The sequence below is a fragment of the Oryza glaberrima genome, chromosome 2 (genome assembly GCF_000147395.1).
Source record: "Oryza glaberrima chromosome 2, OglaRS2, whole genome shotgun sequence".
NCBI lineage: Eukaryota > Viridiplantae > Streptophyta > Magnoliopsida > Poales > Poaceae > Oryza > Oryza glaberrima.
In genome coordinates, this window is record NC_068327.1 from 27,056,497 (window position 1) to 27,177,146 (window position 120,650).

At 44.5% G+C, this 120,650-nt stretch overlaps 15 protein-coding genes and 1 long non-coding RNA gene across 24 annotated transcripts; 7 read left to right on the plus strand and 9 right to left on the minus strand.

The window, feature by feature from the left end:
• Nucleotides 1-6,711: 6,711 nt before the first annotated feature.
• On the plus strand, nt 6,712-9,008 carry LOC127763458 (heavy metal-associated isoprenylated plant protein 45-like). Of its 2 annotated transcripts, none has more exons than XM_052288162.1 (3): nt 6,712-6,803; nt 6,900-6,975; nt 7,055-9,008. In XM_052288162.1, the coding sequence occupies exons 1-3, from the start codon at nt 6,750-6,752 to the stop codon at nt 7,375-7,377; spliced, it is 453 nt and encodes a 150-aa protein (XP_052144122.1). In that variant the 5' UTR covers nt 6,712-6,749; the 3' UTR covers nt 7,378-9,008. The 2 variants fall into 2 exon arrangements, with proteins under 2 accessions (XP_052144122.1, XP_052144123.1); XM_052288163.1 differs by having other exon boundaries at nt 6,723-6,816.
• Nucleotides 9,009-9,109: 101 nt separating this feature from the next.
• On the plus strand, nt 9,110-12,125 carry LOC127763456 (tobamovirus multiplication protein 3-like). Its single transcript, XM_052288158.1, has 8 exons — nt 9,110-9,373; nt 10,073-10,163; nt 10,248-10,300; nt 10,390-10,554; nt 10,944-11,062; nt 11,280-11,397; nt 11,496-11,573; nt 11,726-12,125. The coding sequence occupies exons 1-8, from the start codon at nt 9,242-9,244 to the stop codon at nt 11,822-11,824; spliced, it is 855 nt and encodes a 284-aa protein (XP_052144118.1). The 5' UTR covers nt 9,110-9,241; the 3' UTR covers nt 11,825-12,125.
• A 63-nt stretch (nt 12,126-12,188) lies between these two features.
• LOC127763457 (uncharacterized) lies at nt 12,189-13,948 on the plus strand. Of its 2 annotated transcripts, none has more exons than XM_052288160.1 (2): nt 12,189-13,219; nt 13,409-13,948. In XM_052288160.1, exon 1 carries the CDS (start codon nt 12,486-12,488, stop codon nt 13,185-13,187), a length of 702 nt encoding a protein of 233 aa, XP_052144120.1. In that variant the 5' UTR covers nt 12,189-12,485; the 3' UTR covers nt 13,188-13,219; nt 13,409-13,948. The 2 variants fall into 2 exon arrangements, with proteins under 2 accessions (XP_052144120.1, XP_052144119.1); XM_052288159.1 differs by having other exon boundaries at nt 13,419-13,948.
• Nucleotides 13,949-14,106: 158 nt separating this feature from the next.
• LOC127763454 (cytosolic sulfotransferase 13-like) lies at nt 14,107-15,728 on the minus strand. Its single transcript, XM_052288157.1, is given in 2 exon segments — nt 14,107-14,867; nt 14,870-15,728. Coding segments are annotated over 2 exon segments (1,074 nt in total). The 3' UTR covers nt 14,107-14,652.
• A 1,569-nt stretch (nt 15,729-17,297) lies between these two features.
• Nucleotides 17,298-26,617, minus strand: LOC127762631 (helicase SEN1-like). The gene is given in 10 exon segments (XM_052287109.1): nt 17,298-17,313; nt 17,397-17,566; nt 17,568-17,613; nt 17,715-17,970; nt 18,023-18,350; nt 18,436-18,666; nt 18,758-18,958; nt 24,463-25,071; nt 25,150-25,680; nt 26,438-26,617. Coding segments are annotated over 10 exon segments (2,568 nt in total).
• Nucleotides 26,618-31,641: 5,024 nt separating this feature from the next.
• Nucleotides 31,642-36,210, plus strand: LOC127763269 (uncharacterized). Its single transcript, XM_052287917.1, has 4 exons — nt 31,642-32,211; nt 32,948-33,172; nt 33,316-33,669; nt 35,165-36,210. The coding sequence occupies exons 1-4, from the start codon at nt 31,753-31,755 to the stop codon at nt 35,636-35,638; spliced, it is 1,512 nt and encodes a 503-aa protein (XP_052143877.1). The 5' UTR covers nt 31,642-31,752; the 3' UTR covers nt 35,639-36,210.
• Nucleotides 36,211-36,218: 8 nt separating this feature from the next.
• On the minus strand, nt 36,219-37,569 carry LOC127763270 (protein OXIDATIVE STRESS 3-like). The gene is made up of 2 exons (XM_052287918.1): nt 36,927-37,569; nt 36,219-36,818 (listed from the first exon to the last, which is right to left on the minus strand). Exons 1-2 carry the CDS (start codon nt 37,133-37,135, stop codon nt 36,503-36,505), a joined length of 525 nt encoding a protein of 174 aa, XP_052143878.1. The 5' UTR covers nt 37,136-37,569; the 3' UTR covers nt 36,219-36,502.
• A 3,305-nt stretch (nt 37,570-40,874) lies between these two features.
• On the minus strand, nt 40,875-41,543 carry LOC127761386 (histone H4). The gene has a single exon (XM_052285673.1). The coding sequence runs from the start codon at nt 41,433-41,435 to the stop codon at nt 41,124-41,126; it is 312 nt and encodes a 103-aa protein (XP_052141633.1). The 5' UTR covers nt 41,436-41,543; the 3' UTR covers nt 40,875-41,123.
• A 358-nt stretch (nt 41,544-41,901) lies between these two features.
• LOC127761117 (uncharacterized) lies at nt 41,902-45,701 on the plus strand. The gene is made up of 7 exons (XM_052285342.1): nt 41,902-42,160; nt 42,710-42,808; nt 43,155-43,518; nt 43,838-43,972; nt 44,605-44,687; nt 44,787-44,892; nt 44,993-45,701. Exons 1-7 carry the CDS (start codon nt 42,006-42,008, stop codon nt 45,095-45,097), a joined length of 1,047 nt encoding a protein of 348 aa, XP_052141302.1. The 5' UTR covers nt 41,902-42,005; the 3' UTR covers nt 45,098-45,701.
• A 4,885-nt stretch (nt 45,702-50,586) lies between these two features.
• LOC127762439 (uncharacterized) lies at nt 50,587-59,413 on the minus strand. 5 transcript variants are annotated; one of them, XR_008015537.1, is made up of 7 exons: nt 58,888-59,413; nt 53,917-54,109; nt 53,474-53,562; nt 52,700-53,264; nt 51,953-52,154; nt 51,663-51,743; nt 50,587-51,535 (listed from the first exon to the last, which is right to left on the minus strand). It is a non-coding gene; the product is annotated as an uncharacterized LOC127762439 (long non-coding RNA). The 5 variants fall into 5 exon arrangements; XR_008015535.1 differs by lacking the exon at nt 58,888-59,413 and adding an exon at nt 58,357-58,500 and having other exon boundaries at nt 51,628-51,743; XR_008015536.1 differs by lacking the exon at nt 58,888-59,413 and adding an exon at nt 57,993-58,133 and having other exon boundaries at nt 50,588-51,535; nt 51,628-51,743.
• Nucleotides 52,955-58,671, plus strand: LOC127762438 (PH, RCC1 and FYVE domains-containing protein 1-like). Of its 2 annotated transcripts, XM_052286949.1 has the most exons (9): nt 52,955-53,097; nt 53,530-53,616; nt 54,473-54,562; nt 54,664-54,750; nt 54,846-55,040; nt 55,469-57,511; nt 57,649-57,795; nt 57,881-58,293; nt 58,389-58,671. In XM_052286949.1, exons 1-9 carry the CDS (start codon nt 53,047-53,049, stop codon nt 58,486-58,488), a joined length of 3,213 nt encoding a protein of 1,070 aa, XP_052142909.1. In that variant the 5' UTR covers nt 52,955-53,046; the 3' UTR covers nt 58,489-58,671. The 2 variants fall into 2 exon arrangements, with proteins under 2 accessions (XP_052142909.1, XP_052142910.1); XM_052286950.1 differs by lacking the exons at nt 52,955-53,097; nt 53,530-53,616 and having other exon boundaries at nt 54,495-54,562; nt 54,664-54,730.
• Nucleotides 59,414-75,991: 16,578 nt separating the features above from the next.
• On the minus strand, nt 75,992-79,284 carry LOC127761493 (protein REVEILLE 1-like). 2 transcript variants are annotated; one of them, XM_052285792.1, is made up of 6 exons: nt 78,791-79,279; nt 78,519-78,647; nt 78,271-78,382; nt 78,107-78,168; nt 77,434-77,877; nt 75,992-77,095 (listed from the first exon to the last, which is right to left on the minus strand). In XM_052285792.1, exons 1-6 carry the CDS (start codon nt 78,809-78,811, stop codon nt 76,388-76,390), a joined length of 1,476 nt encoding a protein of 491 aa, XP_052141752.1. In that variant the 5' UTR covers nt 78,812-79,279; the 3' UTR covers nt 75,992-76,387. The 2 variants fall into 2 exon arrangements, with proteins under 2 accessions (XP_052141752.1, XP_052141751.1); XM_052285791.1 differs by having other exon boundaries at nt 78,107-78,382; nt 78,791-79,284.
• An 11,175-nt stretch (nt 79,285-90,459) lies between these two features.
• On the minus strand, nt 90,460-92,259 carry LOC127764365 (serine/threonine-protein phosphatase 7 long form homolog). The gene is made up of 2 exons (XM_052289244.1): nt 90,895-92,259; nt 90,460-90,809 (listed from the first exon to the last, which is right to left on the minus strand). The coding sequence occupies exons 1-2, from the start codon at nt 92,161-92,163 to the stop codon at nt 90,465-90,467; spliced, it is 1,614 nt and encodes a 537-aa protein (XP_052145204.1). The 5' UTR covers nt 92,164-92,259; the 3' UTR covers nt 90,460-90,464.
• Nucleotides 92,260-93,435: 1,176 nt separating this feature from the next.
• Nucleotides 93,436-96,316, minus strand: LOC127761052 (probable protein phosphatase 2C 25). The gene is made up of 5 exons (XM_052285259.1): nt 96,057-96,316; nt 95,567-95,965; nt 94,583-94,947; nt 93,952-94,188; nt 93,436-93,827 (listed from the first exon to the last, which is right to left on the minus strand). Exons 2-5 carry the CDS (start codon nt 95,874-95,876, stop codon nt 93,576-93,578), a joined length of 1,164 nt encoding a protein of 387 aa, XP_052141219.1. The 5' UTR covers nt 95,877-95,965; nt 96,057-96,316; the 3' UTR covers nt 93,436-93,575.
• Nucleotides 96,317-100,760: 4,444 nt separating this feature from the next.
• LOC127761051 (calcium-dependent protein kinase 5) lies at nt 100,761-106,541 on the plus strand. Its single transcript, XM_052285258.1, has 7 exons — nt 100,761-101,856; nt 102,740-102,883; nt 102,979-103,131; nt 103,314-103,429; nt 103,715-103,882; nt 104,688-104,912; nt 106,094-106,541. The coding sequence occupies exons 1-7, from the start codon at nt 101,121-101,123 to the stop codon at nt 106,196-106,198; spliced, it is 1,647 nt and encodes a 548-aa protein (XP_052141218.1). The 5' UTR covers nt 100,761-101,120; the 3' UTR covers nt 106,199-106,541.
• A 4,448-nt stretch (nt 106,542-110,989) lies between these two features.
• LOC127761053 (RING-H2 finger protein ATL80-like) lies at nt 110,990-112,124 on the minus strand. The gene has a single exon (XM_052285260.1). The coding sequence runs from the start codon at nt 111,923-111,925 to the stop codon at nt 111,356-111,358; it is 570 nt and encodes a 189-aa protein (XP_052141220.1). The 5' UTR covers nt 111,926-112,124; the 3' UTR covers nt 110,990-111,355.
• Between the last annotated feature and the right edge of the window lie 8,526 nt (nt 112,125-120,650).

Genomic DNA, 120,650 nt, shown 5'->3' on the forward strand with positions numbered 1-120,650 from the left:
CATCCATAATGAAATAAAAAATCCTTTATCTACCGACTCGAATAGTGTAGCACCATTGCGTATAATATCATGCTTCCCGATGTCATAACATTATAAACTAATATTATGCTTCCTGATGTCATAACATTATAAACTGATAACAATCTGGCAGGCCCAATAATTTAAGGTTGCCTGGACCCCAACAGTTTTTATGCACACCCACCCGGGGAAGGGCTCAATCTCCCTAAAAGACTAGTCCAATAGGGGAAGGGTGGCTCTCTCTTTTAAGGTAGTTTCCTCCTCCCAAGCTAAGCAAGGTGGGATTATTCAGAGGCTCACACGGTCGCCGCCCGACTTTTGCGTCTTTGCCAATGGGTAATAGTGTAGGACTTATCATTCCCACCCCCTTAACAAGGGCCCAGCTCTGATACCAAATGATAAACAATCCGGCCCAGGTGGGGTTGGCCGAGGTCCAACAAATTAAGGTTGCCCGGACTCCAACAGTTCTTAGGCCCACCCACTCGGGGAAAGGCCCAATCTCCCTAAAATACAAGTCCAATAGGGGAAGAGTGGCTCTCCCTTTTAAGGTGGCTTCCTCCTCCCAAGCTAAGCAAGGTGGGATTATTCTGAGGCTCACACGGTCGCTGCTCGACTTTTGCGTTTTTGCCAGCGGGTAATAGTGGAGGATGTCCTCATCATAAACCAATATTGAGATAACTTATATAGGATTAGACAACTATATATAGCTATAGTTCTATCAAAACTAGTTGGCCGAATGGATTTCCCTGTCAAATTAAATGGTGTAAAACTAATAAGTCCATTGGAAGTAAAATTGTAATTGTAACAGGGTAGCTCATGAACTTGCTCAATTTGCTAAATGGACATCTCATTGCGCGGTTTGGCATGATCATGCTCCGCCTTATGTTAAGCAAGTGTTAGAGCATACAAGATTGTAATATTATTACATAACCAGTAATTAGCTCTCATTTCCCTCAAAACAATTATTGTTTATCTCTATATAGAAATACACCTACATTTATATGCATATACAAAGGTGGTATCACTTAAAGAATATCATCCTATAATAATTGAGACAACAAGACCTCTTAATCATTAATGTAAAAAACATTTTTTATTAGCTTTGTTTTTTTATCCCATGCAACAAAAATTCTTTTAATAAATGCTAGGAGTAAGAGTTAACTTTGAGCCGTTGTCAATGATATTTCTCTTATCTCCGTTCTCTATTTCTCACGTCACTCGATTTACTTGCATGGCAACGTGTACATGTTCATAATAACGATCGATCAATCTGCGACCATACCAATTCATCGTGATTTAATTAATGGCTTTAATCTATCATATTCTTTTATTGGTAGAAATTTCCAGACCATCACAGAACAAAAGTAGTGGAGGCATGCACCTATCCTTTTTTAAATAAGACAAATAGATTGATTGATAGACTACATATCATTTGCTTTATCTATCTGTTCTCTTTCATTCTCAAGTAAAGGAGTTATGACGGTGCACCAGCACGCCTTGCCGACACACACAAACTGACGTAGAGAAGCATGAAGTGGAATAATGTAGGCGGTGTTGCAAGGGCCCAGGGTTCACCTGGCATATACCAATTGCCATTTGTGAGTAATAGTGTGGTGACGATATTACAATGATAAGAACAATGCATGCATATTCCTTGGGGAGGGGATCGTCAATTCGGTGAATTCTTATGGGCTATGGCCCTGATGGGAGACTCCACAGATAAACAAACACTCTTACAAATATTGAATTTTACGTGTAAATCCTTTAAATTAAATAAACACAAACGACCCCACTAAAATATAAAGTAACAATAATCGATCCCATAGTATATAAATTTTTGCTTTGCTACTATTTCAGAATACGACAACGTCAAGGAGTGCAAGGGTGAATTCATCTTATTGTGAACATGATCCGTCAGAATTCATCATAGTGATCGAGATGCAAATAGCTAGTGTATAGGTAAGGAGTGTGTGTGGTTTCAACCCAAGATTCTATGTTTACTTTTTTAACACACATATTATTTCTTCTACTTATTTAATAATCAAGTGAGAAGGTAGTCCTCCTTGATCTCTCTCTCTCTCTCTTTTACAGAATTCATGGAAAGGGTCGTATATTTTTTCGCGCTTTTTCGTTGCTTGACCAGCGATGAAAAGTTGCTACGTGGAGCCGTGACCAACCGTGAGTTCTTTCTTACCCTTTCAGAACACCTCTCCGTTCACAAATTTATGTATTTATAGACTGTAAAGATTAAGAATGAAGGGGAAATGAACGGAAAGAGTACTACTACTTAAATTGGGAGTGCCTTAGGTTGCATTCATCAAATTAATTATTAACTAGTAATAGGAATATATTATATTCATTTGGGGGGTGCATTTGGTTTAGAAGAAGTTGCAGTCTGCAGATTGGGTGTAGACATCAGCATAGACCTTGCTACAGTGTGTTTCAGAGTTTCAGTTTGCTACTCTACCTGAGCTGTCGAACAGGGTTTCTGACGTTCATGTGGAGTATGGTTATGATTCGCAATATAATGTGCTACAGCATTACAGCAATACGGCATGCATGCCTTAAAAAAAGTATAGTACTACGGCATCATGCATTAGACAAAGACAAGACCTCGTGTTTGAGTGATTCATATCGATTGGATGGTTCAAAAATCTACTACGAAATGGATATAAAATTCTTACACCTATTGGTTGTGGCCAGTCCAGCGTGGAGGCTCCCTGCGCATATGCATGCATGCTAGTAAAATTTGTCTATTGATTGATCTGGACGTTACAGTAATTTTATCCACAGTTTGAACCTTACACAGCTTATTTATTCTTTATATATTCCGATGGAACGAGCTCAAATGAACTAGTACTTTTCTTGTTCAACAGAGAGAGATCGAAAGAGAGAAACTAGGATGAACCAGGCTGAAAAAAAAAAACCTAATCCGCACTTCTTTATTTTGGGACTAATGGACCTTACGTCATCGTGCGATGCCAGATGAAAGAGAGAAAGTCAATCTTTAGTCCCTCGACTATCACTCGAATCTAATCCGCATACCTTAATTAACGGTAAAACTGGGTGCATACCTTAATTAACGGTAAAACTGGGTGTATCGTCCCCTTCAACTATCAAAACTGGCTTATTTTACCTTTCCGAGTGATTTTTAAGGTGGTTTTGTCCGGTGTGACGGTTACATGGCATTAGGTCAGTGTTTTTATCTGATGATTTTGATCCACCTGCGCTAGCACACGGTGCTTATGCTGCATAAAAAATAAAATCACTACTGCCACCTTATCCCTCCCTCTCCTCATCTCTCTCTCTCTCCCGCTGTCACATTGGGAACAGTGTGGCCCAACGCGCGACGCGACAGACAATAGCACAACGGCAGTGGCAAGGCCGAGCAAATCCAAGTGATTACGAAAGTGCTTAGGGAAACAACAGTGGAGAGGTGGTAGGAAGAATGACATGGGATGGGAAGAAGCCAAGGTCAGAGGCGAACCTAGCCTTTTTGTTGTGAGAAGCCCGGTAGCAGTGAGAGTATGAAACTCGGAGGCCGCGATGATGACAAGGGCCTCGGAGAGCTATGATTGGATGAGGGACGATGCGGTAAGGAGGAGCTATACGTAGTCAAAGGGTGGGAACTGGGAAGTGGTGGTTAGCGTCGTCACTGTAGAGGGGGGGCTTGGGCCAATGACGCCGAAGGAAATTCTTAATATGGACAAGTTGTGGCATGAGGAGGGGCAATGGCGAGCAGTGCTAGCAAGAAGCCTTAGAAGCACACGGTGAATACTAGGCTCTGATCAGTGGCGAGATGTACGGTGGCGTGGGGGGAGAGCTACTTAGCGAACCATTCCACCAAAGTATCGAGCATCTTTAGCACCACCTCCATTCCTACCACCAAGGTTGATAGAAGACAACTGCATTTTGATTGAACCAAGGAGATGGGGAGAGGAGTTAGAGTGCCATTAAGAGAGAGAGAGGAATGGTGAAGAGGATGAGAGGTAGTCACTTACATGTGGCCCCCATATCAACCTTTTCATTTCTTGAAGAGAGAATAGCTAGTGTTTCGCTAGATCTGGCAGACCGGCTGCCGGCAGGCGTTGCTTCACATTTGTGGTTAGTGTAACTCACGGACACACGAGAACGAATAGTTTGTCACTTGCAAAAGAAATAACTCAAGCCTATTAGGTTTTTCTTCTAATCTTCTTTTGACTAGTATAAAAAAGGGATGGGAAAACAACACGGCACGGTTGTAATTAACAAAAGGTCATACAGTACCATACAGGCAGCTGCTGCTCCGTAACCGGTTGCCCCTGGGGCCTGGCACATGAGTACTTCCGTAGTTCTGTTCGCTGATGCCGGCCGGGCGGCTGCTGCTGTAGTGCGCTGTGCTCGACCGCATCCGCGCATGTCCGTCGACCGTCGTTCGCCTTCTTCGCAATGCACACAGAATTAACCAAGCAAAATTCCTCCCCCGCAATACCGAACCCGCGAGCCAGCTGGCTGCCGAACCGACCGTCTCTTGCGCCGGTGAAATCCTATCCCAAGTCCCACACGCTGACATGCGCGCCTCATCAGCGAGATGGTTCGGTCTCGTTGGTTCGGGAGATGCAACAGTTGGCAGACGAGGAATTCGGGACGTTGGGCTTAAGGCTACAATGGGCAACAAAAATTAGGAATAAGTTCACTGGAGGTCCCTCAACTTAACAATGAGATTTTTTTAAGATCCCTTAACCATAAAAGCAGAAATGTCTACCCCTAAATTCACTTAAACCGTTCAAAGAAGGTCCCATGATAACACATATGGGTGGTTTCGCTGACGTGGCATCCTAGTCAGCAAAAAAATAAAATAAATATGTGGGGCCCACATGTAAGTGAGAAAAAAATGTGGGGTTATCAATCCTAATCAGCAATCTCCTACTATTTTCCTTTTTCTTGCAAGCAGAGACGCGGAGGGGGGGGGGGGGGGGGGGGGGGAGGCAGCGGTGCACGGCCCGAGGCAGGCGGAGTGGCCGTGTCGGCGGGCGAGCGAGGCTGCAAAGTGTCGGCGGCGGCAGGCGGCGGCCGAGCGGCGCCTCCGGGCTCAAGAGGTGCAGAAGGGCTTGGGACACGGGGTCGCAGGGGGGCGAGCGGCGGCTCCAGGCTCGGGAGGAGCATCGTCGGCGGCAAGCGGCGGGCAAGCAGCGGCTCTGGGCGCGGGAGGAGCAGAGGGGCGGGAAACACGGCGGGCAGGCGGTGGCTACGGGCGCGGGAGGAGCAATGGGGCGGGGGACGAGGCGGGCGAGCGACAGGGGACGGAGCGGAGCAGCGGCGGTGACAAGGGGTGTGTGGGGTGGTTTTTTTTGGCGTCATCGGCGCAGCAGAGCACCCGCGCCTCCGCCGCATCGGCCGTCGGCCGCCACGCGCTCGCCCGCCTGCTCCAGCCGCTCTCCGCTGCCGCCACCCCGCTCCACTCCGCCTCCGTCGCCGCTCTGCTCCGCTCCGCCAGATGCGTTCCGCTTTGCCGGCCGCGCGCTCACCGCCTCGCTGCTTCGGACGCGCGCTTGCCCGACGCCGTTGCCACCCGCTCCACTCCGGCGGTCGCCGCGCGCTCGCCCACCTGCTCCGGCCGCTCTCGGTTTCCGCTACCCGCTCCACACTGCCGCCGCTGTCGCCGCTCCGCCAACCGCGCTCGCTCGCCGCTGCCGTTCCACTTTGCCGGCCATGATTTCGCCGCCGCGCTGCTCCGGACGCACACTCCCCCGCCATCGCCGCCACCCGGCTCCATTCTAGCGGTCGCCGCGCGCTCGCCCGCCTGTTCCGGCCGCTCATGGCCGCCCGCTGTCGCTCCCCCTCTATGGCAAAGATAAGAACGAAAAGAAGAGAGAGGAAAGAAAAGAGAAAAGAGAAGATTTAGAAAAAGAAGATACGCTGGTCCTACATTTTTTTTCCTTCTCACTTACATGTGGGCCCTATAACTTTTTTATTTTTTATTTTGTTGGCTAGGATGCCACGTCAGCAAAACCAACCATATATAATGCCATGGGACAAACTTTGAATGGTTTAAGTAAGTTTAGGGTATACATTTCTGGTTTCGTAGTTAAGGGACTAAAAAAGTCTCGTGGTTAAGTTGGGGGACCTCCGGTGAACTTATTCCCAAAAATTAAGCCCAGTCAATAGTCCAAATTTCCAGTCAGTTAGGTTGGGCCGTCTGCGCAATTGCTAGCAGAAACTGAGTAAACTGGGCCGTGTAATCTGTATGTCCATTCAAAATCAGGCCCACTATATGTTCTATACCGCAGCAAGACAATGGTAAGCGAGTAGCGACAGGAAACGACCACTCACGAACCAAAATCTCCTCCACTACTGGACATTATCCAGCCGAACATTATCCCTGGCTACTGGCTAGATTCTTCATTCTTGATTTGTGAATAACACATCATCATCCTGAACCTGCAGCATCCGTGTCTCGGTGATAGAATGGCTGCCTGGATGGATGGTTAGCTCTTCCCCCAACATGTCACACAGCCGATCAGTTCCTGCATCGATCCCGAATATGATGCCAAAAGCAAAAACCGTCCTTCAGCATTAGCATCCCCCTGCAACATGCTCGTGAGCACGGCATGTGTTTTGATGTCAACTTACCACGGCATCCGTCCGCTAGCGCTAGTATTTATACGCCTAGTTAGTCTCCGCGATCTTCTCCGATATATCGTGCACATCCATATCCACGCGCACACGCAGCCGGCTGGAAGGAAGAAAAAATGCTGCGGTTCTGGAGGACGCAGAGGAGCGTCACGTCGTCAGACGCCTTGTCTGTGAGTAAAACATGTAAATGCACCGTCAGAAGGAGATGGAGTACTATACATTTTCCATATGCATTTCTGAGTGCTGTTTGTGTATGTGTGCCTAAGATCGTGGAGATGAACGTCCACATGGACTGCGAGGGCTGCGAGAAGCGCGTGAGGAAGGCCATGTCCCGGCTCGAAGGTGCCAGTACTGTTTCGTGTGTGTAAAGTATACTCCAGTACGTGTGTGTTTCGTGTGTAAAATGCGTGCGTGCGTGCAGGCGTGAGCACGGTGGAGATCGACATGGACACGCAGAAGGTGACGGTGACGGGGTACGTGGACCGGCGGGAGGTGCTCCGGGCGGCGCGGCGGACGGGGAGGGCGGCGGAGTTCTGGCCGTGGCCGTACGACGGCGAGTACTACCCGTTCGCGATCCAGTACCTGGAGGACGACACCTACATGGCGACGCACAAGTACTACGTCCACGGCTACAACGCCCCGGTGATCGGCTCCTACCCCAACCACGCCTTCACCCACATCGTCGACGACCACGCCCTCGCCTTCTTCCACGACGACAACGTCCACGCCTGCTCCATCATGTGACCTAAAATATAATCTTATTTAAAATCCTACATGCCAGCGACAGATACATATCTGACCAAATCGAACAAGCTAAGTGACCTAATTAGTGGTGCAAAATAAGAGATGAAAAACCAAATCTAACTTCGTCGATCATCTAGTAATGGTCAAGTATTTTCTCAGCAATCCAACGTGCAAAGAGTGTGGTGATATGATAGACAAATTAACGAATAGGAATTAAGGTCGAACTAAGCTTATCAATCGACAAGTTGTTCTTAATTAATTGCACTATGCGACCCTTTTTCTTATGAACATGAATTAAAAGGAAGGGAGCAGTAGAACTGGATTGCTAATTAACCCGCTATCCTTTTGAATTGACTATTCGACGGGCATCTGCATGGTATCGATGCTTGCTGTTGACAGCACAAGGGGAAGAAAAGGGTGGCCCTGAAAATTTTCAACTGTTGATGCTAGCTAGCGGCTGATCTCGCTGAGGTATCTGTGCCAGTAATTTTTGTCTGCGGATAGGACAACATGGAGAGGATGACTAGGAAAAGGAGCACTGTTCAAACTATCCAAATGTCTCCAGCCAAAAGTGATGACCCATCCTTGCATATGTGCGCATCAGTGCATATGTTCTTATGCTGGTGTGGGGTGAAGATTCTGGTGTGAGGGGCAAACGGTGACAACGGAAAAGAAGGTTCGAATATACCCTGTTCCCTGATTACAAATACAGTTATGAGTTCTGACCATTGGATTGTATACATATGACAAAAAGAGAGTAAACTTCAGTTCACACATCAGACCAAATTGAGTACAGGTGCTACCAGTATTTGGCTTTCGAAGATATTTTACATTGGGACAGCGAGAGGAGTAAGTTCAGTTCACACATCAGACCAAGTTTGATGCAGCTGCTCAATGCTCTGTTTGTTCGTTTTGTCAGGGAATATGGGCTAACAGTGACCCAATCTGGATTGGATTCCTATCAATAAATAAACAAATAAATCTGGATTGGATTGTGGAAATGATAAGAACACGCGTGCAATTTGATCCACTTTTTATGCGATCAATTTGGGAGGAAATGCTCTTCGTTTCGCTCTCACAAACCTGTGAACAATTTCCACCCTCTGAACTTTCAGCATTGTTCTTGTATTCCCCACTTCCTGAAGTTCTTAATTCTGTCACCAACGACTTGGCATGCAGAACAATTCAGTCCCTCACGAGATACAGAACAAGAAGATATATTATCTTACACCCCATGGGCCAGGTAGGTACACCAGCAACAATGCAAATGCCGTCGCATCGCATCTCAGATACTTATGCCCACTAAGCTTGACCATTATGTTAACTTGGATTAGGGGTAGGCTAGAGATTGATTGGGGCTTATATGATAACACTACATATACACATAAACCACAAAATCAAGCTATCAACATTCCTCATCTCGTTGATGCCGACTTATATCTGCCCTGATAGCGCCTAATTAACCCGTGAACAACGTGTCTTTTCATCGTCCAAGTGCCCAACCAACACATGACAAAAGCAAAACGAGTAAATAAATTTATTTAGCTGCCAATAAACAAAGGAAACTGGACCTGCCCGTGTCGAATCAAATACTAATAACTCGAATCTGGAACAAAATTAACGCCGAAAACAACACAAAAAACGACTCTTTTTTCTCCAAACTCGACTCGGCTTTGAGAGTTCTAATCTTAGCCAGGCTCCACCCCAACCTGTGCTGCCCTGTTCGAGCGAAGAACGAAAGCGACACGAGCCGTCCATATAAATCCACGCCGTCGCCGCCGAATCTCGCGAAAAAGCTCGCAAATTTCTACTCGGGGAAGAAGAAGAGCCCTCTCCAAAGGATCTCCTCGCCCGGCCGGCGGCGATGGCGGCCGCGGCGCCGATGCCGGTTGCCGGAGCGGGGTGGTGGGATCTCGTGAACGGCTCGACGGCGTGGCAGGACGGGATCTTCCTCTCCCTCGCCGCTCTCTACGGCCTCGTCGCCGCATCCTCCTTCGTAAGCATCTCGCCGCAGTGCTCATCTCCTCCTCCTCCTCCTCCTGAGTCCTCCTGACTGATACTATACTCTAGTTATGCTTATGCGAAAGCACTGGGGGAAAGATTCTTTCAGAATTTTGTGTCAAGATGGATTAAGGGGTAAAAGGAATAACAATACACGTACTCCAACTGGGTTGGTGACTTGAGTTCATGGCAGGAGAATAAAGACTTGATTTTTGGTGCTTGTTTGATGGGAATACCGCAGATTTGCGATATCACCATCAGCGAGTTTAATTGGGAATAAAGACGGTTTTGTATTAGCTTTGTGCTTTGAGCATACCAGTGTTTTGCATCTGAACCTTGTAAAAGCTGATATGAGGACGAATATTTTACAGAACTTTAGATCAATCAATATGAAAAACCTGCGATTTGAAATAGAGATAGCTGGACAAGGACTTGTGATTATCTGCGATGCTTATCTTTCTGATATCCGGAAATCCTGCTGGATGCCTGGATAGACAGTACAAAGGACAATAATGTGTATTTATGCCTTGGTATCTGAATAATGAGTAGTTACTACATTAGTGTGGGAAGTATGAACTGCAGATCCAGTTCCTATGCTTACAGATATGGTGCACATGTGAATGCTCGCTGTTAAATGATTAAATTTACTTGAGGAAGACAAGGCATACTTAATTACTTATCATGTGATATGCAGATCCAAGTTGTTAGGATACAGTACAGAGTTCCTGAATATGGATGGACAACACAAAAGGTCTTTCAATTACTTAATTTCATTGTGAATGGAGGTATTTGTTCAATTTCACTTGTAGTACAAGTTACATGCTCAACTCCCTTTGTGCTTTTGAGTTTAATGTGATTTCAATCTGCAGCGAGGTGTTCTATCTTTGCAGTCCGCCGCCAAGTCCAACAAGTGAACCCTGAGGTCTGGACATCTTTGCTATTTTCTGTCTTGTAATTGTTATGTTTCACCCAATTGGCCAGAGTTATATTCTTCATTCATTTTTATTCCAGATCTTTCAGCATGTTATTCTTGATCTTCCGGGGCTTGCATTCTTCACAACGTATGCAATGTTGGCACTTTTCTGGGCTGAGATATCTTATCAAGCACGTGGTCTAGAGACTGAAGGGCTTAGATCAGGTTTCTACACTATTAATGGTGTAATATATGTGATACAGGTAAAGCAAGTTATCTCTAAAAGTCTGTATTGATTAGTGATTGCTATTTATCAGATTTTGTATAATTCCGTTAGCATTGCAATAATCAATAGTACACCCTATTGCACAAGTTGCGGTGATCAGATATTTTCTTTGGAACTGTGAATTTCAAGAAATTTGTTATAGACCATGAAAAGCTGTGATGCGCTTATCCATTTTTCCCTGAAAAGAAAAGATATACTGTTGCTAGTATGCACTGATGTGAAACAATGAGATACTGGATGAAAGTAGAAGGGAATAACTTTAGCTGTTATTGTGCCACTTATCTTGTGATGGTTCAGTGCTTGCTTAGTATAAAACTTCCGCTAGGCTGCGTATCTCAAAATACTCACTCAAGTTTATTTCTTCAGGTTCTGCTGTGGGCGTTGTTGTGGCACAATCCAAACCCATATATGATAGTCCTTTCGAAGTTGTTCATTGCAGGCCTATCCTTTTCTGCAGCCTTGGGTTTTCTGCTATATGGAGGGAGGTAGGACTAAGAGTATTACTGAATGACTCTTAACCAAGTTTCATCAATCATAGACAGCCAAATTGGCTGGCTAGACTAGCTGCAAACTATGTAACCTTGAACCATTTAGTCTACTAATAACTTATACGTAGAACAGTATTTCAAGAAAATGTCCACTTATTCAGTGCTTCATCTAGCATTTGACATTAACATTCATTTGCCCTGTTTTGATTGGCAGGCTTTTCTTCATGCTGAAGCGTTTTCCTATTGAGTCAAAAGGGAGGCAGAAAAAACTGAGGGAAGTTGGGAGAGTTGCCACTATATGCTTCCTTTGTTTCTTGGCACGATGCATTATGGTAAGGTTTTCAGTTCTCTGATCCTTGGATGAGTTTTTGAGTTTCAGTGTTCCATTTCTTACTTGAGCGGTTTTGACACTGCCCAATTTGTTTTGCAGATGTGCTTTGATGCATTTGACAAAAAAGCTGACCTTGATGTGCTTGACCATCCAATTCTTAATTTCATCTATTACCTGGTACGCATGAATCCTGCGACCATATTGTTTACCTCAGTGAAATCAACTTTTTTTCCCCGTTATCAGTTCTAGCTAGAAATTGATTTCCATTATCAATACCAGCTAAATATATTCTGTACTTGTTCTTATCCCCTGTTTGGCTGTACTTGCAGATCGTTGAAATTCTTCCTTCATCTCTTGTCCTGTTTATTCTGAGGAGAATCCCTTCGAAGCTACGGCTCGCCCAGTATCATCCCCTCAACAGTGGCTAGGGGATGAAAACGGATGAAAACATGAAAGCTAAAAATATGGAGAGGCCTGCAAAGTGACACGGCTGCAAGCCCAGGACATGAAAAAAAAGGATGACCCATGGTCTAAAATCTCTAACCCTTGTTCAAAATGTGTATAGATAGGGATCTGAAATCTGAAGTTTTCCCACAACCTTCACCTCCTGTAGCTAACCTTGGTGGTTCAAGGTGCTGATGATTTCGTGTAACCAATTGTTCCTTTGTAACAATGGAAGCAAGTGTCCTCGCTCTTTTGAGCGAGCAAGCCAATGTTTGTCTTGAAAAATTCTTGGGTAATCCATTGGTAATTGCTTACTACTGATAATATCCGCTTTGCTAATTGCTAGCACAACTCGAATGTGCTGGATCAAATGGTAATCCAGACATCCAGTATCAACGAAAATTTTGAAGTTTTGCAGAGTAGCAGCGTGATGCAGAGGTTTCTACCAACTCCGCTTCGTCAGAAGCGAACGCCGCCACCTACCAAACGCATGAATCATACGAAATTTCAAAATTGAAGTCTTGACCCTACCAAACTCCGCCATTCTTCTGTTCTGGTCTGCAAATATTTTTTTCTCTTTTTTTTTTTCGATAACTACTCGAGGCTTGGAAATCTCCGAGCCGCGAGCAAACCCTAGCCGCCGCCATGGCCTTCCTCGCCGCTGCCTCGACCCGCGCGCCGTTCGCCGTCGCGGCGTCCTCCTCCCGGCGCCGCACCGTCCTCGCCGCGGCCGTCAAGGCCACCGGCGGCTCCAACCCGGCCGCCCCGCACCCCGTCCTCTCCTCCCTCCGCCTCGCCGCCTCCGCCGCCGTCATCCTCGCCGCCACCTCCCCGGTGGCCATCGCGTGCACCCCGGCACCGCCCCCTCCTCCCTCGGAGGTAACCGTCGCGGCCTCGCCCGACGATCCCGTCACCGACGACCCCCACCCCTTCGAGAAGCTAATCGTCGAGACCGCCGCGCTCGCCAGCTTCGGCGGCGCGGAGGCCGCGCGGGCCCGCCTCTCCGCCGCCGCCGCCGCCGGAGTCGTCGGCGGCCGCGAGCAATACGCCCGCCTCCTCGCCGCGCAGGAGCTCTTCGTGGACGGCAAGGTGGACGACGCGATCGCCGCCTTCGAGGAGCTCGCCCGGGAGGACCCCGGCGACTACCGCCCCGTGTTCTGCCAATGCGTGCTCTACTCCGTTCTGGGCAGGGCCGCCGAGTCGGAATCGATGCTCCGGCGCTGCCGCGAGCTCGCCGGCGAAGAATCCGTCGCCGATTTCGTAATGCCGGTCTCGCCGTTGCCGGTCGATTCGTCGGAGGCGGAAGCGGAGCCGGATTCGCCGGAGGCAGAGACGGAGAAGCTGTGACCGGAATGGCCGGTGTCACGGTCGGAATAAAGGTATTCACTTGACTCGCGATACAAATGTAGGGAGATATTAAATGGCGATGATTTGATAATTTTTCATGCAATTTTAGATTTCAAATACTACATGATTTTACATGTCCTCCAAATAAAATGAAGCGATCATGAGAATTTGATCGTATTGATAAAACAGTTTCCACGATGATCACATTGCTTAGAATTGAGTCATTTGCAGGAATATCTTATTTATTCCTCAATCCTGATGGTGGATAATCCACCGTCGCAGTGAAATTTGTTGGAATCGACCGATCAACTAAGCTCATCTTCACTCTTTGCTCGTCTCTGGACTCTGGTAGCTGATCTAAGAACGTATACAATCAACATGTATCGCAGCGACAAATGATCATCGTTTCAGCACTAGCAGGTTAGGCAGAGCAGCCACAAATTTCAAGACAACGTTGTTTTACGCTGTAGGACTCCATGCTAATGCCAGTGCTCAATGCTGATACCCGGTCACATTATTTGTCCCCATTCTGAGCGAACACGGTGAAATCATGTATTGCTGCTGTCTGTGTTGATGTTGAGGGAAGTTATCTGTGGATCACGAAATGCAGCTGCTAGTAACAGAAATATCTCCTAGATAGCATTGTTGGCCTGCTGGGGTAATGACTTCCAACTGATGAATGTACAAATGGCATGTAAAATGACGGCAAACTAGCCCTCGTGCTCTCTACCAGGAAAAGAGAGTTGTCTCTTCCTACTTCCCATGGGATTGTCTTGTGCTGCATAGCTATCCAGGCGGTCTCAACTCTTCTGCTTGCTATAGGACCAGATGAGTTCTTTCTTTTTGCCAACCAAATTCAGGACGAGTTGGGCTGTTGGAGTTTGGCCGGAGCAAAGCACGTTACGAGATTGTTGCCATGAGGTGCAAGGTGGTCTAACGTGCAAGCATGTTTGCAATCAGCAACGTACAATTTTTCATTTTTTTTTCTTCAGCTTTTGATGTGTGCTTAATCTCCTTCTATTAATATAATGCCAAGCAACCTGTTTGGCCCTTGAAAAAAAAAAACACACTGACGAGACCACGACTCAATAACCATCCCTGGTAGTTAGAAACTCGACTTGCTTTGCTGGTAAAAGGAGCATTCAACATAAAAAAGACAACCATTTATTATTGCCATTCAAATACTTCTTATCTTGATTTTGAAACATCAGTTGCATCACCAAACATAAATAAAAACACAATATTTGGTTTTCCCGGGCTTCACCGTGGTGAAAGAAATAACTTGGCCCATGTTAGCAATCCCGAGCAACGTTTTGGCCGATCGAGCAAGTTGCCATGGCAACGAAGCCATGCATGCAACACAAGATGCAGAGAAAGAAAACCAGACGAAAATAAAGTTGCTAATGCATCTGCATAAGCATGACACACTTGAGGACTTGAACAATTGACCCACGACCTCGATCAATCAATACTGGCGGTGGCGGATCAGCGACATCCCGGAGCCTCGCAGCTTCTCCTCCACGACGTCGTCGAGCCTCCGCGCCATCTCCGGCGACATGTGCTCCTTCCAGTCTCCGACCTCACCCTTCCTGAAGAAGGCCGAGTTCTTGAACGACGACCAGGTAGCCCCGTGCTCGCCGTCTCGATTTGCCTCCACGTTTCTCATCCTTTCCATGCTGACAGCTCCACGATAGTTTCGGGGACGCCACCGGCAAGCTCCTCGCCGGTGAACGGGCAGCCGAGGAAGCCGGCGAGCCGCCTCACGCTCCCCACGCCGTCCTCCTTGAGGCTCTCGTACCGGAGGAACACGACCTCCTCCGGCCGCGCCAGGCTCTCCTTCCAGTACTCGGCGGCGTGGTCCCACATAGGCCCGTACGGCGAGACGCCGTCGCAGAGCAGCTCGAAGGCCTCGTCGAACGGCGTCATGGTGGATCCCTCTGGTTTGATCTCGTCGAGGTAATGCCGGAGCGAGACGAACGCGTCCTTGGGGTCGCGGCACAGGTAGACGACGCGGCACCCGGACGCCTTGACCGACGCGGGCAGGCTCGAGAGCGGCTCGTGCACTGCCAGGATGCGCGGCGACGGCATGGCATCGAGGCGATGGCCTGGCGCGACGCGGCAGCTGCGGCTGATCTCGTAGATGGAGTGCAGGAATGGCACGAGGTCGTGCGGGCTGGAGTGGAGGAGCGGGTGCTGCCCGGCGGCCGGCGCGTGGCGGCCGCGGTGCACGACGCAGAAGGCGAGCGCCTTGAGCCACGTCGAGCCGGACTTGGGCATGGTGGCGAGGATGACGTCGCTGGGGCGGGCCACGAACGTGTCCCGCGCGGCCAGCGTCGCCGGCATCAGGTGCGCCGGGTACCAGAATCCGCCGTACCTGCGGTACGGGGCGCTCCCGAGACCATGGCAAGACGGTAGGGAGGACGCGAGCGCCTCGTACTTGGCGAGGGCGTTGCACCAGCCTTCCCCGTCGCCGGCGCCCATGTCGTCGCCTGCGCCTGCGCGCGGCGAGAGCAGGTGCTCGGTCACTCCGGCGGTGGCCATGGCATTCCTGGGTCTTGGAGGACCAACGCCTCTATCTATAGATGGCCATGCATGCTAATCTGTCTTTACTACTCCCTCCATCCTAAAATATTTGACGCCGTTGATTTTAAAAATATTTAACCGTTCGTCTTATTAAAAAAATTTAAGTAATTATTAATTCTTTTCCTATCATTTGATTTATTGTTAAATATACTTTTATGTATACATATAATTTTACACATTTCACAAAAGTTTTTGAATAAGACGAACGGTCAAACATGTTTAAAAAAGTCAACGGTGTCAAACATTTAGGGAAGTAGGAAGTACAAAATAGTACTCCCTCCATTCCAAATTGATATACATATTTCATAGGTACATCAAAACTAAGAAAAACTAATAACTCTCTCATATTATATTTACTCTAGCAACAAACTTAATACATGCATCATCCCCCACAATTTTCTAGCCAATAGCAAATCAATATATTGCATGTGGGTTATAAATACATGTGTGCATGGATGCATGTACAAATGTCTATTTACTCCAATGCACAAATAACGAATAGTCCTAATAAATGAACACAAATATGTAGATCAGTTTGGAACAGATGGAGTAATTAACTGGGGTGCAGAACTTGTGCGTTTTAAAAAATTATTGCAAGATACACATCAAAAGGTACGATTATCAATCTTTTTGCACTAATGCGCCATCGCCTATTTGACTCTTCCAGTCTACCGAAACTTGTTAATAACTAGTGCCAAATCTCTACTTGCCTCTCCAAATCTGCATACAAAATAAAACAAGTGCCAAGCCTAATATACTACTCTTTGTACGACTGATTGAATCATTTCCAATGCCACGGCCACGCCAGCATGAGTTTTTTTTTTTTTAGCCATAGTGTAGTATTTTACTAGACTAGAACCAATCTGATGAGGGTACAAGATGTTTGCTGATCGACTTGCACAAAAGTTGGTGCCTCTTGTCCGCCTAAACCAAGTTGCAAATTCTGACCATACTTTTCAAATTATTTCTATCCAGCTAGCAGAGTTTCTACTTCGAAATTCTAACGCATGGAGAGAGTAAGATACTTCGCAAATCATGGATAGAATCATAGAGAGCCATGCCTTTCATCATATCAATATCTCATCAGAACTTCAGTACATATGGTTGAGAACTATATTGGATACATGCATATAGCTACTAGTATATATATGCTTTAGTTGAAAGATTCCACATCCGGGAGCAGTTTGATGACACACCGGCGAGACCACTTCAGTAGAGGATGGATTCTAATCTCTCGGGTGGACGTCCACTCGTTTCTTGCATGTCACCTAAATGATTATAAAAAAATCAAAAAAATTTACAAGGTAGGTTAATATATAATATATCACTTTACAAATATGCAAGTTCAAATTTGACTTTTACAAGTCTATTTCGCCTTCAGTAGTCTATTTCGCCTTGGATTTCTGGAAAGAGTAACGGCGGTTAGTTACTGTAAGGAACGGTTACTGCTCAAGCCTCAAGGCCTTAGCCAAACACAGAATTCAGAAAGGCGTTAAGCTAGCTTTCTTTCGCATTAACTAATTAATTTCACTGCCCAAATATGCTGCATGATATGAAAGAGCACGGAAGAGGACACGATCAAATGGTAAAGAAAATAAATGTTTAAAATGTCAGGTTTAAACGTACCCCAAATCGCGAGCGCTAATACGCAGGGAGTCCATCTCGAGCAGGTCGTCGACTTCGTCCAGCTCGATGACGGCCCTAATTATCGCATTGTTGAGTTCTTTATCCTCGCTCGCGTTAAAGAGGCAGCCTCTGTTCTTTGCATCAGCCACTATCTCACGCCAAATGGTCTTTGCTACTCGCTAGAGTATTTGCATTGCCAAGAATCCAAAGACAGTGCCTGCAAAAACAAAAACAACAATGGATCAAACAACAAAATCGGAGTGAAATCAACTCTCTGTGCGACTGACGTAATTGGCCGGGAGGATCGAGGCAACCTACTTGGCCCGGGTCAGCGCGACGTTGGTGCGGTTGACGTTGGAGAGGAACCCGTCCGATCCGGTGGTGTTGCTGCGCACGGCGGAGAAGATGATGATGTCCTCCTCGGCGCCCTGGAACCCGTCCACGGATCGCACCTTCACGGTGAAGCCCCCGTGCGTCTCGTACGCCTTCCCGAGCCTCTCCTGGATGGCGCGGACCTGCCCCTTGTACGGCGACACCACGCCCACGCACAGCTTCCTCCCGGTGTCAACCGACTCTGCACAAACCAAGCTATCTGAGCTCAGCGATGCCATGCCAGATCCGGGTACCTTTGAACAATCTCTGAACGATCCGGGTCACGGCGGCGACCTCGATGGGGTTCATGAGGCTCTTGTCGTGCTTGCCCTTGCTCTCCTTGCCGGCATCGACGTTGATGAAGGAGTAGGAGCCGTACATTGGCCCGGCAAGGGGCTTCCTCTCGTAGTCCCTGTGTAATACGTTCTCGCCGTCAGATATCTTGTTCTCATAGAAGCTTGAGACCGGGAACTTGCTGATCCCTGGGTGCATCCTGTACTGCACATCCAGGAGGTGCTTCGGGTGTCCCAGCGAACTCAGCCTCTCAAACAGGCTCCTTCCAAACTCAGCATCTTCACAAACCTGTGAAGAAACAAACAGACAATTGTTACATAGCATAGTAATAGAGATTGTGAATGTTCTACTAATAGAGATGGTGAGAGCTTACCCTGCTTTTGACAAGTGCCGGCAGCTGAAATTCATCGCCGATGAGAACGGCGTGACGAACGCCAGGGAGCTGGAGAGGTATCAGTGACTCGCACTCCTTCAGCTGTGCTGCCTCGTCGACGACAAGGAGATCAAACGGGCTTGCTTCTGGCAGGTAGTGCAGACGGGATGAGCTAGAAGCTGTGCAGAGTATGCTTTTGGCGTTCCGGACTAGGAAATCTTCTATCGAACGCTTGTCGAACGTTCGGAAGTTCAAAGTGATCAGATAGGTGTTTTAGCTTCAGAAGACACTGAGCTCTAGCATCCTTCAGCTCTGTACTCACACTATCTTGCACATATGTCACGAAGTTCTGAAACAGTGAGCTGATGCTGCCATCGGGGCTGAGTTTGAACAGGGTTTTCAGGCTCTGTTCTGATTTGGGCTCCACAAGTTTACCAAAAAATTTTAGCATGTGCAGGGCCTGGGTCATGTAACTGAAATTCTCTGCAGTTGTAGCTGACCTGGGGAGATCATCACAGAAAGTCTTGACACAAACATTAAGATCATTCTCAAGCCGTTTGTAATTACTTATGAAGTATTCCTAGAACTAGGAAGATAGCCCGCGCATTCGCGCGGGATGTATTGTGGGCTGCATGTTTCAAAAACTTATAAGAACATAATATTAACCGAATAGCACTGTCACACTTCGAAGTATGTTTTCTCCACAAATATTATTCGTTGGTATTTGTTATTTTCCACAAACGTGTTATCTAACAACTTAAAAGTGCTTCACATTGTTGTAATGTAAGCAATATGTTGTTAATCATATGGTTTAAAAATCTTTGTGGCTTTTCCTAAATATTTATGGCTGACCAATAGCTAGTCTCCAAAATATGGTCTAAAGTAATTTATTTCTTTTACTTGTTAAATATAGTTAATTTGGATTTCGACTCATGAAAGTTTACTGCAAATAATCTAATGAGGTGCACTAATAAAAAAATAGTTTAGATGGTATAGTTGTTTAAAAATTGCTATCACAAAATATGTTTTCTATCTAACTAATAAGCATGAAAATAGGGCAATGGGAGAGAAGGAAAAGAGGAGGCGAGGTTGTGCTCGTGCATGAGGGGGGAGGGCGCAGACATGCACACGTACGGACATAACATAATAGGACAGCTGGACAGGAGGGATGGGATTGGGCCTTTTCTCTTTTTGTCTATCTATTAAGATAAATCTAATGGTAAAAAAATAATGAGACCATGGTAAAAGGCATATTTCATATAAATTATGAGTATATGTGATTTTTTTAATTATTTCATATTTTATTATGTCAATTTAGATGACATGTAAAAAAAAAGTAGGGATGTTGTCTCTTGACAAAACACTATTTAATAGTCGAGTTTCTAATTTTTGTTTGACATTGTAGTTTTAATTTACATATGAATGTTTCTAGAATAATGTAGATGAGAGGAATGGGGAGGAAGGGGAAAAGATGTTTTTTATTTAAAAGTTTAATAGAGATAGATTTAATGTTAAAAATAATAGGTTTATCGATTTAAATAGAAATCATTGATTAAATGTTTCTTCCGCAGTATTTGTAGTACTTTTTATAATTTATTAGATGTGCCATGTGATGAGCTAGAAACACTATAAAGGATGTATAATGGACCATTATTATATAATGGATAGATCTGTATGATATTTTATGGGGATCTGCTTAATGAATCTTTATAATATAATAAGCATTATATAGTAATTATTTATATACTAAGCTGCTAGCTAGAAAATATGGATAATAAAGTGAGTAAGGAGAGAGGGTAGATCATTTACAATGGCATGATATGTATTAGTATTTAGTTATCATATAAAGGATATGAGTTTATATCCAAATGGTCTATTTCTTATATGTATATACACACCAACACATGGCATAATTGAAATCAAATATATTATAAGAAATTATAATTATTTAATATTAATATTTTAATATAAAAAATTTGCTACCTATAAATAAATGGAAAAAAAAGAGAGAAGGTGGGGGACGTACGTACGTGGTTTTTTTTTTACAAGCGTACGTACATAGTTTGGTGTATGTACGTGATGGAGGGGATACGAATGGGTTTTGAGATTTTTTTTCCTTGATATAAGATAGATCTAATGGTGTGATACGATGGGTCCACCATGTTAAGTTGTAGCGCCCGATCTGTCATGGCGCCTAGTGGAAAAACTATCTCTTAAAAATCCTAAATGCAAAATTTTCTCCTTGTTTGTTGTCCAGTGTCCGTGCCATTCCAGATCTCAATTCCCCAATCCATCGTCGAAATCCAAACCCTAATCTCAAATCCGTCCCAAATCAAATCCTCTCGAAAAGTCTATTTTGCGTCCCTCGAGTTCGTGGGCCGATCTCTTCTCCCCGGCCCATTTCCTCCTCAGCCCAACTCTCCTCTCCCCTCCATCCTTGCCCGCACGTGTGAGGCACGTGCGCCGCTCAGGCGCTGAGCGAGAGAGCTCTCTCTTTCACTTCTCCCTCCCTCTCTGCTCTTGTTGCCACTTCCTGCCGATGCCGCTCAAATCGCCGCGCCACCCGTTGCTTCCCGCGCACGCGCGCCGAGGTGGCCGACCGGCAAGTCGCCGCCGCCGTCAGCGCCTGCTGCGCCTGAGCCCGCGTCTGCCGCCCTGTAGCCGCGCCCTTCCAAACCGCCCCGCCGTCATCGCCGTCGTCATCGACCCGGCCCCGCTACTCCGTGCGCTAGCTTCCAAGGGATGGAGGTAGAGCTCCTCCTCCTCCTGCCTCGTCGCCCTCTCTCCCTCCTTTTCCCAAAGAAGCAAGGGGCAAGCCCCCTTTCTTCCTTCCTTTTTTCCTTTTCTCTTCCACCGCCGGCGTCATCCTCCCTGTCGCCGTTTTGGCCGCTAGCCGGGGCGCCAGCTCGCTGGCTTGACCGCCCAAGGTCGGTTTCCGAACCGACATAACCGCCCTATAAACCCGAGCCCCTCCCCCAAACCCATCTCCCTCGCTTTCGCCTTCCGCCATTGTCGCCTCGCCCCGTGCCCTGTTCACCGTCGCCCTTCGCCGTCGCGTGCGCCGGAGGAGCCGGTGCGCGCTAGGATCGGAAGGGGACTCCGGGCGCTCGTCTTCTTCCTCTTCCCCGGCCCGAGGCCGGAGAGATCACTCCCGTGCCGTCGGCCTCTCGTCACAGCACCCCGTCTCGTCTCGGTAGAACACCTCCCCGTTCTCCCTCCTCGCTCTTCCTCCTCCCCTTAGACTCGAGCAGTAGCTTGTGTAGCCTCCCCGTAGCTAGCCTGCGTCGCCCCGACCGCTGCCGCCACTCGCAGTAGGCTCGCCGCCGTCACCGCCGTGCTCGGTAGTAGCCGCTCGTTGCCGGCCTTCCTCGGCGATGTTCCGTCCAATCCGACGCTAGAAATGGATTCCCGGAGTTGCGTAGATGCTCTAGCTCGCCCGAATCGATCTCCCGTCACCCGAATCGATCTCCCGTCACGCCGTCACCGATTTTCCCCTTTCTCGCCGCCGGTTGCTGCCGCCACAATCCGCCGCCGTCGAGCCCCCTCCGGCGAATCCGAGCCGTTGGCTCGCTCCCTCTCTTTTCCCCTTGTCATTCCAGTGTACACCCCGTCGCCCTCGTCGTCGCACGGCGTCCCGGAGAAACCGCCGCCTCCCGCCGTCCATTCACGGCCGGCGCCTTCATCTTCCTCCCGCCGGCCCGCGTGGCAGCCACGAAGGCGCCACATCGGCGCTAGCTCGGCCGGAACGAGTCAAGCCGACCCCGGTCAGCCGCTCCCTCCGTCCCCGCTCGCGTGCGCGCGGCTCACGGAGAGCCGAGAGGCTGCGCGTGGGCCACTTGCGCGCTGCGTCCACCGCAAGCCACACCCGTGCACCGCACCCACCCCAACCCTAGCGCCGCGCCGCATGCACCTCACTCACGGTGAGCCGAGCCGCCGACAAGCGGGTCCCACTCGGGACCACGCGAGGTGGACCTGGCCCACCGGTTCCCCTCCCTCTCTCCCCGCGCGCGCCTTTGGGCCGCCTTCTCGGGCCGGCTGGCCCATTAGCTCGGCCGAGCTGCGCCCCTTCTCTCGGGCCGCACCCTAGCCGCCCGAGGGAAGTCTGTTCCTCCTCCCTCTTTCTTTTCTTTTTCAAAGGGTTTAATTAAATTCGTTTCCTTTAGACCAAAAATCCAATAATCTTAGAAATTCAATATCTTCTCAACCGTACATCCGTTTGACTCCGCTCAACTTCCAAAAATCCTCAAATCTCGAGATCTACCCAATGGCACGCTTAGAGGTCAATAATAGGGCTTTAATTTCGCTGTTTGTTGAGTCGTCTCGTTCGCGTGTAGCTTCCGAGCCCGAAGACCCGGAGTGCGTGGATTTCGAGGATCAAGCTCAAGATCTTGAGCAAGGCAAGTCACCTTTGATCATCTTGCACCTATAATTTAAATCTAAGTATTTCTTTTCCGCAAATAATACATGGATAGGATTAACACAAGAAATTTGGCCGCGGCTTGCGAGATAGCCTACCGGCCCCAATCCTAATTGCTGCAATTACCCTCCTTGAATTATTGAACACTTAAACCTCCTTTGTCGACTGTTGTACTTCGATGTACGGGCCTTCGGGCACGCACGTCGGAGTCCTCCCCTCAAATTTAAAATATCCAACAATGGGTAAAACTTGGGTTTTACAAAAGACTTGGTAAAACCCGACGCCTGGGTTGGTGCTTGCGAACTAAATGAATTTCCAAAAATCGCAGACCGGGGGACGTGCCGGGAGCATGGTTTCCTGCTCTTGCACTTAAGGACCGATTCCTTTGGAATTTCATCCGAACATATAACAAGTACGACCACATGGGTGGAATGGGACACCCCTGGCTGAGTAATTAGCTAATCAGGGGAGCCTTGATGCCGGGAGACAAGTGGATTCGCTAGGGTGGTGTCGGGGAGGACCCCTGGGCTTCCTGGCATAGTATGGTCTAGGACCTAACCTGTTGTTAGTCTGGGACCCCTTTCGTCGGCATATGGTAAACCTGTGTCGGCTCTCGAAATGCCTTGTCATGAAAGCCTTAAGGTCACCAGACGTGGCTGTTCTCCACGGGCTGGGTGATCCGGGTTAGTAATGTCGTGTGGGTAAAGTGTCCCCCCTCTGCAGAGGTTATTAAACTGTTCGAACGCCGTGCCACGGTCATGGGCGGATGTAAGGTGATTCCTTAGCGTAGTTTTGTTCGACTACTGCTTGGTGAAATTGCTGTTGGGAATTTGGGTTCGATGTTTGGAACATTTGTAGCTGACGGGATCAGCTAGGCCCAGGTGGCCGTTTGAAAGTTGTGGCCAGGTGCCAATCTTGAATCAATCAAAGACTGATACATTGCACATACTCTGACCGGACGAGATGCACTATCTCATCCGTGTCGTTTGAGAAGCACTCACTTAGTTGTTTTAAAAAGGAGTTTAACTAAAAATTAATTGTAAAAACAACAGCCTTTCCTTTGAAGCCTTCATTAAACACATAATTCCCATGACTTGGTGAGTACTCCTGTACTCACCCTTGCTCTATATAAATAATCCCCCCAGTGGCTGAAGAAGATGAGATGGACCCCGCTGACGAGGAGTTCTTCAAGGAGCAAGTCGGCTATGATGAGTTTTAGGGTTTCGATCTGGTTCCCAAGTCGCGCCTGTGATGTTAGGTCCAAGTCTTGGCTTCCGCTTTCCTATTTTATAATGCAGTTGTGAGCTCGGGGTTCCTGTGATACCAGCTCTATTTCCTGGGACTGGTATCGGTTAACAGGTTAATTTGGAGCGTCACGGGCTGGTTCCGTTCGGGGCTAGTTCGGGGCGTGACATAAGTGAAAACTGATGGTTGGATTTTTATTTTTTCCTCATAATTTCTATAATTTGTTAGAGTGCCACATGGCGATATAGGAGTGTTTGTAGGAGCCACATGGCGGTTTAGGAGCGTTTGTAGGAAGTTTAATGGACTTTTAGTATATAATAGATAGATGGCATTATTGGTATGACCTTAGGAACATCCTCCTTTACCTGCTTTTTATCATTGTCCTTGTTCTTGTTTTTGTTCCTTTTCTTCTCAGCAAGATCCTCTTCTATCTCCCTTTCAATTTGCTCCACATATGAATCATACTGAACCAGAGGTTGCTCAAGAATCCGTATCATGGAGCTCAGACTGTGCACCCACCCTGAACCTGGACTCAGGCACTTCTGCAGTCGGCGAGCGCGCTTCTCCAAGAAGATCTTTGTCAGGTTTCCGTCCACGTTCATCCGATCCTCATTTCCGAACAGCACAACATCACTCAAAAAACAGGCTTTTCCACTGCCAGCAGAAGGATCCTCGAGGAGATTGAGGACCCGAGATGCGACCTCGACGACGGCGGTGTTCGTCGGAGCGCAGGTCAGTGTCCTGTGGTTCTTGACCAGCATTGCCCACAGGAGCGTGCTGATGGTCTTCGTCTTCCCTGTCCCGGGAGGACCCCAGATCAGGCGCACGGAAGAGCTCCGCTGCTGCATCGCTGACACACAGTCGAGTACTGCCACCTTTTGCGACTTGTTGAGCTTGAAATCTTCAAGGCCACCAAGTGCTCTGTCCGGTAGATGTAAAGGCAGTTCTGAAGAATATGAACATTCTTGGCCGACCTGCCGTAAGAAAAAAACAACATGCATAAGCACCAAATTGCATGCAATGGAGCAGATATATTACATGGTAATGCATACCTTTGGATTGCAATTTACTATCATCCGAATGATGTCAGTGTTCCTGACACTAGCAACCACCGCATCCAGTTCACTCCATATGCGATTGTACGTCGTCATGTTGATCAGGAACACCGCGAAGAGAGACGATTCCAATCCAAACTGCTGCTCAACATGCTTACTTGACAGCCTGACGACGGTGTTGCCTTCAGCATCCTCGGCTTTGAGCACCGAGGCAATCACCAAGGGCTTCTCACCGCGTCCCAGGTCAGAGATGTGCCTCGGTTTCCGATCCGTCAGCAACAGTGTATCCGCCTCCTTTGGGGCGTAAACTTCCTGAAAAATGTCCTTGGGATCAGCTTTCTTGGCGAAAAAACTGTATATGAGCTGCTCGTCTGAGCAAAGCTTAATCCTGGTCACTTCAGCTGCTGGCGCATGCTTGATGCCTTCCAGTGCAGAGCAGAGATCAGCACGAGTCTCTTCGATCAGCGGCACGGTGAATGATCCCATGTACTCTTTCAGCGAGGAGAAAATTGTGGGTATTTTCTTAACCTGCATCAAGGCAAGATCATCCGCGAGATAATACTCAGATTACAGCGAGAGAACAAGCTGGATAATGCGATGTACGCTACCATTACAGTGGAAGAGATTGTGTGCAAACTGCAGTTCATGGGATAAATAGTTATTCCCTCCATTTCATATTACAGGTCATGCAATCTTTTTAAGTTGAGTAAATTTTACAAAACTACACGTTTTGTAGTCCAAGTTGCAGAAAACCACAAACATTTTGACACATGGCACTTAAGTACATATATTTTGGTAGTGTTGTTTCACAAAACCACACTATCAATGAATAGATTCACCCGTGAGATGACGTGACTGTTTCATCTAGGATGAGGACATGTCATCCTATTAATAGCCATCGCACGAAATTAATAGGATGCCACGTCTTCATCCTAAATGGAACGACCATTTCATCTCACGGGTGAATCCATTCATCAATAGTGTGGTTTTGTGAAACTAAACTACCAAAATATATGTACTTAAATGCCAAGTGTCAAAATATTTGTGGTTTTCTGCAACTTGAACCATAAAACATGTAGTTTTGTGAAATTTACTCTTTTAAGTTTGATCAAACTTATACTACCTCCAACACAAAACATATATACTAATAAAATATATTTAATGTTGTATTTAATGAAACTAATTTGATGTAAAAGATGTTAAATTTTTATATAAATTTGATCAAACCTAAAAAGGTTTACTTATAATAAGAAACGGAGGAAGTAACAATCTACTGCTTGGTTACCTTTTTCTTGAGTAAGTCTTTGTTGAGCACATCTTTGAGGGACCAAGAGAACATCTGCTTCTCCAACTCGCTCTGCGACCACGAACTGTACCTGCCATCTTTTGCCCTTGCGGATCTCGTCCCCGCCCCCTGCTGCACCAGCACGACGTCGTCGTCGTCGCTGTCGTAGTAGTAGCTCATCGCTACCAGCACGACGTCGTCGTCCGTCCGGCGAGCGAAAACGTTTCTGGCTCCGGTTGGAAGCTTTGCAAGTGTAGGTGATGATCTGATTCTACTTTCTAGGCTGCAGCAATGCGTCGAGGATTTGTAGAGGCACAAGACCGGTGGGATTCCGTCTGCGAATTAATGTTTGAGTTGGGGTGTGTAGGGTCGATCCACCCTTCCGTCTCTCAGTGTGAGTGTGTGACCCATCGTTATGAGAAGAGAAGCGCATGCGGTTGCATTCGCTAGTGAAAAGGTGAGAGGGTGTTTGGTTTACTAGGAGCCCAAGTGAAATGCAATTTACTGATTGTTCAACTGATCGTCTGAGGGTTGTTTTTCTTTACCTATTATAAAAGTTTAAGGTGTTTTTGCCAGAATTTTGGTACGTCATTTGTGTTTGAAACGGTTTTAGTTTTATGTTTCGGTTTAATCTATATCTCTACAACAAGAAATTTCCGACTTCTGTAAAATAGAAAGAAAAAGAAGTCCGGCTCAAAAAAAAGGTAAATAAAGAAAGAAAAGAAAGTCCGACTTAACGACCGATTTTAAAAAGAAGCTTCCATCGTCACTTAACTAGCGATTAAAAAAAAAAAGCTTCCGTCGTCGTCAGTAAAAAAAAAACATCTCTTGACTCTGTAGAAAAAGGAAAAAAAATCTCCCAGTAAAAAACAAAAAAGTTCGTTTGGTTTTTTTGGCACCGATATTTTTTTCCCTTTTTTCTTTGCACGCAAAAGAGTTTTTTATATGCACACATTAAGGTTTTTGTTTTTTTCCTTTTTTTAATCCGATCTATTCACCGCACGCCTCTCGGGTACTTTTAGTTTTTTTCATCAATCTTTTTTATCGCCGGTTTTTTTCTCCCATGCGCTAGCTTTTTGTTTTTCTCATCCAGTTTTATAATCCCATCTGTTCACCGCACGTCTTCCGAGGTGAACCCTAGCGCTACGCCACCGCCATATCGATTGTATGTTTTCTCCTCCAATTTGATTGAAAAATCGATTCCCCACTCCTCTCATCATTTTCTCCATGATTTTCCCTTCGATTCGGCTTTAATTGCCGGATTTAATCATTGTTCTACAGGTGCCGATGATGACGGCGATCTTCCTTGGTCATTTTTATCCGAGTTTTACGCTCTGATTTTGGGTAAAAAGAGTAGATCGAGTGGATTAAAACCCTCGACCAATTTTGGTTTACCAAGAAAGATTCGGCCGGATTTGATTGGGAGATTTGCTCTAGCAAACGTGTGTGCACAGGATTATCTTCGAGAGGTTGAAGATGGTAATCACATTTGGAAGTTGAAGATGGTAGGGTCAGAAACCGGTAGCAAATACAGAAACATTAAATTATAAAAACATATATTTAACTTTACATAAGTATGTTATATGTATACATAAATTCAAACTTATACTATATAAATTATAAATTAACTCCATTTTAGTCATGCACAAAAGTTAGAGATTTGATTGAAGAGTCAATCAATATGTAAGCTATGGGTCAAGTAGAGACATGCCATATAAATATCGACATATTTAGAATACGGTAATTATCATATTACAAGAAACGGTAATTTCCACAAGAATACAGTAAATACGAAAATGATCGGTATAACAGCAAAACCATTTCCATTTTCATTTCCATATTTTTTACCATTTCCATTTTTGTTTCGGTCAATTACCATTTCCATATGGCTCGGCCGGTAGAAAGTCGAAAACGAACGCCGGTCGGCCGGGAATTACCGTTACCGTTTTCACCCCTAATGTAAGGTCATGTTAAGGCTGTGTTCGATTGTGGGGTTCCCAACCCCTCTCCCGCAGCACACCAAACGAAGCGGCAGTTTAGCGTATAATTAATTAAATATTAACTAATGATCCATAAAATAAATTAATATTTCTATAGAATATTTTGTAAACAAGTACATCGTGTAGCAGTTTAAAAAATGTACGCGTGAAAAACAAGTAACTAAAGTTGGAATTCACCAAAGAACACAGAGCTAGAGACTAACCAAGCACTATCATATTCCCAAATTTTAATAGCATAGTAGGTGGATCTAGGAAGGATAAATTTGTCTTTTCCTAACTCAGAGCTTCAGATCTATTTTTGAATTTGGAACTCTACGATACAGGCCCTAATTCACTCATATGTCTTGCACTTCACATTGACTTTTTCACAAAGAGTTAGGACCTCATCTTTTCACTTATGCTTATACTTATGAGCCAAAACTTGAATTTTCCAACTTTAAAATTGAAGCTGATTTAAGGTTTTTCCATCGAAGTTTATTTTTCAGCTTTTACTTTAGATCACTAAGAACACGTATATAAAAATTTTATTCACAAACTACTTTTCATTTGCAAATATGCCGTTTCTCTTAAAATCTACGAATAAGCGAAATGATGGGACCGTTAATTTTCTCGTTCTGTGTGTGTTCGGTGTCCTCAATGTCAGCCTCTCACCTTTACTATTCTCTTCGTTTCAGGTTATAAGACGTTTTGACTTTAATCAAAGTCAAACTGCTTTAAGTTTGACCAAGTTTGTAGAAAAAAGTAGTAACATTTTCAACCCAAGATAAATTTATTATGAAAATATATTCAATTATTGATTTGATGAAACTAATTTAGTGTTATATATTACTATATTTATCTATAAACTTGGTTTAACTTGAAATTGACTTTAACTAAATTCAAAACGTCTTATAATGGGGTATATTATATGGCAATGCTATAGGGTGGCTAAAAGTTAAAAGTTTCAAATTTTATTTTTCTACATACATGGCTTATGATAAATTAATGGGTGTTGTTTAAACTTAATTGCTCATTTGGAACGTAGGATTTGAAAATTGTAGCAATAAGAAAATTATAGGATTAGAATACCACGTATGGACAAATCCTGCAGGAATTGAAAATATAGGAATCTAGCACATATCACGTTTGGACGGTTCACAAGAATATAACGGTAGGTATCTAATGGAATTAAGAGAGAAAAATAGATAAAGAGAGAAGAACAAGCATTGGATTTCTTAAAGGAAAAAAAAGGTTTGAGCTCTTGGTAAAATTTCCTATAGAATTAGTGCATAGGATGGTAATCCATATGAAACTGATATACTAAAAAATTCTGTTTCAAACAAAACATATAGAAAAAAGTTCCTAAGATTTAAAATCATTTGAATTTCCTTCAATCCAAAGTTGACTAAAAACTTTAAAGACCAAAGTATGTCTTAAAAAATATCAATTGCGGATGTCAGTGTAGGATCTGCCATGGAGATCGTAAGGTTCCAAGCTCTAGTACCGATATTGCAACCATATGAGCAATCATTGAGTCTCCATTAATTTTTTCTGTCATATACTATCTCTATTATAAAATGTAGCAACCTCTAAAAATACGAATCTGGACATGAAGATTCATAGCCTAGGATAGGTCTTATCCCATCGTTTAAGTTGCTACATTTTAGAACGAAGGGAATATCTATTAGAAGGGGGCTATAGTTTTGTATAGTTTGTCGGTCCGTCTTATCCTATATACCTATACAAGTCATCCCCACTAAGTGCAATTAAAACTAATTTTTTGTTCTGAGAGTAAGCCACATCACCTTGATTCATTCCAGCCATCGGATTGCACATAAATGTTTGGATAGCAATCAATCAATCAACTGGGGATAGCAATCAAAATAAACATTTGCAACAACTAATTAAAGAGGCCCACCTAGCCATCTCTTAATTTCGAAACATACAGTTGGAATACCAACAGCAACACATGTAGTAGCCCAGCAGTTATAAGCTCTTTAATCTTCCATTGAAGTTATTTTATCTCCTGTAACCGGTGAATCAGATGAACAGTCGGTCTTCATGCCTTTATATACTCTCTATAATTCACTGGGACTTTGTTCTCGATTGATCATCTGCGCTTGGCAGTCTTTCCATGCATCTAGTTGATTTATTTGCCCACTCCTCTGCTCATGCTGATGCTTCAACAGATCAACATGCACAATCCGCTTTGGTCATCTCTCTCTTGCTTGCTTGCTTGCTCATGGATTTAATTTTCTTTTTCTTACTAATATCATTTGTTATTTAGTTGTAGAATCTGAAGAGAAGAAAAGAAGTAGTAGTTTCAAATATTTCTTAACTTTCTGTTCTTTGTGAAGGTTGCAGATCTTATAGAGAGAATTGAAGGGTTGGTGCATTACTATATTCACATACCGGTTGAAATAATAAGAACATTTTTTTTCAGTTGGTTAAAATAAATAAGAATACTTTTTTGTTTCAGTAGGTTATTGACATCTTCGACTGAACTTTTAAAAGTTTCTACTTCATTAGTTTGGAATAAGCAATTACATAGCATCTTTGTGTAATCACGATGACGTATATTGTCTACCATTTTTCTTTCTTGCTAAATAGCATAGAACAATCTATGTTAGTTTTTTTTTAATAATAGAACAATCTATGTTAATACCATTCAATTTATTGCATCTGTGTTCGATTGGCCTTAGTTCTAGTAAAAGAAATTGGCCTTTCACTAAACTATCAGTGTATTCTGTTATGATTCAAATTTCAGTTGCTTATTATTATAACATTGGTGAAGTGTTTAGTGTATAACAATACGATCATTCATACCTAATTTTTCATCTTTACATTACTCTTATATTTCCGCAGCAACGCGCGGGGTGTCATCTAGTTAGATATTCTTAGATCTGCTCATAACTGCGTTTGTATTGATGATGGAAGTTTTAAAGTACTAGTGTTATGGATCAGATCATTAACATGTATTAACCCATATTGGTACACTCGTGCACACACGATGGGCCCTGTCTTAAACTATGCGACCAGGATGTATCAAGACAAGCAGTTAGCTTAACCACTAAGCTTAGCTTTGAACTCATCGATGGCGATGAGAACTTCAAGTCTTCGGTCGTCAAGTCACACTCAAGAGTCTCACGTTATACGACAGAAAACACGCTTTCAAACATGGAAAACCTCCATCTCCCCTCGGGCACTCGAAACACACCAACAACTCCCAAATTCCCCCTACTTCAAACTCGTCGATACCCAAAGAGAGAAAAATAAAGAGGGGAAATTCAAAACCTCCCCCAAAACCCTCGCCCCACCGCCGCCGCCCCCGCCGCCATGGACAGGGCACCGCCGCGCGGCGCCCCGCGCGACGCCGTCGGCCAGCGGTGGCTCGCCGTCTTCGTCTTCCAGGCCGCGCTCTCGGCCGCGGCCTCCGCGCTCTACCTCGCCGCGTCCCCGCGCCGCCGCCACGCCCGCCTCGGCGTGCCCCGGGGCCTCCTCCTCGCGCTCCACCCGTTCCTCTCCCTGGCCGCCACGGGGCTCCTCGCGCTCGCCTTCCTCGTCTCCGCGTCGCCCCACCCGCGCGCTCCCCCCGTGCCGCGCCGCGCCCTCGCGGCGTCCCTCCTCGCCGCCGCCGGGGCGCTCTGCGTGGGCGCCGCCGCGTCGCTGGTACCCGAGGACTCCGGGTGGGCGGCTGTTGCTGGGATGGAGTTCCGCGGCGCTGTGTTGGGAGCCGTGTTCGCCGCGCACTATTTCGGGCGTCGGAGGTGGTTGCTCCAGTTCCCCGTTGTGCAGGTCAGTGAAGTGGGGAAAAGTAGGGTTCTCATCTAGAATGGCGTTCCGAATCTTATCAAATTGCCAAATGGCTGTAGCTCCTAATAGAGGTATTGCGACTATAGAGATCGGAATTTTAGGTTTAAAGTTAGCTTGTTACGATTTTAGATTACCTACTTAGGTATGATTGATGGTGCTGGTGATTTTTTGTTATTGAATCTAAGCATGGATGTTTTTGATAACTGTGGCTTGTATTATTGGTATGTTGGGTCTAAGATTCTTTGTGATTTGTTCTGAGTTTAACTGGTTCCCACTTCCCACTAGAGAGCTTCATGAATTGATGAAATGATTAGGGAATAGCTGCTAGCACCTCTGTAATATTCAGGTTGATATACATTGGACATACATGTGCTATTCTCAGATGAGAAATCTGATTATCATGTTTGATAAGACACTATAGCGCTGTTTTATAATTCTCCAGAATATATGATATTCAGAATCCACATGCATGAGCTGTAGTTTGCTTTGATAGTTATTGATAGAGAAGTTTTTATCCATCTAGATCTTTTTTGGGGAGACATGGTTTATATTGATCTAAATTATATGTGCAAGCTTCTGATATCTATAGCTCTGTTTGGTTAATTTTTTTGCCCTTGCGATTTTTTAGGCTTGCATGTTGTTTACTTGCAATCCTTCAGCACTTCCCACCAATTTTGCCAATTGTCTTACTTGCTTTCTTAATTTGTTTTTTGTCCAGCGACCTCCGTTCTATGGTTTGAAAATGGGGCTTCTGCCATCTGGAAAAAGGGCTCTGAAGGTGTCACTTCAGGCCTTCTTCCTTTCCTTTATCTTGATTTTCGTTCTTCCTCAGCAATTCAGAATCAGAGGATCCATTGGAAGCCAAATTATCGCCCAAATCGGTATTTTTATAATGAGCACTGCCGTTGCCTTCTGTTGGGAAATAAGTCATCATTTTGTCCAGGTTTGTTCTTCACAATCCAACTTCAAAGGAAAAAAGATGTTATATGATGTACTTGTTGTATTGCCTGGAATGTGGAGATTGACGTCATTTCCTGAAACTTTATAGTTCATAACCATAATTCAACTGCTTTCAACAAATTTCAGGTTGTGCATACAAGAAGGTGCAGTTTCGCTCCACCACAGAGCACTGCTGCTGCAGAGACTAATCCTACTGAGTATATCCTAGAAACATTGGAACTGAGTGATCCAAGATCATTAATGCAGTATCTTGCATACCAAGATTTGTGTGCTGTATCTGAATGTAACTTGGAACCATGGCGTCGAGCGGCCTTCTTTGAGGAATCTGGTGAGACTTACAAAAGAATTGTGACAGCTTGTTTGAAGCCGCTTGAGGAGTTCACGTCAAAAATTGCTGAAGCTCTTGAAGGGTTTTCTAGTGAGAAACCAGAATTGTTGTCACAACAGTTCAAACTTGCTGCTGCATTTAATGATTCACAGGTAAGTTACTCATCAGTTTCTTCTATCTGTTTTACCTCTTATGTTGTGTTCGGCTGTTTTCCTGTTTTTTTTTCCAAATTGTTAATCATGTTTGCATTTGTGTTGATATAGAACATGAAATGGTTCCTTTGTTTAGGAGTTAAGACCAAAAACAGTTGGATCTTACTGTAGAATCAGTTCGGTGTTTACTGTTTGTTTTTTGCTTTGTCACTCATGACAGATTATCTAGAGTTGAATTAAATGTACGTACTATAATCTTAACTGCACCACATTGGTTAGTGATACACATACATAATGACTAGATCTGCATCCAGGAAGATCTGCTTGTAAAGGTTAGTATCATAGTTTGAAGTGTTCAGACTTCAGACATCTTAGGAGTTCATTTTGAGATTGATAGCTTGTGAGTGCTGATGCCTACTTTATTTATAACCAGTCTAATTTGTGGCAACCACATTTAGTTCTAGTGGATGATAATTGGATATTTAGTCAGTGTTAACTATCATCATGTGAGATTGTGGTCTCTAAAAAAAATTGCCCAGCACTGCAACAGACAATAGCATATGCACTCTCCTGCAGCAATTTTGGACATTTGGGCGTGTGGTCTTGGTATTACTGTCATACATTGGTCTCACGTGGATGTCCTGTATTCTATTTCATTGGTATAGTGGAAGTGAATAATCCATTTATGCTTCTTATTTTAGCTTTACAATTGAGCAAGTTTAAGTTTGGTGGTTTTGGTCTTTAGCAGGTGACCATTAACTTAGGAAGCATGTTTTGCTTCAGAAAACAGGCTAGTAATTGTGGTAGGAAGACATTGTTTTATTTGACAAAATCATAACAGTACCTTTGCAACTACTTCTGTAGTTGGAATATTTTTTGGTATTTACAACATAATTGAACATTTTGTCTGTTATGGCTAGAACACGTAGCACCCTGACTATGGCTGAAATGGAGGCTGCCAGCAGGTATGTTGGGTTGCTATCTGGAACCATGCAAAATAGCATTCCATTTGTTAGCTGGTCCAGCTTTTTCTGTATGTTGGGTCAATTAGGTCATGCTTTACCCATATTTTTAGTTTAGCATCAGATGGCCGTTCATACAGATTATAAACTCCCTCCTGTCAAGAAACTAGACCGTTTGGAGATTATCGTTTTGTTCACAAAAGCAAGACATCTGGAAAGATTTGGGGTCATTTGGCCACCTATGCCCCTTATTAAATGACTTTATGCATGCTAAGTTGAAATTTCTAGAGGAAGTTAATTGCGACAGTATTATGACAAGTCACTGATTAATCATTCCTTGGTAGATGCAAACAAGCCCCAAACATTTTCCTTTGCTGACTGAAGGGAGTATTGTTTCCACAAATTTGTGATTTTGGTAGCATTCCGAATGGTTGAATTGTCAACAGTGTTGACCACGTCCAGACTAGTTCCTCAAATGTTTCTATGTTTGATAATTCCTGATGAAAAGTTAATGTGTGGCTTGTTACATGTAGATATGCACATGGTGCGCTCGGACATTGTCATCTTTAACTGCACGGTCACGCCAAGAAGATCGGTATGGAGTTGCTCAACTCACAGGCTGCAATGCTGCTGTGATGTCTACTTTGCTGTCTGCGCTAGTTGCCGTTGAGGCCTGTTTGGGGAAGAAAACTAACCCACAACCTGCGCACTCACTGGGTCCAGCAAGCATTAAGTGGGCTAACTTTTCCACCGGGAGAAAAGGCAATGTAACTGCCATTGCAAGCACGCAAAGAGGTGGTCTTCACACTAAAGCTTTTTCCATGGCCGATGTTCTTCGAACTTCGATCTATCAGATGGTTTCAGCCTTTGAGCATGACATGCGGGCAAATGCTAAAGCATCAAGTTTGGAGAAGAACTGGATCAGTGAAGGAAGAAAACCTGTATTTGGTTCACAGGCTGTGTTGGTTCAGAAGTTGAGCCTGTTTATTGAGTACCGTGCTGTCTGAACTTGGCATCCTGTCCCAAATCTTACCGGCCATTTAAATTATTCTTGGATGAAGGTTCTTTCGTTTTGGATTTGGATGGGAGAGTTTGTTTGACTATGAATCTTTCGAACAGATTATGACTCTCATTCAGGTTCAGGGGGCCAATATTTTATATCAAGAACGACTTGGATAGTGGCATTTTCTGCTCATAATCGTCAGGATGTAAGAAAGACATGAACTGTTATACCTATGGAGAGCTTTTCAAAAGATAATTACATTTCTCCACTGGGAAAAAGCCACGGTGGTTTTGAAAAACTATGCCGGTGAACCTGCTGTATACTACTTTTCATTTTCTCACCCTGGAGTTGTAATCTGTATGTTGTCATGGGAGAAGGAAACCAGAGCTGTGCTGAACTCAATAGGCTTATTGGAATTTTCGTTCTCACAATGTAACTTGTTTGTTAGTCTTACCCACTTAACAGCTTCACCTGAAGTTCTAGTCAAATTCTAATGCTTTCATTGATTTACGTGATGTTGTCGCCTAATCTTACATTTTCATTTTGGGTTACTTGTTACAGCTTTGAGCCGTTTGAAATTTGAGTTGGCAAAACTCCCCTTGTGCTTTTTCTATGACAGTTTCATGATTTCATCTTGGATCAAAACTCAGAAGGCACATCCTGGAAGAGGCGTACTTTCTAATTGAGCATTCTAACTATCCACCTCATCAATCGTGGATTTATGTTACAACAAGCTCACCCAACAAATTACCACGGACAGTGGAAATGGACCACCAAACACAACGAAAATGCCGGTCATTCAGAGTACTTATGTACAGACGGGTAAACACGTTGCTTCGACTGCAACTATCACCAAACTTTCTACTACCTAGTTAACGACGAGAAACTTAGCTGCCACCCCCTCCGGCCTCGCCGGCGCGGCCAGCGGCGGCCGCCTCGGCGAGGCGGCGAGCATCGAGAGGGCGGCCCTCGCGGTCGCCTTCTTGGCGCCGGCGACGACGGCCTTGGGGCAATGCCGGCGCGGCGACAGGACGCGCCCGCGGTGCGCGTCCAGGCCTCCCCCGCAGCTCTGCGACGGCTTGAGGCGCTTCCTCGGCGGCTTCGCCAGGTCCTCCAGCGAGGCGACCGCCGCCAGCGACGCGAACGACTGCGACTTTCCGTCGAAGAACCTCGACAACCCCCTCCTGCAAACGAAAAAAATGAAAAAAAAAACACTCCGGTGTCAGCTCAGCTAGCTCAAGGATCATCAAAGATCAAGAAGAACGCGACCAGCTAGAGCAAACGGCACGCACTTGAACGGGAGCTGCGTCATGAGGTCGGACATCTCGAAGCGGCGCTCCGCCGAGCTGGAGGAGGAGGAGCTCGCGTCGTCGGCGAGCTCCGAGGACGACCCCGACGACCGCGCCGAGCTCCCCGCCGACGTGGACGGCGACCCGATATCCTCCTCCTGCTCCTTGCAATCCGCCGCGCCGCCGCGCCGGCACCACGCGTACACGTCCATGTATATATCCCCAACTCTTGACTCTCCCCGACCAACGCTGATCTCAGATCAAGGCAAGCGAACGCAGCTCAGATCGATCAAAGCAACAACCGAGCCGTGTCGTCGTCGACTGGTGGAAAGAAGGCAGCTGGTACAAATTATAAAGGTGTGGAGGAGGAGGAGGAGACCGTGGCCGTGGTGGTGAGGTGAGTCACTGCTGGCAGAGGAGGATAAGAACGAGCGAGAACTGAAGTAGTAGCGGAGAGCGTACGCGAGGCGAGCGGATGAGATAAAAGAAGAAAAAAAAACACCGGTCGTTTATTTGTTTATCGCGTGTGCGGCGCGGTAGGGAAGGGAAGGAGTAAAAACTAAAAAATAGATTGGGCGTTATCGCTTTTCTTTTGGGTTTTTTATCCGCTGGGTTTGGCGTTCGAATTCTTGCTCTCTGTTTTTTTTTTCTTTTTCCGGAGAGCGGGGGGAGGGGGAGAGAGTGGATAAGTCCTCCACATGCGTATACGTGTGTTCCCGCGCGCGCGGGCGCATCGGAGGCCACACGCGACGCGATGCTGCTGCGTGCGGCTGAGGCTATAGGCTAGCGGAGTGGAGTAGTAGTAGCGAGTGGGCGTTGCTTGTGATTGGGGGAAACGGAGGAGGGCCACACGCTTTACAGCCACATCTTTTTAACCTATGCTAATGCTTAGTACTCCTATCAGTTAAAATTTATTTTTTTAACCAATTTAAGGTTATTTTATCGAAATTTACTTTCTAAATTTTTGCTTTTAGATTGTTAAGAAAAATATGTAAATGTTTATTCATAAATTATTTTTAATTTTCTTTTGTAAATACTACCTCCGTCCCAAAATAAGTGCAGTCGTGGATATCCGTGTCTAACGTTTGACCGTTCGTCTTATTTGAAAAATTTATGAAAAATTTAAAAATATTTAGTCAGACATAAAGTACTATTCATATTTTATTATCTAATAGCAATAAAAATACTAATCATAAAAAAAATTTAAATAAGACAAACGGTAAACGTGAATAGTGTAAAACTATACTTATTTTGGAACGGAGGGAGTATGTTATTTTGTTTATTCATGTATAAACCAAACAATGGTGCCATTAATTCCCGCCTGCGCCACGCGGGTTTGTGTAGTCCACCTGCTACGGATTTTACTTGGATAGTGCGGGCTGTGCGGCTACTACTACAAATGTGTGTTTCGATTTACCTTGCGCGCGTGGCGTTCCCATCTTGTTCTTCCGCTGTTGCTCGTATAGTGGAGTGGACTGCTCGTACTTGTGGAGTACTGCTCTCTTATATTTAAAGGATGTATCTTAAAATGTGTATGAGCTTTGCCCTAAAGCCCATTACAAAAATTTGATTATCAAACAAACTAAACGCACAACGAGCAACGGCATGTGTTCATTAATCATTATGTTAGTACTTTTAGCTAGAAGCCTAGAACCGCATCAAAGTGGCAAGATGGCTTTAGCCTTTAGTTGTCCAACAGCAGTAGTATCGATGGTACGTAAGCTTAATAGGACAAAGACAGACCATATGTGGCATCCATTTCCTTTTGTCTAAAATATGTCCCCTTTTGCTAAAGAACAAATGTACATTTGCAACCTTTCTCAAAACATAATTAAAAAAATGCATGCTATTTGTCATTGTATGATGGAATATGCCAGATCCGGTAATCTGCGACTATTATAAGTGTGGAACAAACAACTTGCTACTCCTTTGCACCACTGTTACCCTCCTGACAGTGAAAGAAACACAAAGAAAGCTGCAGCTAGCTGAGATGAGACTGTCTCTAATTTAAGAAGAGATTATTGACATAGTCTCCAAAAAAAAAAAGTTAAATGAGGATGATTCTCTGTGTACTTATCGCGCTTCCTTACGAGATGCCGATTGTGCAAAGCTGACTCAGCTGACCTGGTAATGCCCCCCCTGACCACTAACTCGTGGTCCAATCTTCACTTTTGGTCTTCGTTGTATATCCTTTCAACAATATGGGGTACTTATCCTTTCCTACGACTTGAATTTATAAGCTATATGGTGATGGTTACATTAGGTATGAAATGGATATGATAATGAAAGTGGGCTCTATAATGAGTCCTTGGTTTTGTTTGGAGGTGAGGTGTGAATACACTAAGTTTTTTACTTCCTCCGCTTTATATTATAAGACTTTATAACATTACCCACATTCATATATATATTAATGAATCTAGATATATATGTGTGCCTAGATTTATTAACATCTATATGAAGGTGGACAATGCTAGAAAGTCTTATAAACTAAAACGGAGGTAGTAGCTTCTAACTTCTAATTCATTTTCTTAATTTTATAATTACATATTTACTCCTTTAAATGTTTCTTATGGTTGTGCTGGTGAGTCTGCCTCACCACCACCACCCAATATTTGGCCCCATATAAATAGTATTCTTAAAATCTTGAGGATTTATATTAGGAGTCGGAAATTCTAAAACAAGTAGAGCCGCTATGGCAAGGGGGAAAAGTGTACTACTGGTAGAGTCTACTTGTGATTAATTAAAGTAGGAAAGCAGGATTAGTGCGCTAATCGATTAAGTCTTATCCGCCGCTAAGTCAACAGAGTACTACACTACTAATGAACTTGCCTGTGATAACAAAGGTACGAATCCATTCGTTCGTTCTCCTAGTCACACACAAGAGGTAGTATAAGAAAGGCGAAAGCAAGTCCTTTTTTAGCGACAGGGTTGTAATCTTCGGGCCCAAACCCGGGAATGCCATCATTCTGATTTCTGGGGGGCAACATTGACGACACCATGACGGGTTAATTAGGTAATAAAATAAAATCGAGGAGTTCGCAAGCGAAAGCATCGATCAGAAGACGATGACAATTTATTTACCCTTTGCCTGACGGTAATCAACGCCGATCAACTGTAGTATACTGAAAAAAATAGAGAGAACATTTTGACACCCAACGCGCGGGAACAAATCGAAATGAAGTAGTATGAAACTGTGCAGCACTCACGGACCAATCACCAATTTGAGTCTCCGCGAGAAACAAACAATCACCAATTTGAAGATTTGTGTATTTTGGATGGATTTCGGGCATGGTGCAGCGAGCCAAGCTGTTTTTAGGGTGGGCGCTTGGGCCGTACTGCACATTTCATACATACGGGCCAGGCTGAAAAGGCAAGCCTAGTTCTGGGCTGAAACAAGCCCACCATTGCTTGCAACAAATTCAGCTCAACATCTCAGAACAAAGAACGTTCATATTTCAAAATCCGAATCACTCTAGCAACGAAATGAGAAATACAGGAGACAAATTTAATTTTCGCAAGGATTAGAATCACATCATTTCATCTACGGAAATGAGCAAGACTGACAAGTGAGTGAGTGACAACATGGAGTAATAAACCGAGTTTCTAAGCATCAAACTGAAGATTGTGTGGATTGTGGCAATTTATTTGCCTTCAGCTAACAGTAGCAACACCAACCAAGCATGGTAAATACGTACGTTTTGACTGCCATTTCCCACAAACAAATCAGCACGAAATCACATTAGCATTCAAGAACCAATCGCCAATTCGAAACTTTGTTGTGTTTTTTTTCTGCAGCATAGTTCGAACTTCGTATACAGAGACACTACCACTATTCTGTTGCTTTTAGATGATTCTCTCAACTACTGTACGTGCTTCAACAACAGCTTACCCCTTGTTGCAAATTAAGATCAGCATTCACATCTCAAATCACAGCAGCAACGGGATCAGAAATGCAGGAAACAAATAATTTTGCTACGATTGAAATCGTAATGTCATTACATCTATGGAAATGAGCAAATCACAACCAGGAGTTGGGATACTACTAATCCTACTACTAAAAACCCACCCGTGGCACATCCGGGTTTCTCTACACCAGCAAAGCAAAAGGACACAACAAGAGCTAAAACACCAGCAACAGCCAGTCCAGGAGGCGGCGGCGGCAGAGGCGGCCAGCGCGAGGGCGAGGGAGGACCGGAGGGCTCAGCCGCCGAAGCCGTAGAGGGTGCGGCCCTGGCGCTTGAGCGCGTAGACGACGTCCATGGCGGTGACGGTCTTGCGGCGGGCGTGCTCCGTGTAGGTGACGGCGTCGCGGATGACGTTCTCGAGGAAGATCTTGAGCACGCCGCGGGTCTCCTCGTATATGAGCCCGGAGATGCGCTTCACGCCCCCCCTCCTCGCCAGCCTCCGGATCGCCGGCTTGGTGATCCCCTGGATGTTGTCGCGGAGCACCTTGCGGTGGCGCTTCGCCCCGCCCTTGCCCAGCCCTTTGCCTCCCTTGCCGCGCCCAGACATCGCCGGAGACCGAGACGAGACCGAGACGAATCCGAGATGGAAGAAGAGAGAAGTCTACTACTTGGGGAGATCTGAAATCGCTGTGGCTATTGGTGAGATGGATTTGGATTTGGGGGTGGCTTTATAGAATTTTGGGGGGATTTTGAGTTTGTGTTTGGGCGGGAGAATTTTTGGGGATAGATTTGCGCTTTTGGTGGGTGGGTTTGGGACGTTGGATTGGTGGTGGACGGGCGCGATGGGTTGGGGTGTGTTTCCGTGGATTGATGACGTGGTGGGAGGCGCGGGGATGGATCCGTGGGTGGGGGGAGGATTGCCGTTGGATTGAATCGGATGGTGGGGAAGCTCGTCGTTGCGAGTGGAGCGGATCGGTGACGTGGCAATGGTTCTGTGGCCAGGCGAGGAACGTGGGCTGGGCCGGGCCGCCGGTTTTAGCTCGGTCTCCTGATCAGTCACGAGGCCCGTAGCGTCAAGTCACCGGCCCACCACCACCGTCCGGCGAATAAACCCGCCGCCGCCGCCGTCGTCGCCGTCGCCGTCGCCATCTCCAGGTGGGTGCTATAGCGATAGGCTATGGCTTTCGCGCCGTCCGCGCGGAGGGTCTCGGCCGTGCTGTACCACTACCCGTGCCCGGACGGCGCGTTCGCGGCGCTCGCCGCGCACCTCTACTTCTCCGCCGCCGCGCTCCCCGTCTGCTTCTTCCCCAACACCGTCTACGACCCCATCAGGTAAATCTTCTGTAACTTAAGAGATCGACCTTTGTGCCTTCGAACTACTAGTTTCTGCTTCCAATGTTCTTCTCCTCCATAGGTTCGTTTGAAGAGATGTGAAATCGGCAGGAAGCTGCAAGCGAGTACAACTCTTCCTTTACAATGTCTAACTGTAGTTTCAGTTCGTTTAGACCGACCAACATCTGTGGAGCTGCTCAATGTTCACTTTGGCATTGCTTTGCGCTTATTAAGCTTTCCCTTTGTATTTTAGTGGGAGAAAATTGCATCTAGTTGGCATTCTGACAAGTCCCTTTTTGGAGGGGAAAGATTATGCTTTGGGGTTTCTAGTCTGTAGTGACGTTTGGTATAGTCAGGCCTAGGTGAAATATACATTTTTTTCCCGGATTTCAATATTTCATGAATCATGAAAATGATGAATGGGAGGTCAAAATTGAACAAAGCTGTTTGATGATTTTGTCATGATATGAGCCTCTGCACAGCAGATACAGTGATGCTCAAGTGTTTCTCTTTACTATAGCATTATTCTTACTGTTACCCTCTCTGTAGGAGTGATGCTCTTCCATTTGATGAAATCAAAGATGTTTATCTCCTAGACTTTGTCGGGCCTCCTGGTTTTGTCACTGATATTGCCCCAAAAGTCGAGAGGTTTGTAAGCATTTATCTACTGCTATTTGCTTTAAGTTTTGTTCTGTGTGTGTTAGTTTCATGTGCATTATGCTGTTAATCTTGGATTCTTAGAAATAAGATTCAGCCCATGTTCATTCTGTCATTCATTTAATATACAGATTCGATTTCCGTACACTTCATGAGTAGATTCAGTATATTCTGTAAAATATTTTGGGGAAACACATTGTGGCCATCAACTGTTCTGAATATTGCTGAACTGTAGATTGTAGAAGTTATGCATCAATATTTCTATACATTCTGAATTGTTTTATAGAATATTCTATCCCTAATGCTAGGACAATTCTAATGTTTTTATCTTGTTCAGTGTCACAATCTTGGATCATCATAAAACTGCCTTTGAAAGTTTATGCGGGAACCCCACACTCGGAGAAAATGTCAATAAGGTGATTGACATGCAACGCAGTGGAGCAACAATCGCATTTGATTTCTTTAGCAACAAACTCTTGACAATAGGTAGTAGTTTATGGAATCATAGAAGTGGCAATTCTTTTAATGGGGTGAAATATCTACCTGATAACAAGCTTGAAACCGTACACAAGCTTTTCAAGTTTATAGAGGATGGGGATCTGTGGAGATGGACCATTCCGAATAGCAAGGCCTTCAGCAGTGGCCTGAAAGATTTGGACATTGAGTTTGATGTTAATATCAACAGAAAGTTGTTTGATCAGGCAAGTAACTTGGTACTAGTGTTCTGCTACAGTAGCATATCCTCATTAAAAATTCATGGTACAAATCAAGCACCACCACTTTTGCATCACTAAACCTATATATTGCTAGCCTAATTGTTGGTTAAAAACAAAGTCTAGATCTTAAAATACATTAGTGCCTTCTATACTTGGACAGAGTGATTATTGATGTTGTCCTACTATACGAGAGCTGTTACAAAACATTGAAATCACCGAGCTAGCCATCATACCAAAATTCTTTTCCATCCAAAGCTTGTATTGTGTTGGTCCAATAACTTCCTGTGAAGTGGTATTGTTGCAGTTACTGGAACTGGATCCTGAGGAAGTCATTTCTCGTGGACAAGCAACATTGTCACACAAGCAAAAATTAATTGATGAATGTCTGGAGAAATCCTATGAAATTGCATTAGGATGTGGCAGGTTCGGTAATTGTCTGGTAAATACCTGCAGGTTTTCCTTTTCTCTTGATTATTTTGTATGTTCATTAATATTCTATTCATATTTTGTCAACATTCTATTATGTGAAGGTGAATCGTCCCTACATTCGTCTATAAATTCTGTTATACTACTTGTTTGATGGGGCTGTTGTTGCAATTTATGATGGTCCATGAGCTATATGTTTGATCCAAATTAGCACATTTCCAGTAAACTGGATCAGTAGCTATATTTCGTGACCAGGGATTAAAATTTGACATATTACAAGAAAAAATCCTGTGGTCTTTTTTGGTACACGTAGCTTTCCAGTTCCAGGTTCTGGAACCATCTGGTGTGCAACTCCACTATCCTTACATAACCAGGACGTATCTTTTTTCCATTAGTTCTGCATGTTTTTTTTATTTGTGCAATCATTCCCACCTGAATTTCGAGATAGCTTACTTATGGTAGCTTTATGGTTCGCCGCCATCGAATTTGAGGTTCTCTTATTATAGCTTAATACTTTACTGATGCAGAGGCATGCAACCATTCCTACAGCCTAATGTCTCAGTATCCGTAATACTTTTTACTCTCTTTGTTTGCATTTTACCAACATTACAGGCTCTGCTGAATTATATTTTTATTGACCCTTAGGCTGTCAACGCTGATGCAATTTCAAATTTGAGAAGCGAACTTGGAAATCAGCTAGCTGACAAGAGTCGTAATTTAAATCTGAGGCAAGTTTTCTGTTCAACCTCTCCATGTTGATGAACAATCCATATTGTTTCTTCAAAGCGCTATGTTGTTCTAACACGAACCAATGGTACCTTCTCCAGAAGTATTGGCGCTGTAGTGTACAAAGTACCTGAGTTGAATAATGACAATATGCTGAAAATAAGTCTTAGAAGTTTGAACGAGGAAGACACTACTTCTATCTCTAAGGTACTTCATCCTCCGATCAAATCTATAAGGCTGTACAGTAGCATCTGAAAATGATCTATTTTAAGGCTGTTGATTTGTTGGCGTTTGACTCTTTTTGTAGGAATACGGTGGTGGGGGGCATCGGAATGCAAGCTCATTTTTGTTGAGCGTTACTGAGTTCGACAGGTGGAAGGTTGGAGCTGAACCTTGCAACACTAAAATGTAAGAACTTCATCAACAAATTGAATGGTTCATAAAGAAGGAAATGCAGGATGTTACACAAAAGCACAAAATGGAAAAAACATCAAGTCCTAGGCCCTGTTCTTTTGTTTTCTTAGCTAGGACCAGCCGTGTCTAGCTATCTAGGCACATGCACATCCGGTCAGTGGCGTGCCTGTGGTTCATGAACATGAGCCCCCAGTATCATTGTAAGAAAAAAAAAAACTGTCAGGGTCGTTTTGAACATTTTTGTTGGAGAAGCCAATTGTTAGGGACTGACTAGGCGTTGATCGGCTGATCCCTATTAAAGGTGTTTTGAACGATTAGTTATCACTAGCAAGTACTCCCTCTATCAAAAAAAAAAATTAAGCTAGGAGATCCTAGTAGAACGAATTTGTATTAGGAGAAGTCTCCTAGGTTGAGTTTTTTTTAAGACGGAGGGAGTAGACCGGATGCGACGGTATGATTCATGGCATGAACTGAGCATGAAGGGAACAGGCTTGGGGCATGATCGGATGGCTCTTAGAGCGTTCAAAGTGCAAGGACGTGGCCTTCAGCCCCATAGAAAAAAACGAATATTCTGCGCCACATCAGCAGTACGCGGAGCCAAACGAGGTTCTCGTAGCTAAACATGGACGCTCGTTCTTCGTTCGTCGAACGACTTGCGGAAGGCGAAGAAAGGGTGAACTGCCGCGTTGTGGAGGGCGGAGCCTCGCGGGCGTGGCTTCGCATCAGCGAGGGAAATAACCCCCCTTTCTCGCGCTCACCTCACCAGAGAGAGGAGCGGCGCTGCCAACGGGGAGAGAGGAGAGCGTCGCGGGGCTCATCGCGGCCCCCGCCTTTGCGACGGCCTCCGCTGGCTACCCCTCGATCTGCGCCCACCGGAGTTTGTCGGCCTCGTTGCCCCGATCCGCGACAACCTGCGCTTGCTGTCGGCCGCACCGCCCCTCAATCTGCACCCGCCGGAGCTCGCCGGCCACGCCGCCCCCTGATCCGCGACGACCTCCGCTTGCTGTCGGTCGCGCCGCCCCTCGATCTGCACCCGTCGCAGCTCATCGGCCACACCGCCCCTCAATCCGCGACGACCTCCGCTCACTGCTGGCCGCGCTGCCCCTCGATCCGCGGTGGTCGAAAGAAGAGGGAAGGTGCTCGAGCCACCCCGCTGCCCAGACGCCGTCGAGCTCCCGTCGTCCTTTGCTATCGCGCCGCCGAGCTCCCGCAGTCCCCCACTATTGCGCCGCCGACCTTGCCGTTGTTGCACCGGCAAGCGCCAAGCCCCGCCGCTCCTCTGCCTGGTGATGTCGCCGCTTGGGCCGCTCGGGCCGTCGCCATCTCCGCCCGGCATGCTCTCTGCTGTGGGGAAAGGAGAAGAGGAGAGAGAGGGGGAGAGGAAAAGGTGGTAAAGTGATAAAGTTAGTACTAGTAGGACCCACTATAGACAACTTGCACTGTGAAAACAAGTAGCTAATATTATTCTCAGTCTAGGTGACACGTGAGGCTCACCAAAATTTGGTGTTGCACTGTAAACGCCTCTACAGTACTTGCCTGACGTGTTGTTCTGAACTTCAACTATATGATCCATGCATAACAGTTGTACAGTATGGCACAGTGCCACAGTGAACCTGGAGTCCTCTATGCTCTGCTTCTGCCTTCCCTTTCCTCTTCGTTTTATCATCTACTACCTGTCAAAAAAAAAAAAATCAAACCCTAGGTTTGACTATGTCGAGATATGAGTACAGATTACCCCCTCCGTCAAAAAAAATAAATCAAACCGATTTTTTTTAGATGGAGGGGTAATCTGTAATCATACCTAATTTAGAGTTTGATTTATTTTTTTTAGACGGAGGGGGTAATCTGTACTCATACTCAACATAGTCAAACTATTGATTTTTATTTGGCAAGTTTATTATATATGTTTTAGAAAGAGCTAATGTCCGGTATGTATGTTGTCTTTTTCGTGCTTGAGTTTCTGGATGAATAATTCTGAGTGGAGTATTATCAGAAAAAACTAATTTGTTTATATTCATAGCAGGGTAAATTTTTTAATATAAGAAGAAACGATGGAGTATGTGCAAGTGATACACCCTGATGGTTCAAAAAAAAAAAAAAACACCCTGATCGATTCCCTCTGCTTCGAGCTAGTGGTGACTTTTTCGAAACAGGTTGGCGCGCCGCCCACGGTTGCACCGACCCCCGGCAGCCCGTACGTAGCACAGGCAGTGTAGGCACGTACCACTGTACCAGTGTGTACAACTATATAAAGAGGATGCGACGCTTGCCGGTCCCATGGCTTTAGTGAGAACGTGCACAGGCAGGCAGGCAGGCAGGATGCACGGGTTGGGGGCTAATGCACGAATGTTCGCGTGTCCGGGCCACACGCACAAATGCGTCTAAAACAGCCCACGTTCGTCCGGCCTACTGTGAGGTGTCTGACTCGGACTTCACTCGGACCTGTGCACTTCTCTCTTTTTTTTTTTTTTCAATCAAAATTCCTCTTGGACCTTCGGATGCCAACCACAGCCTCCCTCTGACGAGCTTTGTTTGGGCAACCAGATTTTCCCCCGCACCACAGCTGATATAGCGAATGACGACTAACCTTGTCAATCGCTTTAGTCATTGATCACTCAAGACGCGTCAGATGAGGTGATACATGAACACACAATATTTGTTAATGAATTAGTCTTCCTACGTTACACTATATTGTAGTCGCCATCTGACATATATTGGATGATTAATGACCGAAGTGATTAAGAAGGTTAATTGTCGCTCCGAGCCTCCAGCAACGAGCGTTGCCATCATCTACCACGTCCAGCCCTAACTGGTTGGCGCCCTTTTCTCCTGCCACCAAACTCATCCCCTGCCCTCTCCCAATCTACAAAGTTGTCACTGGCCTCACCATCACCACCGCCGGTCGCCACTACTTCGGTTATCCCTCTAAGCCTCGGGAACACCCCCACAAGCAACCAAAATTTGTTTGTGTGGAGACTCTCTACCTAGCTATCCATCCCATATCTACTAATTGTGTTGCTATAAGCTAGGATTAGAGATGATAAAGGTGTTAGCCTATAGGAAATGCAAAAGTACGAGATCCCATCCTTGTATCTGCCACTACTAGGAAAACTATTTTTTCCAGCGGACGAAAACGGTTTTCCTAAGCGGACCGGCCGTCCGGTCCACCTGTAAGCAAAAGCCTGCGAAGATGCATTTTCGTCTGTCTACCAAAATGCATCTTCACAGGCGGACGAGCATCCCATCCCCCGTTGCCGTTTTCACAGGAGGACATTTAGTTCCGAAAATGATACCCGCCTAGAAAAATGGAAGGGTCTCATTTTGCGAAAATGGTTTTCCTAGTAGTGTGCTTCTCGCATGAGGTGCGCACCGCCGTCGCTTCTCCTCGATAACGAGCCGAGGAATAGCACAAGCGATGGTGGTGTAGGTGACCAAGGGCCATAAGGAGGTCTTCTTGCGCCATGGGGATGGAGCAGCAAGTTGATGCAAGACCCAGCGGTGGGACAATGAAGACGACTGACGGCAGGAGCTCTGTGCAAAGGGAGCCGCGGAGATTGACGTCAGGGTCTATTGGGTGGGACGACAGTTGGATGTGCACACAGCCTGTGTGCCACACTGGTCGTGCACCACCTTTCCACGGGTCGAGGATTAGAGGATATGCATGCCAGTGCCATGAACAGTGATAGGCGACAGCTTGTTCAAGATCAGGTGTCGCAGTCTTCCTCTCCCGATACCACCGCCGCCCACTACCCACATGCACCATCACCAGCGCGTGCCAAAACATACATAGAGAAGGTCAATTGAGAAGGCGAAGCATCAGGAAGAAGACAACAGCGGATTCCCTAACTCGTACCAGGCATCCATTTCTGCTAGGTGGATGAAGGTGGCTGGTATCCTGGTGATCTAAATGAGAAATGCCCAGGGGTTTTCCGGCTAGCTTCACAAGGTGGTGGGCTATACGATCTAAGTTTAAAGCCTCACTCCTTCTAATTATTTGATATTAAGTCATTCCCTAATACGTATGTCTTTTTTTTCACGGCGATCAGAACTCCGCCTCCTTCTCATGCACCCGATGCCTTTTCTCCTCTCCTCCTAACCCAGGTCTAAAACATGATAAATATCAATCAAGAATTAAGAAATCGGATGGAGTAGTTATATACAAATCAATCCGTAAAGTGAGAATTATCGCGTGATCCAATTAAAGCTTTCACCGAGCAACCAGGGTGCTCGGCATGTACACGCACGAACCATACAAGCAAGTACAGAGACCACACAAACAAACTCCATTTTCTTCACCACATGCACATACGAGGGTCCAGCCGCCGGTGACCCACCCAAGTACCCAAACTCTCCATTTACGGGCGACGCCGGGCCAGGCTGTTGCTGTTCCTTCCCGGCACCACGGGCGCGGCTTCTGTTCACGCCCCGTCCGGCACGCGTGGCCGTGCCCGTGCCCGGGAGACCGCGGCCATCATCCGTGTCCCTCCTTTTCCACCTCATTGTTTGCCTCCTTTCCCATGCATGCTGCTGCTCAAACTACTAGTACTCTGCATGCAACCAAGGTTTCCCTTATTGTTATTGGCACGGTTATCACACCCCAATGGTAAGGTGGTTACGTACCGTGGTAACTGCATGGTTACTGTGAAAACCGTGTGGTAACCGCGAGACATATCATGGTTTCAAAAATTGAAAAGGTTACCGTGCATAGTAACCGCATGATAATCGTGCGGTTTTGTAAACCCAGCATGCAACCCATCTGAACTTGTAGGCCTTAATAACTCGAATGCCATTCGTTAAAATGTGGATTCTATGTAAAGAATCAAAGATGATGCTAGGCACAGATCGAGATTATGGTTATATGAATTACAAAGATGTATCCTAGTAGCTTGTTATCTAATAAAAGACCATCAAGATTATGCTGGTGCGAGTTAGTACTAGGCTTTGCCGGTAGACCATGGATCACTACTCATTAGAAGGGACCCAACACGAACGCATACGCATCACGCATGCAGTGCTTCAAAGAGCGAGAGCGTGCAGTTCTCTGATCACTCCAGCGGTGCTTCTTTTGACATAGAATTATTACCGCTAGGACACACTCCAAGCAAGGACGCATGTCATGAGCTGGGAGAGGTCCCTACTCCTTACTCCTACATGGCTAACAGATCAATATTGTGAACCTAAGATGGTAGGACATGGACAGCCGCGTAGGCCATCGTATGTATTTATGCGTGGACACAGCTAGTAAGTGTATCTGTGTATAATCCAAGGACAGCTTTGAGGCGCATTTTGACAACTCCGTACAAAGATCACGGATCAGCCCCTGCATTGCATGCTGTTCTTCACTTTCATCTGCTCAAAATTTCAAAAAAAAAAAAGTTTCACCTGCGCGTGTATGCATCCAATGGATACAAACGTACAATTGCAATATAATCCTTCTAAGAGCGAGAGAGTTGAGGAGACTAGCAACTCATCGCATGCACGAAAAGCCAATTTGATACATGGAGCGGTGGAGCCATCAGCCATGGATGAGGCATGTGTCCGAGCTACATGGACTAACTAAATTAACCAATGTTGGCATTATTGTCCACTAATTCACTCTTGCATGTTCCAAAGAGAGAACCTCTCATAAAGGTTCCGCCGAGGTGCATGCACTTACAGAAAGTAAATGGTGCAATGCACGTAGGCATTACGTCCAAAATTCTCCATCTAATGGCATCACAACAACACCGAGTTGCACAGAACCCTGTCACATGACAGGAACTCAGCAAGACGTACTCCTAGTACGTGCCATTGTGCCAATCACCAGCGACCGATTTGACGCAATTATTCGGGACCGTGCCCGATGTATGTAGTACGTGCCTACGAGTAGCGCAACCACCGGCCTCAATTTAGGCCAAATCAAACTTTATACCCAGTGAGGGGATGTGTATGTTTTTCACCTACTTCGTACTGTATGGCTTCACAAGTTTCACATGCCATGCCTTCCAGTCACTCCACATGCCAGCAGACAGCTAGCTCCTACATTTTGTCTCATCCACAGTAATAAAAGGGTTAATTTGGACTTACTGGTACTATTTGCTGCACCTGTTTTTACCCGTGTAGGAGGCATACAAATATGCCTTTTTTGAGACCGTAGGTGCAGAACAAGTGCAAATAGCTGCAGAACAAGAGTAGGGCTGTGTATAAGATTATGGTGCCATTTTGAGCATGGACAGCGGGTAACAATCGCTAGAGAAATCGTCCACGAGTTACTGCCAATGCCATGACGCTACACGGGAAATGCAAGAGGAACAGATCAACACATTTACTGCTGTTGAGGAGGCAGGACAAGTTTTATCTTTTCCCTTGGCCCGTCATGCTTGTCTCGTTGGTGCTTTCACATGCCTACTTGCCTTCTCTACCTTTTCTTCCCCACCATCCATCTTTTCACTTCCAGCTGTAACAACATCGTCACCTTAAGCATCTCCATGGCTCCATGACCACTGGTGTTAATAAGCAATCTACCCTTGCAAAAACACTAACACTAACCTTTGCGAGAACAAGGTGACGAATTCAACTCCTACCTGATCAGTGGCCACCGCAGAAAATCCTTGGGGATGCACACGACCAAAGCAGCACCAGCAGTACAACTGATCACAGTACGACTGCAATAGGATAAATGCGCAATGAATAGACATGTCGTGAGCAAAGGTGAGCGCATAAATGCACGTAGCACCGGTAGACATAGTACATTTGTAGGCAGTGATACTGATACATACAGTACTGGGGAGACGTAAGGTAGAATACGAAATTATGAGCTACGAAGACGTCGCGATCGCTGCTCGTTGGAGAAAAAGGGAGAGAAAAAACGTACCCCAGCAAGATCAAGTCAGCAAAAGCGACCGAGACGGCATCATTTGCAGACAGGAGTGACCAAACAGTTGTGCAGGCCAGAACGGGGGCAGCGCCTGCCTACGCTGCACACGTGCTGCATCACTTCTCCCCTCCCTCGTCTCTTCTTTCGGACCATCATATGCTGTCCCAAAATCCTAACAGCAGTGCGTGGATGCTTGCCTCTGCAAATCCAATCTCATTACTATCTAAAACGTCCAAACTCATGATCACGATACTAGTACCACGTTTCTGGACCACAGCTGGGCAAGGAGCCAAGGATGGTTAACTGGCCACCCTAGACAGATCGGATGCCCGTGAATTTTAAACAATGTAAGGTTGTTACGGTAGTGGAGTAATTCTGTTATTCGATGCATTCTTTGAGAAATGCTGATCATGGTAATCAGAGATCGGATGATCCAATTATGCAAGATTTTCAGCAAAACTGAGGTAGTTTAATGTACCGACTGATGAAGAGATGCTAGGGAAAAGGAAGGCAGTGACCAGGTTTTCCGGGGCTTGTGGCATGCAGTTGTGGCAAATCCTGAGATTTGACATGAAATCCAAGATTTCTGAAGCGCCTACTCACGCTAACAGAGGAAAGCTAAATGCCACTGCTGTTCGGTACACTCGAAGTCACAAACTACAGAGAGATGCCGCACTAGCACTACCCAAGAGAAAATATACGGAAAGCGAGGGGCGCAGAATCAAAAGAGAGAACAGGATTTACCTCTGCAGGTTGTGTCGAACGAAGACTGACAGCCTGCCTCTCTCATCTTTAAACCCAGCAGTTAATAAAATTGCCACCGTTTCCTTTTCCGGGGCCCCTGAATTGCGCAGGTCGCCTTCAGTGACGGTGCTGCTTCTTCTCCCTCCTCCGTCCGTCCTCAAGCTCTGCCCCCGTCCGTCCGTCCTCTCTCTTGCTTTGCTTCTTTCCTTGCGTGGTTCTTTCTTTCTGTCACTTTGCTGCCATCTTTTGCTTTCTCCCACTGTTGATCAAAGGAGGTTTGAACTTGAGCTCAGCTCAGGGGCAAGGCATCGCTCTCCGTTTCTTTTGCTGCGTCTTTCCTGGCTGCAATGGCTGGGAGCTTTGAGGGGAGGAGCCCTGCAGCTAGAGGAGTCGAGCAGGTATGCAACATGAAGCGTTTTTCTTTTGCATCTTCTTTTAAAGCATTGTGGTATATTCATGCTTATGCCAATGATTCTTCTTTTGCTCTCCTACAATTCCAACAATGCATCTTTGCTAAGTTGGATGGATTTGCTCTTCTTGTTTGTCTTCAAGGAGCCAATAAACACTGCATTCTTATTGAGAAAGTATTAGACACCATTATTTCATTTTCAGGATATAGTAAGCTATATGCACGTCATTTTTTTTCCAAGATGTTGAGTGAGCATGACATTTGCTTCTGTGGCCGCCCAAAGTCCCAAATGCGCTTAATATAATGTCATTTCATTTTCTTGTCTGTATCCTTTTGGGGTTCACTTATAACAGAAGACATCAAACCTGAAAAGGACATCTTCCTCCATTACGCGATTTAATTTTCTGGTTCTTTCCTTCAGGCGCTTGTTGCTCTGAAGAAGGGTGCACATCTCCTGAAATGTGGGAAGAGAGGGAAGCCCAAGTTATGCCCATTCAGGCTATCTTCAGTGAGTAGCTTCGTTACTGTAATTATGCTTAGCAGCATGCTAAAGATCGATTTTATTCATTAACTTTCATGGATTACGCATGCAACCTAGTGACGACTAGAGACATGTAGCAAAACATATGTTCAGTGCCTATGAGATATTTATTTAGTTGTGTTAATCTGAATGTTCTGAACATTTAACATGAATGACTCCATTACAGGCTTATTTACTTAATGCACGGAACTTTGATGGAAGAAGTATAATAACTATTCAGCCACCTGAATTAAACAAATAAAAATTAAGTCCGCATGAAGCTCATACCAAGTAAATTAACTGATGCTACGTAGTTTGTTTTGGCTTCCAAGTTCTTCACCATGTTCCGTTGAGCAGAGCCATGACCAGAACTCTTAGATGAATTCCACCCAGTTATCCACTTCTCCTTCATCTATCTGCATATCAAGATCTCACGATGTTCCTCCACAACCTTTCACAGATGTTCCTTGTTTTCCCACCGCTGATAAACAGATGACATGTCACAATGAGATTAACATTTATGGCCATACATACAGCTACGTCAGTAGATTACTCCAAATCTAGCTCTCTGCACTCCCACCATCCATCCTTTATTCTGAAATTAGCAATTCAATTTCCGTAATGTAGAGAAGATTGTAACACTATGAACACAACAAGGTATGATGTTTGAATATTAAATATTCTAAAATTAGGTCTGCAATATCTACTTCTTCCCAGTTCCCATGGAACGTATCCAGTTCAGATAAGTAGATTGAGTAAACTGCACATTAACGTCTTATCTTTTTAAAACATTAGAATTCAAGATGCTGTGCCTCTAAATAACATTAACATGCTTCTTTTGCAGGATGAGAAAATGCTCATGTGGTATTCCAAAGACAGGGAAAAGCGTTTGAACTTGAGCTCTGTCTCAAGTGTAGTTCTTGGACATAAGACAGTATGTGGTTTTCATTTCTCAAGCACATTGCTATTCTTTGTCCATAGTACATCATTAAGGATAGAACACGTTCATTTTCTGAGGATTCTAGTATTTTACAGACAAAACTTTTACGTCTGCATTGGCCAGAAAAGGAATCCCACTCATTGTCAGTCTTCTACAAGAATGGTGAATGTTCACTTGACTTGGTATTTTTACTCACTAGGCCTGTTGTTTAGACTTTGTAAATTTTATCCTTCACATTATTACCTTCCGTAACATTTTTCTAAATCACATTTCGCAGATTTGCAAAGATAGGGATCAAGCTGAATGTTGGTATATAGGCCTAACAACCTTACTATCAGTTCCATGCAGTCCAGTACTTTTGATTGACTCAACAAGTAGCCGTCGGATAAACAGCTGTACAAATAGCCCTCCTAGCTATATTCAGCAAAGGAGTAGGCTATTTGCTGTGCATGACACAAGAAAGTTTAAACAGGTTCATTCTATAACTTATGCATGCTGTGATTTCTATGTGATAATTTTGCAACTTACCACAACTACAAGTGTGTTTTGATTTTTCCTAAGTTATGCTAAGTAACACGATTTGATCCATAGGCTCAGGAAATTGTAAATATGTAATATTTCAAATGATGGTCATGCTAGTTGTGTTGAAATATTATTCATTTCAACTAATTAGTTCTTATCCAAATATAACAATAATGATACAGCTAAATGACAACCACATTGACAGACTTTTGCATAAATGATAAGCGACACCTCTTTTTTTTTTCTTGCAAATCATGAAACTAAGTAGAGCGATACGACCTACGATTGGTCATAAGTTGCCCTATGTTCTCAGTTACAAAGTGTGTTTCACCTTTTTAGTTGAAATGACATGTTTTTCTACATGATTTCTCCATCAAGGTACACTCAATATATGGCAGTCCTAGGCTGATGCAGAAAAATGTTTTGCAAAGCAATCTGGATTTCTCAGAACCGTTCTTCTCTCCAAGGCAGAGGACATGGTCAGACCTAGACTACTACATGGAAAAGGTCACTCCCGATGTGGTTAATAGGGTAAAACACAGTTGCAGGGATATAAAAGTTGCTGACAAACTTAACGAGCAAATAATTACCCAACTGCCTAAACAAAAATCATCTGAGGGGTTACATGTTGCATATGGAGCAACTTCTCTGAAGGACATCTTTGTCTGGGGAGACGTTCCTGGCAATGTTTTAGATCATGGAGATGTATCAAAAGCCAATGTTTCACTTCCAAGGTTATTAAACACGACACATATTATTGATGTGCAGAGCGTTGCTTGTGGAGAGAAACACGCAGCGATAGTTACTAAGCAGGGAGAGGTCTTCTCCTGGGGTGTGGATAATGGTGGGAGATTGGGGCACAAAGTGAGTGTCAGTGTATCAGATCCTAAAATTATCGAGTCACTTGCCTCTACACGAGTGAAGGCTATTGCATTTGGAGCTAAGCACACCTGTGCAGTTTCAATTTCAGGAGAACTTTATGAATGGGGTGAAGGGACTCACTGCTTGGGTTTGTGGGGTGATCAGTATCAAAGAAGCCAATGGTTCCCACATAAATTGTTTGGTCCTTTGGATGGCATCTCAATCTTGAAGATTGCATGTGGTCATTGGCACACGGCTATCATATCCTCTGCTGGCCAGCTCTTCACATATGGAGATGGAACCTTTGGTGTTCTTGGACATGGTGACACGCTGACCGTTGCTCGGCCCAAACAAGTGGAGTCCCTGAAAGGGGTACGAGCCAAGGCCATTGCGTGTGGACCATGGCACACAGCTGCTATTGTAGAAAGAATGGGCACTGTCAAGAGCAATGCTCCTAGTGGGAAGCTGTTCACATGGGGTGATGCGGATAGAGGGAAGCTGGGTCATGCTGACAAAAAGATGAAACTTGTACCAACTTGTGTTGAGCCACTCAATGATTTTGATTTTGCTCAGGTATCCTGTGCAAAAGCACAAACCATTGTGCTTACAATAACCGGTGTTGTTTTTACCATTGGAAGCAAGGAACACGGACGATTAGGGAACCCTCTGTCTGAGGACACATCTATTTGTTTAATTGAGGGGCCACTTAAGACAGAGTTTGTCAGAGAGATATCATCAGGCTCTTCACATATAGCAGTTTTGACAATGAATGGAAAGGTGTTTACATGGGGCAAAGGCACAGAAGGGCAACTTGGTTTAGGTGACTATGTTGACAGGAGCTACCCGACTCTGGTCGAGGCCTTGGAAGACAAGCAGGTGCATAGTATAGCTTGTGGTTTCAACTTCACTATGGCAATTTGTTTACATAGGCCACTCTCAAGCAAGGACCAATCTGTGTGCAGCAACTGCCAGCTAACATTTGGCTTTACGAGGAAGAAGCACAACTGTTACAACTGTGGTTCCATGTTCTGCAATTCCTGCAGCAATAACAAGGTTTCCAGAGCAGCTCTTGCACCAGATAGGAGCAAAAGGTACCGTGTTTGTGATGCATGTTTCAGTCAAATGCAGAAAGTTGAGGAGCATAGCAAATTAGATCCACAACAGAAGATCCAAAAGGATGAGGTATGTCCAATAGAAATAAGATCATATACGCCAAAATTGGCGCGCATATTCAAGGAAGCAAATGCAATTATGGAGAAAATGGCATCAGCACAAAGCCCCCATCAGAGAAGTCAGAATTTGGCTGTGCCAGATCATGTGAGGACATTAAGATGGGGCCTAGTAGAGTGCCCCAGTCAATTCAGATGTGTGAGAGAGAGCATTCCTTATTGTTCAACATTGAATAAACAGACAGTCTCTGGTTCTATTGTACGGGTAATGAATGAGACAATGGCACCTAAACCTGCGAACTCTTTGCTCAAATCTGCTAATGATTCAAAAGCGGAATTAGACTTGATGGAAAATATATTATTGGAAGAAGTGAAACAGCTTCAAGAGCAGGTAACTGACATACCATATTCTCTGTAATAAACATGTTTCGTGGATCTGTTTAAATTATTTGTTTTCACTGAATGTTTGTTCTGGTATGCAACGTATAATTTAGTGATAAAGATGGAAATTATGTTTTATATAAGCAGGTAACTACTCTTGCAAAACAGTGCCGCCAAAGGAGCCTGAAAGTTCAGCTGTACAAACGAAAAGTCGAGGAGACTTGGTTAATTGCCAAGGATGAGGCTGCGAAGTGCAAAGCTGCTAAAGACATAATTAAGGTTTTGATCGATCAGGTATAAAACCGATGACCTATCTCCATTTGACAGATTTACCGGCTTTTTTTTCTAAATAAGTTGTGTGGGGTGCCCAATTGTGCAGCATGATTTTTTATCAAAGAACCTTTTGGCTGGTGAGAAATTAGACAACTCCAGAATCATGCCTAGCCACATCGCCAGTGCAAAATCACTAAAAGCAGAATTACCAGACCCACCTGACAAAAATGTATTCACCAGCGAATTTCAACAGTCGAAGAGCAACAGAGATCACCACAACAGCAGGCAGGTGGATAGGGAATGCACACAACCTTCAATTGCTTCCATGGTGGATTACTCGGTTACGCATCAGAATTGCAGAAGAACTTCCAACGGCAGCACCGGATGCACCGAGGGAACAGATGCCACCACTGCTCCTACCGATTCCAACGGTGTGATCGAGCAGATCGAGCGCGGGGTTTACGCGACAGTGGTTACATCCCCCGGTGGGAAGAAGTGCATCAAGCGCATCCGGTTCAGGTGAGATCCCCCAAGAACCTAGATTATAATCAATCAGTTGTCAACGATGGCATCATGTCTTACCTTTGCAATAACTAACTCTTTCAATCTCGCAGTCGGAAGCACTTTGGAGAGGATCAGGCGCAGAAATGGTGGGAAGCCAATGAGAGCATGATTTTTGGAAAATACAGCAGCATGGAACAAACGGTGGGGTAATCTCTTCTCCAACTCCAAGCAACCCAAATGAAGAACATAAAGGAATAGTCAGCTCTGCCGCCAAATTGTTAATAGGACACAGTAGAAGTAGATAGAAATATGCTACTGCTCGATGAACTGGCGTGGATAGGATGGGGATCATGGAGAAAAATCAGAAAAAGGGGTTGAGACTTTGAGAGACCAGCTCTGAACAGTAAACTGCATCTGGATTGTGCGGCTGTGGCTTGCGGAATTTGGAGTAGGATCTAGGTTTAACCTCTCCACCCGTTTGAATTGGATTAGGAATTGACGCCTCTTTGGACTGATTTCGATTACGCGAGGGTTAGTATGTAGCGTGGACGCGTTGGCCTTCCCTGATCGGAGAGATTAAAAGCAAAGGACAGAGGAGACGAGACGTACCGGAGGGTCCGGAGCGGCGCCGTGACCTGATCGGCGCAGACGCCTGCGCGCCTCCCTCCGCCTCCGTTTCCTCCTCCTCCTCCCCGTTTCGGCTACTCGCCTCGTCGTTGCCGACGGTGGCGTGCCCACACCACCTCACCGCCGCCGCGCTTCGCAAAGGCGGATTCAGAAATCATGTTGCGGATTTTGGTCGATCCGGTGTTGCGGCCTGCACGTATCATAAAGCGCTATTAGAATAAATAAATCCTAGCCTTTTGCTTTTCTGTTTGGAACCATATTTTCGTCCTCCTAACTTCCATTTTGCGCTTGCCACTAGCTCATCATTATCTGAGTTGTTATCTTTAGAGCAAGTATAGCAGGAACTACCTCTAAATCATCTATAATCAATTTAATATGTAATACATATATAATTACTACATCTGTCCCAAAATATAAATATTTTTAGCTATAAATCTAGATAAACAGTTGTCCAGATTCACAGCCAAAAATCTATCTATCTATTATATTATTAAAACAGCTTTGAAAGGAGTCACCACATTCGCTGTGGGGCTAGAAATTCCCACATTAATCGGAGAAAAAGAAAAAAAAGAAAAGAAGAGTCCAAGTAGAAGTACATTCTAAAAATAGCTGAAATTCAGAATTAAAAATAAGCAATATTGAAAGAAGTTTCCATCTAAGAACCCAATACAAGATTAATCAAAATTCGAAATAAAAATAAAATAAAATCCAAAATTAGAAAAGGAAAGGAGAGTCCAAGTAGAAATATAATTTAAAAATAGCTGAAATTCGGAATTAAAAATAAGCAATATTGGAAGAAGTTTCCATATAAGAACCCAATACGATATTAATTAAAATTTGAAATAAAAATAAAATAAATCCAAAATTAGAAAAGGAAAAGAGAGTCCAATTAGGAATACAATTTAAAAATAGCTGAAGTTCAGAATTAAAAATTAAAAGAAGAGTCCATATAAGAACCCAATACGAGATTAATTAAAATTCAGAATAAAAACAAAAATAAATCTGAAATTAGCAAAAGAAAATAAAGAAGAGTTCAAGTAGGATTACAATTTAAAATTAGCTGAAATTCGGAATTAAAAAGAAGCAATATTTAAAGAAAAACCATATAAGAACCCAACACGAGATTAATTCAAATTTCAAATAAAATTATAATAATATCAAAAAATAGAAAAATTAAAATAGAGTTCAAGTAGGAATACAACTTTGAAACAACTAAAATTCAAAATAAAAAATAAAAACATTAAAAGAACACAATACGTTATTAACTAATTTTTTTAGAAAAAAATAAATTCTGAAATTAGAAAAAAAAGATTTTAATTAGGAATAAAATTTATAAACAACTAAAATTTGTGATAAAAATAAAGACTATTGAAAGAAAAGACCATCTAAAACACATGACGAGATAAATTAAGTAACATGCCTGTAAAGTAGTAGAGTTGGTGGCGGTTAATACTGTCGACGGGTGATACCCGTAGACCGGATATAGAGGGTATTGAGGCATGTTGGTACAAGGAGATCTACGTAGTACGACATCAAGCAAACAAAAGACAAGAATTATACTGGTTCAGGCCCCTTGACAGGTAATAGCCCTAATCCAGTTGATGTGGGATTATATGGTAAAAAACATAGGTTACAAAGAGAACAAGGGAACTTGTCGGATCTGGCGAGATTGTAGTCGAGTTGATTCGACTAGCTCTTGATGACTTGGCTCCTCGCAAGCTTCGGCTTCGTAGGCTGTGGAGGTTGTGTTGGGTCTGAGATTCGATCCTAAACCCTCCCCAGGGGCCCCTTTTACATCGCAGATGTGGAGGTCTCCTCATAGAACTCGGAGGTATCAGACCCTATACGATACGCCAACGACCCAGTTCTACCCGAGTAGGATTCTTCCCATCTGTAGATTCCGTGAAAAGTTTCCTTAGGATATACAGGAAATATCCGCATGCGCGTGGGTATGCCATATCGATATGTAACGTATATCGAAGGGTAAAGGGTATGCCTAACCCGTAACCCTGACAGTAGCCCTCGACTTCTGCTTAAAATGAACTCGTGCAACCATTTGCGACTTCGGGTGTCGAGACTGTTGTCATTCCCGGTGCGAGGACCGCGGAGATAGACCGTAGTCGAGCACGCCATTTGAACCCCAACGGTCACGAGCGAATTTTAAACTAAAGTCCAAAAAACCGCCGCGCGTTACGGGACCAGAAATTTCCGGTGGGCATCTCTCTCTGTTCCCTGGAATTCGCACCGTTGGTAGTGCGCCTATTTAAAGGAATTTTGGGAGTCCATTTTGAAGTCCGCCAAACCTGTTAAACACACACCACCTCCAAGCACTCTTTGCCTTCTCTGCCGCCGCAAGAAACCCTAGTTCGTCAACCTAGGCTCGTTTTCCGGCGACCTTCGACCAGCAATGGACCTCGGCAAATCGGCTTCCACCAGTGCAACGTTGAAGAAACTCCAGGAGGATGGCACTCTTCCTGGCCATGGAACCATGGAGAGGGAAGCAGGAGGTACTAATCCTCAGCCCATCTTGGGTCGCATGGTTGCTATCGAAGATTATGTTCTCTGCGGTTTTCTCCCTCCACCTTCCGAATTTCTTCTCCTGGTTTTGAATTTCTATGGTCTTTCTCATCTCCATTTTAACCCCAATTCCATCGCCTTCCTCAGCAACTTTGTGCATCTTTGCGAGGCCTACATCGGGGTAGAGCCTTTCCTTGATCTTTTTCGCTTTTACTACGAACTGCGTTGGATGGAATCCAACAGGGTATCTGGTTGCGTCGGGTTCCGATTTCGGGATGGCCTGAAGTCGCGTTACATTCCCTTCCAGTGCCCTTCTTCTCGCAGCAAGTGGGGGAATAGGTGGTTTTATCTTGAGATCAAGAACTCGAACCCTGTCTTCGTGGTTCCCGAAGATCAACCGGACAAGATTCCGTCTTGGACCGCAAAGCCCCCCTTGACCCCCTCTCTTCAGTCGTTTATCGACATCATCGACGATCTCCGAGTACGGGGTTTGTCGGGATATGAAGTCGTTGCAGACTTCGTTGGTAGGCGGATCCAGCCGCTTCAGGCTCGGGCCCATCCAGCTTATAACTATTCCGGGTCAGAGGACGCGACCCGAGTTTCTCCTCGGGGTATCTTTCTCGCATTTATCTTGACATACTTGTGTTCGCATTCCTCTTGACTTATCGAAGGTTGGTTCTCGATTAACAGGTCTGAGCGGCGAAACTGTGGAGCGCTGCGTCGGCCAAGTGATGATCAGTGGCCTGACCACGGCGAGTGACATCCCTGTGCCCCTTTGTGAAAAGGGGGCGGCGGAACGTGATAAAGCCATCAACGTAAGTATATTCGATAAACATCCCGCATTCTCCTTTCGAAATCACTTTATGACTTGATTGAGCGTAGGCCCTTCCTTTGACTTATCATCGGACCGCTCGCAGACCATCAGGTGGCGTCATCTCTAAAAGTGAAGGTCGTCAAGGAGGTGTCTGATGCTGCCACCACTAGCGGTGGCAATGTTCCGACAAAGCCGAGGAAATTCTCGTCTGTAAGCGGACATCGTCGCAAGGCGTCGACCCCCTCGGTAATTTATTTTGTCGTTAAATCATGCAGCAAGAAAGATTTTTCCTTACTTTGCGTTGATTGTCTTTCAGGCCTCAGACGCGTCTCCCCCACCTCCACGACGACAACGCATTGTGATGATCGGCGAGAAGTAAGTAGATGAATTCTTGAATCCCCGCACTTCTTATTCGATTATTGTCTGACTCATGGTCGTCCTGTAGGGAGGCGCGGACAAAGGCTGCGCGAGCCAAGTCTAGAGGAGCTTCCAGTGCGTCGCCCGTCGTGGCCTCGACGGATGTCGTGCCCGCAGCCGGGAGCCGGGAGGCGACGCCTAGTGGCCCAGTCAGTGACCCCGCAGCAGGTCGTGATCTGCCAGCTGTAGTCCTCACCTGGGAGGAGCTCCAAGTCGAGATGGGGCGCCTCCTCGAAGCCGGTGCTCGCGGCATCGGCCGCGAGATTGCGGAGGCGAGGTCGGAAGCGGCGACGGCGAACGCGCGTGCTGACAGACTGGTGCGCGAGTTGGCTGAAGCCCGTGAAGACCTCACGAAGATGAGGGAGTTGGCAGCCGGCAACGAGCGATAACGGAAGGGGCTCGAGGACCGAATGTCGGAACTCGGGAACAACCTATCTGAGATCCGGGGCTCGTTGAGGGTCACCTACACTGGCCTTCACCAGCTCGCCGGGGAATGCGGCGTCACGTCCACGATCCCGGTGAATCCCGATGAGTTTTCACTGACATCCTCTCTCGCGGAACTGGCGACAGCGATGGGGGAAATCCCCTCCAAGCATGCGGCCAGGATTGCGGAGGAGACGTCAAACGGAATCTACACCGGGGCGTGTCATGTCCTCGCGTGTGTAAGGCTGTCGCGTCCTGAACTCGATCGGCGCGAGATCTTGGACCAGGGGGCGGCCAGCGACACTCGTAAGGAGGTGATGGAAGAAGTCGGTGATCTGGGGGAGTCTGTTCTCCCCCTTTTTGAAGAGTAGGACTTCTTGTATTTCCTAGATAATGTGTAAAACTCGAACTCTGACCGCCTTCGTGCGTGAGATTACTATCCCGGCTTACTTTGGTATGCTGACCTCAGGAACTTTTGTCCTCTGTAGAGATACTGATGACGAGGATGTCCAGCAGCGCGGGCAGCCCAAGTCACTGGCAGTAATTCCGGTACTCGAGTTTGAACCACACGTCTCGCCTGACCATGTGGATCAACCCCTTGATATAGAGGGAAGGATGGCGACAACTTCCTCAGGTTAGTAGTCCCTTCACCTCTTAATGCCCACCTGACTAGGTCAGCCATGTTCCCGAAAGAGATGTATAGCTTGACTTAGTGGTTATCACCTTTAGCAGATCTCGAGGGTGTCCTTGCTAGCCAAGATCGTCGTATCCAATACTGGAAGACGAAGTTTAAAGTGGCAGAGCTCGAGAGAACCATGCTGGCCGTGAAGAAAGAGCAGACTGTGGAAACGCTCCGAGGTCGTGAGGTGTGGTTTAACTCGTACTTGAAGAGTTGCTGCACATCCATGGCCAGAGTATGCAGGGAGCTTCGAGTAGTCCGCGGAGATCCCGAGGAGTCGGCGGCCGGGTACATCTCGTGGCTTAATGGGGCCTGTGCCCAACTCGATGGAATCGGAAAGCGTATCGACGAGGCCTTGAAGCAGGAGTGTCGTCGATCGAGCCGATATGCCGGGGGGCACGTGTTGGCTTGCCTACGAGATCATCGCCCGCGCCTAGACCTCGAATATCTTCGTGAGGGTTTTGCTCGTTCTCGCAGGACTCCGGCGGAGATAGACCATCTGGCAAGGTCAATGTCGTCATTGGCCGAGAAGATCTTCCAGTCTATGGACTGGCGTTGGCCTTCTTGGTAGTACTCGTACCCTGTGACAAATATCTTAGGAAAAGATGTAATGTAGCGAAAGATTTGTGAAAAAACTGTAAGGAGTATTTTGTGAATAAAGAAATCTATCTTTGACAAATGTCTCCTACTCTGGATGTCATGTGTAAGAGTGCGTTCTCAGTTAACGACTTTAGTCAGCCGTTTGAGTCGTACACTCTCCCTAGCCCCCAGCCTTGTCGTCGGAGGAATTTTCTCGGAGGATAAGGCTCTTGGACCTTTGACCTGCCTTGGTTGAATAAGCTCTGATCCTAGCCCCCAGCCGTGAAGTTGGAAAGTTAATTTCCGATTTCACGGCTTGGTTAATACGCACGGCGAGAACTCTTACATGACCAGATCTTACATGGTCTTTTGTCTCTACAGGATCTGACAAGGCCTTATCGGCTCTGGGCGTCCCCAGCCGAAGATCCCTTAGGTTCCTTGGACGCCTTGTCGAGACGGCGTAAAGGGACATAAGGACAGGCTTCAACGCTAGGTGTCATCAGAGTGAGGGATCATCGGGCGAAACACGTTGATTGTGATATGGGCCTAGAAATAGCCTTTATTGATACTGTAAGGGTGCTTACATTTATGGATGTTATTGGCTCGTACATAGAATTTACATAGTTGGTCAATGTTCCAAGAATTTGCTAATTCGCGACCGTCGCCGTCTGCGATTTTGAATGCGCCTGGCTGCAAGACATGTGTGATCGTGTAAGGTCCTTCCCATTTAGGTGAGAGTTTGTTTCGCCCTGCTTGGCTTTGAACTCGTCGGAGGACATAGTCGCCGATCGAAAGTATGTGTGCACGGATGCGCTTCTCGTGATAACGGCGGAGAGTCTGTTGATAGCTGGCTGCTCGGACGGCAACTCGTTCCCGATGCTCCTCGAGAAGATTTACATCGATATCTCGCTGCTCCTCCTGGTTCTCGTCGGAGTACTTCTGTACTCGTGTACTCTGATGTTGTAGCTCGCCTGGGAGCATGGTCTCAGAGCCGTACACGAGGAAGAAGGGTGTTTCCTTATTAGACGTTGTCGGTGTGGTGAGTACGGCCCATAGTACTGATGGGAGTTCTTCAACCCACTTTTTGTTGTGTGACATGAGCCTGTCGTAGACGCGGGTTTTCATTCCTTGTAATACTATGCCGTTTGCCCTCTCGACTTATCCATTGCTTTGAGGGTGAGAGACCGAGGCGAAGCATATTTTGACCCCCAGCCCGATGCAGTAGTCCTGGAAATCGGTGCTGATGAACTGGGAGCCGTTGTCAGTTATGATGCGGTGTGGTAGTCCGTATCTGCAAAATATCCCTTTGATGAATTTGATGGCGTTGTCGGCCTTGATTTCTCCCGTGGGTACTGCTTCGATCCATTTGGTGAATTTGTCGATCGCCACGAATAGGAATCTGTAACCACCCTGTCCTCGTGGGAATGGCCCAAGTATATCTAGCCCCCAGTACGAGAATGACCAAGTCAGAGGGATAGTCTGGAGCGCTTGCGCGGGTAGCTTTGTGTGTTTATTGTGGAATTGACAGGCTTCACATCGCTGGACCATGTCGCATGCATCTTTAAGGGCGGTTGGCCAGAAAAAGCCTTGTCAAAAAGCTTTGCCGACCAATGTCCGACCAGCGGCGTGTGACCCACATATGCCTTCATGTATGTCGAGGAGGAGGTGTCTGCCGTCGTCGGTCGAGACGCATTTGAGAAGTACCCCGTTTGGCGCTTTCTTATATAGATCGTTGCCAACCATACAGTAGATCTTTGCTTTACGGGTTATTTTCTCGGCCTCTGTATCGTCCTCGGGCAACTCCTCGCTGCTGATGAATTTGATTAGTGGGATGCGCCAGTCGTCTGTGGTTTCGATGTCGGCAATGGCGCGTTCTGCCTCGGTGACCTCCGAGCTAATGTCGGGGGTGTTCGGGCTGACTTCGCCGCTAACCTCTTTCACCGATAGCTTCGTCAGGATGTCGAGAAAAGTGCCGGGCTCGAGCGATTCTCATCTGGATGCACGTCATGCTAGGTCATCTGGCTCGACGTTGTCCTTGTGGTAGACGTGTTGGACCTCGATCACATCGAACTTTTTCTCTAGCTTCCTGACTTCTGCGAGATACTTGGATAACTCGGAGTTAGAGTATTTATAATCTTTGCGTACCTGGTTCGCGACTAGTTCTGAGTCCCCTTTGACGATTAGTCGCTTGGCCCCAAGTGTAACTGCAGCTCGTATCCCGGCGAGTAGTCCTTCGTATTCTGCAGTGTTATTAGTCGCCCTGAAGTTGAGGTGGATTGCGTGCTTGAATTGATCTCCGGAGGGAGACGTCAAGATAAATTATGCCCCTGCTCCTTGGCTGTTGAGTGCGCCATCGAACGCCATTGTCCATGTTTCATTGTCGTCTTGGTTGTCTGATTTGTTATCTGGCATAGTCCAATCGGCAACGAAGTCGGCGAGTACCTGGGACTTGATGGCTGTTCGTGGCACAAAGTAGACATCAAACTGGCTCAGCTCGACTACCCATTTCGCAATGCGGCCGACAACGTCTTTGTTTCTCACAACTTCACCAAGAGGGAAAGAGGAGACAACTGTGACTCTGTGGGCTTGAAAATAGTGGCGTAGCTTCCTTGATGTCATGATGACTGCGTAAAGCAACTTTTGCATCTGTGGGTATCTTGTCTTTGCGTCGTGGAGAGCTTCGCTGACGTAATAAACTGGTCGCTGTACTTTCTCTCTCTCGACAACAATGACAGTGCTAACGGAGTGTGGCGTGGCGACAATATGGAGGAATAATTCTTCATTAGGTTGGGGAGCAACAAGTACAGGGGGGTTTGATAGGTAGCGCTTGAGTGCAATGAATGCCTCTTCGGCTTCCTGTGTCCATACAAATTTGTCTTGTTTCTTCAACAGAGCGAAGAAAGGTTGTCCTCGTTCTCCCATCCTAGCGACGAATCTACTTAGTGCTACCATGCATCGGTTAGCTTTTGTACCTCCTTGAGTCTTGTAGGCGACTTCATGTTCTCGATTGCCTTGATCTTCTCAGGGTTTGCTTCTATTCCTCTGCCAGAGACAAGGAATCCGAGCAGCTTGCCCGACGGTACTCCGAACGTGCACTTCTCAGGATTGAGCATGAGGCGATATCGTCGGAGGTTGTCGAACGTTTCCCGCAGATCGTCAATCAATGAGTGGCCTGTCTTGGTTTTGACAACGATGTCGTCGACGTAAGCCTCGATATTGTTGCCAAGCTGGTTGCTAAGTGCGCCCTGGACCGTGCACTGGAAAGTATTCCCAGCTGTTATCAGTCCGAACGGCATCTTAACATTGCAAAATACCCCGAACGGCGTGATGAATGCTGTCTTCTCTTCGTCCTCTTTTGCCATGCTGATTTGGTGGTAGCCAGAGTAAGCGTCGAGGAAGCTCAATAACTCGCAACCGGCTGTTGAATCCACCAGTTGGTCTATTCGAGGAAGTGGAAAGTGATCCTTGGGGCATGCCTTGTTGAGGTCGGTGAAATCGATACACATCCTCCATTTTCCGTTGGCCTTCCGCACCATGACTGGATTGGCTAGCCACTCTGGATGAAGTACTTCTCTGATGAAGCCAGCTTTGAGAAGTTTGTCGAGCTCTTCTCGTATGGCTTGTTTTCGGTCTGGTGCAAATCTCCGCAGTCTTTGCTTTACTGGCTTGGCATCGGGTCGCACCATGAGTTTGTGCTCAATCACCTCCCTGGGGACCCCCGGCATGTCGGACGGCTGCCAAGCGAACACGTCAGCATTGTCGCGGAGGAAGGTGATGAGCGCGAGTTCCTATTTCTCGTTTAGTGTCGCCCCGATCTTGACGGTCTTGTCGGGGTTGGCACTGGAGAGTGGAACAATCTTGATGGCGCCGTCTGGTTTCGGCGTCTTATTTGTCTTGGTCACTTTCTTGGGTGGCTCAGTCGTGGCGGGTGGGCTGGGCGTTTGCTCGACCATGTCGAGGCTCCGCTTGTCGTATTGCACCGTCAGCTTTGCGTTTCCCTGAATAGTGATTGTTCCCTTCGGTCCCGGCATCTTAAGCACTTGATATGCGTAGTGAGATGCGGCCATGAACTTCGCAAGTGCAGTTCTCCCGATGATGGTGTTGTAAGCTGTATCGAATTCAGCAACATCAAAGGTGATCTGTTCTGTTCGGAAGTTGTTGGCTTGGCCGAAAGTCACGGGAAACGTAATCTTGCCCAAAGGTCTGGACGATGATTGGGGAGTAATTCCATGGAAGGGTTGATCAGTTGGTGTCAACTCGTTTTGCAGAATTCCCATCGTGTCCAAAGTGCTGGCAAAAAGAAGATTGATTGAGCTGCCACCGTCAATGAGAACTTGCGCTACCTTGATGTTCCGAATAGTGGGTTCGACCACGATCGGATATCGTCCTGGGATAACGGCGGTCTTGGGGTGGTCTTCTTCCGAGAACTCTATCTTCTGCTCAGACCACTTCATCTTGGGTGCAGCCCCCTGCCATGTCGAGCAGACTTCACGTTCCACTTTCTTGTATTCTCGCTTGGAGGAATACGTTGTGGAACCGCCGAAGATGTGTGAGACGTGGAGGTCGGAGTCTGGATACGCTGAGTCCGGTTCGTGAGGAGCCATCTCTTCGTTCGTCTCGACAACGCGTACTCGCTTGCCTTTTTCAAATGCCATGTGCTTCTCGAGCGACTTTTTGAAAACAAGGCAATCTTCCAGAGAATGTCTGTCCGTCTTGTGTATGGGGCACCATGATTTCTTTGTGTCGCTGCTTTGTGGGTCTGGGCGTTTGGAAGGGTTCGCGTATTCTGCTGCGAGGACTTCCGCTTGAGCTTTCATTTTCCCGTTTTTGTGATTTTTCTTCTTGCTTGACTCAGATGTGTCCGTGGCTGGTTTCTTCTCTCCCCGGGTCTTCGGCCTATCGTTCTTGCGTCTTAGCGCATCATCAGCGTGGGCGCACCGCTCAACGATCTCGAATAATCTCCGAGTGGTTGTGATGCGTCTTGTCGCCAACTCCTGGGTAGTGTAGCGATCTCTGACACCGGATTTGAAGGCGCGAATTACAGAAGCGTCGGTGATTTCAGGAATTGTGTTTCTGCACTCATTGAAACGTCGAACATATTCCCTCAATGATTCACCCGAGTTCTGTGTCAACGCGTGTAGGTCGTCTTCGATCGCGTGGCGCTTGTATGTTCCTTGGAAATTGGCGATGAATTGTTGCCACAAGTCTGCCCACAAAGAGATTGAGTAGGGAGGAAGATGCATCAGCCATGAACGTGCAGAACCCTTCAACGCGGTTGGTAAATAGTTCGCTAACGCGTTGTCGTCTGCTCCGGCAGCATAGAGTACTGTGGAGTAGACTTGAAGGAACTCCTCTGAGTCGGTGCTCCCATCATACTTTTCTATTGCTCCGGGTCGGAATCTCTCAGGCCATCGGACATCACGTAGGGAACGACCGAAAGCCCTACACCCAGCGTTTGGGGCGGTGGGTTGCTGGCGGTCGTGTGTCCTTCGTGGATGTCTGTCTGACGATGAGGAGGACGCGGATGATGACGATGACAATGGGTCGCTTGGTTTCGGCGTACGATTACGAGGATGACGGCCTGGATCCCGGGAATCCTGTCGTCATCTTCCGCTGTTGTCTTGGCGCCGATCTCTATCGTCGTCGTCGATACGGTGGCGGCCATGACCAGTATTGTCTGGCACCCGTGGTTCGCGATCGTTGTGATCGTGGTGGTTGTCGTGGTCCCGGTCCTCGTTTGAGCGGTCTCCTCGATTTCCGTTATCATGACGCCGAGAGCGATTCACGTTGTCTCGTGTGCGTCGTGCTTCCCGGCGGCCGTTGATTTGATCTCGAAGATCGCCAGTGCCGCGAGGTGGAGGGGTAGCTCGTTGAGGTGATTCCCTCCGTTCCGGATCTTCACCGTTGGCCTCGCCAGTTGGTGGCTGCTCCTGGTGTGCTGCGGTAGCGGCTTCTTCAAACGCGTTGCTGAGGTTAGTCACCGATTCCCGTAGTCGTTCTGTCCAACGCTCGAGGTCAATGTTCAGAACGGGATCGTAAGGAGTTTCCCTCAGTATCGCTTGAACGGCCCTGATGTGCTGGGCTGGAGTAGTCGATTGATTCCCTGCTTCTGCGTTGGCGTGCGCTGACGTGCCAACGTCATCGATAGCCAATACCTCCCGCGGCGCGCTCGTTGTCGATGACCCATAGTCCTTGAGGAGATGTAAGACCGATGGTTCGTGAGGATCGATATCGATTACCCCAACGAATCGATTTGAAGTTGGAGTTGCTCCTTGTTCCTTGCCGTTATCCCTGATGGGGACATATGACTTAGGAGACTGAGCTTTCATGGCGCCGAGAAAGACTTTGCAGCTCGAGAGGTCGTGATTCTTTGTCTTGTGAATAGGACAATAGACATCCCGAGTTGGATAAGTACGCTGAATTCCATGTTCTTTGCAGGCGCGAATTTCAGTACGGACGTTGAGGAAAACCCAGCAATCTTGCAGGGTGTGTTTCTTGGTTTTGTGAATAGGACACCAAGACCTTGTGGCTTCGGAAGTCATCTTTGTCGGCTCGTGGTTCATGTCAGAAGGACAAGGTTTGGCCGTATCAGAATCCTTCTTGAGCTTGGATGTCATCGATATTCCGTTCTCCGTCTCGACGGGAGGATTTTTCGACATGGAATCGCCTTGGTTCGTAGCCACTGCGTTCTCGTCTCCGGTCATTGGAGGACCGGTTGAGATCGGCGTCGTGGTGTAAACCGGAAAGACGATTTCGTCGACTTGAGTCCATACCAGCATTGTTGAAGCAGGGAGTACTTGACTGAGGCTAGTGCTGACGTTGTTGTCGACGAAGCTGGATGACATAGTAGTAGAACCTTGAGTACCAAGGCCCCCTACCTGGCGTGCCACTGTCGACGGGTGATACCCGTAAACCGGATATAGAGGGTATTGGGGTACGTTGGTACAAGGATCTACGTAGTACGACATCAAGCAAACAAAAGACAAGAATTATACTGGTTCAGGCCCCTTGACAGGTAATAGCCCTAATCCAGTTGATGTGGGATTATATGGTAAAAAACACAGGTTACAAAGAGAACAAGGGAACTTGTCGATCCGGCGAGATTGTAGTCGAGTTGATTCGACTAGCTCTCGATGACTTGGCTCCTCGCAAGCTCCAGCTTCGTAGGCTGTGGAGGTTGTGTTGGGTCTGAGATTCGATCCTAAACCCTCCCCGGGGGGGCCCTTTTATATCGCAGATGTGGAGGTCTCCTCATAGAACTCGGAGGTATCAGACCCTATACGATACGCCAACGACCCAGTTCTGCCCGAGTAGGATTCTTCCCATCTATAGATTCCGTGAAAAGTTTCCTGAGGATATACAGGAAATATCCGCATGCGCGTGGGTATGCCATATCGATATGTAACGTATATCGAAGGGTAAAGGGTATGCCTAACTCGTAACCCTAACAAATATGGCATATAAAAATTGTTAATAAAACACCAAATAGAATTCTAATGACGATTAAAAGGAGGGACGTCAGGCAGGCCGTAAAGCAAACAAGTAAAGCGGTTGCCGGGACTTCTAGAAAGTATAAAGAAAAAGTCTACATTGATAATCATTTTCGATTTTTAAAATCTCAATGACAATAAAAAGGAGAAGCAGTGAGCGGGGTGTATAAGAGTATAGTTGCAGAGCCTCCGACGGTTGACGGTACTTCTAGAAAATAAAAAATGAATTGCAACGATAGTTATGTTCGATTTTTAGAATCACAATGGCAATAAAGAGTAGGCGGCGGACGGGCTGCAGAGGGGCATAGTGGCATCGTTTGATGAGACTTTTAAAAATTATAAAAAATGAAACTACAAGTCCAATTTTTAAAGGTTCGGAACTTCTAAAAAGTAAAAAATACCAATGATAATCATGTTCGATTTTGAAATCTCAATGACAATAAAGAAGGGAGGCATCGGGCGAGCCGTAGAGGAGTACAATGGCAAAACCGCTGATGGTTTGGCGGGACTTCTGGAAAGTAAAAATGAACCCAAACTATAATTATGTTCGATTTTTAAAATCTCAATGACAATAAAAAGAAGAGATAGTGGACGGGCTGTATAGGAGTATAATGACAACGTTTGACGGGACATCTAGTAATTATAAAAACGAAACCCAACGTGACAATAAACTCTAAAAACTATAAAATCCAATTTTTAAAGGTTCCAAGAATGAATAGAAAAAGTGATAGATCGAGTAAGCAAATAAAGAATGAGATGACATAAGGGGTAGCAACTGGTGTGATTTTTAAAACTATATAATTAGAAACATAAGAATGATAAGGTTTGGTCTTTCAAAGTGTTAACAATGAGATAGCTATTCAATAAATTTTAAGGAAATCATACTTAAAAAAATATATGATTTTTTTTGCTAGCCGCGCAATTGCGCGGGCCACCCAACTATTTATATTATTAAAACAGCTTTGAAAGGAGCCACCACGTTCGCTCTGGGGCTAGAAATTTCCACATTAATCGGAGGAAAAAAAGAAAATGAGAGTCCAAGTAGAAGTACAATCTAAAAATAGTTGAAATTCGGAATTAAAAATAAGCAATATTGAAAATAGTTTCTATATAAGAACCCAATACGAGATTAATCAAAATTCGAAATAAAAATAAAACAAAATCCAAAATTAGAATAGGAAAGGAGAGTCCAAGTAGAAATACAATTTAAAAATAGCTGAAATTTGGAATTAAAAATAAGCAATATTGAAAGAAGTTTCCATATAAGAACCCAATACGAGGGATTAATCAAAATTCGAAATAAAAATAAAATAAAATCCAAAATTAGAAAAGAAAAGGATAGTCCAAGTAGGAATACAATTTTAAAATAGCTGAAATTCGGAATTAAAAATAGGGAATATTAAAAGAAGAGTCCATATAAGAACACAATACGACATTAATTAAAATTGGGAGTAAAAATAAAAATAAAATCCGAAATTAGCAAAAAAAAGAATAGTTCAAATAGGAGTACAATTCAAAATTAGCTAAAATTCAGAATTAAAAAAAAGCAATATTGAGAGAAGACTCCATATAAGAACCCAATACGTGATTAATTAAAATTCAGAATAAAAAAATAATATCCAAAATTAGAAAAATTAAAAGAAATTCCCACATTAATCGGAGAAAAAGAAAAGGAGAGTCTAAGTAGAAGTACAATTCAAAAATAGCTGAAATTCGGAATTAAAAATAAGTAATATTGAAAGAGGTTTCCATATAAGAACCCAATACGAGATTAATCAAAATTCAAAATAAAAATAAAAGAAAAAAAAAGAATAAAAGAAAAAAAAAGAAGAGTCCAAGTAGAAGTACAATTTAAAAATAGCTAAAATTCGGAATTAAAAATAAGCAATATTGAATAATTTTCCATATAAGAACCCAATACGAGATTAATCAAAATTTGAAATAAAAATAAAATAAAATCTAAAATTAGAAAAGGAAAGGAGAGTCCAAGTAGAAATACAATTTAAAAATAGCTAAAATTCGGAATTAAAAATAAGGAATATTGAAATAAGTTTCCATATAAGAACCTAATAAGGAATTAATCAAAATTCAAAACAAAAATAAAATAAAATCCAAAATTAAAAAAGAAAATGAGAGTCCAAGTAGAAATACAATTTAAAAATAGTTGAAATTCGGAATTAAAAATAAGGAATAATAAAAGAAGAGTCCATATAAGAATCCAATACGAGATAAACTAAAATTTGAAATAAAAATAAATAAATCCGAAATTAGCAAAAGAAAATAAAAGAAGAGTTCATGTAGGAATACAATTTAAAATTTGCTGAAATTCGAAATTAAAAATATGCAATATTGAAAGAAGAATCCATATAAGAACCTAATACGATATTAATTAAAATTGAGAATAAAAATAAAATAATACCTAAAATTAGAAAAAATAAAAGAAAGTTCATATAGGAATACAATTTTAAAACAACTGAAATTGAAAATAAAAAATAAAAACATTCAAAGAATACAATATGATATTAACTAATTTTTTAAAAAAAAATTCTGAAATTTAAAAAAGAAAAATAAGATATCAATTAGGAATACAATTTATAAATAACTAAAATTTGTGATAAAATAAAGATATTGAAAGAAAAGACCATCTAAAACACATGACGAGATAAATTAAGTAACATGCCTATAAAGGAGTAGAGTGGTGGCGGTTGATACGAGATATAAAAATTGTTAATAAAACACCAAATATAATCCTAATGACAATTAAAAGGAGGGACGTCAGGCAGGCCGTGAAGCAAATTAGTAATGCGGTTGCCGGGACTTCTAGAAAGTAAAAAAAAACCCATTGATAATCATATTCAATTTTTAAAATCTCAATGACAATAAAAAGGAGAAGCAGCGGGGGTGTATAAGAGTATAGTTGCAGAGCCGCCGAAGGTTGACGGGACTTGTAGAAAATAAAAAATGAATTCCAACAATAGTTATGTTCGATTTTTAGAATCATAATAACAATAAAGAGTTGGCGGCGGACGGGCTATAGAGGGGCATAGTAGCATCGTTTGATGGGACTTCTAAAAGTTATAAAAAATAAAACTACAAGTCCATTTTTAAAGGTTTGGAACTTCGAAAAAAATAAAAAATACAATGATAATCATGTTTGATTTTAAAATCTCAATGACAATAAAGAAGGGAGGCAGCGGGCGAGCCGTAGAGGAGTACAATGGCAAAGCTGCTGACGGTTTGGCTGGACTTCTAGAAAGTAAAAAATGAACCCAAACGATAATTATGTTCGATTTTTAAAATCTCAATGACAATAAAGAGAAGAGACAGTAGACGAGCCGTAGAGGAGTATAATGGCAACGTTTGACAGGACATTTAGAAATTATAAAAATGAAACCCAACGTGACAATAAACTCTAAAAACTATAAAATCCAATTTTTAAAGGTTCCAAAAAGAATGAATAGAAATAATGGTAGATCGAGCAAGCAAATAAAGAAGAAGATGACACAAGGGGTAGCAACTGGTGTGACTTTTAAAAACTATATAATTAGAAACACGATGATGATAAGGTTTAGTCTTTCAAAGTCTTAAGACAATGATATAGCTATTTAATAAATTTTAAGTAAAATCATACTAAGAAAATATATAATTTTGTTTGGGTGCTAGCCGCGCAATTGCGCGGGCCACCCAACTAGTTGCTTATATTTTAGGACGGAGGTAGTACCCTATAAACATATACTTCATTCGTCCCATAATATAAGAGATTTTGGGTGGATGTGAAGCATCGTAGTACAATGAATCTGGACAATTGTCCAGATTCATTGTACTATATTTGTCACATCCACCACCTGATTCCACCGGTCATACATACACTGTGTCTTATAGTCTACGCTGCAGCTGGCTATAAATCTGTAACTCGCTACTCTTATCTCTTCTCATTTATATTATCGATATGTGTTTATTATATTATCGATACGCTACTCTTATCTCTTCTCATTTATATTATCGATATGTGTTTATTATATTATCGATACGTGTTTATACTTGGTTTATAATCTAGAATTGTACTTGCTCTAACATGGTCCAGAATGGTACTATGGTAACAAACCATGAAACCAAGTCCAGATATCTATGCTGATTCGATGCACACAAGTACAGACTACATTGCATCCAACATTTCCTCGTCTTGCCATTGCATTTTGTGGAGAGATACAAGCCTAGATTACATGTAGTTAGCCTATGGCAACCCCTGTCCGAGATTCAGGTTGATAAAAGGCAACATTGACAGCCACTCAACTCTGAACGTATTCGAGTTGGGGATAAAATTACAGGCAAAGTAAAAAAAAAAAGTACAAAAGTTGTTATCTTACAGATTATACAATACTATATCGACGAGTAAAAACTAGAATTGCTCTTCCATTTTCTGGAAAACTAAAGTGGTCTCGAGCAACATCCTAACAGCAGGACATGCCTCTTCTTCCCGCCTTAATCTCATGTCAGATTTGTCATTTGTCACCTACGAATAGTAGTACTGTGGCGTGACGTGTCCGTGCGACGAGTCAGTTGTCACAAGCACAGCCTTGTCAGCTCACCGTCGGCGACGGCCTCCTCTCCTCCGGCGGCCTCCGATCGCAGCAGCTCGCTCTCCGCCGCGCACCTCTTGTACGGCATGAAGCCCCTCTGCAGCAGGGTGACGGACGCCGAGCTCTCGCACTTGATCAGCCGTGGCGAGGCCGCCGCCTCCCTGCTGTTCCCTTGGCCACGGGACTCCGCGACGTCCGAATTCTGAGCCGCCGCCGCCGCCGGCGGTACCGCCGCCGACGATCCAAGCACGACGCTGGAGGCCGTGTTCGAGCCCGTCAGCGATCCTTCCCTCTGCGAGACTCTGAACTCTACGCCCTCTGAATCACGGTGGCACTGCTGGTTCGCAGCCGCCGCCGCCGCCGGGTAGAACAGCGCGCATGGAAGGCTCCCGTTGTAGCTGAACCATGGCATGACAGGTTGCGCGGCGAAACCATCCGATCGAGGAAGGAAGTAGAGAAACTGTTGCATGCTGCTCGGCCATGGATTCGACGAGCTCCCTTCTGGGGCAGCAGCAAAAGAAGGTACTAGTATGTTTCTGGTTGCTCTCTCAACTGAACCACTTGTTACAATGTTACTGCCATTAAGCAGGTGCAGCTGCTCTGAATCCTTAACCACTACGCTCTTTCCGAATAGCCTGAAGACTGATGCTTCTGAGGATGCTTCTTTGGCATCCGTGGTTGCAATTGACATCTGAAATTCACATTCGAAAAACAAAAACAGAATTTATTAAGGGTGCCAACAACACTAAAAGGGTATGGTTATTTTTCCATTGGCGACAATAGATCAAATTAATACCATGTAAAACTGCAGATGATCAGATTGCATATCACAATTTGATTCAGAGATACTCCTACCTAAAAGGCTAAAAAAACCAGTGTTTCTCTGAAAGTGATGTCAGAAATTCTCGACTGAAATTATTGGTCCTAAATATTGCTTTTCTGATGGGGAATATCTTGTATTCTTGCAAAATTGGAAGAACTAATGCCTTACAAAGTTGTCCAACATGTGCTGCCCACGAAAGAATATACCTTAGTATTTGGCGCCTGCATAGCCAACTCAGCAGTCGGGATGCTCGGTGAGAGGCACCCGTCCTCTCTGTCCACCGACGACGCCGGCGAGCCGCCACCGTCGACATGCTCATCCGTACCGGCGGCTGACGGAGCCAGCGACCCGCTGCCGCTCGAGTTATTCGAGAACCCACCGCCCAGGGCCTCGGTGCCTATCTGCGCCGCCGTCAGCACCGACGTCGGCGAGCCCTCCTCCTGCTCGGACAGGGACTGCATCCACAACGGCGGCTTCTCCAGCTGCCTGAGCGCCGGGACGTGCTTCTTGGCCGCGCCGTCCACCTTGCGCGGGTACGGGTGCGCCGGCTTCCTCTTCGGCCGCGGCGGAGGGATCTGGATGGCCGCCGCCGCAGCCGCGGCGGACGCGCCGCCCGAGCCGGTGTTACTCCCCGAAGATTCTCTGACGACCTGCAGAGCACCGCGCAATCACAGCGTCAGGAAACTCTGTGAAACAACCCGCAGTAAAAACATGACATCATCTGTTCTTCTCTCCCATGAAAAAAAATTGAAAAATTGGCGACTTACTTTGGGCAATCAAGTAACACAACCAATGGTTTTTTTTTGTTTGTTTGTTTTTTCATGGCAGAGATCAGAGATTTTTTGTTGTTGTTTACATGAGAACGAAAGGCTGTACGACCTTAGAGAAGAACTTCTGCGCGTGGCTACGGATTTGCACGGCAGTCTTGGTACCTATGTGCTCTGCATCCACACACAGACGAACACAAACGTTACGGCACACAGGCGAATACGGACAATTGCGATCGATCGCCATGAAAATTCGATCTGTTCGATGAGACATACCTTGTATACGGCGCCATGCGCGGCCGTGCAGCTGCAGGGCTTCCAAGAACAGCCTGTGCTCCTCGTCCGTCCACTTCTCGCGCTGCTTCGTGATCGTGTACGGCTTTCGCGCCTGGTCGGGGGCAAGCGTGCAAGGAAGGAACACAATCTTTTAAGAGGGAATCGAGCAGCCAACGAACTCAAGCACACAAGAACCGCACGGGATTTTGCAGCGGAGAAGCCGCGATTCGGGGGGAGGAGTAATTTACCTTTGGCACGTGCTCTTCCCCTGACAAATCCATGTCGCCGTAGTTCATATGGCTCCTGAGATGATCCACGGTGCTCTCGCCGCCGGCGCGATCGTCGGCACCGTTTTCGTCGGTTGCCATGGCGTTTCCCTGAATAGCACAAAACGGCCACAAAAAGAGGGGAAAAAACAGCACACGGTCAGTTCCCAGTAACATCATTTAATCCGAAAAACAAAGTTCATTCAAAAACGATCTCGCCAAGAAAAGAAACGGAAAGATCAAACTCAATTTACCTGCAAACAGGCCATCTCCATTCTGAAAAAACCGAACTCCTCCCAAACCAAACCACACTCCACAGGATCGCCACACCAAAGCCGAAAAATCAGCGCCTCCCAAACCCCGCAATCTTTGCGAGTTTTCTCCTCGATGTTGTTGATGAGGACGACGAGATGGGGGGAGATGAGGAGGAGAAGGGAACGAGGAGGCAAAGAAGCGAACGTTACGTAGGCCCCGTCGCACTAGGAGGAGGGAGGAGGGGACGGGAGAAAAAGAGCATGGCGAGACGCGCCACGTAGGACTCGATTTTTTCCGCCAAACTTTTTCCCTCGTTTTTTTTCCCTCTTCTCTTTTCTTTTGGCTGCGTTTTTTCCCCGTCTCTTTTTCTCCTTTTTCTTTATTTTTTTCCCCCTATACCTTCCTGGCGCGAAAAGAAAAATAAATAATCCGGTGGGGGAATTCGGGAAGCCGCTCGTTCTTGTGGCTGGGGATGCTCCTCCGGCAACCTCGCTGTCATGTGTTGCTAATGCGCCATTAGTAATTGCCCCCGCTCACTAAACTTGACACGCGAAGATAACTTGCAGAGTAGAGTAGTAGTAGCGACGAAAAAGAGTATTCGTTTTCGATGACGAGCATCATGTGAACATTCCTAAATCACCAAGGGCTAAATCTTATCTCCCCAAGATTAAAAAGGGCCACCTTATCGTGATGCCACGTCAACATGTATGGCAACACAAGCAGGAGCAGCAGTACTCTCTTTTATCGAGCCTCACAGAATACAGGATTGCTAGCTAGCTACTCCTACCTTATCCTGCACGGAGTACAGATACAGATCATCGAGGAATTGGAGTATTTTCCTAGTAAAAATCCTTTTGAAAATCCGAGGAAATATCTCAGCCTCTAGATTTGGAGCGGCATGCGGCCGCAACGACCGACCGCGCTCGTGTGGACGGGTCCGGTCGCAAAGATCGCCGGGTGGGGGCGAGGACTTTGGGACTTTCGCTGCGCTTTTTTGACACGTCAGGCCACGCCGCTGCTAGCGACCCACCCGAGAGGGGAGCCGCAATCCACCACCGAACTGGTGGTGTCCGGGGCCGACGCGCGTCGCGCCTCCGGAAGCCGCGCGAGCGGGGAGCGGATAGAACGATAGTAAAAACCAAGGCCGCCTTTCCCGGGTTGCTACAAATGGGCGCCTCCTGGCCACAAAGGTGTGGGGCGCGCGCCAGAAAATTCACGAAAAATCGCTGGCCATGTGTTTTTGTTGCTTTCTTTTCTCCCGGTGGATGACGCGTGGGGCCATGGCGGGACTCGTCCGAGGAGCAACATGTGGCAGTGGTTGTCTTGGTACAGGGGGCACAGGGGTGGGCCGTGGGGTGGGGGAGGGGGATGACGTGGCGGGGAGTAAAGAATAGCGTCGTGCACTCGGTGCTTCGTGGGCTCTCAGTCCTCAGACGGGGACATAATTCGGTCCACGTCATCAGATTTGTTGGGATGCAGTTAATCTGGATGCACTTTTGCTGTAGTCCTACTCCCTCCATTCCAAAATGGAATAAGTTCACTTCATGACCCTCAAAAAAGACCCAAAACCACCCTCCAAAACCACCAAGGGAGTCAAATTGCACCGGTTTCAATAGTTTGGGGGTGAAGATATCCGGTTTTACGGTTTAGGGTCATGGATTAGATTCGGGTCACTTTTGAGGGTCATGAAGTGAACTTATTCCTTCCAAAATAAGTGTAGTTTTGTATAGTTCATGTTCAACGTTTAACCGTTCGTCTTATTTGATTTTTTTATGATTAGTATTATTATTATTAGATGATAAAACATGAATAGTAATTTATGTCTGACCTTTTTTAAAAAAAATCATAAATTTATCAAATAAGATGGACGGTAAAACGTTGGACACAGATATCCACGGCTGTAATTATTTTGGGACGGAGTTAGTACTAGATTAACTTATTTAAAACAGAGAAAGTACTCTCTAGTATCATAGTACTACATCTATCTCAAAATGTAAGCATTTTTTTTTTTTGTTGTTGACATAGGCATTAAAAATGTTACTCCCTCCGTCCTAAAATGTAACAACTTTTGGCTATTAATCTGGACAATATAGTTTGAATTAGAGGATGGTTGTAATTGGTTGAGAATAGAAAATACTACCTCCGTCCCAAAATATAACAATTTTTGGCTATGAATGTGGGCACACAGTTATCTAGATTCATAACTAAAAATACTTATGTTTTGGGACGGAGGGAATAGTGAAGGAAAATGGTTGTGAATAGTAGAAGGGAGGATATAGGTATTAAACAGATAACTTTATTTTGTAATAAGGTACTGTGTTAAAAATAAACTATATTTTAGAACGAAGATAGTAGTACTTTAAGCTTCTTTTGGACAGAATAAAATGGAAGGAAACATTGTATGGCTAAATGGTCAAATGATTAAAAGCATATTTCAAGCCCTATCAATTGGTTTAATAAGCTAAAGCAAAAGCTAAAATTTAAGTTGATTTTAAGATATTTTCAATGTATTTTTTTATGTTGGCTTTTAAGTCGCAAAGCATATATACAATTTTTTACTAATAAATTAATTTTTATTTCTTAATAAAGTTGTTTTAACTTATATGGCCAACCGATGATTCTTTTCATCCACCCTACAAACGAGCCGTTCTACCAATAAAAAAAGTCGTTGGAGTAGTAAATTTGATCGGAGAAGTGAGACCATTTATCTATTCTATTCCGTCAAGTTATTTGGCAATGTGTTTTAGAAAGAATTTATTAATTAATTGCATGCAATGATTCTGTATAACCTGATGAGTGCGTGTAGACTTGATAAAATGGCAACTGAATCGAATTGACGGGAGCAATTTAATCATTTTGGCATGAAGATAATTTTGCTGAGGAATCTAAAAACATCAAGATTTTTGGGATAGAGGAAGTAAACGAACAAAATAGAATTAAAATAGCACCTTAAAGATTCATATGCAGAACGTTTTCTTTTAACTTTCGCAGCATTAAATTAAAGCTAGAGCGCGTATTCCTATTATCTTCCGTTTTCAGTGGAAAAGAACACATCCGGGATGCAGGTGCATGACAGGTGACAGCCGAAGAGCAACGCACAAGGGAAAGCTACGAAATGGTGATCTCCCATCAAACATGGGCCGTAACCCGTCACCCGTGTATCTTCCATCTGCGAGTTTGCATCGCTCTGAAAAGCAAGACGTGCCTAGGCAGTCATGCCGAATACGCAGTGATCAAAACATGACAAGAGAAATCAGAAATATCCCACTCACCGGAAGGAGGCGGCTCAATGAATGCGTCGAGAATATCTCACCCATTTGCGCCTGCACGTCTGAAGAAGAAACAAAAGCAGCTCGTGATGCTGCCTGGAGTACATATAAACGGCACTTCTCCAAGATATCGAATGGTACAGTCAGATATCTTCTAGTATCTGCACCCGTTGCTTTTATCACAACAGCACATGCATGCACATAAAAAAAAACGGGTAGTTAAGCACGTACTACTTGCGTGTCCCGCGGTTTGGGCTGTTGGCAATTGCCATGTGCTTCCTCAGTTCCACGATATAGCAATATCGAATAGAACGTATCCTAATACTATTAATACTATGAATCTGGATATACTCCCTCTAAATTTATATGATTAGAATAAGTCTCATCTGATTTTAAATTGCTATATTCTAAAACAGAGGAAATTATGAATACTAGCCTACCAAATACAAGGAATACCAGTAGTAACTCAATAGTATTTTCTCTGTCCTAAAATATAAGTATTTTTAGCACAGTGATAAGTTAAATATTTTTAACTTTGACTATTAATAGCAAAAAAAAAGAGTAAAGAACATCAATCATATAAAATTGATGTTACTAGATTTATCAATAAACAAACTATCATAATATGCAACTATTTTTATTTAAAACATCTTACTTTTATAAATATTGTTGGTCAATGTAGCATCTCGAAGACCGTGCCATGATCTAATACTTATATTTTAGGATAGATGGAGTAAGATTGTTGGAGTACTAGGCTAGAGTGGTACGAACAAGTTGCCGGCCCTTTTCTGTTGCTGTGGCCTAACAAACATTCAAACACCAACCGTGAGTCGATAGTGACAAATTTGGCATATGAAAGCTCAAAACCACGTTCTCCTTTCCTTCATGGATTATACCAAACGTACGGCGTCTTAGTTTCGCATATATAGTGTGTGTTTAGTTCACACGAAAATTAAAAGTTTGATTGAAATTTAAACGATGTGACGGAAAAGTTGAAAGTTTGTGTGTGTAGAAAATTAGTTTTAATGTGATAGAAAAGTTAAAAGTTTAAAGAAAAAGTTAGGAATTAAACCAGGCTATAACTGCATAGAAGCTTCAAAAGTGCTCATATATTTGAGATTTTTGTTCTGCCTAAGTTGTTAGAACTGATATTTGACTTAAACAAATTAACAACAATGTCTCAAGTGGCCTTGTTCACTTGAAACAAGATCCATAAATACCAGCAAACATAACTCAACTAGTTAGATTTCTTGTATCTATTCCAATTTAAATTCCAAATTTAATATGGGTGATCATTTTTCTGAGTAATTATATTTTTGTGATAGATGATGTCCCCGTCAACAGCAAGACACTTATTATAACTTTGTCAATCTCAATATATATCGGTCCAGTCTCTCGGAGATATAGGATGTGCACAACGTGTACATGTGTATGTGAGCACATGCATTTGTACTTATCTTTTTTTAAAAGAAAATTATCTATAGACATGTAAATTAACGTGTTAAGTGAGTGAACTGTGATCTTTTAAATAAAGGGATTTAATTCGGCCCTCCCTTTAGACAGTGAGAATTATGTCGCAATAATATTTAAGATTGGAAGGAGAGTGCTTTTCAGATACAATATGGTAGTAATAACTTTAGAATAACTAGTTGATTTGCCCGTGTGTTGCCATGGAATATTAAAAAATATATTTTGATTCATTTTAAAGCCTAAAAATGTCCACCTATAAGCCATTTTTTCCATCAATTTTTGGATGCTTACTGAGTTAGGCTGAGCTAAAGGTACACATTTATGTTGCTTCGGGATGAAACACTAACACTGCCAGCATTGTGGGCCCACATGTAAGTGAAAGGGGTGATGGCGACATATTCACTACTATATCCAAGGTTGTTAGTATCCCGATCCGTATCGTAATTACCAAGTCGAAACAATATAGTATCCTAATTTTCATAGTATCTCGATTCTACTATTCATTACGACACAATATTACGAAATTATAGATAGTATCCCGATTCTACGATTCTTACGATTCTACAAAATATTATTTAAAATAAGATGGTTTGAAAAATAACGTAAATATATATGCTTAAGTTTATATAAAAATCAGTTAAATATATCAAAACTAATGTGATTTCTCTTGATAAAGTCTCTATTTGCATGATATATATTATTACTATGTATTTTTTATTGAATGGCTATTTGTAATTAATACAAATCTTAATTAAACTTTTTTAAAAAATAAAATCTCATAGTATCTTACTCCGATACGATGCTATTTCATACTAGCAGTACTGTATCAGTATCAAGCTGTGCATGCGTCGTTTTCCTCCTGACCAATCACATCCACCACGGATATCAGGATATGAGTATATGACATGAAGACGATCCACGCTTGCAGCGCCACGTACTGGCGTGCTGCTTTCAGTCCGCTCTAAACGGATCAGACATTTTGCACCCTTCTCTTGCTGATCAGCCATGGGATCGCGAAGGTGAAGCAGCGTGGCAGAGTGCCTCTTCCCGAACGCAAGAGTCGCCCTGCCTCTCTCTCTCTCTCTCTCTCTCTCTCTCTCTCTCTCTCCTCAGCTCTGCTCGACTCCGGTTTGACATTTCGGCGCAGCAGGCAGCAGCTGGAGTACACTTCTCCGACTTCGGCGATCGACTGCCGTGCTGGTACGGCGGGGCCCCTCGTACCAGCACAGCCAGCGCGGGTGCGGCCTACCACCGGAGGCGCGCTTGGGTGACAGGTCGCGGACGGCGTCGGCGCGGGGGCAGCTGCCGTCCCGGGTATTGCTAGGAGCGGTACACGTATGGTGTGCGTGCGTATCTTGGCTGGCTAAGCTTACACGTACTAGACCGGGTTAGGAGCCGTGTTGCTGGAGAAGTGCCCAATCCTTGAGCGGCATCACCATCGGTAGCGGCAGGACAGGACGAACGATTCAAGCGGTGGTTCCGGCTGCTCATCACTGGTTGGCAGCTGTTATCTTTTGGGTTCTTCTGTTTCAGGGGCGAAGGCGACACATTCGTAAACTGATCTCAACGTACGTTTCATGGGTTTGGTACTTTTGATTATCTTCTCTTCCGAGGCTCCCCCGAGCATGCATGGGACCTCATCATATGTCTCCCTGTACCTGAGCTGCTCTGTTTTTCCCCGAAAGGAACGGGGCCGAGGAACCTGTCTCTAGCAGCGTAAACACATGACGAAGAAAAAAAAGGCGAAACTATGACCAGTACTAATCTAAAATAAGGATAGTAGGGCCAGTACGAACCGTATGTTAATTGTTGGCCCAATACAAAAGGAAGGTAATTTTCCAGGCCCGGAACAAACTTGTCTCGCTCCAAACGAATAAGTTCATTGGGGGTCCCTCATCTTAACGTCGCGTTCAAATTTCGTCCACCAACCACAATACCATATTTAACACGTCCCTCAACTTGCAAAACTAGTGTACTATCCGGTTTTGGCTGACATGACGAGTGAGCCCCATATGTCATGTCTAGTTCTTCTTCCTCCAACCTTCCCTCGTCCATCTCCTATTCCACGTGAGGTTCTTCTTCGCCATGCCATTCAGGGAGGTCACCATGATAGCGTTGATGCTCAACATCCGTGGTATCATGGAGGTGGCTGCCATCAACAACTTGGGGGATACGATGAAGGCGACGACGGAGCACTACTCTTGGAGGGGGCACGGCACGAACAACCATAAGGCGTTGGCGTACATAACTTGGATGGTATAGTGTGGTAGTGTGATGGTGACGGCGGTTCGACTGAAGCTGCGGAATTGGGTGAATTGGGTGGGAACGAGAGAGGAGAGGGGAGATGGTAATAGGCAACCGCCTGAAGTTGCGGAATTGGGTGAATTGGGTGGGAACGAGAGAGGAGAGGGGAGATGGTAATATGCGCTGTTTGAGATATTGGGTACACCGGTTTTGCAAGTTGAGAGACTCGTTATATCCAGTATTACGATTTCAAGGACGACCGGAGACAAGATAAGGGATTTAAAATGAACTTATTCCCGCTCCAAATGTACAGAGCGGCCGGGCGTTAGCCCAGATCACCACGAGTCCAGCAGTCCAAATGACATTGGTACTAGTTCGCTACCAGCACCGCTTGCACAGTTGGACACCGGCATCACAAGCCTAAAAAAATACTCCAGATACAGGTAATAGTCAAGCATCACAAAATTCCAATTTCTAACTAGTGCTTTGCTGCCCACTTGAGTCTTGACCGACCTACATAGATGACAAAATTTCCGGAAAAAAGATATACACGACGATAATAGATAAGAAAAACATATTCTGTGGCAAGCAACCAAAGAGCTTACTAACATACAATCAGAGACCGTAAATGTTTATAACTTTACTCACTGAAGATTTAAAAGACGACGCAGGTTGCACAGGGATCATCGAAATAAAATGGCGAGTCACTACTCACTAATGACTTGTAGCCAGGTGATTCTGCCAAAGCAACCAGTTCCAACCATTCAAAAGTGCACACAGAATTTTCACCGATTTTTTTAATTCTGAGCAAAATAAGAAATATATTTTTTTATGTAAGCACCACAGCCATCTAATTCTATTAATAAGCAGGACGTTCTGGTCAAGTAGCGTCCATCTGTTTGATAGGGACGCTGTCATTTGGCAGCGACTAATTTGGACGCAAGGTTTTTACTGCGTCCCTGGATAGAACCTGGACGCCAAAACTTAACAGCGGCCTCCGCCGAGCAACTGCACGCCCGCAACATAGAAAAGAAATACAGATCTACGCATTGGTCAGTGTCTTTCTTTCTATCCCTAACCTTCCCTTACTGCAGAAGTCATGCCCTAGTCTTATATCAGATGAGATCAGAGTTTAAGCAGAGATCATGCGTAAGATTATTTGCAAGGTATGTTTACTTTTCGTTGTTTGGAATTGATTAGACATTAGTACTAGTCAAGTATCATATCTCTCCGAGTTTTGGCCAGATGGTTCTTGTAATCTCATCTCACATTTTGTGAATGAGGCTGTAGCTGAGTAATATATCTGTTTTTCCCCGTAAAAAAAACTAGCAGATCTGTTGTATCATTTTATTCTTCTATCCTGGAAAGGTTGCGGCACTGCTAATCGAAAGTATGAGTAAATTACTGCATGAAACAATTATATCATCATTAGCTATGTGCTCCACGTTAGTAGTGCTTTGTGCCATGTATATACTAAATATTCTGATCATGAATAAATCGAATATGGAAATTGATATATATTTTTCTTTTCTTTATTACTATTAGGTCATCAGACCATGATAACTGTTCTTGTATACACTGGAGGTGAAATTGTATATGGAGCGATTGGTGCAGAGTATAGCATTCCACCCAAGATTACTTTTCCTGCTTCCGAAGCTACAACTTTCGAAGATGTAAAGAATGAGATTTATGGAGGGCTAAAATATTCTGAAACTGAATATTCACTTGTTATATAAGGCCGATATGATGTAGGAGCACCAGGTCCACATTTTTTCCAGTTGATCCCATTATATGAGACCAGATCATGGCAAATGATTTTTGACATGACATCAGCACGGAACAGTTGGCGTATGGTGGAATTATACGTTGAGTTCACTCCAACAAATAGTGGATTCAGCCAAAACCACATTGTTAGTGAAATAACAAGAGAAAACCTAGAACCAACTACGGCTACACTTGCTGAGAATATTGTGTCAGCATCACATCAGTCGCCTAAGCATGGTATATCTCCTAAAATTCATGATGTGAGTAATTCTGCACCAATTGTGGGCTTGTCTTCTGATAATATCATAAATGAAGCGCAAGAAAATTCTCAAGATGATGGCTATGTGGACGAAGAGACAGAACGTGAAGGTGATATGATTGAGGAGGATGAGAGCGATGGCGAAGCCGAAGAGGATGTGAATGATAACACCTATGGTCAGCCTGTGGTCAAATTGATCAAATCGTTGCCACTCGTGGGCAGGTCTGACAAGCACCCTGTAAGTGCCTTCCATGATATATCTGTGCTACAGAATACAACGGCCGATGAGAGATTCTTTGGTTCGAGGAAACATTTTAACAGTCCATTAGCTAAAGGCCGAACTTTTGATTCCAAGGAGCATTTGCAGTTTGCTATTAATGAATTTCACATTAGTACCAATCAAGAAGTAAAGGTTACCACAAGTAACAAGTCAAGACTAAGTATGAAGTGCATAAACAATACTTGCTTGTGGAAGCTATATGGGAAACCAACAAAAATTGGTTCAAGTTGGAAGATACAGACTTGCCCCTATCCTCACACATGTCGAGCTCCCGCTGATCGACTTGATCGTGCACAATTGACATCTGCAGTTATTGCAGATGTTATACGTGGTGACTTGAAAGAGAACTTGGAGTTGAGCATAATGAACATACGGCAATTAGTTCGGCAACGGTATAAAAATGTAAAGCCACACTACAACAAGTTATGGCGTGGCCGGGAGTTAGCAATTGCTCAACTTTTTGGAAGTTGGGAAGGATCATATGCACTGCTCACTCCATTATTGGAGGCTATTAAAGAAACTAATCCTGGAACAAGATATCAAATTTTGTCACAACCGATGACTCGTGAAGGGCATCGAGCATTCAAGTGCGTGGCTTGGGCTTTTGGACCTTGTATTGAAGCAGTACCTTATCTTCGACCTGTCATTAGTATAGATGCTTCTTTTTTGTCTGGAAGGTACCAAGGTAGGTTGTTGATAGCATGTGGATATGATGCTGAAAACAAATTATTACCACTTGCATTTGCAATAGTGGAGAAGGAAGACAGTGACAATTGGGGATGGTTCATGAGATGGTTGCGGAAAGAGGTTATTGGTTTTGGTAAATTTGTGTGTGTTATTTCTGATCGCCACAAAGCTATCAAATGGGTGTTCAAGCAGCCACATATTGGATGGAATGAAAGTGCTGGTGAGTGTGTGCATCGATTTTGTTCACAACATATTGCTGAGAATCTTTACAAGCAATGTAAAGATGATGATGTGGTAAAAACTTTTAAGTGGGTTGTCAAGAAGAAGAAACCACGTAGATTCAATGAAGGTATGGAAGCTATTTCAAAAACTTGTCCAGATGCAATTGCTTATCTTGGTAAGGTGGGAAAATATCGGCAAGAAGATAAGAATGAGCCGGAAAAATCTAAAAAGGTTTTCCAGTGCATGGATGGTGGACATCGATGGGGGATAATGACAAGTAATGGCTCCGAGTCTCTAAATAATGTGTTCAAGTACTCAAGGAGATTACTAGTCATCATGGCAATAGTGGAGGAAACATTTAACAAGTGCTTAGAATGGTTTGTTGATAGAAGAAGATCTTCTCTTGATCTTGCAAACTCAGGGAAAATGTGGTCTCGACGGGTTGAGAAGTTATTAGTGAAATGAGGGGCCAAGGCCGGATCCATGCATGTTATATCATATGGTGATGAAAGAGGAGAATATGCGGTGAAGGTTGACCGTGAACGAGTTGCATTGCATCAAGGAGATCGTGTTGTGTATGTTCGAAGGGATTTCAAGTATAAGCTAGTTATGGGCAACAATGCTATTCCGACATGTGAGTGCCAAAAGCCCAACCTTACTAGTATTCCTTGTGCTCATGTGCTTGCTGTTTGCAAAGATAGAAACCTTAATGAGAATCAGTTTATCCATCCTTACTACTCTTCTACAACACTCGCAAACACTTGGGCTCGTCAGTTTCACCCATATGGAAATCAATCGGAGTGGCCAACTTATAATGGTCCAATTATTGAGCCTGATGCTAGGTTGATACAGTTGGGTCGACGAAGACATAACCGAATTCCAATGTATATAGATGAAATGCAAGGTCGACGCTTAGGACATCAAGCACGTTGTTCAACCCAAGATAAAAATCAAGCCGGTCTGTCATAATTTAATTATTGTATGATATATCTATGCTTCCTACTAATATAGAATTAACACTGCAGGTGTGCCATCTCACCAACATCAAGGGTGATACAATCCATAGGATGGACTCCGCTGCATCGCCCTAGAAATTTATCTAGCAAATCTACTTCTAGCTTATATTATAAAATTTGGATTTAGTTTTCTGTGAGTAAGGACTTCATTCTCATGTAACAAGCATGATATTTTTAAAGTTCCCTATTGACAATTACTTGTTATTTTTGTATCTTGACAAGGACAACACTGCTTGTCTTATTTCGCTCAATGTGATTTGAATGGAAATGGCAGGAGGTTTTTTTTTTTGATACGTTGAACAGGAAATACAAGATACAGGTTAAACCATATGTATGTAAAAAAAATAGATTCTAATTTATAGAACTTATAGATAAACAAAGAAAATCACAAGCTTTGATCAACCAAATAATAACATTGTCTAACAGCAGGAGTAACAAAAAGCTCGTTGCCCTGATCTATGCTCAATGTTTATCCTGAGATTCCAGCACATCAGAATCTGTACCTAAACTAAGGTATCTTGTAAATCCCCTGTTTGAGTACAACCAGTCATCCATCACATCCATGTTTATCTCCTCAGGTTTAATTGGTTTAGGGGTAGAAAATGGTGATGCACTATCATCAGATCGAATGTCATCTACACATAAAGGTAGACCTGACTCGCTTAGCATGTTGCTTAACTTAGCCTCCATATTGATATCCTGGACGTTATTGTAACATGTACAGATAAGAATCTTGCCTATCTTTCTCCATCCTCTGCTCATAGCACATTTAATTCCCCACGCAACTTGTTTGATAAAACGTAGAGCCTAAATTAGCATTTTAAGAAAAAAGAAGTGTTATTAAGTGAATTATTGCAAGTAAAAAAGAACAAGTAAAGAAATGTTAGTATACCAATCGGGAGAGAGGTGGACCACTGGGTATGTAACTGGTCCAATCGAAATTATCCAGTGGATAAGGGATGGGATCCCACAAACCTTGAGCGGACCGAGCATCCAAAAAAACAGTGTACATCCCATACTGTTGAAACCAATGACGATATTGTGGCAAACTTGCCTGGTCAAAATGTTGCTCCTCATCAACCATGCTTTGCCAAATTCTATTGTATTGGTTAACATATTCTGCGTGGAGCTTCCTCCAATCACGTGGTTTCCCTGTATGATTTATTTTATGGAGTTGACGAAGCTTGCTCTCATCATGTGGGGGAGGAGGTGGAATGGTTTGCTTTCTCCCTAGTTGTCTCATCACTCTATCTGGATAATGAAATTCAATGATCCAAAAATGGATGAGAGGTACTCGACTATACCAGAAAGCACGTTCAGCTCTAACTCTTCTTGGCATGGACATCAATAGTCCATTATATGGTTCCCAAGAGACCTCATTGTCTTGAACTTGATCCAGCAAATTCCAATAAAACGCAACACCCGAGTTATGTGGCAGAGGATAAAGTTCCTGGCCACACCATTTTGCTCCAAATGTAGGACAACTCTCAGGGTCTGGCTCTTCCCAACTAATAGGGTTCCTATCTTGATCCACTGGTCGTCCTGGTCTCAACCGCGACCAACACCAATGCTGCAGAAGCACTAATGGACCAGCCATCTCCAATCTCTCTCGTTCTGCACCGAAGCTTAATTGTCTATATAGCACGGCAAGAGTTGCTGCCCCCCAGTTGTACTCCTTTGGTTTATCAAGATCCAGAAGGAATTGCAGGTACATTGCAGGCACTCCATCTCCTGATGTATCCGGGAAAATCATTGACCCAAGAATATCCAAAATGAATGCCCTAGTGTAATGTTCAATTTGTTCTTTTGTTGCATTTTCTGGCATCTCCTTGAACTGATCTTGTAATTTCTTTAAGATGATGGAGTAGTTAGAAGATGTCATCTTTCCCCCGCTTTCCAAGTCACCGTCCGCCTTTCGCTTTTTTTGCTTCATCACTTGTTTTCCTGGAGTAACTCCTAGTAATGTCTCAATTTCATCAACCCATGGCCCCTCTGACTTGCCTATAATAGGCTCACCTTGAATTGGTAAGCCCCATAGACAACTCACATCTTGTAGGCTAACTGTCATCTCTCCAACTGGTAAGTGAAATGTGTTAGTCTTAGGCCGCCATCTCTCTACTAATGCTCCAATTAGAAATCTATCAACACTCATCCCAACCATCTGGGAAACTTGATAGAATCCAAGTCTCTTCAGTAATGGTTCACATAAATAATGGTATGGAATGCCCACGTGGTGATACCTGACACTAACACCATCATTAGCCTGCATACGTAGGATACAAATTAGTCCAATCATTTTTTTTGGAAAGGTATATGACAGAAGCTAGCAATAGCTTACATTTTCCCAAACTTTTGAGATTTTGTGCTGGCAATGAGGCATCCATAGTAAGGCACTGATACGTTCTGAAACATTTAGTTCAGTTTGCTGAACTAAAGTTTGATCTCCATCCAGTAAGCCTATCTCCTCATCACTTATTGTAACTGACCGACCTAACCCATCTTGATTAGTCCTCATCTTACTAGTTTGTAGCATACAAAAAATTAAGGAAGCATGTCAAACAACGTACAACTGATTTCTTTTTCAGGAACTTATAAACAAGCATCGTAAGATGATTGATCAAAAGTAAAACTAATTTCTAGATTATTTGCACACTTTTGTTTCCTTATAGTCGCATTGTTATGCTGACGGAACTGGGATAAGCAGATAAACTAGCTTACAAAGCTTGTTAGGAAGCTAGGATGCCTGTTGCTATTTGCTAATAACTAATCTATCATTGTCTTATAAAGATAAGCACACAAATTAACAACTAATGCTTAATGCAGCAGCACTATAATGTATCACTAAAGAAAGAGAATGCCGCACAACGATTTAGTCTCCAATGAAAAAACCAAAAGAGCTCATCATGCAATTAATTAATACATGGCCGTGTAAGACGACTAACCTGATGACTGAGAGCTAGTCGCGTGGGTGCGTACTTAGAACTGACGACGATGGCAAGCTCGATACCTTAAGGCTCGATCAAGAGAAATAACGGGATGGGTACCGCCGCCGCCACGCCGCTAAGGTTTGTGGCCGCTGGTTTACTCGTGGGTTTTCAGATTGGGGATTTTACGGTGATAGGATGCAGAAGAACAGGGATACTGTTTTCAGAGCCCTTTGGCCTGTGGGCTATGGACGCAATGAGAATATCGCGTCCGTGAGAAGGCCAGACGCTCTAGATCGGTGGCGTCCGATTGTTTTAATGGGACGCTGCGGAATTACGTTGTCCTGCTTACGAATAAAAATCCAATACCTCAGTGTTTACATAAAAAAATATATTTTTTGTTTTGCTCAGATTACCAAAAATTGGGAATTTTCACATCAGTATCCATCTGTTGTGATGTAGTACGTAGAAGAAAAACAGCATGTTGTGATTATTCCGAGCATATTGCAAGCATGAAACCAACTTTTTAGTACCTGAAATAGGTAAATGTACAAAACAAAAACCAAGTTGAAAGCAATGCTTGCTCTAGCGTAAAACTCTGATGCTACTGCAATGCAGGGCACAAAACCTGAGCTGCTAGGTCACCATATCATGAAATAGCATCGAATCCTGAAATTCTCGAGGGACCTACTGAGTCGACAAACCCACGGACTGAAAGTTCAGGAACAGAAACATTTTTCTCCTGAAGTAACTCATGGTCGATGTAAACAACGACGACTGTAATGTCGTCATGGAAGAAGCGCCGCACCCCTTTTTCGACTTTCGTAAGATCAACAAACCTCATTTCTCGCTTCCGTGCAGCTTCTTTCAAAGCTGTGTTTACTAGCCTCTTTGCAATTCCCTACCAAAATTATGGAAATTAGATTTAGCACCTTTCCAAGTAATCAGCCTAGGCATTGCGGGATAGCCCCACAAACAAAGAAAAACAAGCAACGACACATGTAAGTAAAGGTCTGAAGACATACAGCTCGTGGATTTTTGTAGACGATGTCAACAGCTTGTTGGTTTGTTAAGTGCTCCCAAAGACCATCGGATGCAAAAATAACAAATTGATCTTGCAGAGAAAGAACTCTTGTGCAGATAGATGGCTCTGCTGTTAGAACAGGTCGGCGAAGAGGCTCAGAAAGGCGGAAGCGAGTTATGGATGGATCAAGAGCAAATTCACGCCTCTTTAAATATGCATCACCTATAGTCCTTGAAACCTGGTAAGTAAATCACAAAATGTGACAATAGTTTTACATCAAGTACCTAGTTTGCATATGCGGAAAATCTTGATAATGTACTGATCAACATGTTTGGGCCATCATTGGGGAATCTAAATGACACGGCAGTATTTCTTGTTCTCTTACTACCAAAATAAATAACATGATCACCTTCATAATCTCTTGTAAACTACAAGAAACACAAAATCCTTCTAAAGCACAAACTTTAATTTCTATGATTTGTTGCCCTCTACCCCTTTACTTGGCTCCTCTAATGGGTTGTTGTGTAACAAGTGAATATGGTCCAATCATTACCAAATTAATATACAATCACAACCATCCTTGAAACCATATTATAGTTGTAATAGTTACTCAATAACTGTTGGTTACCAACCTGGATTATGCCTTTTATGCGCCAAACGCCATGCTTCAGAACAACAATTTGTGAATCATCGGGATGACGAGAAATAAGTTCCTGCCTCACTTCCTCCTTACAAGCATTATGATCCCTTGTAATTTGCTCAGCAGTAATCTTGTTTGTTCTACCCAAATAGCCAACAACTGCCCTAGAATCACCTAAATTAGCCACATATAGTACCCCTCTCCATATGATACCAACAAGACAACAAGATCCAACTGCAGCTATCATAGGCTTTAAAAACTGCGTTCTCCGAACAAGTGTCAAGAAACCTTCTTCGGTAGCAGAAAATGCCCCTCGAACAACTTCCTCCGATACTGTTTCACTTTCTCGGGCAAGTCCTAGAAAGATAGGAAAGGTTGAGCAGTCATTTTGGTGCACTGAACAATTTCGGTTGAGATATGCTTGCCATTTATTAACGACAAGGATAAGGTCACATCATGCAGTCAGTGGATACACTTACTCAGTAGCATCTCACGTAAATCAAGTCAGTCTGTAAGTAAAAGACAATATTAAGATGTTGAACACGACAAGAAACTACAGTACCTACTAGTAATCTGTTATTGCAAAGGACCAAGAATATTGATAGCTTGTCCAATGATCAGATTCCACTCAGTCACTGGTAAGAGCATTGCGTTGTCCATTGCACTGCTCATGAAACAACAGCATACTCGATGAGTGGAATGTATACCAACAAGAATTGCATCCAGCAAAGAGCAATCAACAAAGGTAACTCCAATGATTCAGAATAATTACAGAACCAAAAAACTAATAAAGGAAATGCTACTGCTCAGTGCATAGCCAACAGGTGCATCATGAAGCAACTAAAGAGTAAAACCACACAAAATTCATTCATCACCACCTACAAGTTGAAACTAAACTAAGCCATGAAGAGTTGCGATTAATGAACTGGAGTGGATTCTATTGCAAGAAGAACAGTATAAGGAAGCGACTACTTACGTATCAGGTGTGCGAAGAGGTGATCAGATATGAAGCGAGCAGCATCGGCACCGCCGTGGCCGTCGTAGACGCCGACGAAGGTGGCGGCGGAGCCCGTCTCGACCTGGCTATGGTCTTCCAACGCCTCGTTGGCCTGCACGACGGCAAAGGAGAACTCACCCGCCGCGTGACGCCCCAGGTCCCGCGACCACAGCAGGCCGTCGGCGACGCCGCCGCCATTATCGCCGCCATCTTCATCCTTCCTCGTACGCGCGTACCTCCGGGCCGGGCCCAAGCACGCGGACCCAATCCTCAACAACCACGAGAACATCCCTCATTTCCCTTCTTTCCCTCCTCTCGAAAGAAGTCGCCTTTGGAACCCCAAAGGACCAAGAACGCCCAAGAACAAACTTGAACACCCTAAGTGACAAAAAGGATTAGGTTTCTGGAGGACTATCCCAATTTAATTTCTAGAAATCGAAAAATAGAACGATTTGTAGTTCAATTATACCTGTCGTTGCACTTGCACCTCACCAGAAGAATCACAGATTGCAAGTGAAATTAAATCTGGGAATTGGGGGGGTTCCGGGGTTAATCACCACCACACATCCCCCGAGACCAGCCGAAAACAAAGAGCAGATTGCCCCAATTTAGTGCAAGAATTGGGCTTATTATGGAATGACTTAGCCGAATTATCGGCTAAATTGGTTTTTGACTTTTAGATCGCGAAGCTCGGTCAGCGCGGGGAAGACGAAGAGGAAGCCTTGTAGCGGGGGACCCGTACTATAGTTTTGAGTGATACCCCTGTCGTTGAGGTTATTTACGAAGATGGCAACCGAAGAAAAGTGCAAAAAAGGTCCCAGGAAAAGGTCCGTGAGACCGTGACCACGACCGGGATGTGTTCTTGCAAAAGGGTTGGGAAGGAACCGGAACAAGCAGCACAGGATTGTTGCGTTGCGCGTCGGCCAAACGCTCGCCGCGACAAGCTACACGTATACGCCGCGACGCGATGGCATAATAAACCTCATCCGTCCACGGCCACGCGCGACCAAAAAAGCGCGGCCGCTGATGTCCACCGACCACCGCTCGCTTCAGCGGCAGCCTCTCGCTGATTACTTCGCGTTCGCGTGATATGGAACGGTGGGTGGTGGAGCTAGTGGTGTGTCGGGAGGCGGATGGGATCCGCGAGCCGAGTCAGATCGCACTATCGCGCGCGCCTGCTGTTATTACAGCAAGTTCAATAGTATAGCCGTCTACTAACTTTAATTTATCTATAGCCAATCTAATAGCTTATTTATATAATAGTTATATACTACACTATTAATATCTGGTTCCACCTGTCATATACACACTGCGTCTTAGAGTCGGTGCTACAGCTAGCTACAAATCTGTAGCCCGCTACTTTTCTCTCTCCTTATTTATCTTTTTAAAATATGTTTGTAGCTAGCTTATAGTCTGCTATTGTACCTGCTCTTAATCTGAAGCTTATCTGCAACGGTGATTACTGTGAGCTTTTAACTCGTGCGAGTCGTGGAAACCACGGGTGAACAGTCACAGGTCGATTTCCGAGATCACTTCGCACTGTGCTAGGCGATTGGAGTACTCCTTTCTGTGAACGTCGACTCGACCTCCTCTTTGTGGGACATGGTTTTTGAGTACTTATCTACGTTTACCGCACGATTGTGTTTGAATTAGGAATTAATCCTTCTCGTGAACAGACGAAGTCGCGCTAGGACTCATCGCATGATCACGTGGGTGCGCTTCAAGCCAATGAATGTAGGTGATTAGGGTCAACTAAGCTCTCACAGTTTGGGTGAGAGCTTATCAGCTTAAGATGGGCTATCATGCCGTATGGGCCATAGCGCGAGGCCCAGGGAGAACATGAGCAGATTGTGCCCTATGAACCCTTTTCTTGCCTTGCAACGGGGAGGGGGGATCCTTTGGAATAAGTTCATCTAAGGTCTCTTAACTTGTCAACGAATCCGATTTTCGTCCTTCAACCGCAAAACCAGATACAAGGGGCCCCTCAACTATCAAAACCGGTGCTGATGTGGCGTCTACGTGGCTAATTTTGACTTGGTCTTGATCTGACGTGGCGCTTACGTGGCAATTCAATCTGGTAAATAATAACCCCGTGGGATCTATATTTCAGTTTCACACACAATAATAATAATAATAATAATAATGGTGGGACCCACGTGAGCCCCAGATGTCAGTCTAACTCACCCCATCCTCTTCTGCTTCCTCTCTCTCCTTCTCCCCTCTCTTCATCTCTCTATTGCGCTGGGTCATTCTGATTCTCCTCTTCCCCATCTTCTCTGTCTTCATCTCTCTCCCCTCTCCTCTCTCTCTTCTCTTCGGTTGACGGGCGACGGGGAGAGGGCGGTGGCCGGCGGGGGGAAGGGGCGCGACGCGGCGGCCGGCGGGAGGGAAACTAGCGGGGAGAAGGGAACCAGCCCGGCGGCGGAGGCGGTGCCGCCGCGGCCGTGGCTGCGGACGACGTCGACGTCGACCTCGGCATCCTCGGCGGCGGGATGAACGTGTCTCGCCGACCGGCCGACACACGCGCGCATCCTCGGAGGCGGCCGTCCGCGCGGATGGGTGAGGGGGCCACCTCGTCAGCGGGAGAGGGGAGAGGCGGCCGGCCGCGAAGACGACCCCAGCGACGATTATGACCGTGCAGCGCGCGGCGGAGGCCGATCCCGCAAGCAGGAAGCTCTTCATCCACGGCCTTGGCTGGGGCGCCAGAGCCGACGACCTCCGCTCCGCGTTCTCCCGCTTCGACTTCTTCCTCTTCCGCTCCTCTCTTCCGTCGGCTCGCGCTCGGCAAATCCCGCGCGTCGTCCTCCTCCTCCTCCTCCTCCTCCTCGGTCCAGCCCTCGTCGTCCAATCTCCGGCTCTTCTCCCAACGACGTCGCGGTGGAGGAGGGCACGGTGCTGTGCATGCCACCGAGGATGCTGCACGGCGCGTCCATGGAGTTGCTTAGTTTGCGTTTTGTTTGGTCTTAATTTTGTTTATGTGCCTAATTATACAAAGGTAGAAGCAATAGCAACTAGTACTAGCTGACTGGAGTATATTTTGCTTCGTCATCATCATTTGCTTGTGGTACGACGGGATTGATGAATGAATGAATGATCATTGTTTTGGGCAAGAAAACACCGTTCCGGCCGGACTGGCAAGGAACCCATCGATCCGCTCGCCGCGGCCCATGGAAACCCAACAGGAGATGGCGGCGTTACCTTCGGCCGCCGGCGGCTAACAATGATGGGTGATGCTCGAGCACATTGACGAACTCGAGGTCGACGATGAGGACTCCAACTACAACTCCTGCTCCACTGCTGCCGACGACACCGCCAATACCGTGAGTCCATGACGACCTTTCTCACCTCCGACGGCCACGTCGTCAGCGTATACTTCCGCCTCGAAGCGCCCCCCCGGCGCGTCATGCCTATGCCCCCGGCGCGCTGCTCCCTCCTCTCCCGCCGGTGGGAAGGAGCTAGGCGAGCTCCCTGGCCTACCGGCGAGCGCGCACGAGAGAGAGATGGCCGGCGGCCACTTTTCTCCATTTCCGCCACCGTCGTCGTCGCCAGCCGCAAGAGAGAGATGAAGAGAGGGGAGAAGGAGAGAGAGGAAGCAGAAGAGGAGGGGGTGAGTTAGACTGACATGGCGGGCCCGCGTTGGTCCCACTATTATTGTTATTTTTTTTTGTGAAACTGACATGTGGGTCCTACGGGGTTTATTATTTTCTCAGATCGAATTGCCACGTAAGTGCCACATCAGTGCCACGTCAGATCGAGACCAAGTCAAAATTAGCCACGTAGGCGCCACGTTAGCCAAAACCACCATCGAAATCACCAGGGGACCTAATCTGCACCGGTTTTGATAGTTGAGGGACCCGTTGTATCTGGTTTTGCGGTTGAAGGCTGAAAATCGGATTCGTTGACAAGTTAAGGGACCTTAGATGAACTTATTCCGGATCCTTTCAACCGGATGATTCGGTCCGCATCGCATGATTTCGCGCACGAATAGTCCCGATTTGCTTTTGTAGTCGTAATGATTGTGAATCAGACGATATGGCACCAATCCTACCAAACGCATTTTCTTCTTCTTTTCATTCATCTCATCCGATTAGATCTCATCCGATTAGAGAAAGTTTAATAATATAGACCCCTACCAGCTCCAAAATTTAAACCATCATCTACCGTCAATCTAATAACTCACTCATATAATAGTTAGCTGTAGAAATATATTGTATCATTAATGCTCCACCCATCTCTCTCAAATAGTTTATTAGAGCTCGTGCTTCAACTGACGCCGGTTTTTTTACAAATCTGTAACCGGTTTTTTGTTCTCTCTTCTCTTGTCTATCTTCCACACAAGTACAAATTTGATAAGGCAGCTTGTGTAGCCCTCTTTTATCCGACTCAGAGCAGGTACAATAGCAAGCTATTAGCCAGCTGTAAACATATTTTAATGAGATAAAGGATGAGAGAGAAGAGCAGCGGGCTACAAATATGTAGCCAGCTGCAGCACGGACTCTAAGACGTAATGTGTGTATGATAGGTAGGACCGGGTATTAATAGTATAGTAAGCAACTATTGTATGAATTGACTATTAGATTGGCTAAAAATGAATTGGAGTTAGTAGTGGGCTATTCTATTAAACTTGCTCTCAACTCTACCCGTGCAGTCATCTGCACTCCGCTTTGCGGGTAGGCACGGCTATCTAGCTGTAACCTGCCGAGACCTTCGAACGATTGGTTACAGAAAAGAGACCGCCTTGGGGGAAGGGAAGCATCAAGCGTTTCTAGTGCAACTTGGGGTGCCACCACCCACACGAGCGCCCCTGATCCCCCGCCGCCGCACGTTGCCCGCGGACCATTCGGTGGTCCCTTTCTCTCCCCTTGCACGAACCCGTCTTGTTCTCACCGACGACGCGCTGGCATGTATTTTCAACGTCTTCTTCTGTCGTGACTCGTCAGTGTACCAGCTTCCATAGACCCTTATCTGATAGAGTACGTACGTACAGTATTCAGGATGTGAATGTTAATGTATGCAATGCACGCAGGCAGCAAAATACTGGAGAACTGTACTACTACTAATAAAACTATCAAGCATTAACCAAACGAATAATGAAGGAAGGAAAAGGCAGGATCCGAAGAATCAGCAGGACCATCCCGGTTGCTATAGCCAGTGTGGGGGCAGTGGCAGTGGCAGTGGCAGGAGTAAATCTATCGGAGTCCTGCCTTCCCAGCAGGAGCAGCAGAGTCGCGGCGCCAGAGCGACGCTGGCTGCAGCCTGCATGTATGTCCCGCGACGGCAGCAGCGGCCTTCCCCTCGCTTTCCGCAAACGTGGACGCGAACCCGTCGTGAAGCCTCCTCCTCCTCATCCAATCCACCTCCCCCCTCTCTTTCCCAATCCCCACTGCTGCTTCCGTCCGCTTCCGATTCCAAGTTTCCAACTCCCTCCATTGCTCGCCTAGCCGCGCCGCGCGCTACCTAAACCCCGCGACGAGGCTTTAGGGTAGATGCGAGAGGAGGTCGCGTGGACGGCGGCGCGCATCATCAGCGCGTGATGGGGAACACGTGCGGCGTCACGCTTAGATCCAAGTACTTCGCCAGCTTCCGCGGCGCGTCGCAGCGGCGTGATGAGGCGGGGTACGCGCCCGTCGCCACCAGCGCCGCCGCCGCCGCCGCCGATGAGCCGGCCGGGAAGAAGGCCCCGCGCGGTTCTGCGGCGGCGGCGGACGCGCCGCACGCCGCGTCCATGAAGCGCGGGGCGCCCGCGCCCGCGGAGCTGACGGCCAACGTGCTCGGGCACCCGACCCCGAGCCTGAGCGAGCACTACGCGCTCGGGCGCAAGCTCGGGCAGGGGCAGTTCGGCACCACCTACCTCTGCACCGACCTCGCCACCGGGGTGGACTACGCCTGCAAGTCCATAGCCAAGCGGAAGCTCATCACCAAGGAGGACGTCGAGGACGTCCGCCGCGAGATCCAGATCATGCACCACCTCGCGGGCCACCGGAACGTCGTCGCCATCAAGGGCGCCTACGAGGACCCGCAGTACGTTCACATTGTGATGGAGCTCTGCGCCGGGGGCGAGCTGTTCGACCGCATCATCGAGCGCGGGCAATTCAGCGAGCGCAAAGCGGCCGAGCTCACGCGAATCATCGTTGGTGTCATCGAGGCGTGCCACTCGCTCGGGGTTATCCATAGGGATCTCAAGCCCGAGAACTTCTTGCTGGCGAATAAAGACGACGATTTGTCGCTCAAGGCCATCGATTTCGGCTTGTCTGTGTTCTTCAAGCCTGGTGAGTCACCCCTGCTGTTAGAAACTCAATTATTTATTTCTGTGACTGTTGCGCTTGCTCCATCACTTTCTGAGCAATCGTTGATGGTAATAGTCCAATAGATGGAATGGTTTGGTTGGTGGAATTAATAATACATAGTTGCTTTAGCTCATCTGACTAGAGAATGTATGGAAATTAAGATTTGAGAATAGAGACTAGGAATATAGTTTAGTCGTTTAAAATCATTTCATTCATTCATTGGGACTCAACATATACTGATCCAATCTGATAATTAGATGTTAACATTTACGCATCAGATGGTGAAGGCTGCTCTTGGTCTGGGGTTCTCTCTTTTTTGGGTACAATTGTTGTTCGTAAATGAGATTGCTAGCAAAATATGGGTTTTTGCATTCATTTAAAAAGTTTATGAATACTAAAGAAAAATAGTTAAACTTACAGTTTTTCAAAAAAGATAAATTAATTATGGGACAAATATGTGAAGATCGATTTCTGAATTGTTTCCTGCTGCTGGTGGATGAATAATAAAAAGAAAAGAAGAAGAAATTGATTGTTTGGTGCTTTGCTGTACAGACTACAGCAATAGGAACAATCAAAATCGAACCTGTCTTTGTACACTTATTTGAATCTAAATATATGTTATTCACCGATATACTGATTTGACCACTTCTAAAAGGGCTAAAACTAACTGTTTCATTGCAACTAATAGAAGCTACTTTACATATAGCTAAAAGTACCATCTATCGCGAAATCCACTTCCTATGAATCTCTCTTCTATAAATCTATTTACCATTTATGTGCATCTTATGCAGCATTTACCGTATTAATTTTTCAGTGTAATTAGTTATCTTATAAAGAAATTCCGTTTGTTGTTTACTATTCTTAGGTCAAGTTTTTACTGATGTTGTTGGAAGCCCATACTACGTGGCCCCAGAAGTGTTGCGTAAATGCTACGGACCAGAAGCTGATGTTTGGACAGCTGGCGTGATTCTTTACATACTATTAAGTGGTGTACCGCCATTTTGGGCAGGTATATATTTACTCCTTTATTATCATAAATTGACTTGGAAATTCAAACCTTGTGTTTTCACTCGTCTAAGCTGACCTGTACTATATTTAATGCAGAGACGCAGCAAGGGATATTTGATGCAGTGTTAAAAGGTGTAATTGATTTTGATTCCGATCCCTGGCCTGTGATTTCTGATAGTGCAAAGGATCTTATAAGAAGAATGTTGAATCCTCGCCCCAAGGAGCGCCTAACAGCTCATGAAGTTTTATGTTAGTTATTTTCACCATTACTCTAGTTCTTTTCTTCAATAACTCAGTATGTTTTGGTGTGTGTATTGTTCTGAAATGTGCCCTCTATGGTGCAAATATTTAGTTTTGTAACAGTATATGGTAACTACTTATGCACAGCTGTTGGACAAAGATGTTAAAGAATTATTTTCATACCTGACCAGGTCATCCGTGGATTTGTGACCATGGAGTCGCTCCTGATCGACCTCTTGATCCTGCTGTACTTTCTCGCATTAAGCAGTTTTCAGCAATGAATAAGTTAAAGAAGATGGCTTTGCGAGTGAGTACATTCTTTTCCTTTTGGCAATTCTAAAGTTACTGCGGTAGCTATCATAGTACTTCACCTTTCACAAGCAATTTGAAGTCATCCTCCATTGTTGTTTGCTGGCTAGAGTGTCCGTTACCTTGTCTTGTTCCTTTTGATTGTTTTTTTTTTCAGAATTGCTTCCTGTCTTTATTATCTGAATTTTCTTTTGTGGGCTAGTTTTTATACTCTATTACATGACCAGTACTTATGGGGGCACATTTGCTAAGTTTTATGCTGACTGACGGTTTGTCCTGCCAGGTAATTGCTGAAAGCCTTTCAGAGGAGGAGATTGCAGGATTGAAGGAAATGTTCAAGGCAATGGACACAGATAATAGTGGTGCAATTACATATGATGAACTCAAAGAAGGCATGAGAAAATATGGCTCAACACTAAAGGATACTGAGATTCGTGATCTTATGGAGGCGGTAAGTTGGTGAAATCTATTAAAATTAACATTTATGATTGCTAGCTTAAGGATCCTTCCTGCATGTTTTTAGATATTTTATGATCCAGATTGCTTCTTTCTGAACAGAAAGAGCCCTGAAAGTCTGCCACCTGGTTCCTTGCACTGTTGCACATGTACACAAAAGCCAAGTTTTATGATCAGTGACCCATGCTTTTTCTTCATTGAATTAAAACATCATTGATTGCAGAAACTGAATGCCATGGATGTGTCTCCTTAGTGTCTAGTATATGGTTTGCATCTTAGGCAGAACTGTTGTCTGTGTGACCGTGTGAGTGAAATTAGACAAACTATCTCTATTAAACTAATCTACTGTATTTCACCGATTATTTGAAGTTGAGTCATATTTTTGTCTTCTCTGATTGCCATGTGATTTCATTTCCAAACCACAAGAAAACATTTTTTTTGAGGCTTTCTTCAGCTAGAACTTATTTTCAATTTTTGTGAATACTCAAAAGGTTTACATATCTGTACTGTGCATTAAGAAGAAGTAAACAAGGTTTACAAAGAAAGCTTTCACTCAACTAACTAGGGGCGAACAAAAACAGGACAAACACAGAAAGGTTATTTTTATTTCAGTGAGCATATGCTTATGTGGCAGTAAATGCTTATAACTTCATCTCGGTTTTTTATTTTTGTGTGCCCCTGTTGTTTTAATTTACAGTCTCCCTTATGTAACAGGTGTATGTTTTATGGTGTAGAGTTTATTATTCCTTGGAAAACTGAACTGTGGGCTTACATATTTATTTTTGTTTGAATAACTTTAGGCGGATGTGGACAACAGTGGAACCATTGATTATATAGAATTCATTGCTGCTACTCTGCATCTCAATAAACTAGAGCGAGAGGAACATCTAGTGGCAGCCTTTTCTTATTTCGACAAAGATGGCAGTGGTTATATTACGGTGGATGAGCTTCAGCAAGCTTGCAAAGAGCATAACATGCCAGATGCTTTTCTCGATGACGTCATTAAAGAAGCTGATCAGGATAATGTAAGCATGTTGCCCCATTAGTTTGTTATAGCTAACACATGCAGGAAGGATATACAAATATTTATTAATGAGTAAAGTGCACGGGCGGTCCTTAAACTTGCAGGGGTGTGTCATCTAGACTCCTAAACTCTCAAAATACATACAAGTCCAAGAACTTGTCATAGTGTGTCATTTAGGTCCCAAATCGCCCCAGCCCCTATAGGATCTTACGTGGCACTAATGTGGCATGCCACACGGACAAGACGTGGCATCATTTTGACTAACAAATGAAACCCATTTATCTTTTTCTTCTTTTCTTATCTTTTCCTCCTCTTTTTTTTCTTTCTTCTCTTTTTTTTTCTTTTCCCGAGTAGAAGAAAGGAAAAAAAAGAAGAATGAGAAGAAAACGAAGAAAAAAGAAGGGAGAAAGAAGAAAAGGACATATCACGTCCATATGGCATGCCATATCAGCGCCACATAGGATTCTATAGGGGCTATGTCGATTTGGGACCTAAATGATACACTTTGACAAGTTCTGGGACCTAGATGTGCATTTTGAGAGTTTGGGGACCTAGATGACATAACCTTACAAGTTTAAGGACCGCCTATGCACTTTACTCTTTATTAATAATCTGTTTAAGGAACTTTAAAAGATTTCACTTGTCAAAGCTTGTCATGGAACAAAACTACATTAGTACTGTTTCACAAAAAAAAAACAATTTAACCATACATAAAAACAAAAGCAGCACTAAATCTAAGAAAAATTAACGAGATATAGCCATACTTCACATATCAACTGAATATTACAACCAATTGACCTCTTCCACAACATTAAAGTTGGGGTAGATAGTGGAAATATAGAAAATACATATGGTCTTGATTTTCCTAACAGATTGGATATATGTGGTGAAATGGAGGTAGTAATAATTTCATGGGAATCACTAGGGATATATCTGCAGGACATGACATGTCAGGTTATGCTTTCCTAGTGATATACTGTGGTGTACGAAACTTGAACATTCATTTTGTAGAACATGTGAATTGCTGAACCCATTGCTGTTTATGTTGTTTCTTCAATACATATCGTCCAAATGTTCGTGGTTGAATGTCTATTGATATGGTTTACTAGTTACTGCGCTTAGAAGAAAATATCTTTTATGTAGCAGTGATCTAATTGCACTTATTTCACTCCTTTTCATCAGGATGGTCGCATTGACTACGGGGAATTCGTTGCCATGATGACAAAGGGCAATATGGGTGTTGGGAGGAGAACAATGAGAAACAGCTTGAATATAAGCATGAGATGAGACGCACCTGGTGCACTATGAAGTCTGAACGTCCACAGTGCAGCTTTGAAACTTCTTCAATCTCCATGCTCTATACGGACACTGCCTGCAATTTTTGTACGCTGTCAGTTGTAGCCTTGTAGGTGTGGGTATGTGTTTCAGGTTCAGGGGATTCTAATTGTTCATCTAATTCAACAGTCGGTATGTGTTTCAGGTTCAGGGAATTCTAATTGTTCATCTAATTCAACTGCTCCTGTTATTTCTACGAAATGCACGGGGTGGGAAAGTGCCCATGCCATGCGCAAACTAGGCTACAATGTTCATATACGTCGTTGCCACAGGGCCTAATTTCTGCAGTTCGTCACACCTGAGTTTCCTCTCTGTTTTTCTGACTACATGAAGAACACCTGAGTTTCCTCTTCTTTCCTACACGATAAAACGCACAACACGGCACATGTACACATGTTATGGGCCGAGAGGCCCAGACCAAGGCAGCCTGGCATGACATCGGCCCGAGAGGCAGTACCGGTCGAAGGAACGGTGGCCTCACGGTACGTAAGGAAGGATCGTATCAGAAAGTGAGTGTCGCTTTAACTAATCAGGATCCTTATCTATGCGAGTTCAAGTTTTAAATTTAACATGGGTATTCGTATTTATGACTAATTTTTTTAAGTGATAGATAACATACTCATCAACAACGAAATGCTTGTGGTGTATGAATTAGACATGTAACATCTGTACATTAATTACGCCTACGACTGTGAGCATTAGCAAAAGTTCCTTAAAAATATTTTTTAGATTTAAGATTCAGTGGAATCGTTGGTGATGCTCTAAGGCTGTGTTTAGACTCAAAGTTTGGATCCAAACTTCAGTCCTTTTCCATCACATCAACATGTCATACACACACAACTTTTCAGTCACATCATCTTCAATTTCAACCAAAATCTAAACTTTGTGTTGAACTAAACACAGCCTAAACCCTTAAATAAACGTTTAAGAGACGAAAACTCGGGATCCCGGAGGGACTTGCTGTTGCCCTGTTGCTGAGTTGTTGCTGTGCACGATGCCGGCCTGCGTGCTTTCAGAATTCAGATTGCTCCACGCAGGTCCATCGAAGCTTCTTTAATTAGCGTGCAACGGCTCGACTTGAGGAAGAGATGAGAAAGAAGGGATTACCGGATTACGACGTGGTGGTCAGTCGGTCGGCCGGCCGAGGCAGATGAGAGATGGATCAGTGCACGGTGATGTACTACCAATATGTACGGCACGCGCGCCGCCGCTGTCCCCCAATCTCGTCGACGTCGAGACGTGGGGATGCTGGAGCTAGCTATCAACGCCAACGGACGCGTGCCTGAATGCCTTGATGCGGTAGCCTGAGTAAGCTCGCCGGCTCGCCCCGTAGCGGACGGGCTGGCTTGCGGCTGCAACTTGCAAATCATGGCATGGCCACAGGGGTCAAGGGCCCAACGCACAGTCGTCTCGTCCGCCCCCGGGTTTCTGGCTCATATATGCCACAATCTGTGGACAAACCGAACAAACTCCACCAATGCATCATCCCCTCTCGTTTCAGCGTCGTCGCCAACGAACACCCACCGGTAATGCGCCCTCCTCAGCAGTCGCGCCAACCGCCACGAACGCCGCGAGCGTCCCTCTCTCTCTCTCCCACTGCTCCACACGCGCGCGGCGCGCCCACGCATCCATCCATCCACTGCACACAACATACACGCAAATGGCGCCCGCGGCGTACGTTGACCCCGGCTGCGTCCACCGTCCAACTTGGCCATCGGACCCCGTCGCCACTCGTGTGCACTTTGGTTGAAAAATACGCGGTGCAGCTCAACACGCCCCTATCAGCGGATCCCCCCCCCCCCCCCCCCCCCGCGTTGACTCCACTCCACATGCAGCGCAGCTTATAGTTAACCGGGGCCAGCGCGGCAACATCTGCACTTGTCTCCCTCCGTGACCTCAATAATACGCGCGTTCCATCTCCATCAGGATCAGGGAGGGAGATATGAGATATCGTTAACAAATTTCTCGATCGGTAGTGCTCACGTCAAAGCCTTCAGTCGCTCAGTCGGTTGAGTGAGTGGTTCAGGGCTTGCTACTTGCTTCCTAGTGTAGCTAGCTTGACTTGATGCGCCACAGCACTAAGCCGGAGGAAGAATCCCAGCAAGCATTTGCACGAATCATCTCTGACAGTGAAGCTTCCATTCCGATTTCCGGTGTCATCTTCTTGAAAGTAAATTTTCCACGTGTGATCTTACCTTTGCTTTCGTTTTCCACCTGTCCATTTCGATCGTTATCAGGATGTACTTTACCCCTTGTGCGAGGAAGCATCCGACCGTATTGGGGGAGGCAACAAGATTTCATTCTTAATGCCATCAGACAGAGACTAGAATTCTCTGAGATGTATTTTATGGTTATACTATCAGATAAGAGGTCGGCTGGAAAAAGCGCCAAGAACAGCGTGCAATGAAGAGACGATCAAACAAAGAGATTTCAACTATTTTATTGCAAAGGAAAGAGCTTGATTTGTGAGCTTGTGGTTGGCCATGGTGCCAGGGAAGCCCACCTCACCTGTAGCCTAACCAACGCCACTAATTCGTGAACGGGAAATCTATCCAATCCATAATACAGAAGGTGCACATTCTCATCTTATCTTTTGCATTAAACAATATTACTGATTTGACTTACGATCAGAAGAAGGTGCTCAGATATTGGTTGACCAAACTACTGCTGCAAGTGCTTGAGTTTGTGTCATTGTGTGGCTATTTTGTATTTTGCTTGCTGGACACTTTGCTCTTTCAGCGACTAAACTACTGACATGTGCATTAGGAAATCAAGGTATTTGCAATTCATTTTACATGCGTTTGTTTCGCCGGGCCGCTTCAACCAATCATGAATCTTGGAGGGGATGTGGAATTGTGAGTGCGCCAGTGACCGGCTCTTTCGGATCCAAGAGCGGATAGAGCCTCAGAGCGGGACTCATCCTCTGCATCAGTTTCCACTTTGGCATAGTCTTAGGCCCTGTTTAGATGGGACTAACTATCACATCGGATATTTGGACACTAATTATAAATATTAAACGTAGACTATTAATAAAACCCATCCATAATTTTGGACTAATTCGCGAGACGAATCTATTGAGCATAATTAATCCATGATTAGCATATGTGATGCTACAGTAAACATTCTCTAATTATGGATTAATTAGGCTTAAAAAAATTTGTCTCGCGAAATAGCTTTCATTTATGTAATTAGTTTTGTAAGTAGTCTATATTTAATACTCTAAATTAGTGTCTAAATAAAGGGACTAAAGTTAAGTCCCTGGATCCAAACACCACCTTACTCCCTACATTTGATGTTAAACACGGTTACAAGTTACTCTCTCCGTACTCATAAAATGAAGTCATTTTGGACAGTGACACGATCTTCAAAACACAACTTTGACTTCTTATTTCTATAAAAATATTTATTAAAAAGTGATATATGTATACTTTTCCTTGAGTCCATCCTCTCTGAGGGCCACCTTTGGTCTTTAGCTGGTATCGCTATTTTTGGGTTCTCCTGGGAAGGTAGTGGCTCTGCCCCCTCCCAGCTATTTGGAGTTGTGTGTAGCCGTCACAGTAGTTTTTCGTCTCTTCTTTATTTTAGTCTTTTTTCCCCCTTTCTTGGCATAAGTCGGTCTGACTGATTGCGTCGTGTGACAAACATTCTATTCTTTTAATATATTGACGTGCAATCCTTTTGCGCGTTCGAGAAAAAATATATGTATACTTTTATGAAAATATATTTTAAGACAAATATATTCATATAATTTTTACATTTTCAAACTCAACAACTTGAGAGTTATTCATGATTTATATTCCCAAGGTTTGACTTAAACATTGTTCTAAATGACTTTCTTTATGATTACGAAGAGAGTATTAATTAATCATTCCATGTCAAGGCATATGCTTATCCTTAAGATCCTCCAAAAGGTGGTAAACAACAGTGCAAGAGTCCAAACATGGCTCTTCAAGTCTTCATTGTCTCTGCCTCTCCGAAAATGCTTTTTTGCTTATTGCCATTAAAAAGTGTATTATTTTGTTTACTCGTTATTATGCAATCTTTTTTTTTCAATTCGATCCTACAAGAATGGCCAGGTATCCTAGTGGGCCATAACAACACTCACGATTCTGGATTTTTTTAAAACCTTTCTAAATTTAATTTTTAAAAATAAACCCATCGAAAGCTCATTTCTAGATCTGAACCTATTTACAACACCAATTTAATTAGCATGGCAAGAAAACATTATCATCTCGGTGAAAAATCATGGACTGGCAAATATTTCTCCATGCTACTCGCGATGGCATGACACTACTGTTGTCAATGTTGCCTTGCAACGCTACCTCTAGTAGTGTGGTCAAAAAGCTTGTTTTTTTTTAAAAAAAAGTTTTGGAACTTTAAATTTTAAAATATTCAAAAAAAAACTGTGATTCTGTAATCCTGCTATAATAATTGGACAAATTTTATGAAGATCAACTAAGAAAGCACATAGTAATTATTTTCTTTCCGTAGCACTTCTCAACGTAATTTTAACACACAACTAATTTCGAACAAACACACACTCGGCTACTTGAGCAACCGAAATAACTAGGGATCTTCACAAAGGCTTTTTCTAAAAGTGAAAAGCACAGATCTTACAAATAACTGCTAAATTGTCTCATGGTCCCATGTGCTCATTGTTATGGACATTTTTCGAAATGAAAATTGCACATGAAGTCATGAAGCATTGCAGGCCAAAACAAAAGTGTTACCAGCAGTACCAAATTTGGATTCAACATCGCAGTTAAAGATAACTGCGTATAAAATTCCAATATATGTGCAAATAAGTTACAGCAATTTTTCACACATTTCCCCCCAACAAATCGGTGCTTACATACATCCTGGTAGCTGATGCTACCAAATGCTCACCATTGCTAGCTAGTCACACTACTCACTGGTACTCACAGGCAAAACCTAAAAAAGAATGGAATCTACAAGGCTAAATGAAAACCAAGAAAAGGGAAGAAAGAAAAGAAATCAATAGAGATTAACCAATGAGGTTGCACACTGGTTAATGTCTGTCTAATGATGTCTTCTTTTTTTCCCATCTTGGTTAAAGACCAGACAGACGCAGAGTTAGTGCGCATGCCACTACGCCAACTCTGGCCCCTCGGCGTCGCAGGCCGGCGCCTTCCAGTAATTCAAGAGCAGCGCGCCGATGCCGCGGCCGCCGGAGCGCGCGCCGCAGCGGCCGCACCGCTCGCCGGGGGGCATCTCGGCGGCGACGAGCACGCGGCGGCACGACGGGCACGACGAGTGCGCGCGCAGCCACGTGTCGATGCAGGCGGCGTGGAAGCGGTGGTCGCACTGCGGCAGCACGCGCACGGCCTGCCCGTCCTCGAACTCCACGAGGCAGATGGCGCACTCCTCCGCCTCGCCGCCGCCGCCGTCGGAGACGTACGTCACGGTCGGGAGCGACCGCAGCACCTCCTTCTTGACGCCCTTGTTCGCCGCGGCGGCGCCACCGCCGCCGCCGCCAGCCGCTGTCCCGCCGCCGGCGGCCCGCGCCCAGCGGCGCGTGCACGCGCACCGGGCGACGAGGCCGAGGCCGAGGACGCAGATGAGCGCGCAGAGCAGCCCGGCGAGGATGACGACGAGGTCCGAGTTGAGTGAGTCCTCCACCGAGCCGGAGGCGGCCGCCTCAAGGAGCATTCTCGCCATGGCTGGCACACCAGGAGATCGATCGAATCGAAGAAAAATGGCGTGATCAAGCGAGCCGCGAGCTAGCTAAGCTGCCGAGCAGTGTGGGAGATTGAGCAGCGCGAGAGGCGTGTGAGGTAGTGTAGGATGGGGTTGGTTTGCTTGCTTTATATAGAGCTCCCGCGGGCAGTTGCTTGCCGACTTTTGGTCTTTGAAAAAATGGATGGAATTCTGGGGAAAAAAAACAAAGGCATAAGTCACTTGAGACTTGAGAAAATGAGAGTAGTAGGACCTCTGCTTTGGGCTCCCACACTTTGGCGGAAGAGGGTTTTAAGTGGGACTGATAATGCTCTCTTTCGATAGTACTACTGTATATCTCAAGTCACAAACAAATTAAGCGGAAATACCTTCTGTCCCCATCGTTTGGCTAGAATAAACCAAACGACATATTTACGAACGGAAAGTAATTTGTAAATAAAATTTTTCTTAGCGATCTAAAGTAAAGGCTAAAAAAATAAACTTTAATGAAAAAAACCCTAAAATCAGCTTTAAATTTAAGTTTGAAAATTTAAATTTTGGCTGATAATTATAAGCATAAACGAAAAGATGAAGCTATTCTACTCTTGCTGCACCATAAATACAATTTTCTTTTTTAGAAATAAGCACAAGGGTAGAACTAAGAGAAAGTTCTACATTTCAGATACAATACAATTAGCACCGGTGCAATTGCGCAGGGAACTACTATAGTATAATTGTGTTTTGCTATAGGCAATAGTAAAATAGCAGCATACATCGACTTCTCCAATGTGCTAGGTCAAACAAATTAAGGAAAAGCCCATTTTACAACTTGAAATTCCACGAAGTTTGAAATCGAGCCTTAACTTTGAAGCCATATACTCCTATTTAATTTCAACTTTTAAACCATCCAATTTCAGCCTACTCAGAACAAAACTAGTTTTGAATTTAAAATTGTATAAAAAAAACCAGTTTCATAAGACAGATCTGCAACGTACATCACTTGGTGCAAGACTGCAAGCGGACCACGTAGCCACGTTAGTGACGTATCATTCAAAGCCACTCTAAAATAGGTACAAGGTTGAAATGAACAGCCTCTTAAAACATTAAAAGCTTTTTTTTTTCGCGAACGCGTGAAAGAATTGCACGTCAATATATTAAAAGAAAAATAGTTTTATTTATACGACGCAGTCAGCCAGACCAACTTATGCTAGGGGGAGGGAGAAAAAGCAAATGAAAAAAGTTGAAGCTTAGAGAAACTACGATGGCTAGAAACAGACCCCGAGCAGCGGGAAGGGGCCAAACCACGCTACACTCCCAAAATCTCTAAAAGTGACGACGCCAGCTAAAAATCACACATGGCCCTTCTAATGGATGAACTTCAGAACCACTGAGATGGTTAAAAGCTGATAGTATACGGTTTTAAATCTCAGAATCGAGATTTAGACTAACATTGATTTATGGTTGTTAAAAAGAAACTTCCTCATAGAGGAATGCCACGAACTAAAGCCTTGATTAGACACAAAAATACATTCTAAATATTTCACTTGTCTCGTGAGTGAGCAGCATAATAGCATACACCCAACTCTCAAGGGTTCCAGGGAAAGATTTATGCGATTGGCACTATAATCCTTAGTAGTAGCACCCACAACACAACCCAGAGAGTGGAACACTTTTTTTTGGTAGCAAAAGGTTGCGAGCAAGGGACAGATGTCCGAGCCAGGAGCCACACGAAACAATCCTGGTACAGATACTTTCGGCGTTTCTCTCGCTACATCTACATGTGTCACGCTGCCACAGCCTACATGTTCTCTCATGCGTGCAGGCAACCAGCTTTTCCCGTTTATGCTAGTGGTGGTCACGCTTGGGCATTTCCCTTCCCTCACCACCGTTCTTTTTTTCTCTTTTACATGGCGTGTGTGCAAAACTGTGCATGGCCGCCGCGACCCGAGACGGGAAACACGCCCAGAGGACGCACATTCTCCCCCTCACAGAAAGCGCGCAGAAACGCTTGCCGGGTTGCCGCTCCAAATTTGCGACGTGGGGCTCGTTCGATATGGCTTGAGCCTAGCCGAACAATTTCAGCTTCATCTTATTTGCGACGTGTTGTACCGGTGCGAGATGCGGAAAGGAACACCGGTGACTACTGGTGATGAGCCGTGAGATATTCGAAAGACGATGCGATCTTGCTCTTGCCGAGGACGGCTTGCCGAGAGAATTTCTCGCCTTTCAGTAGCCTCCATGCTGCGGAAGTACGTATAGTCCCTTTTTTGTTGTAGTGGTGCGAGAGCCCAAAAGCAGCCACTTCGCACATGGCAGCGGCGCCTTTCCGCAGCACATATCACTATATCACATGGGGGGCGAACCAAGCGTAACTGAACGGTAGGTTACACGAGATGTACGAATACGACCCAGCGGTAAGCAGCTATGCACGCACGGCTGCAGCTCGACGTGCAGGTTTGCATGTTGTATCTTGTATATGCTATGTTGCTACGCACGATGGGAGTGTGTTTCATGTTTGATCGATGTGTCGAGGTAATAGCGAATCGGTGATTTGGGGGTGGATGCCACTTTTCAAGCCTAAGCTAGGCACTGAGCCACACACGATGTGTAGCCGCCTTAGGGTGGGCTTTTTGGAGTGTGATCAAAAGCTAGCACAGCGCCACCTTTCTCTCGGATCAGCGTGACGGTTGTTGTGGACGAGAAACAGAGAGCCACGAAACTACACAGGTGCGACACAACAGAAAGATTTTTCACCTGAAGCACCAAATTACACTTTTAGACCGAGTAAAACTGGGCACTTCCTTTTAGTAAGGTAAGCCGAATTGTATAATAGCATATAGAAATACAATTAGGAAATAACCGAAATAAGAAATATTAGAAGTAGAGTATAGAGTTTATATAGAAATACAATTAAGAAAAAAATAGAAATTTGGAATTAAAAAATAAGGAATATTAGAAGTAGAGTAGAGTTCATATTGAAATTTAAAACCAACTAAAATTCGGAATAAAAAGGAGCCTCCACGTTCACTCTCATGGCATAGAAATTCTCACATTAATCAGAGAAAAAGAAAAAAGCAGAGTCCATATAGAAATACAATTTAGAAATAGCTAAAATTCAGAATTAAAAAATAAGGAATATTAGAAGAGGTGACTAGAGTAGTTATTACACATTAGTAGTTTTGAAAAGTCATTGCAAAATTTAAAATTATGTCGTCATTGTAATATATTTTAATAATATAATGAGAAAACATATATGCTATTATATAAGAGAAATATAATGATGCTAGCCGTGCAATCTGCGCGGACCACCATGCTAGTTGTTAGTAACGTACTAAGATAAAAAGCTATGCCGATCGAATCATCTGAAAAATAAATGGTCGCATATGAAGGAGATAATATCTTCACCTTAAACTATTGTCAACAGTGAAATTTGAATTATCACATCGCCAATAGTCGGATTCTTGCTATATTCGGTTAAGGAAATTAATCTATTAAACAAAGCTTATCAAGAAGGATACGGTATGACAAGTTATCTATTAATTAGTAATAGTTTATTAGTTTCCTTTTATCTCTAGGAAAATGTGTTTAGTGTCCTATAAGGCCTTTATGTATTCCTTTTATCTTTAGGAAAGTTTCTTTCTTGTACTACAAGGACTGTATCTCCCCATGGGTATAAATATGTACACCCGGGGTCATTGTAAGATCTCTCTCACGATCAATACAATTCGGCGCATCGCCACCTTTTGTCTTTTCTACTTTATTTTATCGTCCGGCAGGACTTAGCACCTGACGCTGGGCTGCATCGGTTTTGATCTCCGGCGAAGGGGTAAATCCAATGTTCCACCGGCCCAGGCAATCGTATCTACGTCGGTGTTGTTCAAGGCTACATCAGTACATTCGACCTCTTGGATTACTCTGGTTTGGTTGATATATTTGCCTGGTTATTTATCATATGTCTTAGTTAATCTAGTCTTAGTATCTCAATTTAGCTATATCGGTTGTCTCTCGCTTTAGGCGGAACTCTATCAATTGTCTCTCGCTTTAGGGTTTCCGTCGGTATCGGCTAAATTGTTTTACTAGATTAGATTAGCTAAGGCATCTATCACCCTGAAAATCAGTCAAGGGCTCGATTGTCTAGATATTATGTTTCTTTTCATACTTAGTGCTGCATCAGTTAAGTTTGATCTACCAAGTTGTGCTTAGAACCATAATCTCTAGCCTGCTTGTTGACTGCCAATAAGGGTTTCCTCAGGGTTTCAGCCGATGAATTATCTGGACGTTGCATTGGCTTACAAGGATTGCATATAAGTTGGATTTAGCCGATAATAACAAAGACTTTACTGTTTAATCTAATCTCGTGGATTTTATGGCATCGGACCTCCAGCCGATGTATGCTTTAACCTTCGGATCAGTGCTCATTCTATCATATCATTGCTAGCCAACTGGTTTCTACTGGATATTATTATTGTTATATTATATCATTATCAGTCGATCGCCTTTATTTATATCAAGTGTCAGATTCTACATCAAACACATAACCGATAGCTCAAAACCCTATCGCTATCGGCTAATATCGACATCGGCTAGAACTACTCTATCGGCTTGTCAGCCGATCGACAATTTGATCTACTATTTTCATACCTTGTCAGTTGCAGGATCAAACTGACTAGCACGCCCGCACCTCACCAAGATTTGGACCTGCACTAGAGCTAAGCAGATCTCCCAAGCCAGCGTATGTTTTTCACGTCAACAACTATACAAAGGAAAAATATGCAATTTTCAAACTTGAACTGTTGAACTCATGGTTAACCTTTAATTATAAACTTTCACGTGATGCATATTTGCCCCTAGAGACCAAAACCACCTTTGTTTTCACCTCAAAACCTCCTCAGGGCAACAACAATGTATATAGCAAAAGTAGTCCATATAGATGGGACCCACATATATGGACTTTAACTATTGTAACCTTCCCAATGTATACAGATAGCAAATAGTATTAGGAGGAGAGAAGAAGTAGAGACAAATAATATATTTTATGCTTTATGGGCAGCCCATATGCTTATGGTTAGCTTTTGTTATTTCTTTGCTATGGACTAGTTCCACAATGTTACTAGCTAGTTGAATGAAATATTATATTGCATATGGACGACCACTTTTGAACTCTATTGTGGATGCCCTTACATCCTCCAATAGCGGACAAACTAACTCTAAACTAAGTGGCGCATATTTTTTTTCTTTTCCTATGATTAATAATGATAATTCACGTAGAACTAGATTTAATATACAACCCTGAAAATTTATTTCTATTAGCAAAATACCCATGTGTTGCTATGGGTAAAAGAAAATACATTATAATATGTCATAGAGATTTTTTTTATCAAATATGTTAGTACCACTTATTTACTTATTTAAATATATGGTGTTTACTTGTTTGAAACACACACTGGACTATTCCATGATATAAAACTTATACAAGTTATAGGAGTGGTGGAGTGGCAATGGCAGATTCACTGCTGCCACCACTAGTGTTTTTTAAAGGAGTATATATAGGTACCATTACATGTAGAAGTATATTTAGATTTTGTATACAACTCTTAACTTCTATATAGGTTTAGTTCTCATATATAACTCTTAACTTATAGAAATCTATTTCTATAGTTATAATTGTATTTTGTATGCCGTTACAATTCAAACCCATCATGATATAACAGTTAAGACCTTTTTTTCTCCGATCAATGTGAGAATTTCTAACCTTTATAGCTAACATGGTGTCTCATTTCAAAGTTGTCTTGATAATATAATAAATAGATTACTAGGTCTTCAAAAAAGCGGAGAAAAATGACAATATGCCACTCCATTCGGTGGGTCTCGACAAAATGCCACCAACTACAATACAAAAAATAAAATGCCACTTAATAGGTTACTTTCAGGACGTTTTGTCACTTTGGAGGATTTTAAGACCAAAATACCCTTGGATGTGGATAAAGAGAAAGAGGGAGGAGCGGGGAAGGTTGAGCCCGACGGAGCTCATGCTTCCCCGCGGCGAGCGCGGGGCGTTAGCTGCGACAGAGGACGGGGGGAGGAAGACGACGATGCTGATGGGAGGAGGAAGACAACGACGCTGATGGGAGAGACGACGGCGATGATGGGTGGCGAAGGGTGGCGACTGGGGGATGAGGGCGGCGCCGATGGGAGGGAGAAGGAGGCGACGACGACACAGAGGGCTCTCCAGCGCTGCCTACCCACGCGCTTGTAGCTTGCCGCCTCCGGCACCGCCCGCGCGCGTGCTCCATGCTTGCTGCTTCTGGCGCCACCTGCGCACGCGCTCACCGCTCGCCTCCTTCGGCACCGCCCGCTGCTCGCGGCACCACCGTCCTCCTCCCCCATCGTCGTCCGTCCGCACGCCCTCACCACCCATCGCTAACGAGCACAGACGCCGCCGTCTCGATGTTCCCCGGTGCTCCCCCTCCCCTCTCTCTTCCTCTCTTCCCAGGGTATTTTGGTCTTAAAATCTTCCAAAGGGGCCAAATATCCCGAAAATAACTCAGTGAGTGGTATTTCATCCTTTACATTCTAGTGGGTGGCATTTCGTCGAAATCCACCGAATGGAGTGGCATATTATTCTTTTTCTCCTTCAAAGCGAAGGTGGTCTCATTTTTAGCTATACTTAGAGTAAATTTTATTTTGCGCGACCTTTTATTACCCGATATTTCATTTTGGACCACCCTTTAACATAGGTTTTCACTTTGGACCGGGTAATATTCCTTTTGTTCCACTTTAGACCACCCCAACTCTCTTTTCCATCATATAAACAATTCTGAGTACACCGGCTTCCTACTCGTCAATGAATACCCACGGTTACATCTAGACTATTGCTTTGACATATGACAAGTTGATGCATATAGATAAAATAGTTGAGGGTAGTCCAAAGTGCCATAAAGGTAAATTTTCCCGGTTCAAAATGAAATATTTGTTTGATTTGAAGTGAAACAATGGTAATAAAAGGTGACCCAAAATAAAATTTAGTCCTATATTATAAATACTAGTGAGCGAGCACGTGGAAGACACATTGATAGATATAATTGAGAAAAAATACGGTTATTGTTGCTCATTTACTGATACATTATTAAAGAATCATAGTAGGAACTAAGTAAAAAATAACATTATTGTAAGCAATACATTGTTAATTCATGAAATAAACCTTAATTGTTTATTTTGTTACATGACAACCAAATGCAAAAAAGAAAATGGAATATTTATTTGTCATCATCGATTTCACGCTCACTTTCAGATCAGTCCCTCTTTGGAGATGAGGTAGTGTCAGTGTCGCTCGGTTGTAGATTGATTGCCCTGCATCTTAGGGCAATCTTCACCTGATTGTGGAGGAAGATATCGTTTATTAGGTCTTCTCGAACATCTGGATGCACATGTATATAATATGATGCATTTAGTATTATGTTAGTTGCTACATTGAAGCAGCAGAAATGAAATACGTTATGTACCTAGAAGAGGACCGTACATCCCACTGTCTGGCCATAGCGCAACCGGTAATGGTTGTATTGGTCGTACTAACCAGACTTTCTGAAAATCAGGTATAGACTTTCTGAAAATCAGGTATAGATGATCTATGAAGCATTTTATAAATGACATATATTTATTCTATAAAATGCTTCATAGATCATCTATACGCGATTTTCAGAAAGTCTGGTCCGTACGACCAATACAACCATTACCGTTGCGCTATGGCTAGACAGTGGGATGTAAGGTCCTCTTCTAGGTACATAACGTATTTCATTTCTGCTGCTTCAATGTATGAACTAACATAATACTAAATGCATCATATTATACACATGTGCATCCAGATGTTCGAGAAGACATAATAAACGATATCTTACTCCACGATCAGGTGAAGTTTGCCTTAAGATGCAGAGCAATCAATCTACAACCGAGCGACACTGACACTACCTCATCTCCTGAGAGAGACCGATCTGAAAATGAACGTGAAATCGATGATGACAAATAAATATTCTATTTTTCGACATTTGGTTGTTATGTAATAAATAAACAATTAATGTTTATTTCATAAATTACCAATGTATTGCTTACAATAATGTTATTTTTTATTTGGTTCCTACTATGATTATTTAATATGTATCAGTAAATGCTCAACAATAACCGTATTTTTTTTCTCAATTCTATCTATCAACGTGCGTTGCACATGTACGCTCACTAGTAATTATAGCTTAAGACAGTTTTCTTATGGCAAAATTTGCTAAAGGACACTTCAAAATTGTGTAATTAGCTGTGGGACATCCGAAAGACGTAAATTTGTCCGAGGACACTCTAAAAGTGTGGTAATTTGCTGCAGGACATTGGGCACATTAAAATATAATATCCACTGAATTGATGAGAGAGAAACCACGTAAAATGACTGTTTTGCCCCATCTCTTCTTCCCCTTCGTCTTCCCCAACGCTAGCTGCCTGGCGCCATTGCCGATTTCCGCTTCCTCGGTGAGCCCCGCATCGATTCCTTGCACCTATAGCCTCCCTAGGATCTCTTTAACTCGCTGGGCATACATGCATGGCAGTCCATTGAAGGAATCAAGCCGTCGCCGTTCACTATGCTCAGCGTCCTCATCATCGCCCACACCGCCGCCCATGTCGCTGCAAGAGACGACATCGAGGTCATCGCTCCCGGACCGGCTCATCTCGTTCTCCACCGCCACGC

Coding starts and splice junctions, on each gene's coding strand:
- LOC127763458 (XM_052288162.1), top strand. CDS start 6,750: ATGCTGCGGTTCTGGAGGACGCAGAGGAGCGTCACGTCGTCAGACGCC. Junction 6,804..6,899: donor CGTCGTCAGACGCCTTGTCT/GTGAGTAAAACA, acceptor TGTGTGCCTAAG/ATCGTGGAGATGAACGTCCA. Junction 6,976..7,054: donor GGCCATGTCCCGGCTCGAAG/GTGCCAGTACTG, acceptor GCGTGCGTGCAG/GCGTGAGCACGGTGGAGATC.
- LOC127763456 (XM_052288158.1), top strand. CDS start 9,242: ATGGCGGCCGCGGCGCCGATGCCGGTTGCCGGAGCGGGGTGGTGGGAT. Junction 10,301..10,389: donor TCCAACAAGTGAACCCTGAG/GTCTGGACATCT, acceptor TTTTTATTCCAG/ATCTTTCAGCATGTTATTCT. Junction 11,063..11,279: donor TTTCTGCTATATGGAGGGAG/GTAGGACTAAGA, acceptor TTTGATTGGCAG/GCTTTTCTTCATGCTGAAGC.
- LOC127763457 (XM_052288160.1), top strand. CDS start 12,486: ATGGCCTTCCTCGCCGCTGCCTCGACCCGCGCGCCGTTCGCCGTCGCG.
- LOC127763269 (XM_052287917.1), top strand. CDS start 31,753: ATGGACAGGGCACCGCCGCGCGGCGCCCCGCGCGACGCCGTCGGCCAG. Junction 33,173..33,315: donor TAAGTCATCATTTTGTCCAG/GTTTGTTCTTCA, acceptor AACAAATTTCAG/GTTGTGCATACAAGAAGGTG. Junction 33,670..35,164: donor CTGCATTTAATGATTCACAG/GTAAGTTACTCA, acceptor TGTTACATGTAG/ATATGCACATGGTGCGCTCG.
- LOC127763270 (XM_052287918.1), bottom strand. CDS start 37,135: ATGGACGTGTACGCGTGGTGCCGGCGCGGCGGCGCGGCGGATTGCAAG. Junction 36,819..36,926: donor ATGACGCAGCTCCCGTTCAA/GTGCGTGCCGTT, acceptor TTTCGTTTGCAG/GAGGGGGTTGTCGAGGTTCT.
- LOC127761386 (XM_052285673.1), bottom strand. CDS start 41,435: ATGTCTGGGCGCGGCAAGGGAGGCAAAGGGCTGGGCAAGGGCGGGGCG.
- LOC127761117 (XM_052285342.1), top strand. CDS start 42,006: ATGGCTTTCGCGCCGTCCGCGCGGAGGGTCTCGGCCGTGCTGTACCAC. Junction 42,809..43,154: donor ATTGCCCCAAAAGTCGAGAG/GTTTGTAAGCAT, acceptor TATCTTGTTCAG/TGTCACAATCTTGGATCATC. Junction 44,893..44,992: donor ACACTACTTCTATCTCTAAG/GTACTTCATCCT, acceptor CTCTTTTTGTAG/GAATACGGTGGTGGGGGGCA.
- LOC127762438 (XM_052286949.1), top strand. CDS start 53,047: ATGGCTGGGAGCTTTGAGGGGAGGAGCCCTGCAGCTAGAGGAGTCGAG. Junction 53,617..54,472: donor GCCCATTCAGGCTATCTTCA/GTGAGTAGCTTC, acceptor CTTCTTTTGCAG/GATGAGAAAATGCTCATGTG. Junction 54,751..54,845: donor GTGAATGTTCACTTGACTTG/GTATTTTTACTC, acceptor CACATTTCGCAG/ATTTGCAAAGATAGGGATCA.
- LOC127761493 (XM_052285791.1), bottom strand. CDS start 78,811: ATGGAGATGGCCTGTTTGCAG. Junction 78,383..78,518: donor GGGAAGAGCACGTGCCAAAG/GTAAATTACTCC, acceptor GCCCCCGACCAG/GCGCGAAAGCCGTACACGAT. Junction 77,096..77,433: donor TGCAGGCGCCAAATACTAAG/GTATATTCTTTC, acceptor TGTGAATTTCAG/ATGTCAATTGCAACCACGGA.
- LOC127764365 (XM_052289244.1), bottom strand. CDS start 92,163: ATGGTTGGGATGAGTGTTGATAGATTTCTAATTGGAGCATTAGTAGAG. Junction 90,810..90,894: donor GTCCACCTCTCTCCCGATTG/GTATACTAACAT, acceptor ATGCTAATTTAG/GCTCTACGTTTTATCAAACA.
- LOC127761052 (XM_052285259.1), bottom strand. CDS start 95,876: ATGTTCTCGTGGTTGTTGAGGATTGGGTCCGCGTGCTTGGGCCCGGCC. Junction 94,948..95,566: donor CCTCTTCGCACACCTGATAC/GTAAGTAGTCGC, acceptor CTATCTTTCTAG/GACTTGCCCGAGAAAGTGAA. Junction 93,828..93,951: donor TCTACAAAAATCCACGAGCT/GTATGTCTTCAG, acceptor TAATTTTGGTAG/GGAATTGCAAAGAGGCTAGT.
- LOC127761051 (XM_052285258.1), top strand. CDS start 101,121: ATGGGGAACACGTGCGGCGTCACGCTTAGATCCAAGTACTTCGCCAGC. Junction 102,884..102,978: donor TGTACCGCCATTTTGGGCAG/GTATATATTTAC, acceptor TATTTAATGCAG/AGACGCAGCAAGGGATATTT. Junction 104,913..106,093: donor AAGAAGCTGATCAGGATAAT/GTAAGCATGTTG, acceptor CCTTTTCATCAG/GATGGTCGCATTGACTACGG.
- LOC127761053 (XM_052285260.1), bottom strand. CDS start 111,925: ATGGCGAGAATGCTCCTTGAGGCGGCCGCCTCCGGCTCGGTGGAGGAC.